Genomic DNA, 144,179 nt, shown 5'->3' on the forward strand with positions numbered 1-144,179 from the left:
GGTACTTTGCTAACTAGAGCTAATCGCTGAGACAACTTGTAGAGCTTCTGCTGTCCCAGGTTGTGAGGGCTCTTCTTTCAGGAATATGGCCACCTACACCTTCTCTGATTTACCTCTGGCTGAAGCATTATCAAGTATGTACATCTGGAACTGAATCACAGACCAGGTCAGACAGCCATTCAAGCAGTGTCCTGTGTTAGGCAATGCAAATTACTCCAAAGCTCCAAAGCAGTAACCAGATGCTTTAAAACATTAGTCCCTAACTTCCAGTAACTTCCACACAACAATAATGCTCAAGTAATATCCCATGCTTTTTAGTAAATCTAGCTTACAGCTGTGTAAGCTCACAATGACAGACCATTGCTTGAGGACTCTGGGCAATTGCTTTAAAAGAAAGGGCAAGAACTTGGTCACTGAAAAATAACAGAATTTCCTACACATTTCTTCTTCATATGTCAGACATGGTTGAAAAAAAATAAAACCAACAGCAAAACCACTTTGTACTCTTACGTATACATATGTAAATTAAGAACAAATTGGATGAGTATGCTTCCTAGGCACTCTGTAATGGTGCTCAAGTCTTTTTTGTGTGTGGGAACAGCTTTGAAAACTGGTATGTGGTCCTAGCTGTTGTGATATCCCTAATTAAGAAATGCTACATCTGCTCATTTGAGGTTCCATTGTCTCTCTTTTACCCGTTTATCTTCAGGCTGCCTTTTAGCTTCATTAGCCATCTTAAAGTGGTTGTTCAATAAAAAAGTGCATATTTCATTACAAGTGTTTTACAAAGTCAAGAGCATTTAGTTTCTGCTCTCTTAACCAAAGATTAATGCAACATGAAAAATGTTGTATTACATGTAAAAAATAATCATTAACTTCTTAACATCTTTCATCCAGAAATTTTTCCTAATATAGATTTATTGGAAATTTGCCACTAAACTAAAATGCTATACTTCCTTCCCCTACCCACCCTGCAATGATTTCAACAAATACACCTTTGAAAGGCATTCAGATTACTTGCTTTTCCAGTTCTAAGATGAAATTTCTGGGAGAAAAGGAGAGAGATAAACCATTGGTCAATGGTTTTTAGAGGTGGGATTCCATTGGCTGCTGTTAAGCTAATGGTCATGCTCACTACCAGTTTTGTGTGTAACCATGTAGCCCTGTAAAACCCTGTTGCCATTGCTAGTAACAGGCCATATGCTTTGTACTGTCTGCAAGGCTGCAGGACTGAGGCTTGTCACAAGCTTGCTCTGTCTGAGTTTTCTTGATCTGCCTGCAGCTTTGTTTTGCCTGGTTTAGCTGTGACAGCAATTCCTCTAACTGACCAGCTGTCTATGGCTAATTTGCTCTAATTATTAGTTTTCTTTGTATGCCACAGCAACATTTTTTATATTGATAGTAACAAGCAGTCATCCTATGTAACATGAGGTGCTATTCTGACACATCATGTAGAGAAGCACAGGTCTGGTACCACAGCAGAAGTTTGCAAAATGGAGACACAGGATGTGGCATAGGACAGTGGGTTGAGAGATGAGGCACAGGCTTGGCCCTGGAGACCCCACAGCAATAAACAACTCACCAGTAGTCAGTTAAAAAATGCAGACTTCTAGATGGAAATAAAATCTGATTTTAGCTAACAAAGAAATGGTGGCCAACATACACAAAGGCATCTAAAGCATGTATATAGTAAATTTGAGTGTAACAAGGAGCAGCAGATTAATGAAGAAAAAGCAAGATGTAAAGATATGTTAGTAAACATAAAAATGACCCCAACTGGATCCTAGAGTGAGAAAGAAATGACCAACCTGAATGTCACATTCCTCCTGGTAGAGTTCACTGGATACTGACAACTCTCCATAATTCACCATGAACCATGAGAATGACCACACTGACATTAGGACTGAAAGGAGCAGATGAAGGATGAGCATAGCACCAGAAAAAAACCCAGAAACGAAGTGTGTGTATTCCAATTTAAATGGTATTGTTACTAAGATTTTTTTTTCATCTGTATTCTAACTGTATTATTATTCTTTTTCTCTAATAGTTAGAGCTAGACTAATAATGATTCTTGAATCACATTGTCCAGATTTTGGTGATACTAATGATAAATTCTTGGATTTATATGAAAAGCATATTTTGTCTTTGCCCATGAACAAGATTTTGAAAGTAACTTATGCATTGACCTGAGATGTTGCTATCACATTTCTCAGCTGGATGAAAATTCAGGCAATTCAGCCAGCAGTAAAAGTGTCCCCAGGAGACTAGAAATGTAAGAACGATGAAATGGGAACTACACTGGCAAGCAAAGGCAAAAAAAAAAATTTATGGGAAGCCCCAACCATTGCCAAGACTTAATTTTTTTCATAAAATCTCCTGTTTCCATATATACAGTGTTACTCTTTTTTTATATGGTCTATCAAGAAACATTTGAGTTAATGCTAAAAGGGACCTTCTTAGAGCTGGTAAATGAAAATACATCTAGCATATGTTCTAGTTATGAGCACTGACATTGGTTTGCTTTCTCCTCACACTCATGATTTGATTGTAAGATTACTTTGAGCACTGAAATAGGCAATTTTTTTTTTTTCCATGGGAGTAAAAGACAGATAAGCAGAATGGGGAGCTGGTCAAATGGTCAGCACAATGCAATTCAGTTCTTTTTGTAGAGCATTGCCAAGTGGCCTGGCTGATAAATGGGAGATTTTTACGTGTTGGCACCTAAAGAAGGCTAATGTGAAATATGCTTTAATGATCATTGCTTGGAAATGCTGTTTCATTTTGAAGTGTGTTCAAATCTCTAGCCCACTGATTTAGTTCTTTTTTTTTCTTTCTCCTTTTTTTTTTTTTTCTTTGTCCCAATGCTTATAGCCAGCAATGCTATTGCCATCAGGCAAAAGATTTTTGTCACTAAACCTACCAGTCTCAGTATTTCATAATATCCAGGACCTGTTAAAAAAGTACCTAGAGAAGGAAGACTGATTTTCTGTCACATTTATTTCCTGTCAGACTGCTACAGACATCCAAACTGTCCTCAAGAAAAATTCATTTAACTCCTTTCCACCTCAAAGCTTTTGGCAGTGCTGTGGTAATGTAAACCAGCTTCAACATAATCTCTTGTACTTCAAGTCTGTGTATGAAACTTTGTGCCAAAGACAGTGCACTGTTTCACAGAGCATGCAAGACTAGAAGTGCTTTTGGTTACCTGTTTTCTGAATTATTTCTCTAATGAGGTCAATAATATTTCACTGTTTAAAAATTGTGTTCCAGAAAAGACCACAAGAAAGGGAGAAGCCACCCCTGTCTTATGTAAACATTTTGCTAGAACTTTACAGAAGCAAAGACAATGGCTCTTAAATTTAAAGAAATTTTTCTTTCTTAAATTTCAATTTTGCTTACACCCTCGTCCAGAATCATGGGAAAAAGTACTAAAATCACTGGTGCTGAACAAGCTAATTTTCCCCTCCCAATAAACATACATCTGTTGGCTTAATACAAGACAAAAATAATTCAGAGTAGATTGTGGAGTAATTGCTGGAGGTGACTTAGAAATTAAACTTAGATTCACAATTTTAGGAAGGGCACAGCACTGAAGAAGCTTCCAAGGTGCAGTGTGGCTGGCACGCAAGGAATCCATTTCAAGGAAGTTCCCTGGGCCTGCAACCTTAGATGTCAGCAACATGAAGGGAACTTGGTGTGTTGGCTCTGAGAGGAACTGCCCAGAGGGCAGAGTGGTGTGGAGGCACCATGGCCAGGCTCTGTGTGGCACCCCAGATGGGACTGCTGTGAAGCATTCTGCCCAGCTGGGGCAGCTCTATGCCCTTGGATTCCCCAGTACACTCTGTCAAGCCCAGAGACTTGGTCCCTCTGTGGACGTGGAAAGACGAAGTACTCGTCAAAAAGTGGAAAGGGCCTTATTGCTGCTGCTTGTGGTCCCTGTGTAGTCCTGACCATGCAAGAACATGGCAAATGATTTATTGTAGATATACTTACCAAAGCAACAGTGCAGTATAACGGAACACTGCAAGAACCTGGGCAAATGATGGATGAATGAAGAAGGACAATAGGAAAGGGTATAATATGAGACCCTGGGCCAACAGCCTGTCATGTTTTTGAAAAAATGCTGTCCTTTGGTAAATTTTGCTCATTATAATATCATTATAGTACCAAAACACACCTCAATCCCAAAACCTACCCGCCTCTAAGGTGCGACCATTCCTCACTGAGCTTGTGCTTTGATTTTTTCCTAGCTTATACCTTTAAAGCGAAGCGAGAAAGTTTTACACCAATCATAACAAAAGTATGGACGGCTAGAGTCACTCAAGCTCCATCTGAAAGGCACAAAATAGTATAAATTAGCCTAAGAGAGAGGGGATGTTAGGGAAGATACCACTGCATACCACTCTGACTTCTGAGATCAGGCGACAGGCTGAACCACTCTTCCCCCCCACTCAGATGCCTTTGGGTAACTGTCATGGTTTAACCCCAGCCAGCAACTAAGCACCACGCAGCTGCTCACTCACTCCCCCTACCCCGATGGGATGGGGGAGAGAATCAGAAGAGTAAGAATGAGAAACACTCCTGGGTTGAGATAAGAACAGTTTAATAATTGAAATAAAGGAAAATAGTAGTAGTAATAATAACAATATAATAACAGTAATAATAATATACAAAGCAAGTGATGCACAATGCAATTGCTCACCACCCGACGACCGATACCCAGACAGTTCCCAAGCAGCGATCGCTGCTCCCCGGCCAACCCCACCCAGTTATATACTGAACATGACGTCACATGGTATGGAATAGCCCTTTGGGCAGTTTGGGTCAAGTATTCTGGCCGTGCCCCCTCCTGGCTTCTTGTGCACCTGGCAGAGCATGGGAAGCTGAAAAGTCCTTGACTAGCATAAGCAGTACTTAGCAACAGCTAAAACATCAGTGTGTTATCAGCATTCTTCTCCTACTAAACCCAAACCACAGCACTATGCCTGCTACTAGGAGGAAAATTAACCCTATCCCAGCTGAAACCAGGACAGTAAGATTTGAATACTTGGTTATACCAAGTGCCTCTGCAGGAAACTCAGAAACCTCTACATAAAGAGTCGCTTTATATCTTTTGATACATCTGTGTTATTCATACATTTGGTATTTGCCTGTGCTTTGCAGACAGTGAATTTATCACCGGTAATCCAAAGAACCTGTGTGTCTGTTCTTTTAATAGATTTCCTTGATTCATTGGTCTAGCTGTGATAGTTCTCATTGAACACAAGATGCTTTAAGTGTGGCCATGGTAGTTCATGCAACGTGACTAGATGGAAGGTGCCTGCATTATTTGTGCATCCATAATCATGATAGTTCAGTACGCTGAATGCGACCAGACTTATAATGATAAATTGGGTATCTTTCAAAACCCCTTAACGCAACTTAGATAAAGGGTACAACAGGCATTTCCAGATAAGACACAGTTCCATAGTCATAAAGCAAACCTGTATTTCCTTTAGAGCCCTCTTCTTTGGTGAGGTGGCTCCTAGCTGCCCTGCCTGCACACTTTTACTCTTCTGCAGGAACAACTTCTCATCACAGGGGAACTGTCAGAAAATGCTGACTGAATGGCTGTTACTCCTGGGTGCAGTCTGCAGGTGCTCCCACATAGGTCCTGCCTGACTGGCAAGCATGGGTACAGCACTGAAGGCTTACCTGGTTCTTTTGCAAACAGGAAGCTCCCAAAGTTCATTCCAACTTCATAGCTCCTTCTGCCCCAGACTAAAGCCACGTAAGGTATCCCTTGATCAGTCCACATGGTCATACGGTGCCTCACACAGAAACTCCTTACCTCCTTAAAATAAGGAAGTTTTGGATTAATTTCTGTAAAAAGTAGAAAAAAGTAAAAACAAAGGCCTTGTTTCAGGCCTTTAGACCCTGCATTAGTTCTTCTTTTCTCTCTACTAGATTCAGGAGGGTACTCCCTCCAGAGAAGTCTTGCTCTTCCCAGCTACCACATTTATCAATTCCTAGTGTATGTCAGACTGCTTAACTACTCTCCCTGCTAAAATGGTATCACTTCTTTCCTGCTGGAATCTCTCTGGCCTCAGTTCTGGCTACCAATTCCTTTCAAAAACTTTTTTCCACAGTTAACTCCTGGCACTTTTCCCATGTATCTGTATATACAAGATGTTATCTCCTCTTGATTATTTCTGCATCTTGCTGGGTTTTCATACCGGCAAAAGAAAACACAAATACTCCTTTGCTTTTTCGCTGTTTAGCACACACAGCATCAGAAAATAATTTAGCTATCAGCTGCCTCTAACTCATAATTTCTGGCTTCCTGCAGGAAAACTTTTAAGGTAAGAGGAGAGCCTGATAGCAATCAGCAGTGACAGAGGTGCCTGCTCTGGAACTCACTCATTAGTTTTAATCCTATCTGTTGCTTAAGCCTCAAAGGTAGGTTTTGGGGGAAAAAAAAAAAGAATGACTGACAACATGTGGTAATATATGTAATATATGAATAGAATCACCGTTGTGCTTTGTCAATGCTAGCTACTGCACAGAAAAAAGTGTTTGTCTTGCTCTTTCATTTCAATAGATCTATGTAACTTTAGGAGTTGTAACTACTGTAAGTGTTCAAGGACCAGTAAACTGAAGGTAAAACCAGAAATATTTATAAAACTTCTGCACTGGTGGACCTCATTTAAACAGCTTAAGATTCACTCTGAGGATCTTAAATAATGTGAATGTCTTTATTGTGCCGCTGCTCTGAAACACACTCACCCAGATGGTATTTGTTAGAAGCACTTTAAAAATCCACTCCCCTGTCACTCCCCCACCTCCTCCCAGCAAATCCCCTCAGACCAAAACTGACCACCAGCAGCTGCAACCCTGTCCCTTGTTTCACAGCTGTGAGGAGCCTCATGCAGCAGGGCTGCCTCAGCCCCTGGAAGGGGACATTTGCACAGCTGATGGCACTCCTACTTACATGGCACCAGCAAGAGGGTCACACCATTAACATCAGCTTTCTAAACACACACTGCGTCTCCCTCTCATTCTGTTTACAATCCTCATAATTTGTCTGTTACCTCATTATTACTGATTGCTCTCCTGGCGTAAGTTTCCTTTCATGTACTTATTTCTGCTAGTGGTTTCAGTCTTTATTCCAGAATGCCTTTCCTAAGGCAACAAAATCTCTATTCTTCAATCAAAGTAATTTATGCAAATATTAGCTATTCACAGCACATGTCAAACATCACCACTTGATCACCTTGCTCTTGCTGCATCTGCTTCCCAACTAGGCTGCTGCAACAAAACAGCCACAACCGGTGAACATGCTCTAATTTCATTGCCTCTGGATGATAAATTTCTGCTGGAAAGAAATATTTCAACTTCTCCTACATACCACCAGAGAGAAGCTGTAAATATCCTGTTGGTCCAAGTCAAATTTGAAAACAAAGTATGTTTTTCAAATACCCACACTAAGTTTGGGGGGGTTTGTGTGTGAAACAATACACTGAAAACTACTTTGATTAAGTGCTGAGGAAAATCTGGTTTCACCAACAAAACACATTTTCAAAAAGCTAAAATCTAAACCATTTTTCTGCAAATATTTTGTATGTTGTACTGTTGTATAAGCTAAGACAGTGACTCAGGTGTCCCTGAGGACTTCATCTAAGCCAAGCAATGAAAGTGTAAGTGTCTTCCATATTACTTGAGCATAAGAAATTTTGGGACAGCAATCTTGCCTACAGCATTATCAGAAAGTAAGGTCACCTCATACATAGGCTGATAGTCTAAAATAATCATACTTAACTGAATGAGTTTTTTGCTCTGCTGTCTGTATAATACCTATTTCTATTTTCTGTCTGACCTCCTTTTCACTTTAGATTGTCTCCATCGTAAGAGATGGAAAAGAAAAGCATTCAAGGGAGTTCTTTGCCAGCTGCATCATCAGCCACTTCAACAGCGAGATCAGCCATAAGCAAGGGAAAAATCCATAGTTCTGATATATACCTTATTAATGAGCTCAGTCTGAAGTCACATGTATTATGGCTCTTTCTTAATTTACAATGCAGTCTGCATTCGGAAGTAACAGGTATTGCCCTTTGCAAATTAGAAGTTTGCTTAAAAGATTTATTGATTAGCCTTATTGCTTCAAATGCATTTAACTAACTTGGATGGTTAGCAATATTTCTATACTTCATAAATTAAGTAAATATATATCTGCATGTTTTATCTATCCTACTTTGTAAAATATTCACTGTTTTTCTGAGGCAACTCAAGAAGAATTTGCTTAAATTAGAACCTGTATGCTTCTCCTCAACAACTAAGCAGAACTGCTACTGCAAAACAGAGATTTTTTCAGAGCCACAGTCCTGCCATACTGTCCTCTGCCAGAGGGTACTGTCACCTCCTGTGAAGTCCAAAAACTGATATAAATAACAACTGAGTAATTTTCCATAGATGATCTACTATTTCTTTCACACTGCCTGCATGTCTAACCTTCGTTTCCATGATTTTGGCCTGCAAGTAGGAAACTGTGTCAGAAGGTTTAGATTGGATATTAGGAAAAATTCCTTCACCAAAAGGGTTGTCAAGCACTGGAACAGGCTACCCAAGGAAGTGGTTGAGTCATGATCCATGGAGGTATTTAAAAGATGTGTAGATGTGGTGCTTTGGGACATGGTTTAGTGGTGGACTTGGCAGTGTTAGGTTAGCAGTTGGACTCCATGATCTTAAAGGTCTTTTCCAACCCAAATCATTCTATGGTTCTATGATTCTAATGGTGCATTGCTCACATTTACCTAACTTCTTGCCCCCAGGTTACAGAATTTTCACATTGCTATGCTCTCCTGCTTAGCAAGGTGGAGCTGAGGACTTGGATAGGTCACCTGGTGAGGACTGAGTGATTGCCCTGTGACAAAACATTGGCTGCACACAGGTGTTTTCCCAGATTACAAGGTTTGTGCTTATTTTTTTCTCTTAATGTTGGTGGATATATATATAGGATATAGTTCTTGTATGTTCTGTTACAATTATCAAAGAAGCAACCAAACAAGAACACTCTGAGGAAGAAAACACCTTCATCCCTGCTTACTGCAGGGGGGTTGGGCTCAATGATCTCTCAAGGTCCCTTCCAACCTAAAGCATTCTATGATTCTATGATTAAAACAGTACAGTGTTTTCTTAGCAAAAAAAACCCCACAATAGTCAGAGCACCATCCTCAAACTTTCCCTTATAAATTTTAATTAACTAGGAGTATTGCTATAGCAGATTAGATCCTCTGCTTAGTGACAAAGACCCCATTTAGATGTGTACTATATAAAAACAGAAGGACGTTTGTCTTAACTATTTCTTTTCTGTCTTTCTGTTGACTTTCATTATGGCAGCAACTGAACTGAAACTGAAATTTATTAACACTTTGCAGTTAAAAAAAAAGTCAAGCAATTGCTAGGAAATATAATTTATACAAACTATTTCTATGCCCGATAATTACAAACACATATTCTAGTTCTATGTCCTATTCAAATAAGCCCACAAATAAACAGGATACAGAGAAGAAAAATCTTTCCTACTTTTAGAGAACTACTAGTTTTCAAACCACAGAGTTCTCTTTTTCTTATAACTGGTTTCAACAACAAATTAGAAAAAGTCCAAATCATCATCTTTTCTCAGCATAAGTGTTTGCCTGCAAGCCAGCTTCCAGATGTATTGGTCTATTTAGCTCTAAAGATAAATATCAAAACAAAGCCATGTTTCTAACAGATTTTCCATTAATTGACACCCTTTCCAAAATATGAAATTAATCAATACACAAGTGTGTCTAGAGTCACCTGCTTCAATATAGTCACCTAAAGATCTGCTCAAGCCAGAAGCCATATTAAGGCTACACAACTATAATCTGGTCTAGTGTGAATCACAAGAATCTAGGAACAAAATTCTCCTGGACTGTAACTGGTAACTGCCATATAGTTCTTGAAAAGTTATTTTCCTTATCAGGAATTCTGCATCATCTTTCCAAACTGTGCATGTGCTCCAGATAAGCTACTAAAAATGAAAGGGAGAGAATATGGATTAGATTTGGAAAGCTGCCTGGCCGAAAAGGATCTGGGGGTGTTGGTAGACAGCCAGCTGAACATGAGCCAGCAGTGTGCCCAGGTGGCCAAGAAGGCCAACAGCATCCTGGCTTGTATCAGGAATAGTGTGGCCAGCAGGAGCAGGGAAGTGATTGTCCCCCTGTACTCAGCGCTGGTGAAGCCGCACCTGGAATACTGTGTCCAGTTTTGGGCCCCTCAATACAAGAAAGACATTGAGGTGCTAGAGCGTGTTCAGAGAAGGGCAACGAAGCTGGTGAAGGGTCTGGAGCACAGGCCTTATGAGGAGCGGCTGTAAGGGACTGTGGTTGTTTAGAATGGAGAAGAGGAGGCTGAGGGGAGACCTTATTGCTCTCTACAACTACCTGAAAGGAGGTTGTAGTGAGGTGGGTGTTGGTCTCTTCTCTTCTCTCTGCTAACTCTTCTCTAGTTAGCAATAGGACGAGAGGAAATGGGCTCAAGCTGGTCCAGGGGAGGTTTAGATTGGATATTAGGAAAAATTTCTTTATGGAAAGGGTGGTCAAGCATTGAAACAGGCTGCCGAGAGAGGTGGTGGAGTCATCATCCCTGGAAGTGTTCAAAAAACGGGTAGATGTGGCACTTGGGGACATGGTTTAGTCTAGTCTACCCTTGATTGGTTTAATGTGGACTTGGTAGTGTAGGTTAATGGTTGGACTGGATGATCTTAAAGGTCTTTTCCAACCTAAACGATTCTATGATTCTATGATTTCTACTCACCTTCCATTGTTTCACAACTGATACCCCCAGTGAGGGGGTATCAAATGCTATCAGTAGTAGTAGAGACTGGGAACTAGGGTTTACTTTTATTGAGATAATAAATACCTGAATTCTCTTCAGATATTTTTCCATCCTATCTACAGTCACATAGCTCTGTTTTTACCTACAGTTGACTTCAGCCTGGTGTGCTAATGTAGTAAGGCTGGCTCACGAAGAAGATTAAGGGACCGAAGCATCTTTCATATGAGGAAATGCTGAAAGAGCTGGGACTGTTCAGCCTGGATAAGGCTCAGGGAGGTCTCATCAATGTGTATAAATACCTGATGGCTGGGAATGAACAGGGAGCTAGACTCTTCTTAGTAGTGCACACTGACAGGACAAGAGGCAATGAGCACAAATTAAAAACTGGGAATTCCATATGAACATAAAAAATGCTTTTTTTACTGTGAGGGTGGTCAAATACAGGACCAGGCTGCCCAGAGAGGTTGTGGAGTCTCCATCACTGAATGCTCTCAAAACCCAACTGGACATGGTCCTGGGCAAACTGCTCTAGCTGATCCAGCCTGAGCAGCAGGATTTGGACTGGATGGTCTTAAGTGGCCCATTCCAAGCTAAGCAATTCTGTGATTCTGTACTAATCCTTTGATCAAATTCAGCCACATTTGCTAGAAGAGTAGCTGTCTTAGACATTTTAAATTCCCAAAACTTTTTGGAAATCAGTAAGTTACAAGGAGAGGGAGAGTGAACACCATTTTTGCTGCTACAGGGAAGACAAGTAGCAGTCTGCACTCCCTCAGCAGCAAAAGCCAGCTCCCTAAATGGGATACAGGTTTATTAGCATGGACATATTCGACCTTGCATAGCTGTAAACTGGCATCATAGACACCTTTAATTGCCTGCCTTTTGAGCTTCTCCTGCCTTTGCAAAATAGGTCCTCTGTCCCATGTTGCAATAGCAGATACTGGAGGGATTGGAAGAGGAAGCAGCTCAGTGAGAAGACCCTGGAAGACAGTGGAAGTGGAAAGGTGGAAGGTGGAAAAGCAGTAATGCAGCTGGCATGGGAGGAGCTGAGGTTACTTCAGGACATACCTTTGTGTAAAATTGGGCTTTAGTTGTACTACTCATAGGGTGACTTGTTTGATAAACAGAGTTAGAGCTATTACAGTGCTGAATGCTGTTTGTATATCGCACAGCACTCTTCTATGCCCTGTAGAAGCAGAGCACAGAGCATTACCATGATGCACTGCCCAGGCTACTCCATCCTTCTTCTAAAAGAAGCAATTAATCCACATGGAGTACCACACTACAATAGCTATTCTTCTTCCAGGCTGGTGTATTGCTACATAACACTGCCTCGGGCTTCAAATAGTCTCTCTTCACACACAGATTTAGGAGTCAGCTTGCACTTGCCAATGATTCAGCAGGAGTAAGAACACAGAGCTTGAAGAGCAAATGGACAGTCCTGGAGAGGAAAGGATGAATGCCATTCAGTTGGGGGTTCAGGTAAGGGACATTTGAAACCATCTGCTCTGATTTAGTTATTGTGTTTTTTTCTTGCTATCTTCATACTAACATAACGTCATTAACCTTCTCGTTGACTCTTGCTTTCATGCAGTCAGAGCATTATATAGGAAAACAATGTGGGAACCGGCTGGTAAGACACTATGAGAATCATAGAATCATTTAGGTTGGAAAAGACCTTTAAGATCATCCAGTCCAACCATTAACCTAACATTGCCAAGTCCACCACTAAACCATTTCAGGGTAGAGTAACAAACCCACGCCTCCTGGCTTGGTGGCTGGATCATTTATAATGCAAGTAAAAGTCATTAAGATTGGAAAGGATCTCTAGGATCATCAGTCTAATCATCAACCCAACACCACCATGCCCACTGAACCATGTCCCAAAGTGCCACGTCTACACAGTTTTTGAACACCTCCAGGGATGGTGACTCGACCACCTCTCTGGGCAGCCTGTTCCAATCCTTGACCACCCTTTCCATGAAGAAATTTTTCCTAATATCCAATCTGGACACAGTATTCCAGGTGCAGTCTCACCAGCACAGGACCCGGCACTTGGCCTTGTTGAACCTCATACAGTTGGCCTTGGCCCATCGATCCAGCCTGTCCAGGTCCCTCTGCAGGGCCTTCCTACCCTCGAGCAGATAGACATTGCACCCAGTTTGGTGTCATCTGCAAACTTACGGAGGGCACACTCAATCCCCTCATCCAGATCGTTGATAAAGACATTGAACAAGACTGGCCCCAACACTGAGCCCTAGGGAACACCGCTCTTGAGCAGCTGCCAACTGGATTTAACTCCATTCACCACTACTCTCTGGGCTTGGCCACCCAACCAGTTTCTTACCCAGCAAAGAGTATACGTGTCCAAGCCGTGAGCTGCCAGGTTCCCAAGGAGAATGCTATGGGAGATTGTGTCAAAGGCTTTGCTGAAGTCCAGGTAGATGACATCCACAGCCTTTCCTTCATCCACTAGGTGGGTCACCAGGTCATAGAAGGAGATCAGGTTGGTCAAGCAGGACATGCCTTTCATGAACCCATGCTGGCTGGGCCCGATACCCCAGCTGATCTGCACTTGCCTGTTGAGTTCATTCAGTATGAAGCTCTCCATAATCTTTCCCGGCATTGAGGTCAGGCTGACAGGCCTGTAGTTCCCCGGGTCCTCCTTCCAGCCCTTCTTGCAGATGGGCATCATATTTGCAAGCCTCCAGTCATCAGGGACCTCCCCTGTTAACCAGGACTGCTGATAGATGATGGAAAGTGGCTTGGCCAGCTCCTCTGCCAGCTCCCTCAATACTCTCACGTGGATCCCATCTGGCCCCATAGACTTGTGAGCATCCAGGTGCTGCAGCAGGTCATTACCTACTTCTTCCAGGACTATGAGGGCTGCATTCTGCTCCCTGTCCCTGTCTCCCAGCTCAGGGGGCTGCGTACCCTGGGGATGACTGGTCTGGTTATTAAAGACAGAGGCAAAGAAGGCATTAAGTACCTCAGCCTTTTCCGCTGTCCTCAGTGACAATGTTCCCCCCCACATCCAGCAAAGGATGGAGATTCTCCTTGGCTTTCTTTCTATTGTTGATGTATTTATAAAAACATTTTTTATTATCTTTTACAACAGTGGCTAGATTGAGTTTGAGCTGGGCTTTTGCCTTTCTCATTTGCTCCCTGCATAGCCTAACAAGATCCCTGTACTATTCCTCAGTTGCCTGCCCCTTCTTCCAAAATGTGGTAGACTCTCCTTTTTTCCCTGAGTCCCACCAAAAGCTCCCTGTTCAGCCAGGCCAGTCGTGTTCCCCAACGATTGGTCTTATGGCACACAGGGACAGCTCGCTCCTGCGCCCTTAAGACTTCCTGCTTGAAGAAGGCCCAGCCTTCCTGGACCCTTTTGCCCTTCAGGACTGCCTCCCAAGGGACTTTCCCAACCAGCGTCCTGAACAGGCCAAAGTCTGCCCTCCAGAAGTCCATGGTAACAGTTTTGCTACCCCTCCTCTTTACATCGCCAAGAATCGAAAACTCCATCATATCATGGTCGCTAAGCCCAAGATGGCCTCCAACCACAACATCTCCCACGAGTCCTTCTCTGTTTGTAAATAGCAGGTCAAGCGAGGCACCTCGCCTGGTAGGCTCACTTACCAGCTGTGTCAGGAAGTTATCTTCCACACACTCTAGGAACTCCCTAGACTGTTGCCTCTCTGCTGTGTTGTATTTCCAGCAGATGTCCAGCAAGTTGAAGTCCCCCATGAGAACAAGGGCTAGCCATTGTGAGACTTCTGCCAGCCGCTTGTAAAACACTTCATCTACCTCTACATCCTGGTTGGGTGGTCTATAGCAGACTCCCAACAGGACACCTGCCTTGTTGGCCTTCCCCCTCATCCCTATCCATAAGCACTTGACCTTATCATCACCACTGTTGAGCTCTATACAGTCAAAACACTCCCTAACATACAGAGCCACCCCACCACCTCTCCTTCCCTGCCTATCCCTTGTGAAGAGCTTATAGCCATCCAGTGCAGCACTCCAGTCATGAGAGTCGTCCCACCACGTTTCTGTGATGGCGACTATGTCATAGCCATCCTGCTGCACAAGGGCTTCCAGCTCCTCCTGTTTGTTGCCCATGCTACATGCATTGGTGTAGATGCACTTGAGCCGGGCTATCGATTTCGCCCCCAACATTGCTATGCTGCCCCTGGGCTCCTCACTAGCGAGCCTAGTTATATCCCTTTCCCCATTCGAACCTAGTTTAAAGCCCTCTCAATGAGTCCTGCCAACTCATGGGCGAGAATCCTTTTCCCCTTTGGAGACAGCTGATCTCCATCAGCTGCCAGCAGGCCCGGTGCTGTGTAAACCTCCCCATGATCAAAAAAACCAAAATTCCACCGATGGCACCAGCCTCTGAGCCAGCTGCTAATCAGGTTAGTTTTCCCATTCTTTTCAGCATTCTTCCCTGCCATTGACGGGATTGAGGAAAACACTACCTGTGCAACCAATTGCCCCAGTGCCCTGAAGTCCCTTTTGATCGCTTTAGGGCTTCTCTCTGTAATCTCATCACTGCCAACCTGTACAACCAGCAACGGGTAATAATCAGAGTGCCTTATGAGATCAGGGAGTTTCATAGTAACGTCCCTAACCCAGACCCCAGCGAGGCAGCACACTTCCCTGTGGGATGGGTCTGGACGGCAGATTGGGCCCTCAGTTCCCTGGAGGAGGGAATCGCCTATGACAATTACCCTCCTTTTTTTCTTAACAGGGGCAGTCGTAATCCGTGGGGTTGACTGACTGGCCCTCAGCAACCCCCTGGCTGGACCTTCACCTCCCTCCCCACTTGCCTGGCCCTCAACTTCCAGAGCCCCATATCTGCTGTGTAAGGGCAACTGGGAAGGTGAGGGAGGCCAGGAGGGGATTCGCCTGCCTCCCCCGGCAGGGACCTGTTTCCATTCCCCCCAGTCTATTAGGTCCCTTCGTTCTGCTTGCTGGCAAGCTTGCTCTGCTCCTTGTGGGGCCTCTGCCTGCTGCCCTGGCCCCAGGGACTGTAGGGTGCGGCTCCACCAGTCTATCACCCTCTCGCACTCCCTGATACTCCTCAGCCTTTCCACTTTCTCCTTCAGCTCTGCCACCAGGCTGAGGAGATCATCTACTTGGTCACACCGAAGATACTTGCTGTCTCTGCTGCCCTCCAGTACAAGCGACAGACTCAGACACTCCCTGCAGCCAGAGACCTGGACAGCTGCATGTTTGTGCAGGAGCTCTGTCTGGGTCGCCGCATTCCTTCTGGCACTGGCTTTCAGGTGAGTGGTAACCATAGCTGCCAGGTCCTCTCCTAGGAGGGCGATGACCACTGCCTGAGTTTCCCTTCGGAGCTAGGATGTGGGGGACTTGGCCTTCCCCATACGCCCTGACCATGAGAGCTGATGTGCCATGCTCCTGGTCGCTCGCTCTCCCTGGGGACTGCTTTTATAGGTGTGGGGGGGTTTGGAAGCCGTCACTCCTGTCCCCTCCCACGCTGAGTCAGAGCTGCCGCACGTCAGCAGCTCGCCCTTTCCTGCTCTTTCCCGCTCTAGGCAGGGGGCTGGGGTGCCCTCACTCTCCCTGTGCTTTTGTCCCCTTGACTGAACTTACTGGACCTGAAGCTGTTTTTCATTAGTACAACAAAGCAATGGATGGAGGCAAGGATTTGAATGCTCCAGAACAGCTGCTGGGTCATGAAAGTGAGTCTGAGAAACCTGATAGCAAAACCAGGCAGATTAGTTGGATTTAATAGCAGCTGTGAATCTCTGAAAGGAACAGAAGCTACTGAGAATAATATTTGTGAGTTAATAAGGGAGCAAAAGAAGTCTTAGAAACTACCTGGACAGCACAGATAGATCATCAAGAAGGTTTTTTTGTTAAGGTACTATTTGAAAAAAGGTGTGCACCAGTAAACACCTCTGTGTTGTACCTGCCTACCTGCTACTATCCAAGGAAATAGCCCATTCTAGCCCTTCTGTATTACTAGCGAAACACTTTGTGAGCATGATTTCTCTTTGTTGGGATTGCAGAATTTGGCTGGTTACTTAATAAGTTGAAGCAAGAAGGCCAACTACAAAAAGCATACATCTCCTTAAAACATTTGTTAGAGATATACATTAAGGATGATGGTGACTATTTGGAAGGATTCCTTCTACATACAGAGCATATTTTCAGACAGTCAGGGCATTGGCTGACTCCCCATGCCCATTCTGATGATGGAACTAATTACTTTCCCAGCTTTAGACTGGTCTGGGGTCTTAGCTCCCGGACAGCATTGCAATATGTTAATAGGCTTTCTTTTGGCAGGGAGATTTCCAGGAATGCCTTTGAGTGTCCATAAGAAGGGGTCTATGTTAGAAGGTGGGAGTTGAACTTTATTTCAGTAGACTCATACTTGTTCCCTCTATGTTATCTGCACATTGGCATAATAGTAACACTCGGAGCTGTTCAACCACAGTAAACAGAAGAAAAAAAACATTAATAATAATAACCTACAAAATGGTCTAGTTCTGAGGAGAACTACAACAGTCCCATGTAAGCTATTCTGGAAGAACTGGAAGGATTGTTTTATAAAACACAAAAATCTGAGTTCATCCACAGATACACAATCAAAAATGCTATTGCTTAGACAAACTAAACTATTTTGATATTTATTTTTCTCTGGACCAAATAAAGAGCTGAGAGACTGAATTTTTTTTATATTGTATTTGGAAATGTCCATAAGTGTAGTTTTGGCATTTGGAGTCCTAGCACTGCAGTTTGCCATTCCTGACTGGAAATTTTTGTTTTGTAATATTTGCCTGAGCTTTACAGGAGTTGTATTTTGGGCTGGTGTCTGCATTTTCCACTCTGGGATAGAAATTCAGTCTTCACACCACCTCTCAGAATGGAGAAGAGTCACAAGATGCCCCCTGCCCCCTGGCTCTTCAACAGAGATGCTCCTTGGTGCAACACAAGAGATGCTAGTCCATATAGGAGAAGGGACAAAACTTCCTATGTAACTCTAAGATAGTAGCTTTAATAGCCAACAGAGTGAGGACTATTTCTTCTCTGAGTGTTTGATATACAGGTAATATCTGACTTGTGTCTATAGACCTGTTTTTCCTCACTACTTCAAAAGACTAAATACCATTTTGTTTTAAACACACTCGGCACTAAACAGAATCAACTCCACTATTTCTACTCAAATTATGGCAATGTAAAATGAGTGGAAAAGGTGAGAATATGTATGTATGCAACAGTCTAGAGAACATGGAATGACTGTGAGGAGACTATGATGCTGACCTGTAATCAACAGACACCTTTTAAAGAGAGATGTTTTCTGCTTGCTCTAAAAAAATCAGAGAGCACCGAGACTCAAGCAATGTCATCTCCTTTAGAGAGAACCCTTCTCATTCCATCTTTGTCATTTTATGTTTCTCATTGCACTTCCCTTGGAATACATTTTAGTCTCCAGAAAAGAAATACTCTTTTTCTCTGAGACCACAGCCTCTCTAGTGTGCTGACTACCTACCTGTGCAGTTGGCTAGTTCTGTTATCACCTGAGTGCCATAAAGGGACAACTAAACTGGAAGTGGAAATTACACTTCTTTTGGCAAGACTCCTTTGAGAAGGAGTCTTTCATATTATTAATCAGGTTTCTTAAGGCTTAGAAGCAGCACTTGAACCACATCAAATATCTTTAAAGTTTTGTAGTAAGAAAATGGTGAAACATTTCCTTGATTTATATATGTATTTATTTTGGGACATAAAAGACAAACACACTAAGAAGGCATAAACTGAATAGAGAAAGGTGGGGCTCAGAAGGCCACTGTTAAAGGCTGCAGGAGAAAGCACAGCTGAATATTGCCAGTGTAAGCAGGTCTTCATTACAGTGCAAGAATTTTTCATGGACACAGTTACTGATTATGAATTATATGCTTATATTTTTGCTGTAGTAAGGAATCAAATGACAGCACTTTCCCAATAAAGATGGATAGTTATTTAAAATAATCTAATTAATATTACAGAGATGTAAGCAGGATTCAGCAAAATACGGCCTTTTGTGCCTGTGCCATGGAAAAGAACACAGCTCAGCAAAATATTGACTGTCATAGCATTTTCAAATACACACAAGCTCCAACAGTGTGTGAAGACTGAATCTACAATTATAGAATAAAAATATCAGATTCATTATGGAAAAGGTTGGGTTTTTTTTCTAGTTTCTATAGCCAGGGTGGAGCTGTGTATTTGCTTTTGCAGCATGGCTGGTAAAGGTTTAGAAATCTGTTATTGTTTGAAACATGATACTGATTGATTTAATAGCCTTTAAAGCATAGTGTATGGCTTTTGCAGTATTGTATATAGTTTCTACAAGCTATTTTTTCATTTTCTTTTAAATTCTGAAGTGTATACAGAGATTAATTCTGGCCCTCATTGGGTAAGTTTTGCTTTCATGTGAACCACTTCAAACATTTTATAATAGATTGTATTAATGGGGCATTATAAGCAGCCACCACCTCCAACTGCATTGGGCCAGGACCCCTCCTGCCCGGCTGGTGGAGCCCAGCCTGGTGCCTGGTCCCAGGGTCTCTGCCCAGGCTGAGGGATGTGGTTGCTGCTTTCCCATTTGCAAGCTCAACCAGAAGTGGAGCTGAGCATGTGTCCCTGTGACACACGGAGACACACACAGAGGACAATGACAGGGCTAGTCACATGCACTGCCACAGAGGAGGCACAGCCTTTGACAGCACCCCCATAGAGGACTCACAAAAACACAACGGCAGACAGCCCATGACCCTCCTCCTCCTGGGCTGGCAGAGACAGAAGGTCACTAGTGCAGCAGACACGGGACACTCCCCAGGTTCACAAACACATGCATGTTGGTAGATCCCCCTAATACCAGCACAGCCCCTCTGCCTACCTGGCAGCCCCGCCCCAATCCCAGGCCCCCTTGCCTGCCCCACAGGTCCCTGACTCACCAGCTGGTCCAGGTGGGTGCTCGCTGCACACATGCCGCACTCTCACACTTGTGAGTCCCCCTGGGCACACCAGCATAGACACTGCCTGCCTGAGACTCCTGCCCCAACCCAGGGTCTCCTCGTCACTGGCTGGTCCAGTCTGAAGTTTGCTGGTGATTACACATACACACCAGGTTTGAGGAGGATAGACACTCGCCCTCCAGTAGCTGGCACCAGGTACACAGGCTGTGATCTGCAGTCCTGCTCCAGCCACTGGTGGTGAGCCCCTCACTTACTTCACTCGCACTGGTGACCCCCAGCAGCTGATTCTGGGAACACACACTGTTCCCACCGCATGGATGGAGGTTAAAGAGTCCCACTTGCTCCAGCTGCTGGCACTGAATCATAGAATCATTTAGGTTGGAAAGACCTTTAAGATCATTGAGTCCAACTGTTAGTCTAACACTGCCAAGTCCACGACTAAATTAGGTCCCCAAGTGCCACATCAACATGTCTTTTAAGTATCTCCAGGGATAGGGACTTGACCACTTCCCTGGACAGGCTGTTCCAATGCCTGATAACCCTTTCAGAGAAGAAATACTTCCTAATATCCAATCTAAACCTCCCCTGGCCCAACTTGAGGCTGTTTCTTCTCATCCTATCAACTTATTACTTGGGAAAAGAGACCGTCACCCACCTCGCTACAACCTCCATTCAGGTTGTTGTAGAGAGCGACTGAGACCCCCCACTCACTCCAGTAGCCGACATCACAGGCCAGGGGTGCCCACACCCCCCGTCTGAATCCAGCAGCTGGCACCCAGTCCTCTCACAATGGTCCCCCAGCAGCTGGCACAGAGTCCCTGCAGCACTCACACACACAGGATAGAGTGAGATTAAGCAGACAGGTAGTTAAGAAAAGATTTAATGGGGAGTTAGGACAGACTGCACCAATCAGGCTCACAGCTCAGCCAGACAAGCGTACTGACCAGCCACGGTTTACACGCGACCGGCCCCTTTTCTGTCTATTCGTCTTTTCTTCCACCCCTGCACATCACCTCATCAGTTTGCACAGTCCCACTGACTCCCCTCCAGCATCCCAGACCCTCAGATCTGCATCCTTATCAGTCGCAAAGTCCCATTTGACTGCAGTTTCTTGATAGCTGTTCAGTTAGTGTGAGTGACGAGGTTGGCTTCTTGTGTTTGTCTCCATTATGATTTGCCTGTCATGTTTGTGTCTCCATATGCTTTACTGCTTCCCCCTTTTCCTTATTATCCCACTTGACAAGGTCCTCAAGCAGATAATCTTACTGGAATAAGCATTCCTACACTCCACATATCCTTACCAGTTAGTGCGACTGATCAGTTTTAGTTCTCATCGCTGCCTCCTTTACAATTTGTTGGTCAGGTTTGTGTCTCTCTGTGTTCTTGTTTATGGCTTCCTCCTTTTCTTAATATCCCCTTTTGTGTTGAGAAAGTCCTTGATCAGACATCTTAAAGGAGCAGACACTCTCCTTCCACATATCCTTACAATTAGCACATAATTGAAAAATATTATCACAACTGTGTAACGAACAAATATGGAACAGAATATAGAAGAAAAAATGAAAAAAAGTCTTTATTTTACAGTTATACAAATAAAAAACAATCCCCATAGCTGTACTTGAAATAATATTAACAGTGTCAAACATGATAATCCTGACAGAATACACATCAATACTTTAAACCACAGAAATTGTATTATACATGCTCAGTAGCAATAGTACTGTGCAGGAATGAAGCTCTCTGTAAACGCTCTTCCTTTATTTTATCTACATTTAGAATAATTGTGCTTTTCCCTACACAAAGTAACAGTGCTCTTAAAAATAAATAATGTGCAATTTCAGAGTTATAGCCTGAAATATGCTAATCTAGATCCCCATCTAAATCCTGGACAACTCTCTCCCAGGAAAGTCACTGTAAAGAGTGCTCAGCACTTTGCTAGATCAAACACTAAAAAAAGGTAGTGAACTCACACCTGGTTTTCTTCAAATTAAAGTCAGTTAGAGAAAAGGTGCTGACCTCAAGCACATGTTGATTCTATTGTTTAACAAAAGAATGGTACAGTCTTTATTACATATCAGATTGTGTAAACCAGCCAAGGTTTGAAAGGTTCAGTAGATCTTGTATCCAGAGAGTGGCTCAGAGCTGTGGGAGTGAGAACTGTCCCAAAGCTGAAACCTTATCAATCAAATATATTTATCTATTATTTTTATGAAATATGAAAGGCTGCCACATAAACATTAACGTGTACGTTAATAACCAATATACAATAAATTTATTTGCATGAAATCAAGTTATTCAATGTAAAGCTGCCAATTGGGAAAATATACACTGTCTGCTGTCAAGATGTAGCTCCCAGTTCTCATTTTTAACATACATTTAGGAACCATAGCTGGCAATTGATAAGACTGATTTAAGGATGAATTTGAGGAACACAGGCATTCTTCAGTTGTTCCTCACCAGGGCAGATATCATTACAATACCAGGGATCCTCCTTCTTTTAATTCTATCTACTTTGTATTAGCTGTTGATAGTGTTGGATGATAAAAGTGGTAATTATAATAAAGCCTGTTTAACCGATCTGTGCTGTAGGCAGCACAGGAGGTGTGAATTTATATAAACAACAAACATCATCCAAGGCAGCTATGGAGGCTTGACCTGTTGACTTCTGCCCAGTGAAGGACCACAAGGTGGAATTTATTCCACTCTAAAGTCCCTACAGAGCAGCTAAGCCTTTGGGGCTATGCCCCAGGTCAGCCATTAGCGATGAAGAGTCATACAGTAGAAGTAATCTGTTTTTTTCATTCACAACATGGGGTGCCTCAAGAGAAATGCACAAAGAGCCCCAGGACAATACAGAGCCAGGACGTATAAAGGAAAGGTAAGAACGGGTGTCTGCAATGAGTCCAGTGCTACAGCTTCCTAGAAGTGACAGGGCTAACAACTAAGGCCATGTAATCTAAGAGGAAAAGCTCTGGGCATGTGCCACCTCAGGTCACCCTAGAGTAACCAACAGCTGGTGGTAACAAACCATCCCAAAACAGATGATTTGAAGCACAACAAACTGCACACCAGGCAGCCCCAGAAACTTCGAGCTCCACATGGACACAGATCTCATGCAACAGCAATAGAGTAAAATGACTCCTAGTGCTTGTGAAAAACTGCATGGTCAAAGACTACAACTGCTACTTTCCTCAGAGGGTGGTTTGAAACCTACCATTCACTATGTTACGCTTCAGCTCAGGATAAAGCCAAGACAGGTGAGACAGGAGATGGGTTAGTGAGGAGTCCTATGCTTTTGGTAGGGACACCTGGGTGCCAGTTTGAGGGGAGGGTGCTATGAGAAGGATGAGTGTGCATGATGTTAGAGAGCCATGAGATCATGGCTCATGCTGCCAGAAGTGTGCAGTATTGAAGGGGGAAAGCCTGCAGGAGATGAGGTTAAGACCCAGTTTTGAGAAGGTATGGGCAAACTCTGTGGTCTTGGAAGTAGGTGCTACTGTCAGGTCTTGTGCCAAACCAAGTTGGAAAAACCTTGCCCTGTATCACCCTGTTCTATCAGATTTAGTGATAGGGTAAAAATTTGGGCTCCATAGCTTGTGTACTAAAGTTAGCTTCACTCACAGAGAATCAAATGTGAAGCTTGCAAAACAGGCTCAGGCCAAATTTTTCTTCATCTGCTGACTTCTAAAGACAAACTGTTTCATCTGGCTTCCTATTCACATCTCATTGTTTTCACCTATTCAGTTACACAAGTAATTTTTTTTTACTACCATAGGAATTAGAGTGTCTCCATCTACTTTACTCTCAGAGAAATAATCAGTTGGTGTACTAAAACCTTCCCTGAGGTGAAAAAAATCACCTGCCAGTTAATATTTTAGTTTACTTGAACTCCCTTTTTGTTGATGGCCTGACTAGTACTAGAGTGAAGAAGAGAAGACATTCCCAGAAGAAAAGATAAAGCTAAACAGATGCTTCTCTGAGCTTTTGCGAGACTGGCACCTGTGAATTCTTTACCTCAATGAACATTCTGTCAATGTATATGAAATATGTTTTAAAAGATCAACAGCAGCAAAAGCCTAACAGAAAGAACACTAATATGCCCACCTTCATCAAGAAAATAACCTTGTCTTAAACTGCAAGTTTACACAGTGTACAAATAACACTCTCTGGCCTATCAACAACGAATTAAACACATTCCAGTCTGTATTGCTGTTTAGTTTCTTGTGATGCCTTGGTTTCAGTGGTGATCATGTCAGGACGACATCCTACACCTTAGCATATAGCTGAAGTAAACTGTCCTGGGTAGGAGAGATTGGTGCATAAGGAAAGATGCTACTGTGTCTTAGATACAGCAGAAAGACTTTCTATTTCCCATCAGCTTTTGGAAAAACTTCTGCAAGACAGTGATTTAGCTACTAAATTTGCATAATCACAGACCTGTAGTCATGCATGATGAACTACATGTGAACTGAAGAGGAAAAATGGGTAATAAACGGCACTTTTAGCTCTAAATGTTTGTGAGTGTTCTGCTACATATGAAATTCCTAGTTCAAAATTCAATAGATACACTGAATATCATATCTGGAGATGAGGACCTAACATAGAGCTGAAAACATAACAAGAAAATACCCATACATTGTATCTGCATGCCTCCTCTTCAGCCTAGCCTGACATGAAGATGGTGGAACCATGGTGTTCTTCACTTAGCTGCTCCATTAGCTCTCAAACGTATCATATGGAGACAGGTTTGGTGTCTTATATGCTGTACTGACAGTCTGCCTTGTCCTACCCTCCTGTAATTTCTTGTTCTCTTTTTTTGAAAGAAGAGAGTGAAAGAATTCTTGGTTTTGTTGATAAACAAGACTGAATCTTAGAAAAATCACTGTGAGATAATGCAGCTCTGTGTTATTTCAATTACACATCAGAACACCAAGCTGATACAAAAGAGGTATACTAGAGAGAGATATGATCCAACACCATTAGAAATTTAAGTTTTAAAAGAACTGTTTGATCTACAGTTCTTTTATTTTCCATTTAACTGGCTAGGCCTTTTTTTTTCTTTAGATTTGTTCCAATGTCACCTGAGTTCCTTTAGACTTTGTGTTTAAGTTTCAATCAGGAATAAAAATTCTATATACATATATATGAATACATGAAATAATTTCTTTACTCCTGCAGATTTTTCTGAAGAATGAAATTCTATATGCAAAGTCAGTAAAGAGGCTTTGAGACACTTAATTAAAAAATTTAAATAGCTTAAAGAATATGTTCCCTTCAGCATCAAAGAAACATCATACTAAATCTACAACATTTCTTCAAGGAAAGGAAAAAATGTGTACAAGAGTAATCTTTGGTACCAAAAATAAGGGCACCTTCTCATATGTCTTCAAATCTGAACACAACAGAAAAACTTCTCTTTAAAAATGGATCAAAATGACCTCTGAGTAGTTCCATGTAGTGGGTATTAACAGCAGTAGCTCAGAAAAACAATTGAGACATTAAGGGTTGTGTGACAGCAGGATACAGCACAATAACAACTGATAAAATATTTGATGTTTCCCTCCACCCTCCCACCCCTATGAATTTTTTTCCTAAGACAATTCTGTAAGATATATACTTCTAATTATTCAAAACATCCTCAAAATCCTTTAAGGGCTCCAATGCTCAAAAGCAACAAACCCCAATCAATAGCAATAAGAAAAACAGCAACAAAAGCTGAGGTTATAATACAAGATCAAAACCAGTCCTCTGACTGAAGGCATTTACTGATTTGTTTGATTTTAGGGACCTCACTTTCTCTACTCGATTCCATCACGATATTTTCTGCCAAAGCCTGGTTTATTTGCTCAAGAAAATATTCCATCCACTGGGGATTTCTTCTCTGGGCTGTCTGACCACAGTGGCAAGTCAGCAGTAAGCAGGCTATATTTTTCTTCTTTAATTCATGATGAATGTGTCACTGGATCCTGTAAACACTACTGAGTATACATTCAAGCTTTGTTCTTAGTGAAAGTGGCACTTACTTGAACCCTTTGCAGTCAAGATAGCTTAGTCATATAGCACTTTACAGGTATAACAGCTGGTTATGTACTTCTGATAAAATTCCTTTTTCTGATGGCTTAGTGGGTATTGAAACATATCCTCACTGGGATCCCATTGCCATTCCACAACATCTTTATGATGAAGTGTCTATTCTGTACTTCTTATTGTACTTTACATGTGCTTTATTGCTTTATGCATTTCCCTGTTGTTAATTTAAGTGCTCCTTTGTTATGTAATACATACAACGTTTTAAATTCTAATGGCATCCTATGAGGACTGGCATTAGAAAAGTATCGATACTTCAGATCATCATAATAATGATACTTGACTGGTTTTCCATGTAAATCCTTTGGGAATGGCCAAAATCCATACAGGTGAATTTCATCACAGAACCTGGTGGCAAGTGTATACATGAGGAGACCAGTGCTGGGTCGTTTAATATGGACCTTGTTTGTCAGCCAATAGCTGCAAAGAAAGAAGAAGTACATTAGAGAAACTCTCATACAACTTCATGTGAATAAATCCTGTAAACTTATTTTATCTATTATGCATGCATTTTACACTGTAAAAAAGCAAAAGTTTCCTCCTACTCTCTAAACTGAAATCATAAATGATGACACTGTTTTGGCACACCTTTACTCCACTTAGAAGAGAAGTGAGATCTTACTTAACACAGTGCTGAAGAAAAGCTGGCCAACTAAAGTTCTTAGTTCAGGCTTTAACCCTAACAAGAAGTCATGATGCGTGCAAATGCTAGAAAACCACAGTTAACCTTTTCAGCCAGATCAGGGAACAGTCTCTTGCTATAAACTTTGACCTCTTGTGGTATCCAATTCACCTCACTCAGCCCTACACTGAATATGTGATTGGCCTAGTGATTACTTCACTGATTGCTTGTCTGAATCGAAAGGAAATGGAAATAATAAACGTAACACCTTAAGAAAGTAACTTTCACAAGTAAGTGTAAGTGAAGCTTTAATTACTTTGCTTGTGAGTAAGTACATAAAGCTCCCTGTCTGCTAATGGCAGTCTCCAGAAAAGCAAATGATTTTTAAAAGGTTTTGTTTTGTACTCAACAGTACACAGATCTGACTGAAGCTACAGAACAGGTTTCCTGAGCCAGTAACAACATGTCTGGTTGTGGGTTTAGAAGCTGCAGAGAGTTTTCAGAGAGGCAAATGGTGGGTAGGTGCAGAAGGAACATATGAAGTGAACTGGATTCCACCATGCAGCTCACATTGGTACCTTCAAAATCTGCCACCAACATTGCTTCACATCCCCAACCTTTAAAAATAAAGCTTCATTAAAATAGTGCTAGCCTATTACTGGTAAAACACTTCTTCCAAGCCTGATTCAATGTCAAGTTTGTTATCACTTCATAGAAATAAAAAAGGGTATTTAGAAACTTAAACCTGTTCATTCTGCTGGTTCAGATAAACAGCAGCCATGCACATAGTTGTACTGGTCAACGTGTGGGAACAAGTGGCTTCGAGCAAGGGAGGTAAACAAGTTGTTACATAGCAAGACCACACAAACCTGAATCATTGCATTGTATCACTATATTCTTTGTTAGTTGTAGGCTGTGAATTGTTTCTACCATAGCCTAGACGGGGGGTCAAGGGACATAAGCCTCATCAGACCAGAGTTAGCCTTGTGCTTAACAGGGTTACAATAAGATTGGAACTCTTGAGTATACAGCCAGATTGCTTTAAAGGCATTTAGTGGTGTAGCAGGAGGAACATCCCACCCACCACTATGAGGCAGGATAGCAAAAATATGTTTTTAATCAAAGTTTAAAGCCTCTTAAAAGCATCAGATACTGTGCAACATTAAAAATAACCATCCCTTTGAAACTGGCCTTTTCAGTTTTACTCTTTGCCAAAACCATAGGTCCTAAAGGCTGATATCTTTGAATCACAGATACATATGCATGTGAAAGATAAATTTTTTTGCATTGTACTCAGTTTCTTTTTTGAAAGCCGAAGGACTCTGCAAACAGAAAGCAGCTCTAGGCTGAGCAATTGCTTCTTCAAAGCCAACAGAGGGAATGATAGAATTTTGTTCGCCTGTGAAAAACAGGATAGTAAAAAGTATATTTATGAAGCAAATGCAATGGGGAATGATTACATGTACAAATGACAAATGTATGGCATATCATTTTTTCATTGTTTTCATAAACCTGATTTTTCAGACAGAGGTTTCTGAGACAAGATGCTAAGTAGTTTGCTTCCTACTCTGAGAAACTGCAACATTTTAAAACAAGACAAACCAAAGGAGAGACTCCAATTCCAGAAAGTTTTTTTAAGATGTTTGCTTATAGAAAAGTTATTGATGAAATGAATCTGACCACTTTGGGCACTTCATATCACCAGTACAGTAAAAAAAGGTTAAAAGTGAAACCTAATTATTTAATTTTTGCAGAAACTGGTATTTGTCTCTTCAAAAGTCAGAACCCACCATAATCACATGCAGTCAGCCATCTACATAAGTATCACTAGCCAAACAGCAATCAAACCTGATGCATCTGGTACTACACAGCACAACTGCTATCACCCCAGCTGAATTTCACCCTTCCAGGAATAGGATGAGCATGGCAGAGAATGAAATTAATAATAAACAGGTGGATCTAAATATTTGAAAAGGACACTGCATGTTCTTACTTAAGAGTTTATGTACAGGAATAAGTATGTAATGAAGGAATAATATGTAATAAAAAGCCTCTCACAATTTTAGAATGTAAAAGCAAATATTTTCTTCTGCTTGTCATATTCAGATATCATACAAAAGGGAAGTTTAACTGTTTGGTTTCTCTTCAAAATGAAAAAGATATCTCAACTCTGTACTCAAAATCTGGTACTTGCTGTACTTACTATCAAAAGTTTGCAACTTGGGATGAATTCTACTTCAGATGAAAAAAACACAAGTAATGCAATGAATGAAACAGTTAGAGGCATTCAGTGCTCCAGGCTGAAGCTTCCTGCAGATCATTTGATGTCTGCAAATCTCTGGCTCCCAACCTCTGCTTGAATTGATAAACTGGTTGTGTGGTGTAAGTAGTCTTTGTGATTTTGATTCTGAAATACATGTGTCATCTTCTTAGTCACTCAAGTAGCTGCTCTAATATGAAACTTGGTTAAGGCTGATTTTTAGAGATTGATTGATGTTGTAAATGCTTTAACCAATGAGCATTTTTGCACCTGCTTTCAGTTTCTGGAGTTTTGTTACAACTTTAGTTTTAAGCCTAAAGATACCCTTCTTACCTATTTATCTGGGATGCACTCATTTTCTGTGTAACTAAGATTACAATGTGAGGGAAGCAACTTACCACAGATCCAAAAAAGAATCTCTTGTTTCTCATAACTAATCTCTAGTTATGGGAAATAACCCATGACCAATTCCTGATTTTGAGGCTGGGTAGAGAACTAAGTTTAACTGACAGAGGAATAGGTGCATCTTGCTATGCTAGAAAATGGAGTCTGCTATTTAAGCATCACTATTAAGACCGTAAGTGGAAGGCTGCAGCCACACAGTGCACCACTACAGTGCTCCAGTCACTTCTTCTCTTCATAGCTGTGATAAACCAACTCCTATAAAGGGCCATGCTGTAAAGCAGACTACTGAATTTATCAACATGTGCCAACATGTAAACACACTTCATTTCTGTAACACTGATGACTTGAAGTTGCGTAGCTTGAATTCAAACAGATCTCACTTCAAATTACTTTTAATTACATGGCTGATGGTAATTTAGTAAAGACACTGGCAATATATCATGACTTTCAGCTTAATACTCAGAAGTTAAAAATAAACCTCCAGTGGTAAGTGAAAACCACAGCACCACTAAACACAAAAAACCCCCCATGCAAGAATAGAGAGTATGTTGAACTAACTGCAATGAAAGGAAGGCTGGTTCAGTACTTATTTAGACAGGTTCATGTATTTGATTTTTATAAAATTACACTTAATAATTATCAGGATTGCAACAGTTAACTAAAAATAGCAAAACACACCATACAATTAAACCACACCCTGCTGATAGCAGGGTAACTGCAAAAACTCTCTCTTCGATGAAAAGAGAGGTATGCTCAAGCAGGTGCTGGTTCTTCTAGCTGTGCCCTTCTGCTCCTACTCCCTTCTTCTGATATCATCCTGCCTATTTTCATCTCAGCAACTCATCCCAAGGCTATGCATCTTTTCCTCCAAAACGTTTTTACTTGCCTCAGACATACTATGTAGTAAGTCATGGCCACCACACCTGCAGACCTTCTCTTTCATCCAGTCCAATACGGATCTCTTTTCTAAAATCCTGTCTTTTTACTGGGCATACACAGTTCAAAGAGATTTCATGTGATTTCAGAATTTGAACCCTGATCGCCTGCATGTTTCACTGGATGTTACATACAAAAGTGAAAATAATCAAAGATACCTTTCAGTATTTGTTAAGACTGGAGATAAGTATTGTCAATAATGGGTTTGTGCGAGCATTGTATTAATACTTTCTGATTCTTTAGGCATAAATAAAATGTTTTTTCCTTCCTTTTTAATGCTGTTATCTTACTGAACCCTAGTTCTTCCATGTAGTTCCACAAGATGAATAAAAGACTTGTATGTTTTAATATTCTGTGTGTCAAAACGTGATTTTTGGTGAAGACTATTCTTTACCTTTACTAAGTTAATAATAAAAACTAGGGTAAAGGAGAAAAACTTACTTGTTAGATAAAATAATTTGATTTTAAATTGACACATGGGTATAAAAACTAAGCATCTCAACAATGACTTTTACCAGAGTCATGGGATCATTCAGGCTGGAAGGGACATCAGCAGATATCTAGTCCAACCTCTTTCTCAAAGTAGGGTCCCTCAGCCACTGCTGGCAGTGCCTGCGCTCTAGCCCAACCACCTCTGTAGCCCCTGGCTCAACTTGCTCCAGTTGGCCAGTATCTTTCCTGTATTAGGGGGGGCGCAAAACAGGGCACACTGCTCCAGATGTGGTCTAACGAGTGCCAAGTAGAAGGGGGCAATCACTTTTCTCACTTGACCAGCTACATTCCTGTCAATACAGCCCCAGATGTTTTTGGTCCTTTGCTGCCAGGGAACACTGCTGGCTTGCACTCTTCTTGCTACCTGCCAAGATGCCCAGGTTCCTTCCAGCAGAGCTGATCCCAGCCACTCAGCCCCCAGCCTGTACTGCTGCAAGGGTTACCCCTTTGCAGGTACAGGACTCCACATTTGTCCTTGCTGAATTTCATAAGGCTCTTGTTGGCCTATGCGACCCCCCAGTCATCCAGCCAGACTTTGACCCATCTTGTTGTCCAGTCAACCAGACCACAATATCCTAATGTGGATGCAAGAATATTGTGGGAGACAGTGCCGAAAGCCTTGCTACCACTGAGGTGTATGACATCCAGTGTTCTCCCCTCAAACACAAAGTATAGGATGTTTAGAAAAAGCTTAGTTATTTTACAGCCGAACTTAGTAATAAGTGCACAACTGTCTCTTTGTGAAGCAAGTCCCTTTTAAAAGGGGCTTATTTTTGTCAGGTAAAATCATGTTGTTTTCTTTTTCACACTTACAACAAACAGTAAATTCTAATTGCAACTGTTAGGAATGAAAAGATTTTGACATTTCCTCATGGAAGCTTATTTTCATACTGCTATAAGCAAGCTAAAACCAAGACTTTGTATTAAAGTATTACAGTCTCCTACTATCTAGGAGAAAAACTGGTTTGAAAACTATAATCAGTACCCATCAGTAGTTCTTCATCAATATAAAGTTGCACGTACCATGGATGGAAAGTAGAGGATAAGACTGAAAATACAAAATAAGCCTGACAGATTTGGGAGAAAAATATGATACAATTTAACAAACAGGAAATATAAGTTACGCAGAGAATTGCCTGTGAAGGCTGGCAAAAAATCTTAAGGTGGTACTTCTTCAGAGGTCCATGTGGAGGTTAGAACTGGTCATAAACTGCATACAAGTCAACAGGGCAAATTACAGACACCTTTATTGTAACACGTTTGTAATTTCAGATATTTGCATGACAATTCTTGCCATCCCAGGAGCTGCAAGAAGGCTTTCCACCCCAAGTAAGGAAGCAGAAAAAGGAAAAATTCTCTCTGCCAGGAACCTCCAGTCCTGCACTTGCCGTATCTCCATCTGAATCAATGGGATTACATTGGAAAGTAAGAATTTAAGAATTTGTTTGTTGATGTCAACAAACTCCCAGTCTGTGTGAGCTTTGGACTTCTAAATATACATCTGAGTATACTTTGGTTTTTTTTTTTAACATTTTACTGTGTTTTTCAATCCTCAGAAACATTTAGCTTTTCTTAACCTCAGCTCACCTCAAACTATTTAATTCAACCTTGCATGAAAGAAATTTGAAATTAAATGAAACCAAATGAAAAACAGAGTGTGAGCAGAATATAATGTAAAGCATTCCTTCAGGAGTAACCTTCTGGCAAAATGAGTGCCCCCAATCACTGGTACAACACTTCAACAGTTGTAACCAATTCTTCACCACTGGGCTCTGAAACAGTTACAATGCAATACAAGTTACAAATCAGGTGTACTGTACACTGGTCTTAAGCCGTGTGTCAGCAGTAAATTGATATGATTTGTAATGATCTGGAAAAATGAATGGTACCATGAAGGAAAGGAGTGTAAGTGGAAAAACTCCTTCTACACCTGAAACTGTAAAAAAGCAATTAAAGATGTCAAAGTCTGCCCTGAAGAATATGATACACATCAATTTTTTATATCCATAATCACTGTTAGAAGATTGCTTTCACACTTAATTTTGACTTAGTGTTTACAGAATCTCAATATTTTGGCCTTTAAAAATACTAAACCTGTTTCTGCCAGATTAAAATATCACCTATGGTTTAACCTACAGTCAAAACCACCAGATTTTCACCTATATCTAACAAGATACCTTTACAATTATAAAAATGTAATGTACTACTATCAGCATGCTTGCAGAAGAAATGTTAATTGAATAGCATGTTGCTACCAGATAATGACTTCTTGCAGCTGTTGACAAAAATTAAATTCAAATAAACACATAAAACCACAGACATCTGTTTTAAAAATAGTTAATGTTAAAATGATCTTCTGACAAGACTCTATTACAATGATTGATATATGCAACAATTGATGCCAGCCATCATTACATTAAATGGATACTGGGGAATTCAAATGACAATTGTTTACTCTGCTACTGTGGAATAGATGACTTCTGACTAGATTAAAACACGAGATGTGCTTTCCCAAGGCTGTACTCAAAATGATACGTTTTGTCTCAGACAAGGAAAATCTGATATGATGGGCTGCATTCAAATATCAGACAATTTAGCATATTCAACATCTTTATTTGCTATATCTACAAATTCCATAGGATTTCTAAGTATGAATCAGATCAGAATCTGGTTGTGTACATTTCAATGGATTTTTAATGCCCTTCTCTGGGCAGGACTGAATTTGAGGAAACACGTATGTTATAACCCTGAATAGCTCCAAAAGATTATATACCAAGCTCTGTTCATTAACTGGCAAGCTGATCTCCAAGTAAGCCCATTCATACACACTTGCCTGTCACTGAAATTCTGTTCCTTCTACAGCCATTACATGGAGAGTATTTTTTAAAAGAGCTTTCTAAGGAATCTTATATAGTATTTGAAAAGTTAAAATATTAGCATTAATAAGAAGGTAGGTAAAAAAGATTGTGCAAAAGAAGACAAAACAGAGTTACTCAAGAGTGTCTGCGTCAGTGGGAGAAGCTAGAGGATGTATATTGTCTCGACTACACTCTCTCAAAAAAAACTGTAGAACAGGACAAGACAGAGAGAAAAGCAACACAGGTTATCAGACGAATAAAGTAACTTCTGTATGAGGAGAGTTTAAACAGAGTAGCTTGAAAAAGAAACAACTAAGCGGGGACATGGCAAACACTCAGCAGTGTTTCTGTGCTGTCATACTCTTACTTTTCAATGAGTGAAGTATTACTTTTGGTAAAGCACCTCAATAGGAAAAGGATCTGCTAAGGATAAAGAAGTATCAAAATATAGCATAACATTGCCCTTCTGTTGCCAATGAATTAAGAAACACTTGCTAAAGTTAAGACCACTTAAACCTATGAAGTGTTTTCTCATACATAAAAAGATTTTGGTGTAGCAACTGGAATCCTCCACAGTCAGAAGCCACATGCCCTACAAAATATTTGGAAGGATGAGGCAGTAAGGTCTATATACGAAGGAGAAAGCTTTCAGGACTAATTAACAGGATATGTTTAAGATTGGTACCATGTCTCAACTTGTGTTGCTTTTCTGCAATATTTCCAAGAATATTTCCAAGAATACTTTTATTTTAATCCATACTAGCTCCTTCAGTTTTTGTCTAAGAAAAGAAATTATTGACCTATGCTCAGAAGGAAATCAGAGGATGAATAAACCTCTTTAACCATTTGATGAAAGCATTCACCCAAAGGAAAAGACCCATGCTTCAATCCTTGATGAACCAATGACAACAGCTTCTTATGTTAAACCATCATTAGGTTCAAAATATAAAAAGCCCATGCTGCAGAGTCCTTGATTCCTCCTTCATAAACAAGGACTTTCAAAATTGACCATATTTTTTGATTTTAAAGTAGAAGCATTCCAGCAGGACAGACAAACAACATCCCCTCCCCCGGAAAAGGCCCAACAGATACAAGACAGAGCGTGACTGCAGCAAACACGGGCTTCAATCCGGTCAGATGGGGGAGAAGGCAAGTTGAAGCCTTCGTAGGTGCTATGTACCATGTGCTGCAGTACAAAAGGAGAATGAGAGCCATCATCTCCCATCTCCTTAAGTAACTTCTGGAAGAAAACAGCAGTGCATCTGTGTGAAAACTGATTTTTAACAGGCACAGGGCCTCCTCAGAACACACCTACAAGACCAAGCTCTTCTTACAAGGCTGTGAGAAGGTCACCCTGTCCACACCACTGCAAAGCTTAGTTCTGAGGTACCTGGCACCCTGCTCGCTGCTGTCATGACCAAGGCATTCCAGAACATGAACAGAAGTTAAACTGTATGACCAAAATTCGAAATTTTATAAAAATCCAAGCTGTTTCCCTAAACAGTTCTGCCTGCATGCAAAACTACTTGTACAGAATGTATTTCAACTGATGCCAGATCATTGTTTTCACTTAGCCATGAAACTTTGGTAAATGCTTTTATTTTCACACCATCATGAAGTACTATGTATCTGTGAAATTGGTTAATGCCTATGTACCCAGATGGATCTAAAGCCATTCAAAACCTACTAGAGTAAGTAGAGCAGTGACTGTCAAAAAGGAAAAACTGTCTAAAAGATGCTCCAGAATTTCAAAGAAATGTCAAGGTTTATATGAGAAACATCCTCCTTGTTTAAGAAGTTGAACCTTGCTTGGTTTGTTCCAGCAGCAGATAGCAAATCCCTGCAGAAAAGACTTCAAGCAACAGGAGTTGCAAACCTTACAGAACAAAAAAGAAATTAAAATTAAACCAAATTTAAGCAATAAACAATACACATTTATTGCTATTAAAGACAACATGATCCAATTAATTCTGCAATTAACCCACAGAAACAGCTGGAATACTTATCTATGTATATTTTTAAAAAGCAATTGAAATTAGTTTGAAAAAGACTGTATGTGGGAAAGAAAACAATGATTTAACAGCTAGTTCACTTTAGATTTCATTCATGAGACTAGTTGCCATCAGTGTAAATAGTAATAGTGTACTAACCTTTTCCAGAAGGTTGATAAAGAACCAGAATGTAAAGTAATATCTTACATTAAATTTCAATCTTCAGGCTAAGTGAAAGCAACAGGAGTGCAGAGATGCTAGCCCAGGCCTGTATACCTTTCCTTTTGCAATAGTAAATTACACATAGAACTAAGAAGAAGAAATGTCTCCAAGTGCTTCTGTAAAAAGAGAATTCATGCAGCTTCCAAAACACTAAACATGTCAAAGTAAGAAAGTGATGTCTTTTTTCAAAAGACAGGCAAGGTGTGATTGAAGATGTTTTGCTTTCATTCCATGACCAATATACTAATGATCAAACTGGCAACTTATCTGGCAATTCATAGAGATACTATCATCAACATTATTTGGACACGAGCTGAGTACAGGTACTCTGAGAGCAAAAAATAAAATTGTTTACTGCACTTCTAGCTCTATTTTACATATACATCAATAGCCCTTTTGAAAATACATACCGATTTCTTTTAAGGGACAACATCAGTGAAGGTCCACCCCTGTAAACCTTCATACAAGTAACTCTGAAGTGGCTAAATTTACTTACGTGCTGATATAACTGTGTTCAAAACTACCTTGTTTAAAGATAAGGGACATGGGCTTGCCAAGGAGATTACACATGAGGAAACTGATTCACTTTGAGTGTTATTTACATGCTATTGGGCTGTCAAATGTTTTGAACTGACTTCAGTCTATGGCAATTAGCTTGCTAGAAGAGATTTCTTGATAAAATAGTTTAAAGTCTTATGTGAGTATTCCTTGATATACAGAAAGTGTCTCTCAAGTCAGATACTAACGGATAAAAACTTCAGCATAAAACATTAAAAAAAGCTAACTGAGTTTAAACACTTGCAAAAGTAAAATTACAGAATATTGTCCTGTACCAAAAAACTTATTAACATTTTTTAGTCAATAGTTTCTGCCAAATCACATGGTCTCAGAATGCCACATACCTAAATCCATCCTTAAAATCAATCGTAACTATGGAAGTGTAGAGCTCGGCTTGCTTTCTTTTTTTCGGGGTGGGGGAACTGTTCTGTCTTTAGTGTGTATTATGTTTACTTCTACAACATAATCAATATTACAGTGCAAGGTAGAAAATTATTCTTTTAGAATTATATCTACCTTGCAATGCTCCACAGTTGTACCACCACTCAAAAGCAGAGTGGGCTGGGCAAAAGAGTAGGGTAAGACAGTGCTGAGTACAGGATGTTCACACCATACCCATTACAGGCGGTTTTTTTACCACGGACTGAGTGAGTTGGGGTGTCCTTAGTGAGCCACAGGAATGCCCCAGTTTATTTTAATCTGAAAATCATGTACTTTAAGACCCTTTCATGACATAAAGAACAGTAAAAGATAATGATCAGGACATTTACTTAAAAAATACCTTGTGCAAACTGAAAATGCTAATGTAGAGACACCCAGTGACACCCAATGACAACTACTGACTTAAAAGGTAACAGAAAGTGTCTCCAAGGTATTTCCTGAACACTGCAATTAGCATGTTTGAGCAGTTCTGTGAGCTCTCTCACTAAAACTGGCCATGGTATTTGAAAAAGCAATAGCACTTTTAATACTGAAAGTGATGCCCCTTTATTCTCATCATAGACTACATACCTGTCAAGAAGGGAGACCATGAGAAAAGGTGCCAACTGTTGCCTTTTAGCATACGATGAGTTTAGCACTCATTAGGGAAGAAGGACTGCAAATCTAATCTTAGCACAGCAGCTAGACCTGACTTCCCATTATCATGCTTTGGCTGTCATTACGGAGAACAAAGTGAGTAAATAATGGGAGAAAAAGAAGAAAAAGGAGTAATAGCACGCATGTGTGTGTTTGTATGTGAGACAGTGAAATAGCAGTTTTCATGCAGAATATTCTCCAGGAAACAGCTACTTATTTTTCAGGGCAATGAAGATCAAAATCAAAGCAATGGAACAAGGACATTTTATATTTATTGTGATAAAGATTCTCTTACTGGAGAATCAGGTTGGAAATAAAGATTACTAGAGAAGCTTGCAGAATTAAACTGTCTGTAACACAATGCTATTATTAACACACTGGGCTTGATCTGCTCCAGACTAATTACTGGTAGGAGGATCATCATGTCCATGTTTCCTCTATTCACTCCACAATACCATCTTCTCATAGCCTTACTGAGTAGGCTGGAATGCACGCACATCCTCTAATGTTGACATATTGTTTTTAAGACCTACATAACAAGTTCTTTTGTCCATCTGAGAACCTGTATTAGAATTCCCCAGGTCCTAAACTTCGGTCCATTCAGCATTCTCTTAATAGCTTCCAGAAGCCAAGGTCACTTTTGTTATTTATTTTTGGTAGAGGGGCTTTTTTTCTGCTTATCTTTGGTCTTCCAGATCATTTATTCATGGTCATATATGATTAGCCACACATTATTTTTTCCGAAGTGAGGGAAGATGCATCTTCTCTTACTTTATTTTCATGCTTTTCTCACAATGCAAGTCACATTCATGACAACTTTTAAAATAACTTTGCTAAGCAAATATTTTGCTGACATCTATGGGACACCTTAGTCTTCAGGCTGTGCTTAACTGCTCAGCATTCTCACAGAAAAACCTGCATGGGGCTTTTCACAGCTGCTTTTCACCTCCTCCTTTCTCAAAGTCAACAAGCTTCTAGGAAATCACTTCAGTGACTTCTCTTTTCACTGTGACTTTTAAGCCACAGAAATTACTGTCTCAGGCTGCACCATCAGAGCTCTGCCTGCACTTGTTAATTCTGTAACAAGTCATGATCTCTGTTCCCACTGACCATCAGTCAGTATTCCCTACTGCTCCAAGCATGCTGAGTTTGCCTAGACTGTTGTCTTTCTCCAGCTTGCAAAACACCTCGGAAAAACTCACCTACTGCTTGGGTAGTTAGAAATACTCTTTGTGATACATCACACTACAGGAGAGCAAGGGAGAGTAGATGCTACTTGTTATATAGCTACTGAAACTCACAAAGAATATCCATAAATATGTTTCTTTAAAGTAATTTACACCTTAGGAATCCATTTACACCAAAAAGAGCGCTGAACCTTTGACAGTAAACGTGTTTAGTCTGCTATTGCATAGTGACTTAAACACTTATCCTTGCTTCAGAGTCATGGAAATCATCAGCTGACACTCATTCTAGCACAGTACATGCCTCTGCTGAAAAACATTGCTCCCTCAACTCCTGCACAAAACCATTTTTAAGAGTGAAACATATCTTCCTTTTAGAAGTCAGTTATAAATAATTTATTTAGAGATCACAGGTGCACTAGCTGGGCACACAGCTACAAAGCAAAGGTACACTAAAATAGACCTACAGTACATTTTACAGACTGAGAAAGCTAATAGACTTCTGGAGAAAAGGTTTTCCTTTTTGGCAAATCAGTGCCTCCATGAAGTCTGCTGGAAAGAGATGTATCTCTCCATGAGGTGTTCCACAAGACAATAACATACTCCTGCAATACAGATAAAGGAGCAAAATACCGAATTCTATAAATTATAGAATTACAGAATCATTTAGGTTGGGAGGAATGTTTATAAAGATCTAGTCCAACTCCCCCTGCTGGGGACAGGGACATCTTTAACTAGATCAGGTTGCTCAAAGACCCATCCAACCTGACCTTGAACACTTCCAGGGATGGGGCATCCACAACTTCTCTGGGCACCCTGTTCCAGTGTCTCACCACACCCTTTGTAGAAAAGTTCCTCCTGTCTAATCTAAACCTACCTTCTTGCAGTTCAAAACCATTGCCCCTTGTCTTCTCACTAGAGGACTTAGTAAAAAGTCTCCCTCTGTCTTTCCTATAGGTCCCCTTTATATATTGAAAGGCTGCAACAAGATCTCCCCAGAGCCTTCTCTTCTCCAGGCTGAACAACCCTAACTCTCTCAGCCTTTCTTCATAGGAAAGGTGTTCTACCCCTCTGATCATTTTCGTGGCCCTCCTCTGGACCTGCTCCAACAGGTCCATGTCTTTCTTGTACTGGGGACTCCAGTGCTGGATGCAGTACTCCAGGTGGGGGTCACATGAGAGCGGAGTAGAGTGGAAGAATCACCTCCCTTGACCTGCTGTCCATGCTTCTTTTTATGTAGCCCAGGATACGACTGGCTTTCTGGGCTGGGAGTGTACACTGCCAGCTCATATACAAAGACATGAAGATATGTTAATATTTCCTTCAGGTTAATAAATTCTGACCTGCTCAAAAACACCTGTATTTTTTTTTTTCCAATTTGTGGCCATAGACTAGAACCCACCAGTGATAAATCATAAAATTGTATTAATTTCTTTTTGTTTTACTCCCCCCCTACACATTATAAATGAATGAACTACCTTCACACTTAGAAGATAAAAGTCAATGTGTTGGCCTGTAAGTTCAAATCAATCTATTTCTGATTAATATAGACAGAACTTCCATCAAGTAAGTTATTTTTTTATTATACATTGGTTAAAAGGTGCTGGCATTAATGGGCTTTTTTTTTTTTCCTTACACTTCCAACAGTTAAGACTATTTTTTCATGTATTTTACTCTTGCTCCATGGAACTGTTTAAACACATAGAAATAGTAAGGGCTCAGATAAAACCTTAAAAAATGATGAGCACTTGAACAGAGTGACCCTTAGGTGTAAAAATGGTGATCAAAAAGTATGTATATGAATTTATGAGGATGTGGTGGGTTGACTTGGCTAGATGCCAGCTGCTACCAAGCCACTTTATCACTCCCCTCCTCAGCAGGACAGAAAATGAGATAGGAAAAAAGAACCCCTCGTGAGTCGAGATGAAGGCAGTTTAATAAAAGCAAAAGCAAAGGCCGTGCCCAGAAGCAAAAGGGAAACAAAGATTTTATTCTTCCCATCAGAACATGATGTCCAGCCACTTCCTGGGAAGCAGGGTTGGAAACACTCTTCCTTTCTCTTAGCTTTTATTGCTGGTATGGTATGGAATATCCCTTTGGTCAGTTTGGGTCAGCTGTCCTGGCTAATCCCTCCCAAGATTTTGCCCACCCCCAGCCAACTGGTGAGGGGGTGGAAATGTTGGAGAGACAGCCTTGATGCTGCTTGAACACTGTTCAGCAGTAGCCAAAATACTGGTGTGTTACTATCAAAACCTTTCTAGCTATCAATACAAAGCACAGCACTATGAGGGCTGCTATGGGGAAAATTAACTCCACCTCAGCCAGACCCAATACAGAGGGTTTGAAATGCAAGATGGGAGATAGAATCATAGAATCATAGAATCATCTAGGTTGGAAAAGACCTTTAAGATCATCCAGTCCAACCATTAACCTACACTACCAAGCCCACTCTAGACTAATCAAGGGTAGACCAGACTAAACCATATCCCGAAGTGCCACATCTACCCGTTTTTTAAACGCCTCCAGGGATGGTGACTCCACCACCTCTCTGGGCAGCCTGTTCCAATGCCTGACCACCCTTTCCGTAAAGAAATTTTTCCTAATTTCCAGTCTAAACCTCCCCTTGCGCAGCTTAAGCCCATTTCCTCTTGTCCTATCGCTAGCTACTTGGGAGAAGAGACCAACACCCACCTCACTACAACCTCCTTTCAGGGATTTGTAGAGAGCGATAAGGTCTCCCCTCAGCCTCCTCTTTTCCAGGCTAAACAACCCCAGTTCCCTCAGCCGCTCCTCATAAGACTTGTTCTCCAGACCCTTCACCAGCTTCGTTGCCCGCCTCTGAACACGCTCCAGCACCTCAATGTCTTTCTTGTAGTGAGGGGCCCAAAACTGGACACAGTATTCCAGGTGCGGCCTCACCAGCGCCGAGTACAGGGGGACAATCACCTCCCTGCTCCTGCTGGCCACAGCATTCCTGATACAAGCCAGGATGCTGTTGGCCTTCTTGGCCACCTGGGCACACTGCTGGCTCATGTTCAGCCGGCTATCTACTAACACCCCCAGGTCCTTTTCGGCCAGGCAGCTTTCCAGCCACTCCTCCCCAAGCCTGTAGCGTTGCATGGGGTTGTTGTGACCGAAGTGCAGGACCCGGCACTTGGCCTTGTTGAACCTCATACAGATGTGTTTAGATGATTCACAAACAGTCAAATCTAAGCTAATACAAAACAAATGTCTGTAGCAAGGTACAGTAGCAGTGATGAGAAAACAGCACAAAAGAAAAAACATTTGATTAACTAGGAAAAAAAAATAGAACTGACAAGCTGAATACCAAACCCAAGCAACTATTTGCCATAATTTGATAGTCCTCCTTTTTCCTTTGTTTCATCCTTTCTGCATGAATTCACAGAAGAGAAACTATTTTCCTATGTGTACAAAGCACAGGTACACACTGACTGATGGATGTTCCCATTCAAAACTTTTCTGTGACTTGCCAATGCACTAATTGAGCAAGCTTTTTTTTTCTTCTCAACTTTCTTCCTGCTCCAAATGCTAACCCTATAAAGGCCCAGTTAGAGCGAAAGCTGCAGTCTTGGTTATAAGGAGGTTCATAGGTGTATTCTGATTTGTTCCAGTAGGCTTGGGTTTCATCCACATAATCTAGCAGGAATCTTTCCTCATGACACCTTTTCATTAACACTATATCCTCTGTTACACAAGTATCTCCCAATTTCCTACAACACAATTGGAAAGAAATACCTGGTTGGAACTTTATAAACAATTAGTCTGTGTATAAACTAGAAGACAGTTCAGCTCAATCCTTTCTACTCTGCAGGTTTGTGTGAAAGTCCAAGCTTTCACTACCTGGCTGTCCTTTATGACCTGGGGGGAAGGTGCAAAATACCCAGCAAAGCTTTTCTGAGTGAGACAGTTTCTTGATTGGAAGGACGCTTCTATCATACAGTCTTACAGACCTACATAATAGCTAGTGATAACAGCAACAGTCCTCTGTCACTCATGACTGGAGACAGCAATACATTCAGAGAATTTGAGTTAATGCTAATGCCCATGACCACTGAATACGCTAAGCATAATGGGAGAAAGGTGCTGTGCTGCTTTGCTTACACAGTTGTGCTAATGTGCTTCAATTAGAGCATGTCTCTGCTATTCCAGATGAACACATGTCTTCAGACTAGTGACTTTAAATAGTGCTGAGCTGTGCAGTTTTCCTTTGTGGTTAAACATACATTAGGAAATATGTAAACACTTCTAAACTCATTGTAACTGGTTCAGCAAATCAGACTTCTATACAAATCGTTACAGACTGAAGACTGGAGCACCACGTCTCCATTTCCCAGTCAACAGTTCAAACACAAGCAAATAATGCTTACAAAAGTTAAGCATACTGACAGTGCAAATGAAAAACTTTGGCAGGAAAAATAGTGTTCAACTTCTATTCTGGAAAGCACACTGGCCCCCCTAACAAAACAATTATAAAAGTAAGCAGAAGAAAGCAATTGCATTTTAAGTAAATGGGGCTAGAAATGTAAGTATGTTTTACAGGGAGTCAAGTGCTTTTTCCCTGTCATATATATTGTAAATATTACTTACTCCTTTCTTTGAAAAGACTGAAAAGAAGTGATGAAGTGATGAAGCAGAGGGAAGAATAGGAGGAAGAGAAAAATCATCATCACATTGGAGATAGCACAATAATATTTTATTGGTTTTACAGAAAGAACTACCTTTGCCTTCATAACTAATTTTCTATTTGAGTAAAATAAGACTACCCACCAAACTCTTTCACACACAGAAACATATGTAGAGGTGGGGGAAAAAGGCAAAACAGAGACTGGAAGTATGGGAAAGTGACAGACAAAAGAAAATTTGCAGTATATAGAAAAAACAGCATTTCCTACTCGCAAAATGAGAAGGCAGTCATAGAAGACAGGTATTTTACTTCACTTTCAAGTTTTTAGGACACTTATAGCCTAAGCTTATATTTTGACTCACAATCATGATGCTGTGTCTGTTTTTGAAGCAGAACTCCATCCTCCGCTGAAGGAAAAGCTCTGCCCTGAGTGGTAACCACTGCTGTAAAACTTTCGTTTCCTCTCCACTCACCTTCTGGGGCTCCCTTCCCATTCAGGGGTGGTGCAAGAGACAGCACTGCTCCTCCCTGCTGCTGGCACATTCCACGGACCTAGGGGTTGACCCAGAACAACTGTGATGGTGGGCTAGCTTCCTAGGCAGAAGTTTGGTATGTGGCATCAGCAGGGTTGATACCAGAGGTCAGCTTCCAGCTGAAGGGTGAAGACACAAGCCCACATTACGACTTCTCCAATTGCTGGAGATAAAACTGAGAAATCAGAATCCAAGAGTGCATCCATTATCACCTGGCCCACAGGGGCAATTTTAACAGGCAGAGATTCGGCAGAATGATAAATAAGCAGCCTGCTTTCTACCAGCCATATTCCATTCCTGAAAGAGCCTTTATTTATATGCCTCAGAGCAGCTATTCAAGCCTCAGAAAGGCTACTGAAGCAGTTTTTTGGCAGGAAACCTTGATAATGGCTTGGGTCAGCAAAGATACCACAGCAAAGAATGAATTTGACCCATGTCCTGCATAGTAATGATGAATCCTCTAATAAATGCAAAATGATAATTTTCCTATTGCATGACTATTAAATATCTAGATGATATTAAATATACTAGATGATGGCAATTACACAGATTCTATTTCAGCTACAAGAGAAGTTAAGTAATTTTGAATTTTAGTTTCAATTGAAATAATACACACCCATGTCCCTGAATAACCACATGTTCATGTTAATCTGGAACTTACATGCTTTGTCAAACTGTGGCCTGCAGTCCTGACTTTTTCTGGGGATTGGTGAGGCCATGACAAAATGTTCATTAAAAATTACCACATGCAAAGCTATCTCCCATGTCAAACATGGGCAAATGGAGTGGAAAGTGAATTTGGTTTGTAACAATACAAAAGTGGGACTGATTGGGTAAGACTCTTCAACCATGCAGCCAATGGTTCATTGGGAAAGCCATGTCAAATTAAGAACAGGGAAAACTCTTTTGTTTTAACAAAGATAAACAATTCAACTAAAGGCTTGTCAGGGAGAAAGAACAACGTAGTCTTACTGCAAAGTTATAATAATAGTAACATGCAGTAGACTGGTGGACATTGCTAAGTGCTTTGAAACACCCAGGTAACTTTGGTTCAAATTTATAAAATACACATTTCAAAAACCTATGGAATTTTTTAGTATTTTATGAAACCATTACTATAAATTACAATTGATTAGCATTTTTCCTATGAAAATTGCAACAGAATGTTACTGGAGTTGTGTAATTAAAGTTTTAGCAACTTGTACTAATTCTAACTTTCACCATTAGATCTAGTCTTTCTTACTGATGTGAGTATCTGTTCCTATGCTAATGCCCAGTAAACATATTTCTGTAACAGAAATAAATCCTAACTAATTTTCTGTCTTTTCAAAGCAATGCAAATGCTGTCATGTTCAGAAAATAAAAAAGCAAATCTATGAGGAATAAGAATAAAATGCAATGTGTCCGCTATGTATATTAAGGAATTAGGAACACAATAATGGAAGGACCTACTCAAATTGTTAAATTCTGTCTTTGCCACTTCAGAAAACTCCGGAACAATTTATTTGTTCCCCAGACCATCTATTCCATGAGTTTGTATTCTTGAGAGACTGTTTTCTAACACCTTACATCAACTGTTAAATCTACCCTAAAAAAGACAAAAAGACACGACTATGGGACATTCTGCTCCCTGCTGTGGAGCATTATATTCTGTGTCCCTGCAACAGGGGGAAATGTATAAAGATGATAACAGGATGAGGACTATGCCCTATACCATGGAGCATTTCATTAATGGCACTGATACTGAAACTGATGTTGAAAAGGGTAGCCTGTGAACTTTAGCGTGTTCAGGGTGCTCTTAGCTCATTGGACTGATAAACAGGTTAAAACTGCTTTCAGCTTGTGCCCAACTCCCCCTGAAGGCTGAAGTCAATAGTGTCTAATATCAGCTCTGGATAGACACAGTAAAACAACATGTTCAATGCTATGTTATTTGTTAGACTAACTTCAATTATATAGAAGAAAATCTGACCTCTTTTGATTTAATCAATACAATCCAAAGTCTCCCTTTTAGAGATTATTATATAAAATATCCATTACAGGCCCTTAAATTTGATCAATGCAATGAACCAGAGCAGATTAGTCAGATATAAGAGCTATTGATTTTATGATAATACGTCCCACAGCTGTCATTGAATTAACCAATAGGGAGAGCCAGGCTTCATACAAATAAAAGTAAACTACTTTAGTAAAATAAGGAAGGAGAAGTTACTCCTTAGGATCAAGATTCCACAAGACCTTTAAACAGTTAAAAAGCATTCATTGAAGCATGTGCAGGTGTGTGTTGAAGAATGTGAACAAACAGAAACAATCTGCTGAATCACAACTTAATGTAGAGCTCAAAAATGAGAGATTGCCTTACAAAGTCCATTAAATATGAAAAGCACAGTTAAGCGATACACAGGACTCCACATGCTGCCATGCCAAAGGACCAGGGCCTTTAAAGAACAACTGTTGCTCACTTTTCACACTCTATTAAGCTCTGGCTTCCCTGCAAACAATGCCAACCAAAATGCCAATTAGCAGCAATGAGATGTGATTGGAGTTCTGTCACGCCCACCAACTGGTTTCACAAGGACATGCAATAGACCAAGAAAAAACTGTTTTCAGTCACTGCTACACTTGGTCAGAAACAAATATATGATACCTATGTGAAAGGCTGCAGAACCCACTACTGATTTTACAAACAATAACTTCCCAACAGAAATTCCTGTGCTTTTCAAGTAAGGAGATTAATGGATGTTTTTTCCTCCAGAAAACATCTTTTCCTGTGTTTAGCTTCCCTTCCTCCAAGATTTGTTGATATCACAGCCTTCTGCATCAACCTCTCTTTTCTACTACATATTTCAGAAAGGAGCATAGAGACAGATTACAAAAGACTTTGTCATGATTGTCTAGTATTTGCCAAAAAAATTTCGAGATGTGTCCTCTCCATTGTATAACTTGTTTGATTTACTTTCTGTGGGTTTCATGCACTTTAAAATTTATCAATAGAGGCATCCAGCAGGTAAGTGTCTACTATGATTACTGCTGTTATAAATCAAATAAAGAAAAAAAGGAGTTATGACAATCCTGAAACAAATCAGGTAGCCAGTTCACTAAACTGTAAGATTACAATTTAAAAAAAAAAGGCAAAAGAAAAAAAGCAAAAAAGGCTGCGTAAATGCTTTTTAAAAAACTCTTTTGAAAGGAAGGGAAATACTTGTCACTTTCTTGGTTAAAGCCTTAAGCAAAACCTGAACTGTTTTACTGTTACTTACTATTATGCGAAAAGACAGTGGCTCTACCATCACCCATGTAATTAACAGTAATTTGAAGTGAGATCCATTTGAATTCAAGCTACTCGACCTCAAGTCATCAATATTATAGAAATGAAGTGTGTTTAGACATTGGCACATTTCCCCGATATTTCATGCCTGGAACTTGCTTTGCATATTACAAACAAGTTTATAGAAATTGAAAACAAAAACAGAAAGGCAGATTTCCTCTTCTCTTTCACCTCTGTTTCAGAGGATGATCATTGCACCAAAATAGCAACAATGGCTTAGCAATCTCATGAGTTAAAACCAGGAGATCTCAGGCAAATTTTGCGCTCTACAACAGCCTTTCTGCATTACCCTTGTCGGTGAGGAGCCCACTGTTCGCCTAAATGGATTCAGTGGGAAAAAGACAGGTGTTCGCTACTAACAATGTCAGTTGAGATGGTTGAGATTTCCAAATGCACCAGCCAAATCTTCTTCTACCCATATCCTCTAAAAGCCATCCTCCTCCCTCCCCAGAATTCATTCAGTTCACCTTCTAATTGACTCCACAGCCAGCAAGTGTCATCTCTGTGCATACGCTCCCACTGTGAAACATCTCTGGGGACTCAGAGAAACCCACAAACATCTATGAAAACTCATGACAAATCCCTTGCAGGCAGCAGAAATCCCAATTGCCATCAGGGGTCTACAGGTCAAGCCCTGTGTTTTTTTTCCAGTGCCAGCTTACAGCAATCCCCTATAGCTGGCCACACCACACCATCTCCCTCAGCACACAGTCTCCACATCACAGTTCACAGCTATGCTTGTGAGGTTTCATGCAGCCATGTAGCTTTCCATCTGGTGCAGACGTGTACCTCACTGTTTAGAGAGGAGAACACACTGCAGCACTAAGGGAGAGGTTCCCCCCTCAATCCTGTCTTTATCAGCCCTCAGGGTTTCACTTTAGTGATTTTAAAATGACTGCTAGCTCTGCAAAGGAAGATAAAAATAAACACTTAGATTATTTTCTGAAAGCTTCTTGTCATTGAGAGCTATGTTCTGTAGTCTACCTTCTCTCTCTTGCATCTTCTTCTATACTCTGTCCCTTACAGACTAAAGTTGAAAGGCTCACCTGGAAAGTTCATGCCAAACATGAACCTTTAAAACAGTCTTCAAAGACCACAAATGGATTTTACATTGTAGGAGCAGTCTGGAACAAACAGGAGGATACTGCCCTCTTAGCCCTTCTGTATGTAATGTTTCATCTGAAGCTAAAGATTTTGATATAAGCATAAGCCATGCCACCTGTTGGTTTCAGTATGACTCCGACGCACCCACTACTTCCTGACTGCCAACACTTCTGGTGAGTGTGCCCACATTTATACTGAAATGGAAAAAAATAAAAATAAAAATAAAAAAACCCTCATGAGCCTCCAAAATGCTCTGAAACCAGCAGTTCCACTTGTTCTTGGTCAGGTCTTATCTCAGATCCTTTTACAGGTCTTCTTTGCTTGCAAGTTGTAAGAGAAAATGATTACTCATTCTGGCTGGAAACTCCCCTGTATCCCACTGATAGTCAATGAAGTACAACTAAGTTTAAAATGAAAGGCAAGTTCTAGAAATAACTTTCTCCAAGTCATTCTTCTTCGACTGCTTCACTAAATATATGCTTCAAAAAATGCAAACGATGACTCTTTTTCCCACTAAATACAGAATGGAAAAGGTAAATAAGCTTTCTCCACAGTGCTTATGGGGCATATCAACTACTATTTCAATACAGAAATACTGTTACAAAAAAAAAAGGTAGAAATAAAAGTAATCATTTTTACATTTTAGAAATAGTGGTTATTTTCTTAATTTTTCCTGTGGCCCATTAATTCACTTGTTGAAGACTGAAGGACAAATCTCAAAAAAGGACTTCAATACAGCAACCTCATCCTATTAAACTCATTGTCCTGGTTTCAGCTGGGATAGAGTTAATTTTCTTCCTAGCAGCTGGCATAGTGCTGTGTTTTGGATTTAGTAGGAGAGGAACATTGGTAACACGCTTATGTTTTTAGTTGTTGCTAAGTACTGCTTATGCTAGTCAAGGACTTTTTAGCTTCCCACGCTCTGCCAGGTACACAAGAAACTGGGAGGGGGCACAGCCAGAACAGTTGATCCAAACTGCCCAAAGGGCTATTCCATACCATATGACATCATGCTCAGTATATAAACTGGGGAGAGGTGGCCGGGGGGCAGTGATCACCGCTCAGGGACTGGCTGGGCATCAGTCAGCAGGTGGTGAGTGGTGCATTGCGTGTCACTTGTTTTGTATATTCTTTTATCATTATTATTACTTTCCCTTCCTCTGCTGTCCTATTAAACTGCCTTTATCTCAACCCCCGGGTTTTTCCTCTTTTTTTTTTTTCCCAATTCTCTCCCCCATCCCACCGGGGGAGGGGAGAGGATGAGTGAGCAGCTGCGTGATGCTTAGCTGCTGACTGGCGTTAAACCACAACACTCATAATGTGAATCCACACACAACATTAATCTCCCATGCATGTATAGGCATGTCCTTATGTCTACACATGAGCATAAGGACAGTAGGACACCTAAGAAGATGATTCATAGGAATAATCTCTGCTGAAAGAGATGTATAAGACAGCATGCACAGCAGGGCAGAGACTTCTGGCATGAAAGCAGGGCAGAGACTGGGAAGGAAATGAGGACAGGTGGGAGATTTAAACCTCATTCCATCTGAAATGCAGGCACCTAGCATCTAACTCAACTATGGTGGACCTTCTAACACCAAAGAAGCAGAACTCAGACCCATCACCTCAAGGATCAGTTACTTTCTTTCAAAGATGTTCTGTGCTTAAAATGTCACCATGCATGACAGTGCTGACCTAATCACTTGGCCTCTTCATCTTCTACGTGTCTGAAATACAGCAATGCTCACCCTTTTTCTCACTAATGCAGTCTCTTAACTCTTTGATGCAAACTGGAAAAGGCTAGTAGGCTTCCCTTAGTCTCTGAAAAGGCTATGCTTGGCTGATGTAGCAAATACACAAATTCCTTCCCTCACATGGTGGGTTGACCCTGGTCAGCAGCCAAGCACCCACACAGCTGCTCTCTTGCTCCCTGCTCCCTCCTTGGTGGGACAGCAGAGAGAACAGGAAGAGCAAAAGCAAGAAAACTCATAGATCAAGATAAAGACAGCTTACTAGGTGAATGAAAGAGGGAGAAAAAAGGCAATTGCTTACCACCACCCACAAGCAGACCAAGGGCCACCTCATCTTTCTGCAACAGCAACCTGGGAAGACAACCCCCCACTTCTTTTTCTGCTACCACAGTGCTATTGCTCGCCGAGCATGATGCTGTACGGTATGGCATTTCCCTTTGATCAGTTCAGGTCAGCTGTCCTGGCTGTGTTCCTTCCCAGCTTTTGTCCCGCTCCCAGCTTACTCACTGGTGGGGGGAGAATGAGACATGGAGAAGGCTTTTAGGCTGCGCAAGCACTGTTCAGCAAGAGCCAAAACATTAGTGTGTTGCCAACACTGTTTTGCCCACAAATCCAAAACACAATCCAAAACTGTATTTTGGCACAGGGCTCCCATCACAAAAGTTAACTCCATCCCAGCCAGACCCAGTACACCTCAGAAAGAGGGATGAACTGGAGCATTTCTCCTGTGCAATGGAGAAATATTCTAAACCCTGGACTCCTTGTGTAAAACGAACAGACGGACTGCTTCCCAACAAGCTGTGTTTGGGAGGAAGGAAGTCATTAGCCTTGGCGTTTGGTAACTTCAGACACAAAATGCCTAAATGCTACTCAGTGCTTCTGACTTGAAGCACTTAAGTCTTTCTCCATACATGTGCACTAAAAAGGGATGCTACAGAAGATACTAAGTCAAACTGTTCCTTCCTATACTGACACCACTGAAGGTGGACTGTCCCAGTGTATTATTTCACTGAAGGACTGGACTGTTTATTCATTTTCACAAACAACCCAATGACTTGAATTGGAGTAAAAGGTAACTGACAGCACCTGGTGGAATCCTCTTTCATCTGTCATGTTTATCCGTGAAGAAAGAAATGCCATACTCTGTTCTTGATCTAGCTCTGCTAATGCCAATGTGGCAGCTGAAAGTGTAATACAGAAGAATTACAAAAGGAACAATCACAGGCACGTGTATCCATTTCTGTCTTCTCTCTTTTGGTTTGGTTTGGTTTGGGCCCCTACCCTGACCCCTCTGCCTCAAAAACATGTAATAAAGATCAAAAGAGAGAAAAAAACTGGGAAGGGACACTGACAGGACAGCTGACCAAAGGGAAATACCATACCCTATAGCGTACAAAGCTATAGCTTTCTTTGCTTATTTCCACATTACCTTAGTAATTAGCTAAGCATTTGAAGAAATTTGTTACTGGCTGGATGCTCAATACAACTGCTCCTCTTCACAAAAGTTCAGTAAGATCAAAGCTAAACGCACACATCTTTGAAAACTCTTGGTAGGCGTTACAATCAAAACAAAAAATAACAGAATTATTATTATTAGAACTTTTACCTCAGAAACATCACTTTAAAAAAGGAAGGAAACCTGACAGAACTTCCTCATGCACACATGTATCATACAGAATCAACAGATAGCTCACCTCACGTCAAAAAAAGAGGGAAACTACTCCCCAGCCTATTAATATCTGCTCAACATGACTTTCTATGGACTCCAGTCCTCTCTGTACTTTGCTCCTCAAAGACAGACCATAAAAGCTGTTTCTGGCTGCACAGCTACAATTTTTGTTACAGGAGTACAATATGGCCAAATGAGAGTTAATTAATTTTGCACAATTTTATAGTTTTCAGAAACACAGAAATTAACAGGTTTTATGCAAGTGAAGACAAAATAAACACATAAAATTGAAAAATAGTAATAATACAGTAGCCAAATAATTTTCAAAGTAAATATAAATCTGCAAATACACTATATGAATAAACTGTGTTATTTATTCACTGCTTAGCTGCTAACAGTCATTAGCATTAGGTATAGTGCTGTTGTTCATGGTAGATAAACTAAGCAGCAAAACTTGAAAACGGGCAATTTCATTCCTACTTTTCTTATGACCAATTCTAGTTGAAACCTGAAATTGAATCTTAGGAGAGTAAGTTTTACAAGTGTTAAGTACATATGCTGCTGATAATCAGGAACAAAGCAGCTGCCACAGCAAAAGGGATGGGGAAAAAAACCCAAATCAAAAACTCACAGAATTTTATTATCAAAAAGTAAATAAAAATAAGAATAATGGTTCTTTCCCTACAATCATGACCAGGCTTTTGATGGCCTACTTTGTGGAATGGAACAGGCAATAAAAAATATGAAAAGTAGACAGTTTAGTGCACATTCAGTTTTGCCCTTGTGTCCTCTACTTTAACTGTGTTTGCTCCCATTGAAAAAGCTCTCCTTTCTCTCAAAAAGTGATGTATCTCTTGACAGACCTTGCTAAATCTTCATAGAACACAATAAAATAGGACACCTTGTGCAAAGGAAATAAAAGCTCACTTGAGAAACTTTAAAACCAGATGAGGAGGCAGGCTCATGGGGTGCACGGGCCCTGCAGCCCTGGTAATTAGCTGCTGGGCTGAAAGATCAACCCTGGAGTGTCTCCGCTTCAGGAATGGGAACATCACCTCCTGCTCTCCTATTAGGACAGGATCCCGGGATCTGAAGAATGACTTCATGCAATAGATTAAGTTGAGAAAATCCAAACAAACTGGCGTCCCATTTGTCCATATAACTTACCAAACAAAGCCAGCTCTACTGATAAGTTACTCAAGTGCACAAGGGTACCGTAATATAGAACTCCTATTTTAACATCCACATATACAAAAAAGAGGATGGTACTCCAAGTAGGGAAATGTGTGAAATTTTTTCCTAATATTTTGAATATTTGTATGACATGATGCAAAAGACATGGTCATTTTATATTACGTATAGTATTGCATTTTTAGCTTAATGGCCATTTTTTTAAATCTTTTATTTTCTGCGGTGATTTATTCATCCACGTACTCCAGAATGTCTTTTCTTAAGAAATATATTTTAGCAGTAAAGAAAAAAAATAAAGTCTGTTAGCAGTAAGAAAAGAAACAGAAGTGTTCATAATATAGATTGCTTCCAGCAATTGTTTCTTTATTAGCACTGAGATGATGGAGAACTATTTGATTTCTGCATGTTTGAGTTTCTCAGAGTATTTTTTCTGTAATTCCCACAGCAAAGGGCTCTGGAGCCATGGTGAAGCTGTGTAAAAGGTCACTACATTCAAACGGCTGTTTGCTTTCACTAATAAAGAAAAAAGACTCTGCACTGAAAAGTGACCATGAATAGGCACAACATACACTTTACACAGGCAAAACACAAGAGATTTCAGTGGCAATTCTGCCACGTTTAATGCAGGATCAACTTTAATACTGCTCTTTTCCAGGCAGTAGCAAGAAGGAAATAAGTTGAACACAGGCAAATCCCACAGGATGTCCACGTGATTGTTCTGTACCCAAAAGACGGGAAGGAATCTTATGTGAAGCAATTTCAGCAATATTGCTGCTGAGTGACTAATAGTTCATGGGATGGCTCCAACAGGAAAAAAAGCCAAGAAAACATTCTTACACATGAAGATGAGTGTGAGAACTTTGTTTTGTGGAGCTGGGAGAGGAAACACGAGAAAAAATGTCTCAGAAAGCTACCGTATTGTAAAAGACTGCATTGCTTGGCAGGGTGGTGGTGTTCTGCCTTTTCAGCAGATGTCTTCAGATATTCGGCAGCAGAAGCAGGAGAAGAAAAGCTGCGCAAGGCTCTGGTAGTTAACTCTGGCCTCCACCTAACGTACCAACAACATGCTTAGTCTCGGGAGCCCTCTCTACTCCCTCCAGGGAATTGCAATACAGGATCCATAGCAGAAAGCATCTGCTGATCCTACTTTCAGGTTTGGTTGTCTGCCACCTTTGGAAGTAAACAACAAGATCTGGACTCTAATCTCAGCAGGCTCAGTTCCTGTTTGCCTACTGTTTAATGCATATTCCATTAGAGCTCTGCTACTGCGAGCAGACTCTATACGGACACTGTCCACACCTCAAGAGTTTCATCTCACTTGGAAAATATTATTAAAAATAATCCTAATGAAAGAGTTCAGCATTAAATCCTGGGCATATTAATAAATCAAAGTTTCTGAAATTTGTTGTTAAATTCAATGTAAAAAATAAAAAAGTTGTGCGGTTTGCTCATTATAATTACTTTATAATTAACCTTCTCGGCAGTGGCATTGGAGAGCAAATAAATCCTTTTAATCAGTTAAGCTCTTCATTTATAGGTTCTAGTTCCGTCTTGAACTCTGTTACGTATTGATTACCTCAATTAGTTTGTCAATGTAATTGTGCACAATTACATCAGAAGTTCCATAAAACAGCTTTTAGAAATGCTTCATGAAAGAATCATGCAACTGCCCCCAAATCACTTTCCAAATCCAATATTCTAACTTGAAATACAAACTTGTTGATCAAGAAGTACAAAAGCAAAATACACAAAATAACTTATTACTTGATCTAAATCTAGTGAACTAAAAAATCAGAATCCAACGTCCATTTAAGATATGCTACTGATTAAAAAAATAGTTATCATGTTGGACTTAGTATTTACATAATCTGTTCTCAAAACTTCGAATCCCTCTGAGATTTTAGAGGAGTGGCCATCACTCACAGAAGTTTAATAAGGCATGAAATCTGCAAAAAAGCAATTTCTTTTTCAAACACCACATTACCTTTTTTATGACCCAAAAAGTGCACAAACGGACAGGAAAAAATAAAGTTTTTCAAAATTATCTCAGAATGCAGTCATTATTCTACTATCTGATGAAGACCAACTCCCAAATGCTATATGTTGCTTCAGAAAGTTTATTTCATTAAAAGAGAAGGAAAAATAGGAAAGAGAATTTCAGTGCCTGATGTAATTGCAGCAAAACTGCCCTGTTACTATGTAAAACAGTACATAGCACTACATAATTTGGCCTCACTAGATCAGAACAGAAGTCTAAGAAAGTTTATGTTCTTAAATACTGACTGTGCCTTATGCTTTAAAGACTGATGAAGGAAAAACCTGATTTCCCTGAACAATTTGGTAGTGTGATACACACAAAAAGCAATACAGACAATACATTCCAAACGTTGTGGCCAGCTGCCTGTACCCTTCAGCATTAAATGTCTCTATTAGTAATTAATTTGTCATGTTGGAATTATGAACTTCACTTTATTGATGATTAGTTACTAAATTATTTAGCCCACAATACAGTGCATTTCTGTATTTTTAATAAAATTTTACATGCATTAAATCAAAGAACTCTTGATATCAGTTTAAATTTACACTGGCAATTTATTTGTTATTCCAAAAGAGGGAAGACTTTATAATTGTAACTTTTTAGGATGGACATCTCTTTTTAGGCAGTTTTCAGGCCTGTATCAGAATGGTTTATATTTTTAGATTATGAAGACCTGTAGTTGCAATATAAATAGATTAAAGTTTCAAATAAAAGCCTCATTTCAACGAGCCATATGATATGGATATGGTATAGCCCTGTGGTACAGGAAAAACAGCAGGCATGCATAAGTCTTCTGAACCAGCTTAATGGAATCTTTTAGCTTATTAAACATAAAATTGCACCTTTTATTTGTCTCCATAAGAATATACTTTCAAGCTGAGGAACAGTTCTTGAGTAGATCCTCCTGGTATTATGTCTTTGGCACAGTCTAACAAAAATCTCAGTGTTTAAGTCGTTATGAATTTGGGAGGGTTTCAAGACATAAAAAGCAACATAAGACCCACGCTAACTCTTTGATGATTCTCTTACCATTAAAGTCTAATTTAAAACAGCTCTACCTATCTTCATATAAATTATTATTTAATGCAATATATGCATACTCAAACGAAGAGTAAAGCCAGAATGCTTTGGAATTATCAAAGCAAGAAACCAGAAACAAAAGAAGTGAATACTTGTGTGGAAGTTAAGAGGAGTTTGGGGTTGTTACAAATATTAATACAGGACAACGATTGTAAATGCTACATTCCCATGTGTCTGCTCTACACTTTCGTAGCCTTCAATGAAAATCATTGAGCTACATTTGAACACAAAGATACAACTATTTGAGAATGCTCAAAGTCTACAGAACAAAGGCTGCAGATGCAAGTAGTTTCCTTTTATAAAGTGAGACAGTCTACAGAAACCACTTCTTGCAGTTCAGCTTTCCTTATCATGCTTTCATCAATAAATCAAACTCCATCTCCCTCTTACTGCTTAAGAGTCATGTGCACAAGCCTTGCATTCTCACAGTCCTGTACATATGCTCAGGCACCCTATCAAGGATGCTCTGCACGGGTCTTACTGTGTGTTTTAACATGCAAGTTTTGTGGGTAGATATACTGTTTTCATTTCTCATTCAACTAACAGCAATCTGCATATTATGCTTACTTTACCCTTTCTGTTTTGCAGCAGCACAGGCCTCCACTAGGTCATCACTGTTAACATGGTCACAAAGACCTAAACTTGCAAGCAGAGAGCTTGCAAAAGCATCAAATATACAAGCAAATACATCAAACATGTGAAAACACTTACACAAAAATAGTACAGATTCATAAAACAATAAGCAATTTATAGGAGCTCCTTTTAGCTAGTATCTCTTCAGAGGCTTATAAATCATCAGTTTACACTGAATTTGAAATAAACATGAGCACAACAGGTAGAATACAGTATTTTCCTTAAAACTAAGTATTTGTCACACACATTGTTTTAAATGGCATCAGACTTAGCTGTCTGTTAGTTTTAAACTGAAGCTAGCAGTTATAACTTGCTTAAACTTTCCCAAGTCTTGCTGCTCAAAATGGACTCATTTGATAATCAAGTTATGCAGCTTTTTTACTTTATTTTTCAAGTTACTTTACTTATTTGTAGAAAATATTATTTTTTAGCTCAGGCACATTTGAATTTAAGAACAGTTTTTGCTTATTAATTTATCGTACTACCATGGTATTCCATTTGACATATAAACCTAACAGGTCTTAAAGAGAAGTAATTCAGCCTGTAAAGAGACTATACTCTTTCCCTAGATTTAACTCTGCAGTAATACAAACCTTGTTATTATGGCCTGGTGTTTTAACACTGCCTTCTAAGAAGTTTAAAGAATATTTGTTCCGAATGTATTATTGATAACTCTATCACTTCCGAACTTGACTCACAAAGACATAGTGCTAGGTTAATGGTTGGACTTGACGACCTTAAAGGTCTTTTCCAACCTAAATGATTCCACGATTCTATGATAATTCACCTCATGCACCTCACTTCGTAAAGTCAAGAATTAGACCAAAGACCAATTCTGATGGCAAAGCTTTTGTTGCCTTTCTTTCAGCGAGACAATGCAGGTGGCTAATTCTTTTTAAGACAAAGCCCCCTAAAGACCCCTCAAGTTGGCCAACTGAAAGACTGCACATTCTGAATTACCATTCCCATTTGATCATTTTGCTCAGATTTAGCAGATGGAAATGAGAACAGCTGTTTGTAAACTGGAAGTAATCTTATTTATTCAGATTTACACACACATGCAAAAACCACTACACCTATCCATGTGTTATAGGCATTTTGAATACTTGAAAATTCAACACATCAAGGACCATAAATAGCTAAAGTGTAACTGTATAATAAAACAACTATCCAAACAACTAGGAAACTGAGCAAATCAGTAAAAAATTAAAGGATTTCCAAAGGATTTCCAAATTCCAAAGGGAACAGATTATTTTTTTCCAGTGCCAGACGTGTACCACATGAAGAGCACAGAAGTTACTCTATTTGAGACAAGGCAGAAGGAGAAAAGCATATTCAAAAGTCCTAATATACTGAAAAGCAACATATTTCTCAGCTTTATTCTCATACTCTCATACTAGATTGGGGTAACAGGCCAAACATCCCCTGTGATCTTATGTCTGCTGCTATAACAGAAACAACTTATTAGGCAGATACGTAATCAGTAACTGGTGTACAAGCCCATACTAATACTCTAAGGCATTTCCCAAACCCCCCCAGACAGCACAGTTCAAGGAACTCAGGCTCAGTATTATCATACTGTCATAATTCACTGCAAAACCAGATATGACACTACCGTCATGTTCTGAATGTTTTTCATGCATAGCCCTATATACTCTTACTTGTAGTGACAAAGACATTGGAGCCTTCATCTGACAGTCTTGTTTAATTATGGGGTTGAAAAGAAAGTATTGTTTTCAGTGATTCTGATCAATGTTTTTGAATTGCCCAACCATATGTCCAAATTCAAAAGAAGAAAGATTGCTATAAAATCCTAGATATTTTAGGAAGGAGCTCATTATTTTCAGATCTGCCAGACTCCATTATTTACATGGTTGTTACCCTACCCTCTATGCTATTTAAATTATATTTTTTATCTCCATAGTCTTGCCCAAAAGAAGACATGTAGCACTTTCATTGTCCTCTGATTTGATGACTTGCAGATATCTTTTGAATTCAGACTATTTTTTTCAATAATTTATCACTATAATCATAAAAAAAAAATTGTACATAAAAGTGCAAGTGAAAAGTTATTGTGCTAATGCATTTCAGTTGTTTCCAGGCTACATGCGTGGATGACATTTATTACCAAAAAACCTTATTTTATCATAAATGCAATCCATTACAAAAATAATGGAAATATCACACTCCTTTTACTTAAGCTTTCTTCTGCCTGCTAGGAATTCTAGTTATGAGTTTCATTGTGCCAAGGACAGACCAGTCTTTTCCAGACACTTACCCTCTGACAGCATGAATAAGTCTCAGTGATGGATAGGCTGTTCGCACTTTCAATTTATTCTTAAGGATTAATGCATTAACCCACTCCACATGCTTCTCTCCGCCTTTGACCATGAAAGCAGGGATCCAAAGGACACTGTCATTCAGCATGGATAGTCTATGCACAAATTTTTCTCTGTCACTCTCATTCCGAAAGCCTCCAAATGCTCTTTGTACAACTGATGGGTTCATGGTAATAAAATCAGATTTAGTTCCCACATCGGCAGCAAACTCCACCACAGGAGCTAGATTGCACCTGAAGAGGAAGAAATTAGTGGAAAAATGAAAATAAATATGGAACATTAACTCAGACAAATGTGTGCATGAATGGAAAGCTGAAAATGAACATGCAAGCCCATTTCAATTTAACATGAAAAAAAATACCAGTGATAACAGGTGTGATAACACGTAGCATTTTACCCAGCTTGGACACTCATTAGGCAAATTTCTTAAAATCATTAAATGTACATAATGTTGCGAGAAAAAAAAATTTGTACTTTTGAAAACCATGTGATCATGCTTTAGAATGCACTGACAGCTAGAGTAGCACTTATTCATAAGAGAATGCTTTCTAACACCTATTACCTTTCATTAGCGTTCATTTGTCATCATGTTACCAACAGCTCACACTCTTAAAGGAATCCATGCAGCCAATTAGGGTATAATTTATACAGGTTAGTCATTGCATTTTTTTTACAATACAGTATTTAAGTATGATTTACAAATGAACTTCACCCCATGTTAAATGAGTTTTTGGTATTTTGGGTTTTGATATTATCACTGCAGCTGATTGGCTGTTTTGAAATTTAGTATTTTCATTTCATTTAGAAATGAAATTTTTGGAAAAAAGTTTTAATCTTTCCATTTTTCCTTGATGTCTCACTTTCAAACCTTTTTTAATTTTGCAGTAGTTTTGTGCTTTTTTTCTAGGCTTGAAACAAAGGTCTCATCAGGCCTTTATTCAGCAGTTTTTCATCTCAGTTATAAAAATACATATATATGTAGTCACACAGAGGCAGCATTCTCTATGGGCAGCAACTGGATGCAGGTGACAAAATGCAATTCCGAAAGTAATTGTGATTTCAGTGGCCAGTATGATCTGACTGAAACAAACCACCTCCACAACATCCTCAGTGAATTAGCCTGTTGCTGGTATGCCCTAAGTAAGTTTCTTGACACAACAATATTTTCACAATTTAACAAACTGCTCTGTTGAGTTGAAGGAACCTAAGAAGCAATGTTGGAGCTAGGTTCTTCAAAACATTTGCACGTTATTATATTCCTAATATAAATAGTATTCTATTAGTTCTGCAATTCTTTTCTGGTACAGTAAACTTTTTACTTAAGCTTATCCCCTTGCATTTTCTAATGGCCAATGTCATATAAAAATAACTGAAGTCAGCAGGGCAATATTGATTAACACGGACTGATGACCTAGTCCTGACAACATAACTTCCTCACAACATAATTTTCATTCTGTAATTAGCAACTAAATAAGTGGTCCTATCTTCTTCAGAAAGACATGTTCTGAAGACCATAAAGCCTATATATTCTTAGGAGATAAAGCTGTCCACGTTTCTGATGGTATGTAGGCAGATGTAAGCTTTCTTAGGAAACAGATTTACATTCTTCAGTATCTTCATACATCTATTCCACAAACCATTTGCATGTATTACAGGCTGCTAAGAGTAATAGATTTTAGAAAATGGTAGTTAGGGCACAAGAAAAACTCCCACTTATTATTGAAAATTGTTTCTAAAAACTGTAATGCATGAACCTATAACCTGGGATTGTCAAAAGTTTGGTGTTACATAAAATCTTTTTAGATTTAGATTTTTAAAAAATCAAACCAAAGACTTAAAATCAATCAATCAAATTCACTGAATTAGTACTGCTTTTGAAAATTTTTTGCCCTCTTTTAAGGGCAGACTGCACAACATAATGAAGGATTCTTACACAGCAGGATTTTCTTCAGTAGTCACACATATATGCACATGATGACATCTATTACTTACAAACATGACAGAGCCTGACATTGCAAATCCTGCTCGCTCTCTGTCCAACTTTGAGAAGCACCTGTGTACCAACACTACCTTGTAAAAAGCTGTACACTATCTGCAGTATGCACATATAACATAGTATGGTTCTAGTATTCTGTGTCTTTTGACAGCTCCTTTCTGATCTGCAACGGCATCAGTGCCTAAATCTTGAAAGTGTATGCAGTTTGAAACAAGTATATAAATGTAATTTCACCTAGATCATGAAAAAAATCATCATAGGTATACCAAATACAAGGTCTACCTACCTTGCATGTCATTACTGCTTCATCAGTAGTACACTTAATATGAAATATTGTATTTTAGAAGGGTATATATACAGTGTAAGCAGTATAAATTCTTACCATATTGCATATTCAGATTTTTGAAGTATAACTTCAGAAAGCAAAGAGCAATCCAAATACACTCAGTATCAATGGGGTTGTCTGTGAAAGGTTGTTTAGAATTAGTCATATTTTTCAAGCTTTAGTGTCTCAGATTAGACACCTGATTATAATATTAGAGGCAGGTAAGGCATTTTGCTTCCCAAATGCTGAGCACCTCTTAACTTTTGATCTTTTAAAAATTCAGTTATATAAATATGGATTAGTAGCGGTGCTGAAGTTTGAAATAATGTGATGAGTACATCTGCACTTTGAAAGGCTCTGTTCTCAAAGAAGTAACTAGATGCTGTTAGCAGTACACAGCTAAGACTGTTATTTTAGTAGAATATGAATGTAAGAAAAACTCTACACAGATTTCTAGCTCTGTTAAGGAAATAAACATTACTAAATTAGTTGTAGTTGACCAAGTGATAAGAATATTACCTTCATTAAGCCACTTCTCATTTTCTTAGAGGTTACTTCCTTCAAAGAATGATTTTAGTGCTCGTTAGAAGTGTCAATATTGAATAATTATTCTGTATTTGAAAAACATAAAACACCTTCTAAAACCTACCAATTAAAATCAGCACATTCTTCAGTAGGGAGTAAATGGAGCAGTTATGTCAAAAGTATTTCCATACAAGTTCAAGAGTGTATGTGCTAGTGATGAACTGTAGCACTTACCCCAAACTGCTAGTACCAGATAATTTCCACATGAGTTCAAGAAAATTTTATAGAACGGTGTGTTTCAGGGCTAATAAAACTAGCTATTGTGTATTTGAATATAGACCTGAGTATATGTAAATAGCTTCTGTTACCTGCTTCAGGCTTTTATCTTAACCTCTAACACATCTTTATGGTATGCCACAGTTTCACACAGTTTTTGGAATTTTTAAGTTTATTTTGTTAGCAGACATCAATGATCTCCCATCAATTCTCAGAACTCTTTCAAGAAAACTTCATATCCAGAGACACACATAAACATATACTTACTTGAAGTCAAATTAAGAAGCCTATTAACCGAACAACTTTGAAACAGGCAATGCAATACCCTTCCCTTGTTATATTCTTTAATTCTAGCTCTTTGTCATAAGGCACAGAATGATGAATATAACCACAGGAGTGATGAGGAGGTGAGGGGGACTCTGCACCACAAACTTTACCATTATGTGCCTAGGAATTTGTACAGAACAAACAAAACCTTACTTTTTTTTTAAGTTGTCATTGCTATATCCAGCAGGAAGAATAAATAGAAGACTGTAATTTACTGAGTTTCCTCTTTCTCACATGCCACATTATTGACACTTTGCAACCATATGATTGCTTAAAATTTCACTCCAAAACACAATTTTCTGCAACATACCATCATCTTCTATTCATTCTAAAAAAATTTCAATATTGCCTTCACGTTAGTCAGCCTGAAAGTAAGTGGGCTGCAGGTCAAAGCTGAGCAGGACAAACTTGCTACGAGGTTACTAACACTCAGAATGTGAAAACAGGTTGGAATTAACATTCACATCGCACTGAAGATTGACGTGACCAATTAAGCAAACAGCTGTAAATACGAGCATTGAGAATATACATCACATTGTATAAAGGTTTGTAAACCTCCTTCTCCCAAGCCCAAGCTATAGACAGTTTCTAGAGAAAATGATGAAATATGGCTTGCCCAAGCAAAAATAATTTGTTTTAATGAGTTCCTTTGGTTGCTCTTTTTTCCCCCAGAGAATTCACTGCAAATGTATTCTTTAAAACTAACAAGCTTATGGATTTTTTTTCTATATAATTTTGTTCATTCAGAAGCTCTAGCTCCTTCTTTTTTCCCTTGTACTAAACTGGCAAATAATTAGAGTCGTTATTTGCTCTCTTACTTCTTTTAAGCACTCTCTACAGTAGAAGTGTTCAGAAACTGGTCTAATGAGACAAAGACTGGTACATTTGGGAGACCAGGTTAGGAAAAAACTTAAGCAAGTGGGAAACGTTCATAATGTGTGTGACTGGTAGTATCATAGGCAGTAATATGCAAGGTACCTCAAATTAATGCTGCAGTTCCTGTTCTTCCCATGATGTCAGCCCAGATCATATCCAAGACCTCAGCACAGCCATTTCAACAGAGTAGTTAGTCTGAACTTACTATCTGGCATCAGTTACATGATTTAGGTAATCAGTAAGTTTACAGGGCCACCTAATTTACATAGTATTCATATATAATCATGATACTGAAAGGTAAATGTATATATAAAAAAATATTCATAGTAAAAATGCAGAGGTTCCCACACACAACTTTTCAGTGTGAGAGCAGAAGATTTTCAACAGCAACATGCACTGCAATGCTATCACTAAAAAGAGATCTAGGGTAAAAGGAAAAATTAGTTCATGTCTGAAATATCACATGGTATTTGGGTGTCTGTAGAATAACTGAGATCCTCAGATACACAAAGTCTCAGTGATGGAAAACCTGCTTCTTCCACAACTGTCTGTTGCATATATTAGTTACAGTGGGATATATTAAGAAAAAGTGTGGGGAAGAAAGAACCAAACTGTCAATGGCTGGAGTTGCATGCCATGAAAAAGGTGTGAAGAATGGAGTACCTGCTGCTATCCACACATACATCGAAGTAATCAACCCTGGGTTTGCTGTGATGCCTTTATGGCCCAAACACATCCATAACATACTTAGCCTTTTGGAGAGCAGAGCTTAGCAAAGAAAATAATTAAATCATATTAAAAAAAATACACTCAAATGAGAAGTTAGTTCTTCCACAGTGATTCAGCTGAGCTTCCTTGGTCACTAATAAACACACAGCTCATATATATGCATGCAAATCTCCAATACGTAATATTCACAGCCCATATATCAGTATTCTTTTTCAGGGTAATTTTAATTAAAAGCCATAAAAATTTGCTTGAGTAAAAGTGATTACTATTTCCATTTTATTTGACATTGAGAACTAGAAGAATATTCTTCACACAGTAATAATGCAAGAATTGGCCATGAATCTGTACACTTGTTAATCCTTTAACAATCTGTGCACTTGAGGTTTACAGGTTGAAATAAACAAATAGAAACTACTCTAAAGCCCAAGCTGCACAAAAGTGCTGTAAAAACATGCTTTGTTTCATTAGTACCTTCTCCTTGTAGAGCAAAGCAAAAAATATGCATCACAATATTAACCACATACACTCTGAGAAGCCAAAAAATAAAAATCAGATTGTTGCTGGAAGACATAACATTAAACCTCTGAAACATAAGGCATTACCTAAACTAGTATCAATAACATATACTCTTTCCTGAATAGCCTGCAAGCTTTTATATTCAGGTTCACAACCAGATTCCTGTAAGAATCAAAATTGCAGTCTTGAATTCAAAGATTCTTGACATTTTAAGAAACACTTGGATGTGCAAGTAAAATTCAAGGCTCAAGCACACAGGAGGAAAAAAATAAAAATGTTAAGTCCAAGGCAGCAGACAATGTAATAGTTGGAATACTCTCTACCCAGTCTACTTGCAGGAAGCACATTACCCTAATACCTATGTACATGTAGCACATTTCACCTGGTTCTTCAAATAAAGGTGTGCAGCAGCACTGTGATAACTTTCACATACACATACACCCAAAAAAGGGAGATTTACCAAAAAAAAAAATGCACAAACCTCCTATCTCCCCCTGCCTAATCTAATGATTAGTAAAATGTATGGATTCTCACATGTTCTGTATACTTGTTTGGCTCCTGATAGAACTAAAATTGCTTCAAATTAACTACAGAGATCTGGATTAGCAGGGAAGCCCCTAACATATCCCACTACATCCCAGTCCTTATCCTCTGCACGACACAACAGAGAATGTCTCATGAGAGCTGCAAGCTGTGTAGAGGCTCAGGTACAGCATAATTACCGATTCTATTCACACATAGGAATCACAGCTGTCTTTTAAAATGTGCCATGTAAAATATACCATTATTGATCTGATATCCCCTTTTATAGCACGTCTGCAAGAATCCTGCATTTATGACTGATTTCACTTAGTTAGAAGATGCATTTTTGTAACATCACCTGCTAATAAACTTTACTTCTTGTTGCCCAGACTAGAACCTATACTGATAATTATTAAATTCTTTCTTCCTAGCATCTTCCTTAATGTCTCGGGAACTGCTCACTGGAAACTGGAGCTGCAATTTTCCTGGGAGAACCGCCTTTTCTAATAGTTTTTCCTTGCAATTCACGCACCCGTGCCTCTAAGGTTGAGGTGGGTTTTCCATCCCACTTTCTCATGTCCTCTCCATAATCACGCAGGTAAAACCACAGGGTGCCCCGTGGTGTGTATCCTCTATATCCTCTCTCTTGAGCATAGGGACGTTGACTCCTAATGGCTGAGACACTGGTCCGTGCAGGTGGGGAGTAGGACAGATCCTCTCTGAGTTGTTGGAACTCTTGGCATATTTTTTCAGACAGTTTTTCCACAGCCGAGACACAGGCCCGTAGGGAGGAAGAGAGCTTTTCTTCGTAGTCCCGGAGTTGTCTAGCCACTTCATCCACCGTTGGTGCCTCGTCGTCTTTCCAGGCTAGTATTGCCAACGAGTTGGAATACGATGCTGGTGCGCTCCGTACCACCTTCCGCCACATGGATTGTGTGCACCTGACTTCATCTGGGTCTTTGGTTAACCGCTCATCATTCAGGTCACTGTAAATCACCTCCAGCACGCCTAATTCCCTCAGGTACTGGATACCTTTCTCTACGGTGGTCCATTTGCTTGGGCGGTATAAAACATCCTCCTTGAAGGGATACCTTTCCTTCACGCTTGACAGAAGTCGCCTCCAGAGGCTGAGCGGTTTTGCCCCTTTTCCAATTGCTTTGTCAATGCCCCCTTCCCTGGAAAGGGATCCCAGCTGCTTGGCTTCCCTACCCTCTAAATCCAGGCTACTGGCCCCGTTATCCCAGCATCGGAGCAGCCAGGTGATGATGTGCTCGCCTGGATGACGACCAAAATCTTTTCGCATATCTCGCAGCTCACTCAGGGATAGGGATCGGGTGGTCACCATCTCATTTATGGGTTCTTCCTCCTCTGGTTCTCGTGATGGCCCTGGTTCATCTTCATCCCTTACTAAACGAACTGATTTCCTCGTGTATTTTTTCTTCTGTATAGGGGCAACTGATACCGGCGCAGGTTGGTTCTCTGGTTTAGCCACAGTGTCTGTCACTGGGGTTTGAGTAGCCGCAGTGCTCATGGCTGTGGCTGGAGTAGCCACAGTGCCTGGGGCAGGGGTTTGAGTAGCTGCAAGGCCTGTAGTGGGGGTTGGAGTAGCCGCAGGGCCTGTAGTGGGGGTTTGAGTAGCCACAGTGCTTGTTGTTTTGTCATCAGATCCAGAGACCTTCTCTTTCTTTTGAGGGTACTGATTAGCGTTGACCACGGCTCAATAGGCATGGGCCAGTCCCCAGCATGTTGCAATGATTTGTGTCTCTCTGGAGCTACCAGGGTGACAACATACTTCTTCCAAATACTTTACTAATTCTTCAGGATTCTGCACTTGTTCAGGGGTGAAGTTCCAAAACACTGGAGGTCCCCACTGCCCTAGGTACTTGCGCATACGATCCCACACACCCTGCCACTCATAACTATCCAGCCTTGGGGTAGATCTCTGGATGGTATTTTTAAACTGCTTACTGACCTTTATCAAAATGGAAACAACATTCCCAAGAATTATCAATAGAAGTATCTTAACTGCCCAGGGGTGTTCAAGATACAGGAAAGTTGTTGTAATGAAGGAGGAAACATCATAGAAGAAAGCAGCAAAGGTGCCATTCTGTATTTCCTCCACAACAAGCCTCTCAGAGTAAGAAGTATAATTGCTAACTCTCTCTATGAGGTAGTACCCGAAGTACAGTAGTGACTTCTGTATGAAACCCAAATACCAAAGAATGCTCAAGGTCAGGGCTTTGATAAGGAGCCTCCCAAGCAAAAGATCATGAATCACTGCAGAGCATAGCACACTACACAAACTGACAGCAAGCTTTAACGCGTGCTGCAAAAAAAAGAACATGGTGCAGATCAGAAGAACTAATATCGTGACCGGCAACTGTTAACAGACTCCTTAATACACTCTGATTAATCTGTTGTTATCTCAAGCCCCACGTTGGGCACCAAAAAGGACTGTCGTGGTTTAGCCCCAGCCAGCAACTAAGCACCACGCAGCCGCTCGCTCACTCCCCCTACCCCGATGGGATGGGGGAGAGAATTGGAGGAGTAAGAGTGAGAAACACTCCTGGGCTGAGATAAGAACAGTTTAATAATTGAAATAAAGTAAAATAGTAATGCTAATAGTAACAGTATAATAATGATAATAATAATAATGATACACGAAGCAAGTGATGCACAATGCAATTGCTCACCACCCGCCGACCGATACCCAGACAGTTCCCGAGCAGCGATCCCTGCTCCCCGGCCAACCCCCCCCAGTTTATATACTGAGCATGACGTCATATGGTATGGAATAGCCCTTTGGTCAGTTTGGATCAACTATTCTGGCTGTGCCCCCTCCCAGTTTCTTGTGCGCCTGGCAGAGCATGGGAAGCTGAAAAAGTCCTTGACTAGTATAAGCAGTACTCAGCAACAACTAAAAACATCAGCCTGTTATCAACATTCTTCTCCTACTAAATCCAAAACACAGCACTATGCCTGCTGTTAGTAAGAAAATTAACTCTATCCCAGCCGAAACCAGGACACTTAACAACAGCGACTGACATGCAAGTTATCCTCAGTAGACACAGCACAGTGAAGTGACAGAAAAGGTCTAAGTGGTATTTTAGAAACAGTGGCAAAACCCACTATTTACCTCTTTATTGTGAGTCCTTGCTGCAAAATTACCCATGAATTAGAGTCTTACTGTTTTTTCCAGTACCATTACTTTGACACCAAAATAAAGGAATTTGAATCACTGAATGTTTGGTGCAAAGAAAAAAAAAAAAAACCAAACCCCTCCAGCAGTGAAATATTGAGAATGATATTTTAACGTTAAGAAAACCTGAGAAATGAAACTTAGTGGTTTCCTGAATACCTGTATCTTTGCCTTTTTATGTGAAAATACCTTTACACGTTACTGTCTATAGAGGGCATATGCTATAGGGCAATTATCAACATGCTATAGAAGTGTGACTATTCTGATACAGAAAACTTTAGAACAGTTCTGCAACACTGTGAGACGGAAAGCGTTAACAAATTATTATCCTTGCAACAAATTCAGGCAAAATGATCGTTTTCATTGTTTTGGAGAAGCACTTTGGGGTCATGAGTTTGCAATGTAGAAAAAAGCAGTAGTTTGAACATTCAAAAATGGAGAACAGCAAAAAAGGCAACGTTTAGACTAAGACTGTTCTGAACATTGTCACACCTCTTAATGAAAGCACTTGGTCAATGAACAAATGGATTAGTGAAGCACTCCTGCATTTGAAACTGTTCAGAAAACTGTGGTTATCAATAATAGGCATAAGCAAGTTTAAAATAATTTTATCCTTTTATCTCAGGATAATTATAGAAAGAGTCAGGGTAACACTCTGTGCTCTATATTTGGATGCTTACAGGACACCTATTTAAGAAACCACTATGGAATCTTTGATCATTTTTATATGGGTTTACAGAAGTCACTTCTTAGAATAGAATAGAACAGAATAGAATCATTTAGGTTGGAAAAGATCATCTAGTCCGACCATCAACCCAACACCTCCATGCCTACCAAACCATGTCGCGAAGTGCCACATCTACCCATTTTTTGAACACCTCCAGGGATGGTGAATCCACCACCTCTCTGGACAGCCTGTTCCAATGTTTGACCACTTTCAGTAAAGAAGTTTTTCCTAATATCTAATCTAAATCTCCCCTGGTGCAACCTGAGGCCATCTCCTCTCATCCTATCACTTGTTACTTGGGAAAAGAGACTGACATGCACCTCACTACAACTTCCTTTTAGGCAGTTTTAGAGAGTGATAAGGTTTCCCCTCAGCCTCCTCTCCTCCAGACTAAACAATCCCAGTTCCCTCAGTCCCTCCTCATAAGACTTGGCTCTAAACCCTTCATCAGCTTAGTTGCTTTTCTTTGGACATGCTCCAGCACCTCAATGCCACACTATTCCTGATATAAGCCAGGATGCTGTTGGCCTTCTTGGCCACCTGGGCACACTGCTGGCTCATGTTCAGCTGGCTGTCAACCAGTACCCCCAGGTCCTTTTCAGCCAGGCAGCTTTCCAGCCACTCTTCCCCAAGCCTGTAGTGCTGCATGGGGTTATTGTGACCGAAGCGCAGGACCTGGCACTTGGCCTTGTTAAACCTCATACAATTGGCCTCAGCCCATCAGTCCAGCCTGTCCAGATCCCTCTGCAGAGCCATCCTACCCTTGAGCATATCGACACTCCTGCCCAATTTAGTGTCATCTGCAAACTTACTGAGGATGCACTCAATCCCCTCATCCAGAGCATTGATAAAGATATTAAACAAGACTAGCCCCAAAACTGAGCCCTGGGGAACACTGCTCGTGACTGGTCGCCAAATGGATTTAACTCTGTTCACCGCAACTCTCTGGGCTCAGCCACCCAACCAGTTTTTTACCCAGCAAAGAGAACACCTGCCTAGGCCATGAACCACCAGCTTCCTTAGGAGGATGCTGTGGGAGACAGTGTCAAAGGCTTTACTAAAGTCCAGGTAGATGACAACCACAGCCTTTCCTTCATCCATTAGGTGGGTCACCTGGTCACAGAAGGAGATCAGGTCGGTCAAGCAGGACCCGCCTTCCATGAATGCATGCTGGCTGGGCCTGATCCACTGGCTGACCTGCACATGCCTGTTGAGAGTATTCAAGATGAACTGCTCCATAATCTTCCCTAGTACTGAGGTCAGGCTGACAGGCCTGTAGTTCCCCAGATCCTCCTTCCGGCCCTTCTGGTAGATGGGCATCACATTGGCAAGCCTCCAGTTGTCTGAGACCTCCCCTGTTAACCAGGACTGCTGACAAATGGAGAAGTGGCTTGGCAAGCTCCTCTGCCAGCTCCCTCAGTACTCTCGGGTGGATCCCATCCAGCCGCACAGACTTATGAGTGTCCAGGTCTTACTGCTGTCTCCTTAGCCTTCTAAACTTATATCCTTATATGTCCTCCCATAGCACCTACTTAAGAACTAACTTCATTTTTTACAAAAAAAAAATAGGAAGCTGCACCAAAGTTGGAATTACAATTGCTTGTGGAAGGTACACAGTGCTCTGGCCCACCAGGGCTGGTAGCACCAGGTGCTACATACTGACTGAGCAAGAGATTCAGCTTTACAAGAAGACATGTCTGTATCAGCTCTTGCCCCATGATGGGCTGCCTGGAGTAGCTGTCATGCAAGGACCCTTCCAACAGCTGAAGAAGTCGTGAGGTGAAGCCAAAAAGGTAAAATGTGGCCACAAGAAGTCAGGCTGTCTTCGAGGTTCTCCTGAGGTGGAGGCCACCCATGTCTAACTTGACTGGAAACATCAAACAGCTACACTGGCACTCCCCTTTTCTCAGACACCCAAATCACTGAGCAAGAACATCTGAAGATGATAGCTTTCTGGCTTTCTTCTTCTTTCATTTCACATTTCAATGCAGTGTAACAATTTGTAGGATGAGACAGAGGGCAAAAGCAGAGCTGCCACACATGAGAGCTGAAAAAGGTCTAATGAGCTAGTCATGATGTATTCAAATGTTATTTTTAAGGGAAGAATCATGCTTTAAAAGAAGTCTGTAAAATTGGCAACTTTGCTTTCAGCAGATCTGCTGGCTCTGAGCATCCAGCTCTACTAGTACAATGGTTATGCTGCAAGCAAGGTGTATTAAATAAGTATTTGGAAATAAAAGCTGATACAAGTTACAGAATAAAAAATCCAGAATATAGGTACATTAATATGCTAAATCTTTGTATTCTGACAAATGTATACTTGTTTTTTCCTGTCAGCTGAAAGAACAACACAGAAGAAAGAATCTACTACCACCCTCTGCTTACATATTAAGATTAGCAGAGAAATTTAAATTGTTCTCCTGAAATGAACAACCATGGTATAGTTAGAAGGTCTGTCCTTTTCTTCTTCCTGAACAGATACGCTGTCTTCTGCTAGTATCACAATTGCTTGCCCACAAAACCAAGACATCAGGAAGGAAGTGAAACAGATTATCCTCCTCTTTGCATAGGATAAACCCACAAATTTATTAAAGGACTACACATTTTTTCCATGCCAACTTCACTAACCACAAGAATTGACAAGTTAAAAAATGAAAGTCAAAGGACACTGGAAAAATAAGAGCTGCATTTGTTCAGCAAAATTTTATCACCAATGATGGCAAAAATATTCAGCTTGATTCCTATATGCTGACAGTTAGCAGGAAAACACTCCAATGGGAGAAAGAAGAGCCATAATGTATAAACTAGGCACTTTAATCCAAAGAAAGAGGCAATTAATACCCTCTCATGGCTGTTCCTTGTCAGAGCAGTCCTAAGCTACTCAAACAGCTTCACGCAACAGGCCTGTTCTCCATATTGTTGAAATGAAAGGGACTTTTCCAGAAGTAGTGTCACCATGAGAAAAACCACAAGATTATTTATTAGGTTTGGGGGTTTTTGCTTGTTTGTTTTTTAACCAAATAACTCCAAAACTCAACTTGGCCTCTGCTTTTGAAAAGTTTCCATCATGAATGCTGAATTCCATTAATAATTAAAAAAAAAAAAAAAAAAAAAAAAAAAGGAAGATTTCATCTGATCTTTGGCACTGTTCAAATTCTGAACCCAAAGCTGAACTGAATTCTTTTTGGTACTTAGTGGCTGCCAGAAGTAATTCCAGGAATCTGAAAATTATTACTTGGCAATGTTTAGTATTGTTATTTTACATTTACCCAAAATACAGTTGTACTTTTCAGGAAGTCCTATGTAACTTCTGCGTTTCAAAATGTACAACTTACTATAACAAGTTCATCTGTTCTATAAGATGTAACAGCTAACACAGCCCTGGCACGAAAATTTCAGCATGAGAAAATGTAGACAATGGGGGAATAAGATGTATTGTATTTAAAACTCACAGGGAGTGAGCACCATATATCTGACCCAACAGCTAGAGAAACAGCTGAAAACAGTACCATGCAAAAACCAGCTCCTGCAACAGCACTGTGCCATTTATACATTTAAAATGTAATATGGTTGATTATCCCATATTTTCATTCTAATTTATTTTACGGAATCAGAGATTTTGGAATGCTTCAGACCCTTTCTGGGTATAGTATCACAATGCAGCATGCTTTAGCTCACAACTACAAAAGTAGTAGGGGCACAAGGATCAACAGTCACTTAGTGTAAAAACATAAGACATAAAAAGGAAAGGAATATGGGAAACAGAAAATAGTTTATAGTCAGTACAGGGTGTTTTTTTAATAGCAAAGAGTCTCCTTGCTTCCCATTTTAACTGGATGGGTCACATTTTCTACTGTCAAAATACGCATGACTTCACTAAACTTGTGGAACTAAGCCAGTTTATCCTAGCAGAAGATGTGTTCCTAGACTTTTGATTTCTGATGCCATAAGAACAAAATAAGGCCTTATGTGGTCAAGTAATTAAAACCAAGCCACTTTAAAATGTTCAGTAAATACAGTAAATCTGCTTATACTGACAAGATATTACCTTGCTAGCAAAAACGACCCTTATTTATGCACTTTCAGAGATGTCTAAAGAAGAAAAATTGTATCATTTACTTGTAAAATTTGTTGACAGAATTATATGTTGACTTGCAGGCATGCTTACTATTTGACTGTAGTGTAGGCGCCTATTTTTAAACATTTTTCATAATAGAAGTATTCTAATTATCCTGTGTCTCTGTTAGATCAATGTTCTTTGAAAGACATTATATAGAAGGCACTGAATATGCTGGAATATCTCAAAGGAAGATGGACAGTTATTAGTAACTTTGGATGACTTTCAAAGACAGACAGATACTATCAACCTTAAATTAAAGTGTTAGGTACTGACATTCTTCTTTACCCTTAATAAAGCGTATGTTCTTTGTCTTTATCAGTTATTACTAACATCTTCATACCACCTTTATAGAAGCATCAAAATTCAGGATATTGAGTTTATAGTACTGTAATGCAAATACTGCTGGATGTCTGTTGTGTCCTTTTCACTTTCACAGATCTTCACTGTGGGTTTTATCATTAAATGAATGATATTGTTGGTGTTAGATCTAATGTTAGATCTGTTGCTCTAAGAAACAACCCTCTCAAAAACACACAAATTTGTTTTGGATCTCAAAAAGAACATACAATACTATCAAAATCAACTGGATAATATAGATAACCAAAACAGCATGACATACTTGTCACAGCACGTGACATAAAGCATAATGCACTCAGCATCAGGACATTCTACAGAAATTTTGTTCACCAGCCTATACACCTAGCTGCATACAGTAACTGCTTTTCAGAATATCAGGTGGCAAGTAGAATGAATGAATTTTACTTTGAGAAATCAGCTGAAAGCAAAGAGAGTAACAGAGTGTCATAGACCATTTTAATACAAGAATCCTAATAGCAATAGAGCTGAGTGGTTACCACGTATGCCAGTACCATTAGATCATGTGATTACATATCATTTTGCATACAACTTTTTTTCTTTAACTCAAAATACAAATGAATTCATTGCTATTTAAACAGATGTTATGTACCTATGCACCCATCCATACATAAATAATCATATCATAAATATCATCCATCCATACATACATAAATCTCATATCTATATGAAATAATCTGTGAACTTCTGAAATGTCTTAACTTTGATTTGTAAATCCAAAAATTTCACTGTATTAAAACTCTCTGTAGGCTGTAGGGTCAAGTATTCTATTCCCAGAACCTTATAAAGATTATTACCCACAATATCATCAGAGTAACTACTTCTTGTTATACTGAACACTATACTAGTCAGACACCATATAAGAGATTTTTCTCCAGTCTAAATAACTAGCAACAGTAACTTCCTGATGTTCCCATTAAGCTTCACCATTCTTCCTTTATTCATACACAAATCTAAGAATACCGTCTTTAGTCCACAGGGCTTGAATTAGTTAAAATCTCCATTCAAATATCATCACCTAGTTTCATGGCTAGTTAAAACATGGGGAAGAGCATGGAGAAGACTTCAAAGAAATTCAGCACATGATTTAAGTGAAAGTATGTACCTTGCCTTCTGAAAGAAAATTTTCATCTAGAAAATCTAGTACTGTAGTCCTGTTAAATGAATCACATTTAATCTCTGAGACAGTATAAAAGCATGCCATAGGCTAAGTGTGGTTTAAAAATGTGGTATTTATTTTTTGATTCCTTCTGCAATAAAGATGCTAAATTGAAAGACTATTGTGATACAAGCAAAACACATAAGGAAAATGAGAGAGTGGTATGTTAATGTATGTTAATGTTTCAGTTGCTACTTGCTAGTACACCTTTAAAACAAAATACAACTTTCACGTGTATACCCTGTTTTGATTTACGTACTGAAAAACTATAACTTTTCTTTTTTCTTACCCTTTTGGTATTTTTTTGCCACCATCTTTCTTCAAGGTGAGAAAAGAAAAAGCAAATAACTCACAATGACAACTATTTCTGTCACTGCCCTTCCATCTTCTGCCCTTTCACCCTTCTCAGACCAAACCAATAGAAACTTCTGCTTCAAAAGCAAAAGGACCTGTCTCTTGCCCAACCTTCTCTATATCCATGTAATGCCAGACTCATTCAAATGAGGCCAGCTATTTGTCTGTATTTCCTGTTGATATGTGAAGTCCAAAGGCCCATTGTGTGTGTTGGAAGAATGAATAAAAAGTGAAGCATATCAACATTTTTGCCCAAACTGCAGGGACACATTTTTAGAGCAATGTGAAGGGATTTAGATGTGTGACTTCCAGTTAGCTTGATGGCAGCCATCTGGTTTAACATCAATACATCACACTGAAATTTTACCCCATGCTGCATGTAAGTAATGTAGTAATTTACAATGGGCCATGTTTAGTGGCCAAGAGCTAAAAAAGAATATTTTTGTAAGAGAAAACATTTTGCATTTACTCTACCAAGGCCTCCATAAGAATATTTATTTTGTCTGGAATAAAAACAACAAACAGCAAAAATAAGTAGCAAAAACCTCTCTCCTCCGGCCCTTGTTTTATTTTCGTGGTAAAAATAATCTTCTTGTCAACAATATGGGCATGTGTTTAAATCTGGGGCATCACACAGTGAAGGATATTGTTTCAGATTCATTTCAGATAATGCCTGAAATCTCTATCTCAGAATAAAACGTTTCCCTCAGCTTTTGTCCACAAAACATCGCCGGCTGTATCTTCAACAGCAGATGAAAACTCACCTTATTACAAAGTCATGGCTATCAATCTCTTTTCCACATCCACTGTCCAGAAGGATGCCAGAATTCCCAACAACTGCACAGGTTTTAAATCGGCGATTCTTCATTGGGGAAACTTCAGGGAGAAGGCTATGCAAATCCTGAGAAATGTTCAGGGTGCGACGTCTGTCCAGTACATAATGGATTACATCTCCTGGCTTGAAGCTGCTTTTGACCACTGAGACATCTCTTTCAGCATCCAAGAATCGAAGAATGTTCTTTCTGGGTTGACAGAAAAATGCACAGATAAAACCCAACACTCATGCCTCACATGGAGTTTATCTAATAGTAATACAGCCTGTACAGAGCATACAACATAAAGCAGAGGGTAGATAGACAGACTAAGGTCATTTCCCATGCTCTAGGATGGAGGTAGAACAAAGTTTTTAGGACAGGGTTCAAATCTTAGTTACAATATAACACGTAAATGCTACAGTGATAGAGCTTAATGACTTCCTATAGACAAAGGTGCTGAGAGACCAAGGGAAGACGACCTTGGAAATTAGAAAGCATACTAATTTTGCATATTTTACAAAACCTTGGAATAAACACATATTTGAAAAAGGACCAGAGCAGTTTGTTTTCACAGATACATCATAGAAACATAGTTAAATATATGAGGTATTTATGATTTAGGAAATAAATGCTTCACTATAATCTCATCTCTCACAAATCAGCTTGGTTCAGGAATAGCCATATTTTCTTATAGATTCTTACTTCACCCTAAGAACAACATATTCAGTTTAGCATAAACTTGCTCCTAATTAACTGAAATTCAGCCAAAGTTATCCTAATTAACTTGAAATAAGAACACACACAGTCTCTTGTACCACTTTAAACAAAATCAGCTTAAAAACACACTGCAAATTAAACTAGCAGCTCAGGGTCTAGTCAAGCTGTTAGCTGAACTCACAGAAACACTTAGGAACTCTATCATCGCTTTATATGAGGTTAGTCCAATCCTTTACCTTGCTTCTCTGCAATTAATTGTTTAAACTATTAGTAGGGTTCAGACACACAGGATCAAGATATGAGGGTTTAACAAGCTACCACAGTCAAGTGAACTATGGTAATTAAACAGTTATATATTCCCAGTCCACAGCAAGTAACAGGTAAAGAATTGTCTGCTTAAATCTGAGCTGAAGAAGTTAAATTATGGTAATTCTACCTGCTTATGGAGTGTGGGCAGGGGTCTAAAACCTGACACACTTTCAATACATAAGTTCAAAAGAGACACTTTTAATGACTGCAGCTATATAATGACTGATATCTGAACTGGCAGTGTTCAGCAGTTTTCAGTATGCATTTATCCTTGGTATAAAAACCTGGGAAGGACTCCAGGCCAGAGCTGCAGGAGCCATGGGTAGTTTAGGACTGCAAATGAGCAAAGCCTTACAAGCTTGTGTCCAACCCTGCTCCGCAAAGCATGTACATTTGTGAAGAGGCATAAAGATCACTTTTGAACTTAAGCACATACTTAAGTACAATACACTTACGGAACAGATGGGGAGTACTGAGCTGGGGCAGGGTACTCACTATGTGTTAATTTGAATAGAAACTTTTGCTTCTGCAACTCTAACAAGACAAGAAGAAAAACAATATATTTTCCACTGCTGTCAGCAGGTAAGGTGGAATTTAAAACAGAATAGACATTTTGTTGGGTAAGAGAATGCTATTTTTATGTAATAAGTTTTTAGAGCAGAACTTCCTTAGAGCAGATCAAAACAGGAAAATATAACTACAGATGCCACTCTAGCAGTTGCAACACCCACTGAGAGACATAAAGGGGAAACAGTCCCCTACAAATGAAAAGGGATGAGCTATAGGAACACTATGCTCACCAGCAGCCAGCTCTTGTACCACTGCCTCAAGACGGAAGAATATGTCTGAAACTTGCAACCAGTGACACAAAATACTCACCCTGGAACAGACCTTAAACACCACAGGGGAAGTGAAACATGATAAAAATACTTTTTCAAGTGTTTCCTCCCATTTCTCAAACTAGGACCAAAAAAAAAAAAACCAGGAAAGAATGCCTTGGGCTGTCTGTTACAGCTGTCCTGTATGAATGAAGCAGCATCGGATCAAAGACAGCTTGTGCTCTGGCATATGAGGGACCAAGAAAAACGGAGGGGGACAGACAATGTTAAAATCCTGAGTGTCTAAACTTTTTGGTAATGCCAGGCAAGGTATTTCCGTAAAAGGAAGATGAAACCTCCACTTCAGCCTGTAAGTTGAATGGACTTAAAATCTCCATGGGTTTGACAAGCTTCATGTTGTGGGTACTCAGCAACAGATACAGACATTGCTACAAAATGAAAAAGAGCAAGAAAGAAGGAATTACCCAGTCTAGCGGTATTCAAAATGACTAAAATTCTTCACTACCCAAGAACAGAGCTACCAGAGCTGTGGCTGTAAAGGACAAGATGAACGCATCCGGAGTTATCAATAGCATCAGCCAAGCTATATCCACAGACTCACTTCACACACACTGACATGAGAAGGGATGACCACAAATGAGTCCCAAAAAGCAAAAGAAATCACGTGACATGTACAGAAACCTAGGGCTCTGACTAAAAAAGTCACGTGTGATCACCAGAAGATTCGCTTTAGTAATTTAAAGCACCCACCCCTGATAGCTAGAATGAGTGGGCCTAATACTGTTTCTGTTAGCAAACAAATAGCAACATTTGTGCATGAATAGAGTATCTTGTGTATTATTTTAAAACATAAGTGGAAGGCAGTGAAGTTATGCAAACAGTGCCAAAAAAATAAAAGCACCTTGGCTTCCATTATTAATTTGGTTACTTACAGTCAAAGCTTATTTATCTACCTATGAGCTTACATATGCTCATAGAAGTCCTCCAAAGGGTTTCAGGTGGACCTGAATTAGACTCAGATAATCAACCACTTCTTTAACAGAGTTAAATTTCCAAAATATTTAAAAATGTTTTCTTATTTGAAGTTGTCAGTAGCATATTTAATTAAATATATATACAGGTATTACAGTACTCGTAAGAATGCTTGTAAGAGAGATGTGTAATAATGCTAACGTTGAAGTATTTTAATTGATTCATCTGACTGTATCCAGGTATCTTTTAATACGGAAAGAAATATGATTAAGAATGCAGATGTTCATACTATTGTTTTAAGTTCCTCTGTGCTACTGACTCATCTGTACCATGTACTTCCCATTTTCATATAAGTGCTAAGAGAAAAAAAATTTACTAAGGGATATGACAAAACCTGAAAGTACATACATGAGTGTCTCAGTCAGTTGTGATGTTGGTTAATAATAAGAACTTGTTTAAACCTCTGTTCTGTCCCACAAAGAGCACTGAAAATAGCACAACGAAGTTATTCTGATTAAACAGACATGACAAAATTATTTAAACTGAGTGCTAATCCACATCCAGCTGCATAAAAAATTCAAAAGTAAGCTCAATTAGAGGAAGGAAAAAACCAGCATGATTTTTAGTAAACCTTGAACCAAAGGTGTTCTGCAACCTTAAGCTAAAATGTGTAAAGAAACATTTTTTTTTTGAGGTTTTATTTGAGGTGGTCTTCAAGTTTTGTTTTGATGAATAAAAGTGTATCTGGGGTGTGGCCCAAGCCCTTTGTGGGCAGGTGAGGCAGATGTGGCTCACTCTTATCTGAAGCTAAGCAGCTGTTTGCAACATGTTTACATGACTTGCAGAAACATGGTGTCACAATCTGTGGTTGACCTAGGATTTTTCTTTGATAATCAGAAACAGATGTTCATAATATTTAAATACCAACTACAACTCCTGGTTATCTGATAAAGTACATGTAACAGACAGCGTTGTCTCTGAACAGCTTTCCGAATGATATAAATATGTATTGCTCTGGGGCAACATGGTGACATTTTTCTACTTATGTGCATTTTTCTGGTTTTACTCTGTACTATAGTCTTTGTACTACACAAGTATTATATAATGGCAAACTCTCCCTCATCTGCCTCAGAATTGTGTGGATTAAGGGAAGAAAATACATCACTTAAACATTTGACTTTCAAAATTACAAATACATACAGATTTTTAGACATGGTCAAGAACACTGAAATATGACCTCCAAAACTTTTGCTGGGAAAAGAATTCCTTTCGAGCAAGGCAGTACCAGAAATCCTCACTGCTGGGGCATCTGGACTTGTCTGGACCCTAGCTGTGAGGGGAAGCCCCTGACGTGCATCCTCAGTACTCAGGAAGCTGGGCTAGCTCACCAGCAACCACATTATGGAAACGGAGACAGACTAAGTAATTACCTAGTCCACACTCTGACCCCACTGAAGATGCGCCTTTATCTACATCACCCCCAGCTCTTGTTTATGTAACATATTCCTAACAACCTCCCATGGTGGGGATTCAGCAAACTCCCCACACAGTCTTCATCAGTGCTTTCCTAGCCTTACTGGTAGCATGATATTCCTCATGCTAGCTTGGATCTTTCCCACAGCAACTGAAGCCTGTTCTTGTTCCTTATTCCTTGCCTGTGGAGGACTGACTACTTCTAACTCTTGGCAATAGCCTTCATTTACGTGAGGCTAAGAAGCCATCCAACTTTTTTTAAAACTTCTATTTTTTAACTGGACAGGTCATGTGTTGTAGATCTCTGACCCCTCTTGCTCTCCTGCAGACTTTCTCTGACTGATTCACAGAGGCCTTTAAACAACTTGATTTTCCAGTGATTCTACTCTAACCCTAGCAAGCCCTCATGCTGCTTCACTCTCCCCAGTTGGAAGGCAGAAGGCGGTTCTCAGCATTTGAAATCACCAAGGACTACAACCTAGGTAAAGCACACTTTTTACCAGCTACTGCTGCTTTCCTTGAAGAGGTTTTCTTAAAACTCCCTTTCAGTCAGACTAAAGCCAAACCCAAGACAGCTGCAAACACTCACAGTCCCCACTGCGTCTTCAGGAGGCCAACAGGAGCTGTAGCCATCTACAAGGGCAGGCTGTGACCTTGTGTTAGCACACAGTTCATTATTGTTTTGTTTTTTAATTAAACAACACAAAAAATACACCTGTCCCAAAGGAGCACTGCTCTCCAACTCTCTGCATGCCTCTAGTGCTGCAAGAGAAACAGGTACTTAAGACCACACTGTGTTTGCATGTTTGAGTAAGGGGAAAATGAATAGTTTAGTTTGATTAATTATTTTTCCTTTCCCGTATTTCCTTTTTATGCTCTCTCTATGCAAACTGATCACAAGCAGACTTCTAAAAAATTCAGATCAGTTTATGACTTTTAATCACAGTTCCAGCAGTTGAGCTCTATGTTTCTGAATATGTACTTCATGCAACTATAGGGAGGATTTTTCACATGCTACCAAAAAAAAGATTATTTTTTTGTCTTTCTAAAGTGCTGTTATTGAAAGGCCAATGGTTATTGATATCCATTGTTTTTATTTGCTTTGTAAGGCATCTGACCATAAATAAGTATTTCAGTTTCTAAATATTGTCTTGATCACTTTGACAGTAACTAAACAGTTGTTTAAGTGCTGACTTTAGATCTCTCTTAAATTGAACACAGTCTTCAAGTTTTAGATTTTTTTTGGACTCCGTTGGTGCTTCCCCCCCACCCCTCTTTTTTTATGAGACAAACAAAACATACAAAATCCTTTTGATATATAATTAGTAAATGTCCAGTGACATCTCACCCCCAATAGACTCTGATCCCACTGAAGTTACTGCAGGTTCTCATTCACTTTCTTCTATTTAATTTTGAAAATTCTCTAAGATTTGGATTTGTTAAAAACACACCTACCTGCAACTAACCATGCAAAGGTTCCTGGCATTCCCCAGCCCATGGAGGACCACACAAACAGAAGTGCTGTATTATGGGGAAGTTGCTGTCTGGCTCTGTCTCCATTCTGGCCCTCCTCATGCCCTTCAGGGCACCCCACTCTCCCTTGACCAGAAAGATCACTTCAGTAGCTGAAGCACATACTAATTGGGCACAGATCTTCAGTGGGCATGCAAAAGGAAAAGAGGGCTTTTAAATAGAGTGTGACTCAACTACTGCTTACCATATGGAGGCCAGCCATATATCAGCTTTTCACGAACTTAAGCAAGTTACGAGTCAAAAGAAAGGAGTCAAAGGAGTTAATCACCCCGACAGTGAACACTGACTTTTCAGTTGAGGCAAGGGTCTAAAGAAGCAAAAAAACCTTAAGGTTTATTATGACTAAACCAGCTTAGAGAGCCCCAGTTTGCACGTCTTACAGACACAGAAGATCTGAAGGAAACAGTGCAACTGGCCCCAGAATGCTGCTCCAAAAGCTTCAGAGCAATTGTACTGCTCTCCCTTGCCAGTTCAGTATTTGCTGCTTGCACTTCAGGGACTTACCATAGCTGTTTCATATTAACTTGAAAGATAAACAAAGATAATAATCTGAATCTTTCTAAGGAGGAAGTTGCACTTTTTTTTTTTTTTTTTTTTTAATGATGCTGTTAACATCTTACAAGTTCTCACACTTTTCTGACAGGAAATTCCCACTCAAGTTCTCTGTTACAGTGCAAAGAGATAAATACATCCTCGACATGTTTTTTTTTTTTTTTTTCGTTTTGCCTTCCTGCAATTCAAAACCTTCATTTGCTCCTTCCAACATAAATGTCGACATTTAATAAAAAATAAGTGGAAGAAAAAAAAAATCACACACTGAGATATCAGACTGTAGTTCATTTCACACAGGTCACAGATGGGCTGGCATCAGTCCTGTGTGGAAGGCTTCCCCAGACAGGTTTGTACCATCTCAGCCACATCTCTCCTTTCTGAAAGTATGGCCTTCAATACAACTGAAAATTCCTGATTTCCGTAACTGGAAAATGTTCACATTGCTACAGAGAGTCAAAAGGACTTAGGACACACAACCTTGCAGAACATGGATTCTCTCTCTTCTTCATGACTGAAATAATTCAGACAGAAAGGCAAGTAGCCTTCTTCCCTTCTCCCCTTCCCTTATTCTTCAAAGAAGTTGTCAGTAATCAGAAGGCAACATCAGTTGGAAAAATCACTCTCCCACTAAGAGCCATCACGACTGGCAAGGCAGCAAATTTGCTACAATCTCAAGTAATTAATAATACCCATCATTTCCACCTCAATCACAGAAAGTCTAGCTCTTTCTTCTAATGCCTGCTTAACATCTCCAGAGAGCTGTTACACTCCCTAGATTGCCTCTTCTGGCTGCAAAATCCCAGAGATTATCTTGTGACACCCAAAACCCAGTCGAATCTTTTCATCCTTCCATGGGGTCCTGATAAAGGAGCTTTTTCACTCATTGACCCCTATCTGAGCCTGACCTTGCCAAGAATTCATAGGACCTTTGAGGCTGATAGACTGGTCACTAACCTGAGCAAAAATGATGGCCAGAGATGATGCCCATGGACAACAAAGCAAATAGCAAAGCATAATATTCCAGCTACCAGGCAACTAGGTCCAGACATACCATTGATCAACAGTCCTCACACAAAGCAAAACTCAGTATCAAGTATTTTCTACGTTTTAAAATTGCTAATGTGGGTGTCAAGCTGACTTAAGACACAAAAGGAGCTGCCATTTATGGGTGATTATAAGTTTTATGAAATGTCTCTATGCTGTACACTAATGGTTTCACAAATTATTTCTCCACTGCTAAGAACTGATAACTTTTAATACATTATTCAACAGACGCTAGCTTTTTTTTTTTGTTTCTCTCTTACCATTATTTGCTATGGTCAACCCCACACCATGAGACCACCACTGTTCACTTTAACAGTTGCAATAACAGAGTATGAATCATCTTCACAGTCTACACAGTGCATGTAATGTACTTTGGAGGGCTGAACAGTTTAACCATGAGACCACTCTAGGATGTTGCTAGACACATTTGAAGTTAGTCCTGATAGGTCCATAAGTGTAAAAATATTTACAGCTAAGGTGCTTCTTACTGCTGTGACAGGAAAGGCAGATGTATAGCAAACCGCCTGTAGAAGTGAAAGAAGAATGCACATTGTTTAGTCAGCATGAGAGAGGAACACATATCACAAGGGGATACACGTGGCTTCCTCAAGGAAAAGTACGCCAAACTTCCCTCCAAGTACCATAACTGAATATACCATGCACGTTAGCAAAGAGGATTTCTGGAAAGAATATGACTGCCTGGTAGCACTGATTCCTTACATATAGTTTATGTCAAATTTTGGCGGTAAGTCACGTTAATCTAAAACCTTTTACTGATTCAGTGAAAACACCTGCTCTCTGCCCTGGTGTTCATGATGGTAGATATTTCATCTCAAAACAAGACTAGCAATGTGGACATCTAAATAACCTCAGCTTTATGCTCTCTACTGTACAGAAAATCTTTAAACTGATAAAGTGGAAGCTCTACTGCTTAAATCAGTGTACATGTTTTTCTTCACTGTACTACTGAGACAAAGAAATACCCTTCACTGTACAATTTTTAAAAAATACCACATGATCACATCATGATGCTTCTTAAGAGCACATTAGTAATTTATAAAATTGTCCCAGCCAACAGTAAGGAAAAAACTTATTTTGAAATGCCTGATTTTAGTAGACTGAGATGATACACATGTAGTAACAGGCTTCAAAAAGATCTAAAGCATTCTCTACTGTTTTACTTCTTTGTCTGAATGATGTATTTTGCTTTTTAAACAGGTGAAAAATGAGCATAACCCAAGCCTCATTTCCACTCTTAGTTTTAATCAAAAAGTTACTGTAATTTTTTTACTTCTTTGTTGTTTGGCTTAAGCAGCAAGGTGTATTGGTTTTAAATGGTTCTGAAATATGACACTTTTTTTTTCAACAGAATGACTGAAAAGAGTTATCCGTCTCTACTTATAGTCACTCAATGGCTTCCAAAAGAGTTTACTTAACAAGTAAAACAGTGTGCTATTTTCTCCTAATTGTCAGAACCATATGATTTGAAATTTCAACAGTATTCTTCTGAAGTTACTCAATATTTCTCCAACTTAAGTTGTCGGTTATATGCATAAAAATTTTAAATAATGTTACTGATACAGAAAATCTGCTTATCTTTCCTAGACTACCTTGGAGCAGAACTTAGCCTTTAGGGAACAACCATACACTGGTCAAACAGGCTGCATCTGAACTCCGTTCCTGAGCTGCACCTCAGCTGCATTTTAGGGTGACCACCAGGTCTTCCCCACTAGGAAACCCAGGTGACTGGGGAGCACCCGAGTGCCCAAAGGTCTAGGCAGTCAGAGAGTGGGGACTCCACAGAGCGCTTGCCAGGCAGCTGAGACACAGCTACAGGCTCCAGAGTATTAACTTGCTGCCTACCTAAATCCTGCCACTCTTTCCATCCCTGATGCTGTTCCTTGGCTTTCACAGCAGGGCTGCGCTATGCCCATCATAGCACAAGACTTCCAGAACATCAGTCCTTTACTACAGCTTCATACGTTTCTGAGTTACCCATATCTTCTGCATTTTTTAGAACTAGGGACGTAGAACAGCAGTCTTAAAAAAAACCCCTAAGTTCCTCATCCAGAAAAGCCACGCTTTCATACATGGAAACACTGCCTGTTTAAGGGCTTTGTAAGTTGTCCTTTAATTAAGAAAAAAAAAAAAGATAGAAAGGGAAATGACATAGAAACCACATTTTAATTAGATCAAATTCCTGTTCAACATCTTAGTATTCAGAAAATCAAGTCTACTCTGCTATGTGATTGCGGCTAAAAATAGTTATTTTCCATCATTTTTCACAGACTGCAACACTCCTAGCCCTCCACACTGCCAACCCATGCTCCATACACTTCTCTCACTGGTCACCTTCCTGATCAAGACAGGGAAGATACATTGACAATACAACACACTACAAGGCTTCTGCTTTCTCTTCTGTCCGGCCCCACGGTGAGTAGACCCACTGTAATGACTAAGACACAACAGAACTATCACTGACTTTAACTCTGCTTCTGTGCTTCCCCTCTTAATATGAGCCTAAGGCTATTTTTGGCGTTTCTGACTTCAGGAAAGAAAACTGCTAAGGTATGTGTATTGTCAACGCCTGACCTTGTGACCTGCACCAGCCACAGCCAGGGTTGGATGGATTCACAGCACCTGATGTCCTAGCTCTTGACTCCTACATCTAAGTTGTCTACCTAAGCTCCCTTTGTACTTAAGGGAGAAAAATTGGTGTGTTCAGGGTACGTCCATCTGTCCTATTTCAGACCTTTAGGATGAGAGGAAATCATGTCCTAAAAGCACCAATTTCTCCCCACTGACTGCAAGAGAATTCTTGACACCCAGCTCAAATGTGGACATGCATAATGTAGAGACTGACTGCATGGGCCTGATTGACACAGCCAGATGAAAACACTTCATTTATTCCTATGAAGGATGACTTGACTTTGCAGTCTAATGTAATTTAGTTGCATTTAACATTGCACCCTAAATATGTACAGTTATAAAACATTCACCTGCAACCGTAAATCAAATGACTGTTTTCCAGACCAGAAGAATTATAGGCAATGCAAAATGAAAAGAATTACACATAATACGAAATTAACTGCTTTTTACACTCACCTTATTTCCAGTACCAAAGAAGAATTGATTTTCCAACCTTCTACAGCATGCTGGAAGATTGAGGAGCCACCCTTTCGAATGATCTTATCAGAGCTATTGATCATTGATCTACTCAAACTCAGTTCACCATCTCTGCAACGAAATACAGAAAAGAGCCAATTACATCAAGGCTAACTCTAGTGTTAAGTAATTTACGTTACAAGCACCAGTGATATTTCCTTTTATTCACAACAAAACGATGCAATTATCTCCCCTTCAGACTTACTCTGCTTGCCAAAGCAAATAAACTGTATCTGTGAGAAATCTATGGGACACCTATATCTAATACTTGAGTACGCAATTTAAGAGCTTAAATATGTTTATAATAAAATAGACATAACAAAAATTGCAATAAACCCAAACTGTGAACCTGGACCAAACTTCAGTATGTTTGTGAAACAGATTCTGCACTTCTATGTTCCAAATTTCCAGTACTAAACTAAGAATTAAGTGTTAACTTTCAAGCCAGCAATTGCTCATGTTCTACAACAATGGCTGAACAGACTACCTTTGCCTCCTATTGATACTAAAAGACTTTCATGCATGGAATCTGGAGTTTAACGGCATACAAAACACAAAATTTTCCAAGACTTCCTGAAACTTTTGTATGCACATGTTCAAACAACCACAGTTGTCTTATCTGCTTCATCAATCTTATCATATTCATGAATTTTGGTAAGGTAACTGTAAAAAAATAAAAAAATGCAGTAAGCTGCAGGTGATGACCACTGAATATCTGATGAGGTATCACAATGTTACCAGTTGCAATGCTATTAGCCAACAGGGTCACACAAATGTCACAGAGAATCTAAAACACTGCAAGCACCACTTAATGTGCAAGGTCTAAAATCTGGTTTTATCTCCATATGTTTCCATTATTCTCCATACTGTTTCCATTTAGGTGCCAGAGCAACGTTCAGCTGAGTTCAAACATAGCTTCTTTATGATTAACATGTTAATCATAAATATATCAAAGTTCTTGGATTTAAGATTCTACCATGTACAATGCCTTGTATCTCAGGAGTGTATATAACAGTAATATACAGAAATCTCTTCATGCTCTGAAATACTGCCAATAACAATAACTTCACTTAGCTTCCAAACAGAACTTTTGACCACCAGCCATTCAACCAACAAAATGGAAAAGATGCAAGACCACAAGCTTTCTAGGGAATCACTGACTCTTGTTTTCCTGTGGCTGCAAGTTCTTAAAACAATTGGATTCTAGCCCTTAGTAAGAGCTACAGCAACATTACTTAGTATATATATAAAGTATTAATATTTGGTAAATTATATAGCAGACTGAATTCAAACTAACCTGCAATGGGACATTAATTAAGCTAAATTAACAAAACTGGTAATATGTAGTCATTTGCAAAAAGTGCTATGATTGCAAAAGCCCCTGTAACTAATAAACCAGTATCACACACTTCATCAAAAACATTGATTACTATCAACAGTCTCCCTCCCTCATCCCCTCTATGTCAACATGCTGCAGCACTGACATTGCACTGACTCATAGGTAAGAGTGCCACCTACCGAAAAACCTACAACTTTAAGCAATTGTGTAGGTGCAAGATCTGTATGCAAATTATCCAAATCACGCTAACTTGAGGGCATGGGAGGATGCTGCAGAAGTCTCAAAATTCAGTAACCAGAATGTAATTAATATTTTTTGCTATTTTAAAACGTTTTATTCCCTAAAAAACTTCCATAATTGTTGTAAATACATTTATCACATATATTTTCCTGCATGTATTTTCTAGATGCATAGAGTGCATGCATCTAAAAGAAAATTACCAAAATGCATCCAGGTAAAATACTCAGTCTAAAAGTACTTGAGAGATGTCTCCAGTTCATGCTGGGTTAAACATTATCCAGTAGACACTTTAAGTGACACAGGTGACAAAACTTCGCAACAAAACGTTGCCAACACTTAAAGCACCGTAGCATTTGAAATGTGGTTGTCTTCCATACTCAGAATTTACATCTGCAGTAAGCTATATAGATTGTACAGTAAAACAATGTTAAATTATATTCTCATGAGCTAAAAGAAGGTCCTAGGCACTTTGTGTTAAACTTCTACTATGAACACAAAGGTGTTCACTTACATGCTCCTCTCCCTTTTATTGGTATTCTTTAATTTTCACTTAAAGTAATATTAAACTAACACATAAAAAACTAAACTTACTCCAGAAAATTCTTCATTGTGTAAACAACTGTGAAATAGATCTGGGCTACTTTGTTTCTTCTTGAATCACTGCAAATTCTCTCTTATGTAAATGGCACAGCTGCCATAGTGTGACAGCAACTTGTGGTTGACAGTATCAACCTTTACTCTGAATCACTTTGCCTTGGTGACCAATCAGACCAATATAATAAAACTATCTCTTCTTCTGAAGACAGTTCATTAAATATAAATGTCTTCAAGCATATTCCGTATCAGTAGAAGATAACATTGTTTTAAGAAACACTGCATTCCACATAATTAATATGTATATTTCATTACTTGCTTAACCTTTAAAGGGACATTACTGTCTAGTTAAAGAAGGGTATGCTTCACAATTATTGTCCTATCAAACTTTGGTATGAGAACATAGCTGATTTAAGGTTTATCACATACTTTGGAGTTGCATGTAGTCCATTTTGGAACATCTGGGATTTACCTGCAGTGTCACTAATAACCATAAAATGGGCCACCTTGCACATTCACAGTTCTGTGTTAGTGGCACTTCTGGAAGTAAAACATCCCATGGAAAACTAACTTGGCTCTCCCATGTGACCAGTCAAAAATAACCAAATGGCATGAGCCTTTCCTTCAGGAGAAGGGCAAGTGTAACAACAATAATGGCATCAGATACTAGTAGCACACTCACGGGTTTTTTTCCCTGCTGCATACAGTAATGGATGGGATGACAGGCTGGGAAAAGAAACTATATTCCAATATCCTTAGCCAAAGTGAGTAGCACCATACTGCACAAGAAGTCTCACTGATACCAAAGAAGTAGAGATTTCATTAAAGGACCTAGCAGAAGTACATTACAGCTGTATTTTAAAGTGTTGTTAAGGACATACATATTTATGACTAAATACACTTATTTTCTTTCATTTAACATTAAATCATCAGTTCAATTTAGTACCTTTTAAATTGTGTCAAACAATGTATCATAATTTGGAGGGGGCTTTTTTTGCAAATATATATGGATTCTACCTAGTGACTAATTTCTGAATCATTTTAGCAGCTACCTCTAATCTGACAGGAAGGAGTACACATAAAGAAACATGGGTATCTTTAATGCTGATTGTCCCTCACACATTCGTTTTCAAATGTATTTTTGCACACCTACAACCCCAAAATTTTTAACTTTAAGACATCTCGTAAGTATGCAGATACCACCGCATCATGGCAGAAACTGGGCTTACACCCAGGCTGAAGAGGGAAAGTTACCAGCAAGTTGTGAAAATCTTTAACACCAAGGGAAGCAAACATCACATCATCAACCATACACACACAAGTGAGGCCACCCCCTGCTCAAGGGAGGAGCCAGGGCCACTGCCGCCCAGTTGTGCCCAGCTGCCTGCACCCTGCTCCAGCACCGGCTACCTGAGCAAGGGCCGGGGGAAAAGGATGCACTTTTCTGCCTTTAACTCTGGGGACCCCAGGCCTAAGTGGGAACTAAGTAGGTTGTAATTGCCCCAGCTTCCTCCAGGCCCATATGGGCACTTAGAACCTCCTTCTCAAATTAAGGCAAGGGCTTACACCAAAGGAGGAAAATCTCCTGTGAATGCATCTCCCCCGCGAGTCGATTTGCACAAGCAAACAGGAAGTGCGAGGCCCTTCCCTGCCTCTGCTGATTTCACTATGCCACCACGGAATTTCTGCATCCCTCCTGTGAAAACAAAAAATTATACCCCTCCAAGGAGAAACAGGCTGCGCTGAAAACCCAACGTCTTCACAGGATAGCTGCAAGTTGGGAGAAAAATGAGGAATAGAGGCATGCACGTACACGAACACAATGCGCCACAAAGATAAAGCTGCGGTGCAAACAAATATGTAACAGAGGGTCTCAACGAGGGACCAGAGTTCGCAGCGAGGAGCCTCGGGAGCTAAAGGGGTTGTTCCTCACACTCTCAGAGCAAACATCCCCAAAGCACAGCTCCCAGGCAAACTTCAAGGGCGGAGGCGGGGACCACCCGGAGCTGCCAGTGGCCGCGCACCCCGCACGCTCGCCTCTGAAGGGCTCCCAAAGCAGAAAACGAGGCACAACGCGCTCCGGCAGCCGCCACCACCACCTCCAGCCACCCCGGCCCTCGGGGCCAGGTGAACTTCCCCGACGCGCCGTTATTATTGGGGCTGGAGGGAGCAGCACCAGCCGCAACCCTGCCACAGGGCAACCTCCTCCCTGTCCCTGTCCCTGTCCCCGTCGCCCCCGAACCGCAGCCGCTGAGCTCCGACTGCCAAACCCGCTCGTAACCCGTCCCGCAGCGGTACCCCCGACCCGCACACGCAACCCCCTTCCCTTCGCCGACCAGCTAGAGCGCAAAGTTGCGGTGGCACCGCAAGGGAGCAGGTCACGGCCCGGTGGTCGCCAGGTGACCTAAGACCCGGGTGGGACCGCGGGGAGGACCCCAGGCATGGACGTCTTCCCGCCGTCCCCTCGGGGAGACCTCCCGGCGCGGCGCTCCGCAATTACCCGGCGAGCGGTGCCTCCTGGCGCTCCTCGGTCCGCGCTATTTCTTTCGTCTTATAAAAGATGAGGAGGAGACTTATGGTGCACACAGTCCACCTCTTCCTGACTGAACGCATGTCTTCTGCGAAGCGCAGTCCCCCTCCCCCTTTTCCTTTGTTTGTCAGGGGTGTGCGGAAAACAACTCCACACGCAGCACAAATTGCCAAAAACAACCTAATTTTTTCTTTCGAAATAATTAAAGAAGAAAAAGATCAGGCTGGCGCAGATGCTGGGGGTTGTTTGGCGTTTAGTTTGTCTTTCTTTCACCCGGTGCTCCCCTGCCCAGGAGCAGGGCTCGCAGGCGGCCGCTTGCTCTCCTTGGCGCGACGGACAAGTCCGCTGGAGCCGCCGCTGCGCTCTCCCCGAGCCGAGCCGAGCCGAACCGAGCCCTGCTCCTCCCGGTGCTGCTCCGCTCTACCTCCGGCTCCGGCTCCACTGCGGCCCCGTTGCGATCGCGGCTGCGACGGCCCGGGGGCGACGCTGGCGCCTCCCTCCCCGCGGCGGGGCGGTGGCGGGCGGACCGCGGCCAATGGGCGCCGCGCGGGGGCGGGAGCCCGGCGCTGGGCCGCGGGCAGCGGCAGCGAGCAGCGAGCAGCCCCGGCCCCGGGCCGCCGGCGCCCGCGGGAGCGCAGGGGGCATCCGGTTGGGCGAGGCTAGGGCCCCCCCCCCACCCCCGCATTGTAGCTCCGCTGTGATTGGGGAGGGGGTGTCTTTCTCCCCTGAAGCACGTTGTACCTGTCGCCTGTTGGGTTTCAGAAAGTTTGAGTAAAGGACCGCCAGCGCAGTGCCACTAAAAAGAAACGACACCCTTCCTTTCCTGAGGCGAATAAGGGGTTTTGTAATTCTTTTTTTTTTTTTTTTTTTCCCTCTCTCCCTTCATGGGCGCTTGGAGCTTGAAAAGGGCGTGGGATGTTTTTCCCAGCCTCGGAGCACCGCCTCGGCAGCTCCTCCTGGCTCCTGCACCAGCGGGAGAATGCTGCGCGGGGGATGGGGAGGAGGAGGAAGGGAAACCGCAGGGCCCCTGCACACCCCCGCCCGAAGGTTACCCCGGAGCCTGGCCAAATCCACCGCCCAACCCTTGCTCCCCGGCGTCCTGTTTGATCTACGCGGTCTCAATATGGCCGTTACTTTTCTACTTCTGCTAGGACGATATCGCTGAAATGCACAAAAAAAACCCCAAACAAAATTAAAAACCGCTTTAAAGTGTATAACACAACATGAAAAAGAAATCATGAGCTATACCCACTTTTCTCAGTATTATTTTGCCCTCTTCAAAGTGACTGGGCTGTTCTGGACTATCCTTATCCTGTGTAACAGGGATCTGCCCAGAGCCCTTAAGTTTGCATTCATGGAGCAGGCTTCAACACCAATATCACTGTTCTCCCACGGGGATCCAGGAAGGGTTTGTGACAAATATAGTGTGACTCCTCTCCTCTTAACTTAGGTTAAGAGTGGGAGCTCATGGGATGACAGAACCTTCCCTGAGTCTGTTTGGTCTGATATGCTGCCTCCAGAACCGTTTGGTAACAGACATTTCATGAGATGCAAGCAGATTTTGAGGTAAGCACAGATTTTTGTTTCCTGGGGGAGTATTCCCTCACAGACATTGCAAGTGAAGAAAGGTTAGAGAAATCCTTGAGAAAGTCAGGGCTGCTAATAGTTGTTATGTTCTAAAAATCAATTTTGTTTAATAGGAAAGGTTTAATTCAGCCTCAGTGGAATGGAATGGAAACTGCCACTTCCTTACACAGAAGCCAGATCGAGCTGTGTTTTCTGTGCTCTTCTCTGCTGTGGCTCTGATAACCTAGTCTCAGAAAGTGACCTCTAAATAGCATCAGCAGCAAAAGGAGAAAAACCTGTGAGAGTGAACTTTAAATTTCACTTGGTATAATTCATGTCAGACAGTTGACTCTAGAAAAAAACCCACCTATTTAATACCATTGTAAAAACTGCATCACTTGTTCAGCTTAGAAGTTAGGATTACATCAATCTTGTCAGCCGTGTTGAACATGTGTAATACTCTTTTTTATACATTATATTATTTTTGTATAGTAGATTATTTTTATAGTTAGATGAGCTCATCAGCAACAGATATTAAAAATGTATACAGAGGAGCCAAAATTCACCCACCTTCAGTGGTGGTTTCACTCGGTTCCACCCGCAACTACCAACGGCAGCTTACAGTATCAGTTAGCCACAGCAGCCCTTGGTTTCATGCCAGGCCATGTGCACGTTCAGAAAGTAGTGTGCCTTCATCTTCTTCTTCCCCACCTTCTGCTGCATTTCCTTCCCCCTGAAGCTTAAAACCCAGCTCCCTTGCTGCTTCATATGGACTAATGCCCACCCCACACAAGGTATCCCTGCTTGCATGCAAGAGACTTGAGGCCTGACAGTGATGGGTGTCATTAGGTGCCTTGCCCAGTGGTGCACTTTTCTCCCTGTGCTCAATCTGCTTGCAACCAATCTGACTGAAACTGATCTCCGCCACCAGGAAAAAACCAAAAAAGTTGACGCCAGACTGACTCTGTGTACAGGTAGCCACGGAAGCCTCACCTGGGCAAGTGGAAACTTTTGGGGTTTTTTTTATGTCTGTGTGCTTTTAAATACCATCAGCAGTACCAGCATGAGCTCTGTGATGCTCCCAGCACCCTTGAGGAACCTATCTAATATTGTAACTACAAACTCTAAACCAAAAATATGAAGAAAAAACTTCTCCAAAAACACACATTAATAAGATTATTAATCTTATGGCCATTATTAATCTTGTGCCCATCTTCTTGAAAATTCAGGCTGTTCCCATGCCTGTCATTCTACTACCATGAAAACACACTGCTGGGTCAGAAGAGGACTATGGGATCCTGAGAGCTAACCCAGTGCATCCCCTGTCACAAGGCAGGATTTGCGTTATCACTCATGCACCTGACCCATATCATCTAACCTGTTCTTGAAGAATTCTGCTGTTGGCAGCTCCACTACCTTCACCTCCATTGATCTGATCCTGCAGTGATTCACTGTCTTCACCTTCTGTGCATGCTATTCTAAGCTCTGAGGTTACCTGTGTAGCAGACTCCCAGAGTCACAGGAGTTGCTTAAAAGTTGATCCAGAGCAAGTTCCCAACTTGTCCAGTGCTCTCCCAAGTCAGTCCTGATCTCTATTTCAGAAATAGTCTTACAGCTGTGACTACAGTGAGGAAGACCCCTCTCATAGCTCTTCTGACCAGGTTTCCCTCCTAATCTACTTGTATTCTCTAGCTGTCTGATGTATTCAAGTAGCAGGCAGATGCATACAGTATAGAGGTATGTAGCATATATATAACATAACTGAGCCAGGTGGTACATTTAATTTGCAATAACAAAGTTTATTATAACAAAAAATGAGTTTACTGTATAAAGAATTTAAACATTCATATCTAGTGCTTCACCAATTCCTTTAACTACCTTTCTTTAATGTATCATCAACAACCGTTCATAACTCTAACAAGCTATCTAAATTATGCCTTGAAATTATTTCCTCTTTCTCATACAATCTAATGATATTTAAATAATTAATAGAGTTTATATCAGACAGTATGGTTTATTTTACATGAATTAAAGGAATGGTTTAGCTCTGTGAACCCAGAAACATGTTCAGTAAATCCTATTTCATGGCAGCTGGTGATGACAGTAAAATTTCTTTCATGAAGACTACTGCAGGAGCAAAAATGTGAATAACACAAATAATCATGCATTTAAGCATTTCAAATTTTGGAGTGCTAATTAGTTCCTACGGCAAAGAGTTCTTGAAAGTCTGCATTTCATGCTGAAGAAAGTAGCTACGAACTTGAAACATTTACATTTGTTAAAACATATTACCATATAAAGACCTTTTTGCATTAAGAGTATTTCATGTTGTGTGTGGCTGCCCAGAAATATCTTCTGACTGAATTCCATCCTTGTTATCACTGAGGATAGAGAAACACTAGAAGAGATTGCCTGGGAAAACTGTAGCATTTCCATCACTGGGTGTCTTTAGGACCAAGTTACACAAACCTCTGGATTCTTAAGTTGGAACGATGGATGAGGTAACTCATTCAGGTCCATTCTAACTAATTTTTTAATATATAATTTTAATGTAAATCTGCTCAGTTTACACTAAGTAGGGCTTTCTGATTCCTATATAATAACTTTTAAGAGAATACTCAATGTTATGGAAAGGTCATGTGTTTGTACATGCTTCTGTTTCAGGAGTAGGCGTGGCTGATGCTTCCTTCTTGCATTTGCTTAACACTTTTAACTCTGAGTCCTATGCAACATGTTTAATAGTACTAACTATTCAAATTTTTTTGTAAAAAAGAAACATCAGTTGAAACAATGAATGATTCTTCAAGAAATTTTTAAGTACTGGTGATACTTACATCTGTTTTCATGTAGAGATCAATATCCTTCAGTATTTTCACTGATGTCTCAGGCAAAGACACCAGACATCCCCATTGTTTGCTTAATGTTAATGTATAGCAACACTAATACTTTGCAGAATTACTCGTACAGCCAAAATTTGAATATCTTCTATGCTTCTATTTGTCATCATCCATACATACTTTTGTTAAAATGTCTTCCTCTTTGAAATATAATCTACTTGCTGTTGTAGTAGAAGTATAGTCCCCTATTACATTTTTAGCATTTCTGGCATTGCAACTAGCAGCATTTCAAATATGTCAGCTTTATAATGCAACAGCTTTTCTGCAATCAAAATTAAAGATGATGCAGTGAACTGCATTTTTGTATAGTTATTCCACTGTACAGGACTCAAGGTTTGGGTTGGTGGTGCTTAAATTTCTATTGATGTTCAGAGACACAAAAAACAGGTCAGAATCTGTATTCAGATTCACCCCCCCTTTCGTTTTTGTGACTAATGTGCAATGATGACTTAGTGTTTGCAGTCACCCTGCAGAACAACCACAGGCTCAATAACGTGGGTACAGGTGCAATAAGCTTACATGAATCTCTCAGCAGTTTCTTTGTGTGTGTGATAGGAAGAGAAAATCTTTTTCCCTAGAAGAAATGCTACAGCAATTCCTTAGAAAGCTTTGGAACTAAATCCCAATGAAACCATATTCTCCTTTTTATGTTCTTTTGTGTGGTAATGTATTTATCCAGTACAGAGGTCCCCAGATGAAGCTGCAGTGTAACAGCAAGGAAGGATGTTTAATTTAGGGGCAGACACTGTTATGGTTATTGCATTGCAGAATTCTCTGATCCAGGCACATTTTTATATAGCAGTAAATATAAACTATATTAACATTTCAAGGAGAGTGATCATGCAGATAGAGGCCAACCTAAAAGAAGACATTGTCAGTTGTCATGATCTCCTCCTTCCTTTTGTGACATGGGATATTGCAAATGTCCCATAGACATTTGTTATAAAGATGCAATTTTTCTGCTAATTCAAAATGGCTATCAGCTAGTATGCCTTTCAGGAAGGCTAAAACCTCACTGCTTTAAATCAAAATGGCTATCTCATTCCTAGAGGCTGTATGTGTGAGTTTTGATAATGATGAGCTGCACTACACATATTTTTTCAGTGAGGCTCAAGACAGTCTGCCCTTAGGGAAAAAAATCATCCTGTATTTTTTATAATTGGGATGAACAGAAAAAATGAGGAAACAGAAATAAGGATTAGAGAACACTGGGGAACTAACAGAAGAGGAGAGAAGAGGAAGTAGATATAGAATAAGGATGGGGATGAAGGGATTAAAGGTTTGGGAACTGGCAGAGAGGGAAACAGCTGTATCTGGTCCAATAAAAGAAATGGGAGAAAAAGTTGAGAGTCCAGAGAATGTACAAGAAACTACTTGAATGGAGGAGCATGACTACCTCAGGCCTACTGAAGAAGCTGATGTAAGAAATGCATACAGTTGTGTTTGCCTTTTGTCTTGATTTGTCCTTCCTGTGAGAAAGAAACAGTTGTCTCCCTTGTTTAAACATGCCTGACCCTGCGTTCAAGCCCTAAGCTCAGATACAATTCTGTTTTGGAGTCTGAATGAAGAATTTATCTTTCTAGAACATAAAGCATGGTTCAACTAGGAGACTGCTGTTTACGTAGAAGTTTATTTTTAGTCAAATGAAGGAAATTCAAGAAAATTTCTGGTGATATTTCCATCCTTGCAGTTTAATGATCCATAAATTACAAACACAATTAAAACATAAATAGATAGATGATTATAACTCAGAAAGCACTCCTCTTTCTAATTGCACCAAACCTCCAACTCCTCTTTTCATAAGGGCAACAAGGCATATTTTCCTTCAGACTCTGAACCTAGGCCTAATTGTTTAAGTATTCCCAGGTAAGACTGCTGGGAGTTAATCAAGAAAACCTTCACTACCATCCAGCCCCATTGAGACTTTCCTTATGAGTCATGGGAAATTACTAAAGAGTTTAAAAGGACTGTGAATACCTTATTATGATGTTAATTGAGCTGTCTGCATTGTAGAGGGGAGGTGATAAAAGATCATAGCTATATGTTAGCATTGGGTTAGTCCTGATTTTTGTGCTTGCTCATGCCTGCGGTGAAACCTTGGTCCAAAGTGGCTCCTCTTAGGGGTTAGGTTTGCTGTATAACAACCAACAGATGCTCTAAGTTCACAGTATACCGTCTCCTGTGGTAATTTGTTCGTGAAGCTGTACTCTCAGCCTGCATTGCTATTATCAAGTTCATTTTTAATGACAGCTTTCAATGACAGTTTTACAGTATGAGTGAGAGAAAGAGACTTATACCATTGCCTAGTGCTTAAAACAGGACAAAAGCCCCTTGTTACATTCCAAGTAAGATCTTTAAGCAGTAGCCTCTTCAGGGGAAGTCATTCTCTAAAATGACCTTTTTTTTATTTTCCTGTTTTATTTCTTTGCAAACTAGGATTTTATATTCCAGTCACAAATAATCAGGGTTCTAGGTATTTAAATTCCCATGGGAAAGCCCACCTCAGAAATTGCAAATGGTGTAGTCAAAAGCAGCACCTTTCTCAGAATCTTTGTCTGGCCAACTTAATGCTGGATGTGTCTCACATCTGGGACTCCTTTTAGCGTTTCTGTCAGCATCTCAGATTATTAAGATTTGAAGTTGCAAAGCAATGTTCTTAGGGCAGTGATTTTAGAATTCAGGCTGATGATTTTCAAGAACAACATGCTTATTTGCAGGGAGCTTTGTACTTTTACAGTCTGGGGAAACAAGCAAGTTTGTGATGAATGAACTCAGGCCTGCTGCAAAAAGTCGTTGTTCTTTGCTAGGTTAATATTTATCCCAGCTGTGCTATTCTGTTGTATTTCCCTGTGAAATTATTTCTATAGGGCAGCCCAAAAAGCAATGTGAGGAAATAGACTTTCTCCAGATGAAATATTGTGTATTCACAGACCTCTTTCTCCACTGACAGATCCTACATCATGCAGATGCTCCTTTTTTTGTCCTCAATATATACATCTTTTCCAGTAGGCTACCAATCCTTTGGGGTTTTGGACAGAATGTTTTTTTCCTTTGTCCTGACTCCCCAAATCTAGTCAATTACCCAGGCATTGCTTATTTGTTTTGGTTTGTCTGCTGTACAGCATAGGAAGTTTTTCTATCGAATCAAATTGTGTCTTATTTGCTCAGTTTCAGCTTTAGATTTTGCCTTACTGATGGCTTCCTAAATTCTGGGAAATGTCTTCAAACTCCTGGAAAATGAATTTTATCCTTTACCATTCAAGTGAAAGTAGCATTTTCATAAGGTGAAGCTTTTATAACCATGCTGAATAATACTGCTTAAGGGTAGAGTCCTGTATTACTCTCATATTCCACCAGGGAGATGAAAGTAGAAGTGAAAATACTACATTTCAGCTTGCTCTGCAGCTGTCCTTCTCTTTACCCACATTGTGCATGCTCTATAGGTGCTGACCAGCCCATGTGAACTCTGCTGCATTTCTTGCGCCTTTTTTCCATGTGCCAAGTAATGCTCCGGCTTGCTGGCTGTCACAGTCTGTGTATCTTCATCTCCTTGATTCTGATATTTACATTTCCAGAGCCACCACTTCAGTCAGTCACTTACAATTACCACGGTTTTAGCTCTGCTGGAACACTTACCTGCACTCTCCTTCCAGCCATTGCATTTCTACGTGTCCTATGGGAATGCTTTTCTGTGGGCAGTCAGTCTGAGGCTGCTCTGCTCTTTTTCATGCAGTGAAGAAAGTCTGCCAGTCTCTCTGTAACATCTTTTGTGTTCATGATGTCCTGCCTTAGAGTTTCTGTACCTGAGGAGTGAAACTATTTAAAACCAGAGTTCCTGATTGAAGCTGTACCTACCTTTCTGCAATTGGTCTCTCAGCTGTTTAAATTAGGTTGAAATGGGAGGGGAGGTCTCACAGTAGCAGCCAAAGTGAGTATCTGGGCTTTTTCTGCCGCCTTCTAAAAAATTGAGGGTGGAAAAGAAAATCCAGCTCCCTTGATCTTTTTAACTTGCTTCAATTCCCAGTGATGTCCTTCAGTACCCAAACAAAACAAACTTTTGGATGCCTTTCTGACCAAGTTTCTGGACCATGCGTCTGAGGAGGTCTGTAGGAGCAGATGTTTAATTCAGCAGTTTTCAGTAACAGGTAACACCTTATGCTGCAAGGCATTTGACAAAGCCCAGCAAATTAGAATTTTTCCTCTTGCCATCACTTCTGTATGTCACATTTCCATTGCATGGTTTGAGAAAGAAAACAAACACTTAGCAAAAGTGAAGTAAAGCCTCCACAGTCCCTCCCACCTCTGTCAGTCTGAGCTTCTGTAAGGCTTTTGTTTTCTTCTTGAAGCAAATCACAGTGTAAAGAAATTGGATATGTGAAATCCTACACATGTAAAGATTCAGGAACCTATGACATAACATCAGGAACAGGTGCTAGACTAAGTTATTCAAAATTTAAAGAACTCTTTGATCCATGCATAAGGGGTTGGTTTTGGGAGAAATTACAAGATGCCCAGTGAAACTGCAGACCCATCTTTCTACAAGCCTGCAACACAGCCAAGTCATATGTATTTGAATATCCCAGTGAGAAGTTAGTCAGTCATTCCACATGACATAAAAGGCAACATACAAAGTTAGCGTGAGGAAAGAGGCAAGCTCTGCAAATCCCAACAAATATCTGCAGGGCCCATGAAAGCTGTGCTTCACAAAGGCTCTTGTTAGCAAGCAGAGGAAGAATGAAACTTGACCTAATTAAGCATAGATATCACATAAAAAAACCCACAGAAGGGTAAATCACTGACTGAAACAAGCTCTCTGTGCAATAAATGGGACAGTTCTCAAAGCAAAATGCTGAGGTGTGCAGGACAAGAGGCAATAGATCACACAATCAGTAATAGCAACATTAACAACATGTGCTATTTAAAAAGAACTGTTGATGAAAAAAATCAAAGAATTTGATGTTGGTGGTGATGCAGAATCAGCTGTGTGTCAGGACCCATGGTAGATATACAAGGATACATCCTACAATTAACTCATTTATTATGACAGACTAAATAAAGAGATAAGTTTGAAATAAAGACAGTGATAAGTTATTTGAAGAAAGGCTATGCACCAGGGACTGCCCAGTCAGAAGGTGATCTCAATGTTGCAAAACATTAAGAAAAAATTGTTCCATTCTCCTTAATTTAAAGCATGTATGTTGTCCTAAGATGGTACTATGTATGCAGATGAGCCCATTTTAAGAAGTTTTGGACTCGGTTTGGGGTTCTCAGGTGTTTACAGAGCCAAGACTTAAGTTCTCTTTTTTCTGGATGCATTTTGCTTTTTGGTAGTAGGTTGAACTATTTTATCACAAAAATGTTTTAACATTTTAGGCAAAATAATAGTTTGCTAGAGCAGAGTCCATTCCAATAACTTTTATCCCTGGTACACCTAAATCAGTTTGCCACAAAAAAGATTGTGGACAATGCATCATATGAAAAGAATTTCTCTTTTAGGAAATACCCTACACTACATTATATTTAAAGTGCCTAAGTTACCTTTGGCCCATCTAAAAATTAAATCCATTCTCCTGCTAAGTAAGGTTTTGTCCTGGTTTCAGCTGGGATAGAGTTAATTTTCTTCATAGTAGTGGGCATAGTGCTGTGTTTTGGATTTAGTAGGAGAAGAATGTTGGTAACACGCTGATGTTTTTAGGTGTTGCTGAGTACTGCTTATGCTAGTCAAGGACTTTTCAGCTTCCCATGCTCTGCCAGGTGCACAAGAAACTGGGAGGGGGCACAGCCAGAACAGCGGGTCCAAACTGCCCAAAGGGCTATTCCATACCATATGACATCATGCTCAGTATATAAACTGTGGGGGGTTGGCTGGGGAGCAGCGATCGCTGCTCAGGAACTGTCTGGGTGTTGGTCGGCATGTGGTGAGCAATTGCATTGTGCATCACTTGCTTTGTATATTGTTATTATCATTATCATTATGATATTATTATTATTATTATTATTATTGCTATTTTCCTTTATTTCAATTATTAAACTGTTCTTATCTCAACACAGGAGTGTTTCTCACTCTTACTCCTCCAATTCTCTCCCCTATCGCATCGGGGTAGGGGGAGTGAGTGAGTGGCTGTGTGGTGCTTAGTTGCTGGCTGGGGCTAAACCACGACAGGTTTATATATACTAAAGCATAGATTTACTTTTGTTGTAACACTTTTTTATCTGAGCAGTAACTGAACCTCTAAAAGCTGACATGGTTGGAATATTACCCTGGTGATCTCCATTTTCTCACCTCATGTGTTAGGATTCTCAGGAAAGCATTTCAAGGCTTTTCAGTCTAAAGGTAATTGGATTCATTTAAATAAAACAATAAGGGGGAAAAATATACCACTGCTCCCCTGCATACATGCGATGGCTATTAAAGAAATTTTTTAGAAATCATCTCCTGATGACTGGCTTTTTGGGCGCATTTACTTATCTTGGGCATTAGATTAACAGCATATTAATGGACCTGTAAACATTCATCAGACACTATAGTTAGATTTTATACACTGACCAGTGCTTGCAAGCATGTTATATGGAGTGATTCATATGTCAATATCAAGGATGTTCTTTACTGCTCTTTATAGTTGGCCTATGAACCGTACAACAGCTGCTGTCTTCTCTTACAACTCAAAGTGGTGCATGAGGTAGTTCCTCGGAGAGGAATCAAGTTCTGTGTGTTAAAAAAAATATATCTAATACATACACTGGAATAAACAGGAGACTGCAGTCATCACATTATTTTCAAAGGCTGCACTTTGGAAGGATTTAAAGGACAAGATTCACTCTCATGGTGCAGATATGTAAACATTCTATATTATTTACAAGGAAAGTTTTAACAAGCTGTTGAATTAATCCATCAAGCAGTCAAAGTGCCAAAGCAGAGCAGCACACAGCCAGCATTACAGAAGCTGGCTCAGTCTGTGCCCATGCCTACCACATGGCCTGCAAAGGGCAGAACCAGTTCATATCCCCCTTGGATTTTATCTTAATGCCATCCTAAGCACCTATTCATCAGCCCTGGTCAACTTGCTGTGCCATGCTTTGGACTGTCGGGCCTGGATTAAAGGCTGAAGGGTGAATAACGCTCCAAAGCTATGTTATTGCATCTTCATTTCAGCAAAATTTCTGCTAATGAGGAAATGCAATCGAAATATGTTTATGTTAATCCCATCATCTAACTATAGATTCAAAATGCAAAAAATACAAAAGTAGACCAGGTATGTTGATAGTACTGCAATAGGATGCTTTTCAAATGCAACACTGCATTTTATTTGAACAATTTCTAGGAAAGCATACTCTGAGAATATCTGTTGTGTCAGACCCTAAAAAAAAAAAAAAAAAAAAGCTCACCTTCTAGTATGCAAAATAACTACAACCCTGGCTGCTAAATATACCTCAGCTCTGAGTAATAACTCAGAAAACATACAACTGGATGAATTTTAAAATGTACAAATGCATAATATGCCTAATAACTTAGGTAGAGTCTAAACATAATGTTTGAACTTTTGTTTGAACTCTTCTGCCAAAAATGACTTCTAAGTCCTCTTGTATATCTACCACATACGTCTTTTTTTTTCAATCTATTTCTAAAGCATTTTGGCTTCTAGTTAAATTCTATATTATGTTTTATTTTTAATGTGATTTATTTTTTATGTTTTATTTTTAATTTAGACTTGATTACTTGCCCAAGTTTTTGCTTTTTTCCTATGTAGACCTAATTCAGAGAATCATTCACATCACAACAACTTTCTGAACAGGAATGCTTTTTTCAGTCAAGACCAGAAAAAAACAGGAAGTAAAAATGTACTTATTGAACTGCTGAAATCTTTAATACCATCCCTCCCTGTATTCAATATGTCTTCTACACATGTTATTAATTTTTAGACTGACAATGAGGAATTGCTGTGTCAATAAATTGCAATCTTATGTACACAAAAAGATTATGTATACCTGCAGATAGTGTTCTTACTCTTCGAAGTAGTAAAACAGGCAAGGGAGAAAGCTGTCTCCATTTGTCAGCTTGAGCTGTCTAATAACTGCAAAAGAGAAATTCCATTCTATTTTTCAATCACAGACTCACTGGACTGACGAGCCTTCTGCTAGGTCATATCATCCAGACAGTATTTAATCTTTGATGTTCTTATAGAAAACAGAAAAAAGAAATAAAAAAAAAAAGTGCAGTATATATCCAAAATTAAAAAAAAAAAGTGCAGTATATATCCTTAAGTTCACTAATAAATTTCAACTTATATGTAAATCCCAAATTATGTGCAATTTGTGGGTTTTCGCAATAAAAGTTGTCTCTAATGTCATATGACCTGTAAGGGACTCCTTTTCTGTGCTAAAAATTCAGGAAATTGTTTCTTCTCTTCATGTAAATCTGGAAACATGTCAATGTGTGTACACATTGACAAATGGAACAAAAGGGTTGTTTTAAATCTTAACTGGTTTAAATCAGAAATGAAGTTAGCACTTCACAAAGTCTATTTTCAATAAAAGAAAAAAGAAAGTAAGTTTCTTCTTGCAGTAAAGTTAAAACACTTCCACTTCATCTGGAACATGAGTAAAACAGGCTGATCATTTTAGAATTTGTCAGGACCTCAATTATTCCTAGATGTTATAAGAACAAGCTCTCAAAGGACAGACCTGCTAAAGATGAAATAAGATTGCTGGGACCTATTTTGCCTTTCATTTATGTGAAAATAATTCCAAATTTTCTAAATTTATTTCTGGAATTAAGACATTATTGAAGTATTAGGAGAACAATCTTAAATGCACCATCTTGGGACCAGAAGAAAGCATATAACATAAATGGGACAAACTTACAGTTAGATTGATTTAGCCTCTGGAGCCTTTCTTTTCTGGTAAATTACCATTTTTACCATAACAAAGTTTTTCTCTAAATGGCCTACACTGAATATGAGATGGAGTCAGATCTTTAAATACCAAGCCCAGCCAATCTGAATACATCTGATTTATCCAAAATAGGCTCTTGTATCTCCTTTTGCTATTCCAGACAGGGATCTCGCTCCTCTGCCTACCGTGCTATTTGGCCTATCCAACGGCACAGAGGTAGAAAATGGAAAAACATAGTTACCGCACAAAAATCTTTAGCACTGGATTGTATAAAAAAACAATTAAAACCAAAAAGAATACCTTTGCTATTCTGCTGCATGTAGCTCCCTTTGAAATAAAGCACATACTTACCAGACTTTGGGTTTTTTTCCAGTTACAGGGAGATATGAGTTTGGGTGAGTGTTGCCACTAACAAACACACTAGAAAAAACTGAGATTCATCATTATTACTTACCAAGCGAACTGTCTATAAAGTGGTATTTTAAACTTCATGATAATCCTTTTTTATACATGTTATACAATTCTCATTTTAAAAACTACATTTGCTTCTATGACAATTAAGTATAAAGAGATTGAGTGCAGTAAAGCATCTGTTTAAGAGTTGCAATTTGAGAGAATGCAGTTATGACACAATTTAGTTGCTTTACTTTCATGTAACAACATGTCATAAAGTTAATGTGTTCCAGTTAATGCTCTCCTTATACTTTCATTGAAAGTTACTACTACAGGAGCATGACACGTACATTGAACATTGAAGATATTCATGTTTGGAGCTCAGGGCCAGATAAGTGATAACTGCTGGAGCTAATAATGTTTTGGGGGGAAGTTATATTCTATGCAATTTCCACAGATTTCTTTCTTTTTTTCTTCTGTAGAGAAAAAAAAAAAACACTTTCATTCAAATTTAGAAAATTTCAGTTTGGGAATGTTACTGTAGTGTCTGATGAAAATCTGTATTTGTCACCGGTCACTGTATTATTGTTGCACATAGTCAAAATCTGCTGACTTGGACAGTGCCTTCTACATAATACCACACTCTTATCTTCCTTAGTCCATGTAGTCCAGTTTAAAAAGTATACATATATACATACATATATATATATTTAAAAAAACATAATTCACAGGTACTTTCAATGACACAGTAATTTTCAAATTGAATTCTCTTCAGTGTTAGGCCAAAAATGAGGGTTCTAATTTCTTTACCAGAAAACTAATATTTTTCCATTAGGAAATAGTTTTCATAAGGGAATCCAAATAGCTGAAAATCCTGTTAGGGGTCAAAAAATTGTTTTGATTAAAAACATTCAAATGTCTCAAGCTAGAATATTGTAGTCTGTTATTTAGAAAGAAAACCTGTTTAGAAATCATACAAATTAAATTTCCAAATAATCAAAATGCAATTTCATAAAATAAGGGTAGGGAAATGCATCTAAATGACAAGCTGGCAGGGGCAGGAGAGAGAAAAAGATACGATTTCACTGATTCCACAGGTAGGAAAATGAGTGAAAGGTCAAAAGCCTGTCTTAAGAAAAATTAAACTGCAGATAAATTAAAAAAAAAAGATTGGCATTGAATTTGCTGGACTGATGAGCCTTAATAACAAAAGGCCTTTGAGGAATCAGTTACTAAAGGAGAAGCAAACTCTACACATAGATTTCTGGAACACAGAATCAATGTCTGCAGAAACAGAAAGCATGCAGGCAGAGAGAAAACGTGAAGGACTATAACGTCAGACTTCTTGGAGTAAATGAATGTAGAGAGACAGGATATGAAAAATGAAATGAAAAAGAATACATTCATAATGGAGTTGCAAAGGTAAGATGGTTTTCTCTCAAAGAAAACAGCATTAATTAAAATTTCCAAAGCAGAAAAATTACTCATGGCCTAGGAGCTTAATGGTTTTAAGCTGGGTCTAAGCCATAAAATCGACGATGGTATGAACTGAATGGCTATAATTATGAGATCAATTATCAACTTAAAGAAGCCTTTCAAGCTCAAACCAACAATTTTATCTATAAAAAATGGCAGGCATCAACGCCAAGACTGGGGAGCACAACCATGGCAAATATGATGGGAAAATGCGCTGTAAATTGCCACAGCCAGGATGCCAGAGGTGTAACAGCAGTGCATCCGATGTCAGGACTTCCCTCAGAAGAGCACTGCCCCCACAAGGGTGGATGTACATTCCCAGTTTGTTCCAGGGCAAAACAGGATAAGTAATTTTAGGAGAAAGCATATACTGGCTTTGCATGCTCCATTAACATAGAAAACTATCATCCAAAGACCAGTGTCAAGAAACAATTTCCAGTTTCCTGTAGAGCCAGCTGGAATGGTATTGTAATCCAAAGAGAAAAATCTGTGTGCACGTGGCTGTGTATTTATGTATCTTAGCTATACAGCTTGCATAGTTAAAGTAAGTGCAGAGGTAAGCAAACAGTTTAACAAGAATACAGGTGATAACCACAGCATGACACTTTCATTCTTACTATTTATGTCTGCCATTAACTGACGGAAAATCTGACAGTTACAAGACAAACATCAAATGACTGGAAAGAATGTACGTGCTTTAAGTACTTTAGAAGAACTACAGCTTTTGTTCTATTACATGCATATTATGCCTGCCTACACTTTCTCTCATGATGAAGTTAATATCTCTGCCAACCATAAGAGGTGAGAGAGTGCAACCTTGAATTCTAAATCAAAATTTGCATTTCACTGTTTTCATAACTCTATGTGTTACTGCTACCAAAATTCAAACAGAATGGTCATAACCCTGAAATGGCATATTTAATAATGGTAACATTAGCATATTTCAATGGAAACAATGTATTAGCAGCCAAATGAATACAACAGCTGAGTCAGTTCACGTGTTCAGCAATAACTACACATTAGTTGGCTATGCAAAAGTAAATAAAGTAACAAGATTGCAGGTGTTTTCAACTTAGGTGGTTTCATAAACTTGTTTGGTCAACAAAAAGCTAAAAATTAAAGGCTAAACTAAAGGTATGCATTCTCAATTTAATTACTGGTTCCAGATTAACTTGTGGAAATGAAAGCTGGGAATCCAGAGGACACCAACAGACATCTAAATGCCAGAGGAAAATACTACATGTTAAAAAGAATGTGTTTTCAACACATGCTAAGATTCTTAGAGAGCTCAACAGTTCATCAGCTCTGAAATTACTCATAAAAGAAGGGTGGGTATATTTGGGATTTATTAAGAATAAGGTATGAGTATCTGGAGTGCTATCTGGAGTGCAGCTATGTGAATGGAGAGGATTGAAAAACTCACTATGCAGAGTAATATTTAGAGAGCTAAAACCTGTGAAATCAACAAGGAAGAGAAGTCCAAAGTAGATATGGTAAGCTGAGCTTTATTTGTGCTGTAAATGATAAAATGAATCTGCAGAAAAGATTGAAATTCCTTTTTGCAATCTTGTTTATACAATATATATTCATCAACCATCAGACTGTATACTGAAAAATAAACCGAAATCTACTATTGCAGTCAATACTGTATTTATAAACACATCCAAAGTGGAACTAAAACGTGCCATGACGGATCATTTGCAGAGAAGCAAACAGAAGCTTTGAAATATTCTGCAGGTATGGTTGGCTTCTCAGAATAGTTTCATTAATTTTGTGATTTCAAAGGAAGCATGCTGATTTACAGTAGTGTCAGGGTCCAATACTCTTTGGCCAGATTCTTTTAGATATTCTAGATGTGGAGGGATGTCTTTGATATCAAATTTACTTATTTGGAGATTGTTGATGTTACATGGTATTTTGATTTAGCAGAGTAATACAAAATATACTGAAAACACAATACAAATGTAAGTTACACTTAGCAAATTATAGCATTGCAGTACACAGTTCAGTCACAGTACCAATGTGATTCCCATTACTGGTCCTATAACATACTCACCATCACACCACTAGACCTCCCCAGTCACCAGGAAGGCATACATGGGTTGAAGCCAGCTCAAGCCCATTGCTCTTTCTGAAATTCTTTTGCTAGTTGCCTGGTTTTTATACTGTATATTGGGCTGAGCCACATACTCACTCCCCCATGCTGGTCTGGCTGAAACAGTGAGACTTTCACACTGTTTTAATGAACTTAGGGAGAAGCATTTATGCCACCAGCTGATCCACTCAACTCCTGATAGCTGTTTACATGAAAACAAAGGCCACCCTCCACTGTCCTTTGTGTTGAGATAAGGTCAGCTTCTTTGCAACTGCTGTGGTCAGTCACAGACTGCATTATTCTCTGAGCTTCATGGGCACATCACCCTTGCCCATCTCCTCTGAGCCTTCTTCCATAACAGGGGTAAATTGGTCAGTAACAAGTAGGTGCAGAGCTGGTACTGAAACTTTATTTTCATACTTCCCTTTCTTGCATTTTCTGGGGGTGAAAAATGTAATGAAAATAAAATGCACAGATAAGGCCTACAACTTGTCAACAGGAGAAAAATAGAGAAAAGGAGGTAAAATTGAAAGACCATTTTTAGTACATATATTCTTCAATGGAATTAGGCCAGGTCAGGTTACTCCCAACCTTTTGAGTTTAAGGACTGTAGTATTGGTTCAGATCACTGGCCAATAACTTGTCTTCAGCAGTGTCCTGCAATGCCTGCTCCCTAAGGCAAATTCAGAGATACATCTGCTGGCATGCCTTCCCAGGAATCAGTGGTTTCATGACATCCTGAGTCAGGTGATTGCATTCAATAGTCCCCATGGACTTATCTTCCATGAATTTGCCTAATCTTTTTTTCAGATTCATTTATACTTTTGGCCTCTACAACATTCTGTGGAAGTTAATTCCACAGTTTAACATTAAGCTCACTGTGAAAAAACATTTCCCCTTCAAGAAGCCCAGAAAAAACTGCTGCCTGCTCATTTCAGCGGATGCCTGCCAGTTTTTGTGCTAAAAGAAGTAATGAACAGTCTGCACTCACCTTCTCCTTACCATACCTGATGTTGCAGGGATCTGTCATCTCTTGCTTTTGTCTTTGCTTTTCCAGGTTGAAGAATCCTAGCCTAATTAGTTTCTTTTCCTGTAAAAATCATGCCATAACTTCAGTCATCCTTGTTACCCTTCCCTGTATTTTTGTACTTCAGTATTTTGAAATAGGATTACAAGGCCTGCCTGCATATGCTGTTAAAGAAGTGACAGTACAATAGTGATATTTTCTGTTTTATTCTTTGTTTTTCCCAACCATTTCCTAGGTTTTTGGACTTAGCATTGAGCTACCCACTACCATTCCTGGCTGGCAAAAATAGCCTTTAATGTGGAGTTCTTCACTATCAAACAAGCATCCAGGGTGCTTTTCCTTATGTCCATTGTTGTTCATTTATCAAGTCTGCATTTCATGTGCCAAGTCATTTCGTAGTCAGCTGGTACCTGCAACCATTTGTAGAGATTTTTGGTTTGTCTTTTCTGAATAATTTTGAAGCAGCAGCCAGCTTAGTCCCTGTACTGGATGCAGGTGCCCAGGTGCTGGCAGTGGGGGACTGCAGGAATGGCCCCTGTGAGAAGAGGCCAGGGCTGCTCTGTGCTGGCACAGCTGGTTCCAGCTGGCTCCAATAGACTCACTGCAAGGCACAGCTGAGCCCCTCAGCCAAGGTGGTGGCGCCTCTGTGGAAAGTTATTTAAGGAAGGGCAAAAAACACTGGAGAAAGAGAAGAGGAGGAAGTGAAGCAGGAGTGAGGACCAATGGCAGGAGCACTGCAGTCAGGAGGAAGAGGTGCTCCCTGTCAGGGCAGGTGTTCCCCCAAAGGGGATGCAGATTCTGGAGGACCCACAACAGCACAGAGGAAAACTGCAAGAAACAAGGAGCAATAGAGAGAAACTGCCACATCCTGTCCCCAAGCACCATGTGCTGCTGATGGCCTTACTGAAGGGACTGAATGTATAGCCTGTGGCACTAACAGGGTGAGGAGAGGAGCCTGGTGAAACTGAGCCTGGGAATATGGGAGGTATGTTTCTCTCTATCTGTTTTTATGCTTTTGTTTCCCCGTATCCCAATCAGTAACTAAATACATGAATTGGCAATAAGTTTAAAGTCAAGCCCATTCTGCCTTCTACAGTAACTGGTAAATGATCTCCCTGCCTTTATTTTGACTTGTGAGTTTTCTCAATCCTGTTTTGTTATTGTCTCCCCTGCTCACAGAGCAGGGGCCTGGGGAGTTAGCAAGCATGCGTGCAGGTGTTTTGCTGCCAGATGGGCCAGCCCACCATACTTGGTTCACTTTCAACTTTAAAGAGTGGATTGAAATGTCGGAGACAGGTGGGACAACCCTCAGCGAACATCCTTTTGTGAAAACTGACTGTACATTTCCAGGTTTATAATGATTCCTAATCCGTTGTTAGTAAGAAGATTGTCTTTTTATCCTGTGAAAGTATTTTTTTTTTAAGTGTCTTTAGTGATGTATATATTAAAATTTCCTTTAATGTAGGAGCAGTACATTATCTGGATTCTCCTTAATTGCAATGAATTCTCCTCTTTCTTTGTTATCATTTGAAACCATTTGCCTAGTATGGAAACCAGACTCAACAATGTATTGCTCCACGATCCTCCTAAAGCCCTTTTTAAGGTTAGTGAATACAGTTTTGTTTCTGTTCTGGGACTGAGGCTTTGTGAAAAAACACAATTACACACTGTGTCTAATAATTTTGCAGTTTCATATTTGAGTTTCTTTCCTACTTCTGAGTGACTCTTCTGCTTTGGATACTGTGAATTTGGTGCTATATATTTCATTAATGAGATTAAGTTAATTAATTTCATTCATAAGATGGTGGCATTGATGAGGTGTCATTGGCTGTTCAGTTTGGGACAACACCTGAGACTCTTTCCTCATAAAAAATGGTTCTGGGGTGAGTACTTATAAGGCAGATCTCTAGATTGTTCAAATATAGAAGAGATTTTAAACGTCACATTCCTTCACTCTGATGCCTGCATGTCTCCTCCGTTTAGTAATATCCTCTCTAATGCGGCATAATCTGAGTGGAGAAACACTAGGTTAGACCATGCAGCCTGGAATATCCAAGAATGAAGGTGCCTGTCAGCACACTTTTGCAGGACAAAGCCCACCCTGGGTTATGTGGTTGGCCAGTTCTTCTTCACTGTAAAGCTGAGGGAACATGTCCTGCATTCCCGATTCCTGCATTTTGTAGGCTTCAAATATCCTGTAAGGAAAGAAATATAGCCCTGCATTCTGTGGAGGAGAGAAATTAAAATTCTTGTCCTTCTTCCACAGAAGAACAATGAAATACTAGCGATAGCTTAAGTCTTCAAAAGCTGATAAGCTCAGAGCTTAGTGGAATCAACAGACAATACACTACCCACACAGATAACAGGCAAGCCTAAATAAAAGGGTTCTTCAGCCTGAGCTCCTATTATCAACAAAGCCAGAGTGTTGGGGTATACTGGTTATTTTAAAAGGGATCTGACCTTGCTCCCTCATTTATCAAACCTGGCTGAATTGAGTCAGACAGGCCTAAAAAGAGCATTAGGGACCATTCCCAAAAGGACTCTATATCTGTCAAAAAGATTTGGAACAGTGTCACAGTCAGCCTAGGCCTCTCTAAGCACATAGAGTCAGTAAGACAGCTAAAACCAAGAAATGTAAATGGAAAAGGGGCAAGTCAAATAATCTGACATGAATAAACCTGCTCTAGAGCTTTATATTCAATTCACAGGGCAGCCTTATGGAATAATATCAATACTAAATTCTCATTTACTACCTTCAGATCAGGATTCCTCTCTATGGACTTTCCCTCCAAATAAAGGCCAGAGAGCATCTGCTCTTACTCTGCACAATATACATTTGTATATACTTTGTACAGGTCTTAGTATTCTCTTATAGAATCATAGAATCATCTAGGTTGGAAAAGACCTTTAAGATCATCCAGTCCAACCATTAACCTACACTACCAAGCCCACTCTAGACTAATCAAGGGTAGACCAGACTAAACCATATCCCAAAGTGCCACATCTACCCGTTTTTTAAACGCCTCCAGGGATGGTGACTCCACCACCTCTCTGGGCAGCCTGTTCCAATGCCTGACCACCCTTTCCGTAAAGAAATTTTTCCTAATTTCCAGTCTAAACCTCCCCTTGCGCAGCTTAAGCCCATTTCCTCTTGTCCTATCGCTAGCTACTTGGGAGAAGAGACCAACACCCACCTCACTACAACCTCCTTTCAGGTAGTTGTAGAGAGCGATAAGGTCTCCCCTCAGCCTCCTCTTTTCCAGGCTAAACAACCCCAGTTCCCTCAGCCGCTCCTCATAAGACTTGTTCTCCAGACCCTTCACCAGCTTCGTTGCCCGCCTCTGAACACGCTCCAGCACCTCAATGTCTTTCTTGTAGTGAGGGGCCCAAAACTGGACACAGTATTCCAGGTGCGGCCTCACCAGCGCCGAGTACAGGGGGACAATCACCTCCCTGCTCCTGCTGGCCACAGCATTCCTGATACAAGCCAGGATGCTGTTGGCCTTCTTGGCCACCTGGGCACACTGCTGGCTCATGTTCAGCCGGCTATCTACTAACACCCCCAGGTCCTTTTCTGCCAGGCAGCTTTCCAGCCACTCCTCCCCAAGCCTGTAGCGTTGCATGGGGTTGTTGTGACCGAAGTGCAGGACCCGGCACTTGGCCTTGTTGAACTTCATACAGTTGGCCACGGCCCATTGATCCAGTCTGTCCAGGTCCCTCTGCAGGGCCATCCTACCCTCGAGCAGATCGACACTCCCACCCAATTTGGTGTCGTCTGCAAACTTACTGAGGGTGCACTCGATCCCCTCATCCAGATCATTGATAAAGATATTGAACAAGACTTCCAGCAATAACCACAGTAACTTCATCTTACTACCTGCACAACAGATTATTTATATTAGGATAACTTCCTAAGCCAGGTAATAGACATCCTTATCCGAGGGGATGCAATACTGGACCTGAAGGTCACCAATGCAAGTGAGCTCATTGGTGATGTCAAGATTGGAGGCAGCCTGGGCTGCAGTGATCACATGTTGGTGGAGTTCACACTCCTGAGGGACATGGGAAAAGTGAGGAGTACAGTCAGGACCCTAAATTTTAGAAAAGCAAACTTCCAACTTTTCAAGGAGTTAGTCAGAAGGACCCCATGGGAAATGGTCCGCAGGGGCAGGGGAATGGAACAGAGCTGGCAGATCTTTAAGGACACCTTCCATAGAGCGCAAGAGCTCTCAGTCCCCAAGTGTAAGAAATCAGGCAAGGAAGGGAAGAGACCAGCATGGCTGAGTTGAGACATGCTGGTCAAACTAAAGAGTAAGAAGGAACTGCACAGGCAGTGGAAGCAGGGACAGGTGTCCTGGGAAGAGTACAGGGAAGCTGCCTGGTTGTGTAGGGAGAGGGTCAGGAAGGCCAAGGCGCAGCTGGAGCTGAATTTGGCAAGGGATGTAAGGAATAACAAGAAGGGCTTCTACAGGTATGTCAACCAGAAAAGGAAGGTTAAAGAAAGCGTACCCCCACCAATGAACAAGAATGGTGACCTAGTATCAACAGACGAGGAGAAGGCGGAGGTACTCAACAACTTCTTTGCCTCAGTCTTCACTGGCAACCTCTCTCCTCACCCCTCCCAAGTCAGTGGACCACAAGATAGGGACCAGGGGGGTAAAACCCCTCCCACTGTAAGGGAAGATCAGGTTCGAGACCACCTGAGGAACCTGGATGTACACAAGTCTATGGGACCTGATGAGATGCATCCCAGAGGCCTGAGGTAATTGGCTGACGTAGTTGCCAGGACACCCTCCATGATATTTGAAAAGTCGTGGCAGTCAGGTGAAGTCCCTCATAACTGGAAGAAGAAAAACATTGTGCCCATTTTTAAAAAGGGAAGAAAGGAGGACCCTGGGAACTACCTACCTGTCAGCCTCACCTCTCTGCCTGGGAAGATCATAGAACAGATCCTCCTAGAAGTGATGCTAAAGCACATAGAAGACAGGGAGGTGATTTGAGACAGCTAGCATGACTTCACCAAGGGCAAGTCCTGCCTGACCAACCTAGTGGCTTTCCATGAAGGAGTGACTGCATCAGTGGACAAGGGAAAAGCAATGGATGTCATCTGTTTGGACTTCTGTAAAGCGTTCGACACAGTCCCCCACAACATTCTGCTCTCTAAGCTGGGGAGATATGGATTTGATGGGTGGACTGTTTGGTGGATAAGGAATTGGTTGCATGGTTGCATCCAGGGGGTAGTGGTCAATGGCTCGATGTGCACGTGGAGAGCGGTGACAAGTGGACTCCCTCAGGGGCCTGTGCTGGGACCAGTGGTGTTTAATAGCTTCATCAATGCCATAGACAGTGGGATTGGGTGCATCCTCAGCAAGTTTGCAGACGACACTAAGCTGAGTGGTGTGGTTGACATGCCAGAAGGACGAGATGACATGCAAAGGGACCTGGACAATCTGGAGAGGTGGGCCTGTGCGAACCTCATGAGGTTCAACAAGGCCAAGTGCAAGGTCCTGCACCTGGGACAGGGCAACCCCCAATATCAATACAGGTTGGGGGTGAAGGGTTTGAGAGCAGCCCTGTGGAGAAGGACTGGGGGGTACTGGTGGATGAAAAGCTGGACATGAGCCAACAATGTGCACTTGCAACCCAGAAAGCCAACCGAATCCTGGGCTGCATCAAAAGAAGCGTGGCCAGCAGGTCGAGGGAGGTGATTCTGCCCCTCTACTCTGCTCTGGTGAGACCTCCCCTGGAGTACTGTGTCCAGCTCTGGAGTCCTCAGCACAAGAAGGACATGGACGTGTTGGAGTGGGTCCAGAGGAGGGCCACAAAAATGATCCAAGGGCTGGAGAACCTCTCCTACAAGGACAGGCTGAGGGAGTTGGGGTTGTTCAGCCTGGAGAAGAGAAGGCTGTGGGGAGACCTTATTGTGGCCTTCCAGTACTTAAAGGGGGCCTATAGGAAGGATGGGGACAATCTTATTAGCAAGGCCTGTTGTGACAGGACAAGGAGTACTGGTTTTAAACTAAAGGACGATAGATTTAGACTGGATATAAGGAAGAAGTGTTTTACAATGAGGGTGGTGAAGCACAGGAACATGTTGCCCGGAGAGGTAGTGGAGGCCCCATCCCTAGAAACATTCAAGGTCAGGCTGGATGGGGCTCTGAGCAACCTGATCTAGTGAAAGCTGTCCCTGGTCACTGCAGGGGGGTTGGGCTAGATGATCTCTACAGGTCCCTTCCAACCCAAAGCATTCTATGATTCCATGATTTGACTATTGAGAGAATATTATAGTTTTTGCCAAGGTAAACACTCTAGAGCTAGAAAATATCACCATCAAGTTGCTTGCATCTTAATTTAGTTCCCATAGTGTTAGGACAGGCAAAACATACTACTTATTCACTAACTTTTTCTCATACGTCATTCAGTGCGTCCTGGTCTCATAGAGCAATAAGATGAATGAAGTAGAGTATTTTGTGTGAGAATTGGGCAAGAGAAAGGCTAAGCTCTAGTTAATATAACTGAACACTGTCCTGGAAATCTAGATCCTACTCTTGCCTTGGCCCTAGGATTCCTTCCTATAAGCACCACCTTATTTCCTGGGAAATGTAGTCAAGATTCTGAGGCAATGCCAGTACAAAATATATCCAAATTCCCAGGGTTGTGGCATGAGCTAAAACACTGTCATGTGTTAAAAGACTGCTAGCATCTTGTAGGGTTTGGCATGGGCTGACTAAGACTCTCTCAGGAGTGCCAAGGAGACAGCATAAGCCAGAGACCATTCACAGTAGGTGGCAGGGATGGGCGGCACCTTTGGTATTTTTGACAGGGGAGAAGAAGAGGAAGGAGATTGGAGGGCTCTTGAAATATGGTTGCAAACCCAATATACGCAGACTCTGATTTGCAGTGTCAAGCACTTATGGTAGTCACCACTGAAGACATCTGGAGTTGTATCTCTGCAAAATGGGATTAGTGTCACTCCCTCACCTCACAGTTACGCTGTAAAAATAATTAACATTGAAATCATAAGGATAAATAACACAGCAATTTCAAGAGTAGGTTATTAACATTGTTTACAGAGCATAGTTTGAACAGGAGATCATTACGTGAACAGCACTTACTACTAACACTGAATGAAGTAAGAGGTCCTGCGGAAAATAAAATATATGCACTCAGTCAGGTGAACTAAGTCAATGCCCATTCTGCTATTTGCTAACTTTCAGGTAATTAATTCTGAAATCCCATTAATTTTCTAACAATTTTGTATTTGTTTATATAAGCAAGCATACTACAACTAATACATTAATTTCACTAAGGACATGCCAGCTTGAGAAAAGGCATATGACCAACCACATCTGCACTCCACAATTGTGATTCAGATTACCTGATTTACTGAGTACTTAGTTCCAGTAAAAATGCTTCTTTCCTTTAATTCTTTCAAGGTATGTGAATGCATAGGCAATACAACTCGTGCATTATATGTAAATCTATACCTATTCAGCCAAAGAAACCTGAAGAAGTTAAGCCTTCTTATCCACAACTGTAAAATCAAATCAATTTTTATTTAAACAAAAGGATTTACTGACCAATATAGTTCAAGATATTCAACAGTGACAGAAAGAAAAGGAAGGTAACAATTTCTTTTAAATTAAAATATTTTTATTTAGGAAAAACATAGATTTCTTGCAAAGCAGCTGTATTTAATGCAGAACTAAAAATACTTTTAATATACCTTTCATAAAACAATTTCAAGGTAGAAAATAATAAATGCTCCCTTACTAAGTCAGCTACCTTCAATAACTGAAAGCCTAGGCAAGTAAAAAATTGGACCATGTTGTCCCACTAAATATCAAGCAATACACTGCAGTGACATTTTCTTTAAAATGGGATGGCATAGCCACTATCTATTCTAAAAGTAGTTTTAGACCTGATTCAATAATACTCAACTGCTGAATCACAGGCAAAGAGACTTCAAGAGGGAAAGATTATTATGTCACAGAAAGGACCAAATGTAAAATTAAAAATCATAGTTCTGCAGGCGGGGGGGGGGGGGGAGGGGAAGGGGGGCAAAAAGGGCAAAAAAGAAGTGAGCAAAAAAGAAGAGGGCAAAAGAAACACAAAAAGAGGAAGGACAAACAAAAAGAGGAAAGACAAATGAAAGAATGGAATAAGTGTCCTAATCTTTAGAGCTTCTTTAAGATATTTTTTATGTATTTTCACAGCACATTTCATGCTGGCTAAAGTTTTTACTCCTTAATTGAGAAAAAATATTGTTAAAAAGTGAAGTTTTTCTTGATTAGAAAGTCAATCAAAAATCAGAATTTCTGCTGGCTAGACTTGAGGTTTCAGTTTTTTCATTCCAGAACATATAAATATTTAGGAATGTCTCATGAAATAGAATTTCAAAAGCCACAGTTTTCACATTGCACTTTCTGGTTTTTTTTCAGAATATTTGTATGGTTATGTTTTATGAGATCAGCATGTAACAAAATTTTAAATTTTACTCAATAATTTTCAAGTATTGAATCATGACATATAAAATATATGCACTATTATAATGATATATTAGTTTAAACATTGCATTATGTCTATGTTAGTTTAAATATAAGTGTGACCCACTGAAACAACTTTTTTAAGAACTAAGTGACACCTATTTGTGATATAATCAATGAATAGTGTTAATAACAAAATACCTTAAAATAAATTAAAACCAAAACCCAAACAAAATTCCAAAATATTCCAGTGTCAACTGTAAAGTTTACAATAGGAACTTTGAAATCTGCCCCCTTGGAAAATTTTTTATTAAAATTGAGACAATTTCACAAAGTGATCATAGAACAGATTCTCTGAGGAAAAAAAAAATAGTTTTGGTTAACATTTTCTAGCTAGCTTTGAGAAGCATAAGGTAAAACCTATGGCGTAGTCTATTGAACGGCATCTCTCATGCATAATTTCTCATGCATAATTTGATGTTTGAGAAATAGTCGGCTTTACTTTTGTTTTTTGTCCTCTAACCTGCTAACTGGTTATTAGCTGAGATCTTTAAGTCTAGCAGGCAGAAACATTTTTCCACTGGGCATTCCTTCCTGGTGTTATCCTTTCTGAGAAGCATCTAAAGGAGCTGGTTTTGTAAACAACTGTCAAATAATGAGAATTTCAGGCTTGGCCTCATAGTCATTCCTGGGCAGACTTTGACTTTTTTATAGAGGTTCTGATAGCCTCTATGCTGGGTGCTCTAATGAGCTTTCCTTGAAGACAACCTCTTCCTTCAGCTCAACAAATGCTGAATTTATTTATAGTAGATCAGTTTAAGCAAAAGAAATCAAACAAGAGCCACCCCAGAAAGGCCATTAAGCTGCTAATTGGAAGCTGTACGTGATCCATACACTATAAATGTATCACCAGCCATTCTTTCAAAGAACAGAGGGAGAAAAATAATTTTCTACAGTGCTGTTGTAGTCTGCTTTTTGTAGTAAAGTACCCCCTTACATACAACAGTTCTTGTTTATAGCTGTTGCCCAGACAGTGGGATCTGGACTGAATTCCCTCCTCACCTTGAGGAGTTCGAACAGACACTCCTGGCTTTTGGGACAATGCACTGACAGTATTACTCTGATTGACAAAATCTCTTGCTGAAACTATCATCACACAGAAATTATTATACCAGAATCAGGGGAGAATGTGCTCAAAAGCACCACAGAAGCTAATAAGTGGGTCCAAGACAATAATTTTATACTTTGATACCTTCGCTCTGCCTGTAAGTTCCACTTTAAGCAGCTTTTCTTGGATCTGATGCTAGCTTTGGTAACTTGGATTGAATATTTTGTATAGCTGAGATGTAGCTTTCATATATATGAAACACTCTGAGTACATTTTTAACCCCATTTCTGACCCCAAAACTCTTTTTCCTACATTTATTAGAACAGCAGTTTTATTCCACTGAAGTCTATGGAGTGCACAAGACTCAAAACCGGTAAGTATAAGGGAGATTTCAGTGCCCAGTTGTATATAAGAGCATGCCTGCTGCTCACTCTGGTCATAAAGACCACAGAAATGAATGACCTTAGAATGGTACTTCCAAAGTTCTTCTGATGGAAAACTGTAATACATTTAAAATAAACAAATAAAACTAGAGTTCTGTATTAACTTACTTGGTTGTCAAGCTCAGTAATACTGCAGTTCCACAAAGCAGAGAAAGTGGTCTTGGTACGGTTTTTCAAGGTCCAAAGTTCATTAACAAAAATCAGACAGACAGACTTTACATTAGTTTGTATTGAAGATTCACATTGTATTCTACCCAGTTCATGCCTTCCACCAATTTAAGCATCTCTTGAGTTAAACACACACTGAATTGCAATAAAGGTAAGTATCACATTCCTTTATCAATAACTCTTGTTTGGATTTTTTTCCTTTTATAAAAAGGTTCAACTCAAGTTTGTATCTTCAGGCTGCTTTTAAAGCAACATCCAAGAATTTCTTCCCTGTTAAATTTCTTCCAGTATTAATTAAATGGAATTAAGTTAATTTGTATTCCTTGTAGAGGTACTCAGACTTAATTTATTTTGGCTCCAATAGACCTTTTTATGCTCAGGTGTTCTTTATTTTTTTCAGCCAAAGCAGGATTTCTTGGTTTTCTTTTAATGATGTACATTTCCCTGTTTGTTTGTTTTCCAGAAATTACTATTTGTATAGGGGCTGGCAGATAATGATAGATTTTAAAAAGTTAATTCAGTGGTTCTCCAAGGCTTTAAATCTGGGGCTTTTCCTAGTAACTCTGCTACTTGATAGATGCAGAGACAGAAATCCAGTATTCAAAGATTCTTCAGCATTGCCATGTGGCTATAAGGTTCCTTCCTTATGGGTCAGCCAAAGAGATGGTTACAAACTTTTAATACATATTTCCTTAGTCTACTAGAAAATACTGGATTTGTTATCTAGTAGTGAACATATTTAAACCTTTTCATCAAAATCTTACTGATTAATGTAGAACTTGCCAAGCATGTGAAAAACAGATACCAGAATCAGAACTTTCCTTTTTTTGTTGTTGTTGTTTTAAAAATGAGATCTTACCCTAAATCTTCATATCTTAGATGAGTACCTTAATCATCAAATTGCTGGTGGTATTACTGAAGAACAGTGGAGCATGTCAATATTTTGTGTTTAAAACTCAGTTCATTCACCAGCTAGTCTAGGTTTTCAAATCTGAATAACACTTAGGAAGTAGAAAAGCTATTAACACCTGTAGTTTCCCAAGGTAACATTCTGTTCCTAAATATTTTGTTTGCCATACTTTTCAATAACATTTAGATTATAAAAATTTCTTGCCAAATTCCAAAGCTAGAAAGGCATTTATATGTTCAGAACAGAACTCAGATTTCACTCTGAGATTTTATTTTTTTTCTTTCCATTTTTCATGATGATGATTAGAAGCAACTTTTCATTTCACAAGGACAGGATTTTCTGCATGCATTTAAAAAATATATGCATAAATCATTTTTAAGGACAGTGAGGTCTGTTCAGCCACTTATGTTTTTTCATTATTTCTTTTCTAGTTTTAAGCCCATTAACCAATCAGCAATTGTATATTAACTTGGTAAAACACTGTTACTAACAGAAGAGAACACCACCTAACAGCTGAAGGCCAAGCTTAATTCTGAGTACATACAGAAATTAGAAGGATTTAAGCAACTAAATGCACTGCTTATCCTAGGATTATATCACTGAAGACCCAAAATATATATAAAAATCAATCAGCTTTCCTCCCACCACTACCTCTTAATTAATACAAAAAATTATCTAATTATTTAACACTGTTGTTTTAACCAGGCTAAATGCAAGCATATATGATGGGGTCTTGGGCAGACTTTTGGAATGCTCATTTCCGTGCTGTGTCACAGACTTCTGCAAAAATCAATCATGCCTGCATGCTCCAAAGACTATTTATTTGCCTGTCACTGATCACAATATCAAACATTCTTGAGACTATCAGCTTTAGAAAAACAGCAGCAAATGGAAAAAACACCACAATGATGCATAGTGATGTTAAATATACTACAGATTGGATGGTGTATGAGTGGGGGGCGTTGTAATATGTATGAAGCATGTACAAATGAGTTAGAAAAAGAAGAGTTTTTGGCTTTACACCACAGATTAACCAGTACACATAAAGAATAATATAGCTCCACATTCCTGAATTCAATTTCAAGATCAGAAAGGAAGAGCAAATAATTGTATTCAACAGCACAGCAGGGCATGCTGTTCCATTATTGGGAAGATGCAGCTGGGGAACATATTCAGAAAAACATATGGAAAAATGCATCTATAAATCCAGTGAACAAACTTCAGTGATCTAAAGAAAACCTAAATTCAAGTCTAAAAAGGCCAGGCACAAGTTTTAGCATACATTTTCAAGCAGGCACTGTCAGGAATAATAAATACAGCACTGGTTATTGATGTTCAAGTAGCAGGGAAGTTACAAAACCTACCTGCAGTTCAGACAGCTGCTCTGTAGCTATTGCAGCATCTCTGGGAACTCTCACTCATCCACCCTGCCCCAGTTTCCCCACGTGATAGCCCAAACCTGCTATAAAGATTGCCAGGTTCTCAAACCAAATTGCTAAAAGGCACTGAGTTTCTTATGAGGAAAAGAGAATAAGCTTTTGTTATGGTAACAAAGTCCTTTATCAAATTATAATATTTTTAATTAAAAGTAAATATTTATTCTATCTAAGCTCTACTTGCAACAGCTTCCTTACTGGTCTGCCCTCAGCTGAAAGAACATCCCTCAAAATGTCCAGCTTTCTCTTCTCAATAAATTAAGGTAATCTTTAATCAAATCTGGCTAGGCCTGTTGCCTCATACCAAAGTGTTTAAATTTCCAGCACCAGCCAGTAACAATCTCCTACTCTGCTTGGGAAAATTACAGTGAAATATTTTGGTTCTTCTTGTGTTGCCTCCATTGTCTCAGGACCTTTCACTGCTGATGACGTCTCTCTTAAAGGCACAGGCATATTTAAACCGTCAATGCACCCAAACCAAGCATCTCTCAGTTTGTCCTGTCTACAGCCTGGTTTCCAGAGCTCCTAGGCAACCCCAGTGTCGAAAGGTGAATCTAATTTAGCTTTGCATTTATCACACAATATCACCATGCCAATTTTCAAGAACTAAATGTTTAGTTCAATTCATTGGAATAAAGCAGTGTAGTTTCTGTTTTGTGATTATAGATGTTTCCATAATTCCAGGGACAATTGTCTCCTAGGGAGAAAATTTTGCACCATTATGCTCTTTTGAGAAGGTGTGACAAATTGCAGTAAGATTCCCATTTGTGCTGTGCTGCTAGATATTCCAGAATATGCTGGAAACTCACTAGCTATGTTAGTAAACTAACACAGGATCATCACCTAGCACTGAGGCCAACTAGCATGGAACAACCTGTGTCTGCGCTATTAAACTATCTTTAAAAAGGTGTCACAGCTGCCTACTAGAAATGGCCTCCTACCCCACACTAACTTCTAATGCATACACAGAACAACAAGGGAAATCCCTAGCTGACACATGTCTACAATAAATAAATAAATGAATAATGGCAGGGATTTTTCTAACCATTTAATACTAGACAGGATTGAATTCCATTGCCTGGGAGCTTTCCCTATCACTATTCAACACACTAGTATAGGCATAGCTGTAATGTCTTGGATATCTTCATCCCTGCTACATCTCCCCAAGCACGTCTGCCTGCTTTGGAGAGGATACAGTGACTAATTCTGTGCTTTAAAAAGTGTAATGCATTACTATTTCTTCATATCAGTCAGACCCTTAAATGCCCACCTGGCAGCATCTAAGCCAGATTTATTCTCTGAACAGAAGTAACGCCTTAAATTCCTTTACAATTTCCTTCGAAGTCTGAAAGACTGATTAATTCTTTTATGCTTTGCAGGGGTATAGGAGATTACAGACCCTCTAAGAAATGTTTTTCCAGCAATCTTCTATGATAAAGAAGGGTAGCTGTCACTAATGTTTTTTGTCTCAGTAAGTAGTTCAAAATCATTTTCTGAACAAATTATGAAATAGAGGTTGTTTTTGCCCTCCAGAACTTCTCTCTCCAGAGATGGAATGTTAAAAGAAGCAGCTGGAGCTATAGGACTACATGAAGTGAAAACACTGCCAGTATCGGCATAAAACCTGCTGGCACTCTAAAAGATTTCTAGAAGTACCTCTCAGAAGAAAAGACTCCAGAGGCTGCAAAAGGATGGTAGAAGGGAAAGAGAAGAAGAGAGTTTATTGCTGCTATCATTAGCCTTAGGAGTGAAAGCAGCGCTTGAGTATACTTAAAAATAGGATATCTACATTACGTGTTGGCTGGTTGTATAGGATATCTGAGCTGGCTTCAAACGCACTCCTTAGGTACCAGAAGCAATGGTAAACTGTAACAGCTGGAGATAAGCAGAACAAAGTAGGCAATACCAGGGCAGCTGGAAGGCTGCTAGAAAATGTGCTGGCATGTTTACATCTACTTTGGGCATCTCTACACCAGACTGCAGCACAGACTTCAAGTCTGCACTGCATACATGCAGCATTCAGGTTTTTATCCCAACTAATTGCCTGCCATAAGAAGACAGGTAGAGTCCTTAGTTATGACAACTGTTCTATAGCACCCAGAAGTCCTTCTCTGCCTATGGCACATCAGAGTGATCTTGGTCCACCTGTAATTTGAAAGGGAATGCTGTCACTGGGTGTTTGCTACTTGACATGGATAGCAGATGTGTTAACACTTCCTGGGAAATAACAGGGAACAGCTTTAAGGAATAGGTGAAATGATTGATTTTTTTGTTAGTGGCAAGTTAAAGTGAACATATTGTACCTGTAGTAATCTCCTCTGTAGACTAGTTTTAACTACAACCTATATATCATGCAATGGTGGAAAATGAGTTGGGGAAGGGAAGGTTAAGCCTTTTCTTAACAAACATTTTGGGGATTATTTTTGAGTTTTACATAATCTTGTTGTAAAATGGAGTTGATATTTATATATTACACAAAAATATGTTAAAACTACTTTTTGGCAGCTCTGTCCTATGAGAAAGCTTCATTTGAATCCCAGAAGGGAAACAAATTGATCTGTGGGAACAGACATAGTAATTCATGAACTATGTCAGGGTTTATGTGAAGTAAAGCCAATTGCTAATGGATGAAAAGACAATCCCTATCTTAAAATGAAAACAGGTAATCCTAACCCCTATCTAGTAAGACTTTATTCATAGCCAGACGTCAAGATCTTCCAACAACCAGAAAAGAAGTTGAATAGTCCTAAACCTTGTTCATTGGCTTCCAGGCAGTTGTCACACAGTAATCTATCCAAGAAAAACATCAATAAGCCCTAAATAAGCCAGTCAATAAATACTTAACTAGAATGGCAAGAGTAAACTTATTTTTACCTCACCATCCTTCCTCTGTACTTCATTCAACAATAGTTCTGTAAACTTTAGCTTTAAAAAGAGTTCTTACAATCCTGCTGAAAGAATTGAAATGGGCTTCCTTTTGTGTTGGACACAGTTATGGAGCCATATCCAACATCTGCCACAAATGCAGTATTGAGCAGGCCAACACTATCCTAAGATCACAAGAACTGATTTTCAATATGTGTATAACAAAAGAGACAGAACAGAAAAATAATCATAACCTGTCACTGAATACAAAACAACCCATCCATATTAAAATCCAGGGTTGAGTGGGATATGGGAAAGGTATCAATGATGTGATGATTATAATATCAATAATAACTGCAACTTAAACTGGGTATCACTTGACAAAGAAAAATCTAAAAATGCTGAAGAAATTAAATGGGAGAAAGAAAGCCAGCAAATCTACATTACACTGTGGGATAAATTTACTTATATAACTTGTAGCGCTAAGGCTAAACAGAACATATGCTTGATGCCTATGCATTCCCTTAATATAAATAGTAAAATGAATCCTTTGCACATTTTCTATACCATTTCTATATATTTTAGAGCAAATATCAGACTATAACTCTTTTTTATCTAATAAAAGCAGACACAGAATATATGCTTGATTTTTATGAGGTTTTAGGAACTCAAGGATGCACGAAAATACTCCTAAATGCTTGTATCTCTCAGAGAGTGCTTGACTTCAGAATACCCTTCTTTCTTTTTTTTCTCCCCAGTTAGAAAATTTTGAAATGTATATATTCCTTCTGTTGTCTCCTCACTTTCACAGCATAAGTTTTCACTTTATCTTTGACATTGCTCAGCTATAAAATGACAAATCTTGGTCTTTCTTCATAAAGGAATTAGGAATTTATGCACTGCAAGCTCAGCCTTAATTAGGTTTTTTTTTAGGTTGTGGTTATACTATGAAGCAAGTTAAGCTCCTCTTACTGGTTGCTAGCACCACTATGCAGATATCCAAATGCTAAATTTCACATGACCAAAGCCTGCTTGAGTTTAGTTGCATCACTGGTACTCTAGATGGAAACTCTAGTCCTTGTGACAGTAGGAAAACCACAAAGTAAATACCCAGGCCATCACAACATTTCTCCACAGCTACCCAGGATTTGCAAGCTTCCAGGAATCTGATTTAAAGTTTACATTTTAAAGCATATAAAACAATGAAAGAAGAAGAAAAAAAAAAAAACCCAGATTAAATCTGATAGCAAAAAGGTTTCTAAACCAAATATTCTTAAGAGATAAAGCATAAAAAAATATAGATTTTTTTTTGAGAAAAAGTATCTCAATGTATTGGTATATTTACAGCTCTGTCTTCTCCTAACATGCCATAGAGAAGGAATGCAGTAGGGCTGTGCAGGGTAAAACTCACCTGCTCACCAGCCCTCTGAGACTTACTCAGTAATTCTCATTTCATGCTGTCACTTCAGAATTCTGCAGGAGCTGTCCCATTTGAGCTGCCAAAAATAGCCAACTGAAAGAGTGGAGCAGTTTCCAACCACCTCTAGCTCTGCAGTCCTCAATCTGGCAACAAAAGCCCCTGGTCCAGGTAGCCTTATTGGGTGTTTACATTCCTTGTGGTAGACGATTTTTCTTGGCTACATAGCTGTCTTTATTGGGGATGACTGTTTAATCAGCAGAGGGCTGAAAAGCTCAGCAAAATCATAGTATGAGATAGTGAAGTTGATGCCAGTTTAATTTAGATATTATTTGTGATAGAAAAATAATTTTGCATAATAATATAAATCAATTACTAACAAGGCATTTTTTGCTGCATAGTAATGGATGGACATACTCTGTGACTTAAAGCATTAGAAACCATATATTGCTCTAGAAAGCTCATCGGTTTCTAACAGCAGGACACTCAGTTTCCAGCTTTAAAGTGTAGCATTTTAATCACCACAGATACATTGGGCAGCAGTTTGATTTATGACTGCCATAGCTTCAACTGCTGAAAGTTCTCAATTACACCAAAATACCATGATTTGGTTGGAATTTTGCTTTTGAATAAGATTCCAGGGTAACTTATTCCAGAAAAAGCACAAGGTGCTGCTGGAAACTACATTGAACTTGGGAACACTGGCAAAGGCCAGCTGTGCTGGCAAAGAAGATCTGGAATGCTCACCTAGTCCTGAGCTTTCCACCATCTCTCTGGAAAAATGTGGTGGTCTGAAAAGTACTTTTGTCCCATACACTTTGACTTAGAACACTTACGCATTGTTAAACTCGGGGACCAGATTAATTGCAAATGGTGTTAAATTAACCCATCGGTGTTACAGTTTTATTATATAACAATTAATTTGCCACATCATTCCAGACATCTTGAAAATGCAGGAGAATTTTGTTTGGTTTGCACTGTGGTGTTCCTTTTTGGGGGAAGAAGGGGGTAGAAGAGAAGAAGAAATTACGTTGAAAAGCTATGTTAGGTAATGGAAGCTAAGGTGATTGTTTCCTACATGCATGAGTATTTCCTAGTTAGTGATACAGTTAGTGACAGAGTTCTGAAATACTGACATTCTTACAGTTCTGTAGAAAAGATCTCTTTTTAGAGAAAAAAATTCTTCAATGGTGCTAAATCCATGTTTTTTCAATTTCTGTATCTCCTGGCTCTGAACAAAATTGAAGTGTCATGTTTCATCAAGAGAAAAATGCCAGACAATCTGAAAATCACTCAACCTTTTTTATTGCCTTTCTATTCTTTTTTTATTAAAAAAAAATGAATACCTGGCAAAGATGTCAGTCAGCCTCAGAGAAATAAGTCTACTTTCTCACAGAGAAAGGAAAATTGCAACGCTGTGTTTCAGTGTTTCAACTAATAAACTGCACGTTCCCCACGGCTAACTTTTACTTCTGTACCAAAAAGTGCTTCTACGAATATAATACTAATCTGGTGGGTGGGCAGTGCAGGGGGTTGTAGCAAGCGGAATCACTGCAAAAGTCAGCAGTTTGGTTATGACAAGATGAACCTGCTAAAAAAGCAAACAAAACCACCAACACAGCAGTCACAGAAAATGAGATGAGTCCAGTGGTCTGTTTGGCTCAGTTTCTGGCAGTGGCCAGTCTTGTAGAGCAAACTACAAGATGCCTGTGGAGCAATCTTTGAAATTACAGTGTAACCTGTATTTTTATGGCAGTTGTCTGCAGTCACCTAATGGTTTCTTTACCTTCTGTATCAAAATATCTGTTATCTTTCCTACCCAACATGATTTTTGATGTTCTAATTCCCTTATAAATATCTACTTCTTGTTTGACTTTTTCTGATGCTTCATCTCCAAAGTACAGCATTTTTAGTGCCATCATACTTAAGTACAATAAGTATGTCTAAGAAGTAAACTTTAAAAATAAAAAGTTAAATCCCTTTTTAAAAGCCAAAACTACCATGCAAATTGATCACTAAAATGTTTTTTAAAAGTCCATTAGACACTTGGACTTATTCTGATTTTGCTACAAAACCATTTGAAGCATGGTATGGCCTTACAGAGACACTGCTCCTTCACAGTGACAGCAATAAGTGTGGTGTGTGCTACCCCACCAGTAGTGAGCTACTTCCACAATGCTACTGCCACAATGCCAGCATTTATACCTGGAGGACCTAATGTGTTCTAGTCTCCGTGCTGTTTATATCACAGCAACTTAATCATGTAGTCAGCTCATCAAGCATCTAAAGACTTTTGAAAAATTGTCTGTAAGAGGCTTTGAAGCCTCAATCTGATTTTCAAAATTGATTTAGTTATATGAAATCTAAGTTCTTTTGGCATGCAACGAGACAAGGCACAAAGACTGACATAAAATATTGAAAGGAAAATAAGAACAAATGTCTGGAAGTCTGGTATCATATCTCATCATGCTATTTTAAAAATAAGCAGGTCATAAAAGGAGGATTTGGGAGTTTAAGGCGGGAATGAATCCTCAAAATCCATGATACTGTTTGTTTCTAGTAACATTGGTCTCCTGTGTTGCCTTCAAATACTTTATGGGTTTTTCTTTCTTAAACAGGGAATTTGCATGTATTATACCCTTTTTAAAACTACAATTAGATTAACCTCTGGTCCTCTGAATTTGAAATGTTTGTATGTGTATTTCTCAGGTTTGGCATCTGTTCACCTTATTTGTTTTCATGCATATTGATTTGTGCACACTCATACAAGACTGAAAAGATTAAAACTGGAATAAATATGTCTACCTATAATCAGTACCCAACCACACTTCTCTACCTAGTGCCTCTATTCCTTCCACTCACTCACGGTTGCAGAATGTGAGTAAATACTAGGCAGATGGTCTGTCACAGCAGAAAATTATGATTATAGAAGAAATACTCTGAGACAGACATGATGGATTAAACCAACCATGAGGAGCAATTAGTTGGTGGCAAGTGATTTTTGGTGTGGCAAGAAACAGTCATTCTCTCAGCTAACATCGAAGTCCAACACAATGCTGGCAGCTGCCATACAAAAGCAGAAAATTTGAATAGTTTTCTCTGCATAATAAATATGAGATATTAGGTATATGTTTTTCAGTGTATTTCTATGCCTAAGGAAATTTTGAAATTCACCATAGGCACTTATCAATATGTCTATTTTTTTCAAATTCCCTTACCTTCAGGAGATGTTTGATTCCATCCTAAAGTAAGAATCTATGATAAACAGTAGAACTGCCTTCTGGAGGTGCCTGTCTGCTGGCTAAAGAAGAAATCCTGGTAACTAGAGCAAGCTAGACACCTGACTTCTACACAATTGTTAAGTGAAGTGATTATAGTTCTAAAGGGTTTATATAATTTTTTTCTCCTTTTACACTTGGAAACTATCATAATCAATAGAAGACACTGGGAAAAAGTGAGCTAAATTTTATCCCTTTCTGTCCAACAACAGTATTAGTTGCACGCCTGAAGTGCTGACCAATGACATCTCTGCAGAATCACTGAAATAATTTAAAGTAATTGGCTTCACAAGTGCAAGGGAAGGCATGACTCATGACCCTATATTTTTGGTCATATTATCCAGAAGAAAGTAAGCATGGACTTCTCTTCACAACCTAAGATGTGACTGCATAGTATTAGATATTGAAATAATACTTTGAAAAATGAGGAATAACTAATTTCAGCTATATCAGCGGGACTGCTCATTTGAGCAGTTGTTTGCAGGTTAGTAACCATGTTATAATTCTTATCAACTTCTATGCTATTCCACACCTTAAATCCTGCTCAGACTGTCTATATATATACACACACATAAATATTGTACAAAATGAGGTAGAAGCAATGTATACTGGTTGGCACAGATTAATTTTAAAATCTGCCATTTTTCATTTGTCAGTCATTCTAATCATATTTTTTAGGCTGGGAAACTAAGTAAAGAACTAGAAATAAACCAGACCAAATTTGATGTTGCTCATTGTGGCGGGTTGACCTTAGCTGCTGCCAGACTCCCACCCAGCTGTTCTCTCATTCCCCCTTCTCAACAGGATGGAGGGAGAAAATAAGGTGGAAAAAAGCTCATGGGTCAATATAAAGATCACTTACCAATTACCATCAAGGGCAAAACAGACTCAATTTAGGGAATATTTATTTAATTTATTGCTAATTAAAATAAATTTGGATGGTGACAAACAAAGACAAAAACTAAAATACCTCCCCCTCACTCTCCCACTTTTTCCCAAACTCAGCTCCTTCATTCTGGTCTCCCCTACCGAGCAGCACAGAGGGATGGGGAATGGGGGTTGTGTTCAGTCCATAACAGTTCTTTTCTGCTGCTTGTTCTTCCTCACACTTCTCCCCTGTTCCAGAGCAGTTCCTCCCCATGAGCTGTGGCTTCTTTCAGGGCATATCCACCTGCTGCTCCAATGTGGTCCTCCATGGGCTGCAGGTGGACAACCTTCTTCACCATGATCTTCTCCACAGGCTGCAGGGAAATCTGGCACCTGGAGCACCTCCTCCCCCTCCTTTTTCACTGACCTTGGTGACTACAGGGCTGTTTCTCATGCTGTTTTTCCTCACTCCTTTCTCTGCTGTGCAGTGTTTTGCCCTTTCCTTAATGTTTTCCCAGAGGTGCCATCACCTTGGCTGAAGTGCTGAGCTGTGATCTGTAGTGGGTCTGTTGGAGGAAGCTAGAACCAGCTGTGTCTGGCACTGGACAGCCCCAGTCTCTCCTCACAGAGGCCCACCCCTGCAGCCCCCTGCTGCCAGTACCTGGGCACCTACACCCAATACATGCAACTAATTCTACTAGGCATTAGGAATGCAAAGTGATGAAAATCTGTAGCAGGAGAGATAATTCTGATGGGTCCTCTTGGTGTTGCTGCCAACAACTTGTATGAGACAGACTAAATGCACAAACTTTCTGCCTCTACAAAAGGTTTTAGTTATAGTCCCTCTTTTACTCTCTATGTCTAGGTCAAAAATGGTGACTCCTAACCACAGAAATGTGAAGAGCTACTGTGTCTCTCCCCTTGTGGGATCATACATAATGTTTTTCTCTAAATTCCTTAACAGTCTTTATGGTAATATATCAGTGGAAATATATCAGTCATATATATCAGTCACTCCTTCTTTTGCCACACTGGAGCTTCACAAACTTCATGTGGCTTTGAAAGATTATTATTAGATATGCTAGAAACAAATAGATCAGATATTTAAAGAAGTCCCTAGCTCAGCTTCCAAAAATGAGGGTATACTTCTAAACTGCCCCTAATGTCATATTATACTGCTGAAGACCTGAGAGGTTTCTCTTAAAAGTTCTGCAGAAAAGAAGAAAAATTAAGAAAGTAACGGGAAAATGTGACGGAAATAAGTTGCCCCTAGGATTTGTAGTCATATATCATTCTGTATCTAACACACTTTAGTTTCGTTGTCCCGAAAGTGAAAATTCTATGTTTTGCTATTGAGAATTACTATTTACTGATTGACATACAAGTGTCTAAGTCATTACTGCACATATGAGTGTGAACACATGCCCTACTGATGAGACACAAAAAAATGGTACCTAAAAAGATGTAATTTGCAAAGTATGAAGACCAAAACATCTTGCACACTGTCAAAGTTCCTTCTTCTTGTAGCACCTCAGGGTTTATTATTTGCAATATTACAATGTGAAGTGCGCCAAATTTCATTGAAAAGGATGCTACATTACCATCTAACAAAAAAAATCACCTACAGGTTTTCCAGTCTACATACACTCAAATTAATTTCTGTGCACAACTAAGTATCAGTATAAATGATACAAGAAAAAGAATACTTCTACCACTTATAGACAAGGCATAACTGATTTGAAACCATTTGAATGATTATTTATCATTTGTTTAGAGGGTATGCCACCATCTCAAGAGTACCCTACCAACTGATATCAATGTGTTTTGGCCAGTTTGTGTGTCCAAAGTGCAGATTTCTTTGATTTTAAATTTCGTCTTAAAACAGTGTTGACATTGTCTTTCACATTTCACTGAATGAAAGTGTTTAATCCATTGACAAAAGTATAATCCACTCTGTTGCCACTGTTGCTACAAAGCAGGCAAATTATTACACATCTTTGGTTTGACTTTGTCAAATGAAAGATATTCATTAGAGTCGCTTGTCACTGTAATGCACTAGAGGCTGAATGAGAGGAGGGAGAAAAACATAAAGAGGCAGAGATAATAGTAAAGCACCATGACGAACATATTGCAGCAGTCAATAAAGGAAGACAAGCATGCAACAAAGAGTCTGGCAACACTGCAGTGACTTGTCCAACTCTACCTCTCTTTTGGGCATATGAAAAATTATATATAATGTAAGTCATCTTGCAAAGTTCCATTTGAATAGTGCACAACTCTTACCACTGCAAGACAGAAGCCTTGCATGGAAAAGAAAGATTAGGAAAGGAAAAACTCAGACTACAGAATTCATTTGGCATCAATTACTTTTATGATTTACTAGCTTAGAATCATAAAGAAGCTCCCTTTGAATTATATCCTATCAACATCGAATTCATGAGAATGCTGAAAATTATGATTTATTCAGATAAGAAGTTACTTTATATCTTCAGGCAGTAAGGTTGCTCTGTTATAAATAACTACAACCACTTAAAGCACCCAGAATAGTCTGAATGTTAACTTGCTACTAAGCAATTCAAATAACTGAGCTATCTGAAAAAGTTTTGTCCAAATCCTTAGCTTTTCTTTCCAGCAAGGCATGGGATGGTTATTCAGGTATTCATTTGGTTTAAACAGAAAGATGCATTTAAGTGACAAAATATATACATTCAGCTGATCAGTTATTTACTGAGGTCATGCAAAAGAAACCAAGAAATGCAAGCAAATATTAAAAGAGAGTATTAGTTCAGTGTATCTCCTTATAATGATAACACTCAAAGCTCAGAGTGTATTCGTCATTACAAAATAGAGGCAAGAAAATATTTGAGATGAAGGATATTGCCAGAGATTAGATTTTTTTATTCCCACAGCATAAGAGTGTGATTGCATATTTGCCAATGATTACATATTTAGGGTCAGTACCTTTTTTTGGTTAGAGTACCCCATGAGCCCACTAGCAGGGCTTTTTTTTTTGTTTCCAGTAGGGTACCCATTGTCTCAGTATCTTTACATCTGTATGGCAACATCCACTGAGAAAAGCCAGGGAATCAGTGGTAGCTCTTGAAAGCCACTGAGCTGTATCTGGAGCTCACACTGGGAAGCGACAATGTCACTGGTCCAGATGACATGTCTATAACTGAGTGAGCCTCTTATGCATTCAGTTCCATTGGAGTGGTATGCAGAGCTCAAAGGACTGCAAAGTGATCATACTGAGACTGTGTGATGCATCTTCAAGTAAGACAACATAGATTGTCTCTAGCTATGTGAGGGATGTCTAAGCTTCAGGAAGCTCACAGACCTTGCAAAAAGAAAACTAAAATGAAGACAAATGATGCATTATAGGTATAATTTGCTAAGCAGAATAACTGCATGATTACTTGCCTTGTGACATAGTATCAGTCCCCCTCCTTGGCTTTCCTCAGTTACTGCAGAGAAAAGTGGTTGAAGTTTGGGGAGTGGAGCAGCTAATATGTCCATATTCCAAACTGTTGCACATTGCTAATTTTAGAGATATCCCCGTGTAAATATTAAAATAATTAAGACTGCTCCTAACAACATACTACAAAGCTGGTGAGAGTTTCCAGCAACACCAAGCTGTCTATAGCAGCAGCTGTACTCTCAGGACAAAATGCAAAGTACTTGCACCTCAGTATTTTGTAACACCCAAAGATGCATTTTTGACATCGTGATCAGAAGAACAGGCAGGCAATTAACTCTTCAACAATTTACACAAATCAGCTGAAAATGCACTATTCTTTCACTCCTTTTCCTCAAGATTCAAAATCTCCAAGAATAAAATTGACAACAGAGTGTCAACTCCTTGTTTGCTAAAAATTACTTCTGAGACTTTGCAACAACAGAATGCAGGAATGTTCTTTACTGAACTATTTGTATATTCTTTTTTTTCAGGCTAATTCAGGAGCTATCATCATCCATGAGCAAAATCCTGCTATTTCACCCTAAAAGACTGTGTACTCTAAACAGTGGTTGTATATCTTTGTCTGTTCCATCAGGCAATGTGATAGGCTAAATTCAATCTAAAGAGAATGCATTGCTTTTGCTGTTGGTATTTACTCACAGAGTTTTTAAATGTATCTATCAAGTGTAGCTTAGAGGCCATGCATAATATAAAACCAGGAATATATGATAAGCCTGCCAGGAGAACTGGTTGAGGCAAGAGTGACTAATATAAGCTATTATTTTTACTGCTTTCTTGGATGCTTTAAGCAAAAGATCTGTGAAACTAGTTCAGTCGTCCATTGAGAAATCGCAATGGAATCTGTGAACAATGGACAAAGCAAAATATACAGAGACATTTCCTGCTGTGAACATTTTTAACACTTTGTTTGAACTTGCAACACAGTATAAACCAGGCTTATAAAAATAAATATATGATGATGCACCTAAAAGGGCACTACAGAAAGCCCCTGTAATCCCAATTCTAAAAAGAGAATTGAGTGTAAACTTAATAATGCAGAAGATTCATGGATGCAATCCAGCTGGTTTTGCCACTCTGGTTACGCAAAATATCCATAAATGCATATGAACAGAAGGTGATGGTTACTTGGAATTATGACAGGAAGGCAAAGAAGCTAGAACACACCGTTAAGATCAAACTTGTGATTGTAAGTGGATTCAATTTAATGAAGTATAATTAGTATAACTTTCATGAAAGAAAGGTGCTAATACGGGAGACTTCTTAATACTAGATCAAAGTTAGCATTGCCTTTGTTAAGAAAGATTAATCTTATCATTTCTGATTCAGAGCTGGAGAAAGTGGAATACAAGAAATGGAGTGACTTGCCAGAACAAACACTTTGGGTCAGTTACAGGCATTTAGACTCTTGTTTCAGATGCCAACAACAGGAATGCACAGACTTTTGCACAGATCTTTCTAATTCTATATCCAACATCTAAAGTCTTGTCAGGGCTTACTCAACATAGCTACAGTTTAGAGAATTGTATCTAGTGCAAAAGAAAAAGATTAGAACATAAGCATTGCCCAAAATCAAGGTCTCCAAAACAGTTACCTTACTAAACTCGGGAGCAGCAAAAGACAAAATTTTATAATCAGGATTTACTACTAACCATGTAGTTTCATAGCTTTCCATGATAGCTTATAATAAAAAATAATAATAAAAAAGTTGTCTGTAACTGGGAAAGATAGATAAAGACTGTACACAAATATAGGAAAAATATGTAGCCAGGTTAAGGAAGCTGCCAATGGGACTCATTTCACTCTGCATAAATGCAGTACAGTACTGACTGCTCAACAATAACTTCTCCTGTGTTTTTTTCAATATTCCCAGAAATTCCAGGGGTCACCAATCTGGAGGCCTCACTGATGCTGATGGGATGTTCACCTTTGGCCTTGACGACCAATAAAACAACTGAGAATCCCTCTGATTTTATCACAGGAGGTAACAGTTGAAATAAGTGAAGAAGATACTGCTTAAAGATGTGTGAAAGGAAGTCCATGATGAAATTTCCCCATTGATTTATCAGTCCTTAGCATTATACGAGCATTTTACTGTCAAAAAGACTCATCTGAAATGTATGTACAGTGTGGATATGTGTGTATATACATATGGATACCTTTAGTGAAGTATGACATAACACATTGTTTTCCAAGTTCTAATATGATCCAGAAGCTATTTCAACATTCACTTACCTACTTCTGGCATAACATGATTTGGATCAATGTGGTGGTATTTGATGGTACCCTCAGCCATCACTGGAATAAAGTGCACATTAGAAGTTTAAGTATCGCAAAATAAAAGAACTCAGATCAGTACAACCAAGCATAAATTCTAGTGGGAGCATCAGCTGCATTAGAAGCACGGGCTTCCAGGTCATTGGTTGCTTAGAGGATCACAATAATACAGAGGAGAAGCTTTCAAGTCACTTCTAAAAGACCTGAATATATTTCCAGTGTTGTCTGTTTTGCACTTAAAGCAATTGTAGTTCTCAAGCAGAGTTACTTTAAACAGAGTAATTATCGTATGGAATTTGACCTCTGTCCTTCTACAAACTGGGCAAGGCAAATCAAGCTTAATGTTCAGTGAATGTTGTCCTGTTCCTATGTCAACTATCAATAGCTCCTTTAACTGACATTGTAAAATAACTCAGGTTCATTTTCCATTTAAAGGATATGACATTGGTGATTAGCCTATTGTTTTTAATTTCAGTATTCATCAGTCTGTGACATGCACCAATTTCAGAGTATAGAGGAATAAATGAAGAGGTTTGTGTATCTCTTCAGTAATACAAAGAATAAATAGAAAACAATTGGAGAGGGATAGATTTAGTGCACAATGAAACCATATGATCTATTTTATAGTCAGCTGGAGCCCAGATAAGTACTGAAATGAAACATTCTGTCCTCTGCTTATTTTAGTGACTACTTGACTTTTTAAAATATGTTTTCAGACCTTTTCCTCTGTTCTGGGAAAATATTCTTGTGATAGTATTTGATAGCTAAGGCTATATGCTCAGGAAATCCTACTTCCTCTGTGAAAGAAAAAGGAAGGAGGTCTACTACAATCATTCCTACTGCACAGTAATTTAGAAGCTACAGGTCTTGGAGATTTTGAAGACAATTTTTTCCTAATGCCATGTGTCACAACATTAAGAAACCAGTACTCCAAAGAGTTCAGAGACTGTATATATGAAAGGAAAAAAAAATCTCTTCTTGGAGGAAAAAAGACAATTTCAGAAGCCCATGAACTGGTCTTTTAATTACTTGCTGCTCTCAGAACAGGAAGCAATGTAAGCTCTTCAGCAATGCTGTGTGAATGTTCTTCTTTAACAAGAAGAAATCCTAGAAAAGAGAATGTGTTTCAGCATGCAGTCTGAATTTGACACCTCCAGACATCTGCCCCATGCTGCATGCATTGGTGTAGATGCACTTCAGTTAGGCTATTCATCCTGCCACCTTTTGTGGGGGAGAAGCCCTAATTCCTATGTGACTGTTCTCAGGTGCTTCTGTGGTTTTTAACACATCAGTAACCCATGGGGGGTGGGGAGCGTGTTTCAGGATCTTTCTTTATAATCTTTGTAATAAAGGTTTATTTATTTAAAATTAAATACTACAAGGTGCTATTCTGTATTATGGACAATAAAATCTATCTTCTTTTTGCATTCCACTTACTGGCAGTCATGGCAGGGTAAATATGGAGCACTTCCATTAAGATATAGAATCACAGAATCAAAGAATCGTTTAGGTTGGAAAAGACCTTTAAGACCATCCAGTCTAACCATTTGATGGAACGAAGATGGAATATTAAGAAATATAAAAACTTGTCAATAGGCACACAGGTGTATGAAACAAGCATTTAAGAAGGACTTGTCACTGTCATAAACTGTAGAAACAAGAAGAAACAAAAGCAAGCAGAACAAGGAGTGCCTAGCTGGTATTAACCCGGCTGCCAGTGATGTTTAGCAGGAGCATTCTGGACAGCAAAAAGGCAGTGACAGAGAACAGAATTAGTCCAGAAGATTGAACTACAGTTGCTCCTAAGGAACCTTTTGTGATCACCTAGTCTGACTTCTAGTTCAACAGAAGCTCTAGGTTTTCATGAATTAATCATTGCTGAACAATGGCAATATGCAAGGAGAAACCAGGAGAAACCAGGTTTACAGACACAGAGAGGTGATGTGAAGTATCTGATGTGTAGTACCTGGGTTTGTGAGCTTTTTAAAAGGAGTTCATAATTTTAATTTGGCTTGCTTTACATTTGAATGATAGTACCTTACTGCAGCCTTGCCTGCTGGACTGAAAAGTCTCTGTTTACTACATTTATGATAGTTATTAAAGGATTTACAAGTTTGTTAAAATAAATAGTTGGAACTTATTTAGTTCCACTCTGTGCTAATCATTAGTATGATTCTTGCTGAATACTCTACAGGTGAATGAGACCTTGTAGAATTTGTGGGCACCTGAACTAGACATATTACTTCAAAATAAGTTGTACTTGTTCCAGCTTTCAAGCTCTAACTCAAGATTCATGTTACTCCATATAAAGAACACATTAGTGACTTTTGATCACAATGTTGTACCAAGGTCTACATTTATTTGATTACCCTTGTGTCCTCCAAACTTTGTTCAGGAACACTTCAGACCAACTTAGAATTCTACACTTCAGGTCATCAGAAACTACTTTCTTTACTTCCTGATGTATCACTTCAAAAATTGATGTAAAAATGGATATTGTTTGCTTGTTTTCAGATTACCAGGTAATCCAGATCTACCAGTGTATTCATTATTTACATTTTCTTTCAGTAGCTCTGTCTATTGGGATAACCTTTATTATAATAATTTTATGTTTTCTTCTAAGCCACTGGTAAAAATGTTAAATAGTGTTGGAGCAAGAACAAATCCATATGAAACATACCAACTTTGCAGTCATTGCTAGGTTATACCTGCATTTTGAAATCTACCAGATTTAGTCTATTTATGACATTGTACCAATTTGGTGTCTTTTTAAAAATGCTACCTTAGGCCTGCCTTTTAGAAGTCTATGATTATTATTTCATTTATTTCTTTGTTAAGTAATCCTTCAAGATAATCAAGATGACCAAGATAGTAAGATATCAAGCAAACATAAAGACCTCTGTTTTCATAGAAAAAAAAAAAAAAAAGCATTAATAAGTGCTAACTGGGTTGCCTTTCTGGTTATTCTCACTGAGTTGAGTTTCCTATTAGTTCAGTATTTTGCAAGGGCTGTTGTCACACCTAGAAGCCCATGCTTGAATATTTTGGTTAGTATTTTTCCCTCCCTCTGAGACTGCTCCAGTGTTCCATGATTTATTAATGATCCAGCTAAGCAGCTCTTGAAAGCTTCCTTAAAATCTGCTGCTTAACATCCATCCCAGTTCTTATTACAGTTGAAAGAATTGCAATAGCTACTCTTCACTTCATACACAACAAAACCATAAAGTGTTCTTAATAATTGTTAGATCTACCTTTTTCTCAGAAATTTCTCAATAGTATCATTAAAAGGTCTTTTGTTTCTTGTATACTTTCCATAAAGAAAAATAAATCCTTTCATTCCCAGATGCCAATATCACCTTTGAAATTTTACTTCCTATGTCAATTTACAGAAGTTTTACCTTCTAATTTATATTAATGACCAACAATCCCCTTTTAGTTTCAGGTGTAATATGTCTCTTTTATGTTTTAGGAATTCTTTCACTTCTCTCTGACAGTTTATGTTCTTAAACCTGTGGAACATTCTACAGAATTGTGGGGTTTATGAATTTTATGAAAGATCCATCAGCAGTTGCCAGTCATATGTATCTTGTTAATATTTTTCTGTAAGGTGATTTGGCTCATCATTGCTTTCAGACTTGTGACACTAGGCCTTTTAAATTAAAAATATACGAATACTTATGCCTTAATTCTTCATCTCTATATTACATTATTATTATTATTATTATTATACTAATACTATATTATTATAATTATAATCAAGTCATGCTAACTTTAAAATAAGCTACTGCTAATGTTTATCCTTTCCACCAATTTCTTTTGCCATGACAACAAGTTTAATATTCAGTTTTCCCATACTGGATACAGCATTTCTTTAATGACAAATGATATGTCTTTTCCAGTACATATGTATGTTTGTCTATTTTTAAAATATTTGATACTTTAACATTATTAGCAAGAAACTTCTATCTTACATCAGTCAGACTGAGTTCACAGTCTGAACTCACAATTTTTCTCCTCAGAACATTTTAAAAAGATACTGAACCAACTAGTCATTCTGTCTTTAGTGTGATATGGTGGTGGCTGGCAGAGAAGAAATTAATAGCTTATGCTTCACATTATGTATTGAAGTATTAACTCATTCAAGAACTTTTCTATCCAAGCCACCAGTCCTGCTGAAATTAAAAAAAAAAAACCAAGCCTTTCTGTTATGTTCAATGTCATTCCCTCTCTTCTCTTGAGGAGAGCACTGTTTTCTTTAAAAGAAAAAAAAAAAAAAAAAAAGAAAAGTAAATAAAAAAGTGAAAAATAATGTGAAATGAGCTCTAACAGTAGTTGTACATACTGGACACTCTGTGAAGAAATAGATTAAGTTACAAAGTGGAATTTTGTTCTACTGTTCCTCCCTAAACTCAAAATATTTGTAATCGTATATAAATTTCAACAGCATCTGTGTCCATATTATTCTCAATAATGAAAGTAGGAGAAAAATTATTAGCTACACTTAGTTTTTCCATAGAAAGATATCTTTCCCAATATATGTAAAAAAATATCTATAACTTGTATGCTACTCATACATTTAAAATACAGCATTTTAATAGTTAATTCAATAAATAGGGTTGAAACCACACAAAATACTCAGATATGGATAAAGAATTTCAGGAAAGGCAATCATTGACAGTCATAATTGTTTACGCTAGTCCATTAGTGTTGGCTAAAGTGAGACTGACCACTTTGTGTTCAAGAAATGAGTATTTCTTTTCTACAAAAGATATCTTGAAATGCAGGCCTATTACTTCCATCAGCAACTAATTGCTGCCTGAGATGGTAAAGCTGGGACTATAGCCCTCACTGGAACACACATAGGGAAATATCATTTATAAATGTGCATCTGATTGTGGACTACAGCTAGGCAAAGTGTGAAGAAACATACATTAGTAATCATGCACAAGTAAGAATCAAATTGTATTAATCCATAGTCATACAAGGTAAATAATAAAGTTATTTTTAAAATATAAATTACTGAATAGATTATGGCCATTTTTCCTAGTAGTTACTCTCATGCTTAAGCATTCATAGAGACAATTAAATTTGCTTTAAATAAACCAAAATTTGACCTGAAGATATCCAAACATTTTTTTCACAGAGAGAAGAAAATCCTTAATGAATAGAATACACCTGAAAAGCCAAGGAAAATGTTCGTTCTTCTGCCTTGAATGACATGTCCTTCAGAAGTGGGGAATATCTATCAGTGTTGCCATACTGACACTGTTTCCTTTATCCCACTGGGCCTAGAACTGTCACATTTATTACATGTCATATTACATCTACTGAAGATAATATACAAGCATCTTACACAAGCTGTTCATCTTACCTGCCAGACACAAGGATCCTTGTTCTTTTTGTTGTTTTCTGTTTGGTTTGTTGCTTGGTTGGTTGGTTTTTAAAAATACCATAAAATGCCAGTATCTTCTGTTTATTTTGCCCACAGGTTTTTACAGTCTTTGTTTTTATTCTTTTTTCTTACTTTATACACAACATATATTTTAGACTTCATAACTGATGACCTTTTCACTTGGAAAGGGATACTGGTTCTACCATTGCTTATGTCTTTTATAACAGAAATTGGAAGTAAAACAGATAAAACAGGTCCCAGCTAATACGAATGAATATTGCAAGGTTTACTTTTCCCACTCATTTGGCTTTCATTATCATGAAAGCTTATACTTGCACCACAGAGAATTCCACTAAGGAGATGTGGCTCTATATTATTAAAGTGATGTTAGAAAGCCAGAAATAAAAAATAGTATAATTTGGATGAACAAATTGCCTTACATGACAAACACATCCTACTGACAACTTTACTGGCCTGTGGCATGAAAGACATTAATTAATTCATCACCACAACAGACTGGAAGAAAACTTGTCATGTTAATTAGCTTCTTGGTGAGAATCAATGACTCTTTAGTCTTAACCATATCAGTCTGCTAACACTATTTTATGTCTGATGAAATAACAGCAAGTAACATTACAGGGAATACAACATGCCACATACAATGCTTTCACCCCCTATTAACTCCACTTAATACACACCGCTACTTGCACTGTTGCATGTAGGGAGTAAGACTAACATTGTGAATGAGAAGGAAATGCATACCATATGGTGCATTTATTGCTTCATCTTCTGTCTGTAACTGACCTTTACTCACATGACCCTAAATATAATCAGAAATTTCTCTAAGCACCAGCTACGATGGGAATTATACTATGCTGATGTTACTGAACCAGGGATTTCATAGACATTTACAAGGTAAGATTTAAGGAAGAGCAAATAAAAATGTTGGAAAAAATTATTCCCTTCTTATTCTCGTCAGATGTTTGTAATGGGCTCTGCAGGGGCTTGAGACTACCTTAACTGCATACTGAGTTCACTTTCACTTCTGAAAAATACTGGAGATTATTTTATACTAATTCTTTGCAATGGTGTCCAGTTCATCAAATGTGAACATAAAAACATTCAGGAAAAAAATATTTTGAATGAGTCAAGCAAACAATTTAACATATATTTTGAAAATATGTCAGTGCAAATTTTTACTTTTTCAACTTTTTTGTTGCAACAGAAAACAATCTTTGGTGAAATGGTAAAATTATTTAATTCCTCCCTCAGTCAGACTGTGTTTTTGGACTATAATTTTGTACGCTTGTTTATTTTTCCATCCCCTCCTACCTTAAGCAATAAAATAATTGCTGGAAAGTGTCATAATTATCAATGTAGAAAAACCTTGTCCACTATCTCTGAATTTCCAACATATTATAAATAGTAAGGATTTTGTCATTTAATGTAAAATCATCAGTGCCTCCCAGTTACTGGCAGCTGATTATTATTCACCTGCTTTATGTTCTTTTCCACTGTGTTGCTGGAATTTCTTTGCTCAATGCAACAGTATCTCAAATACAAAAATCTGTCTGAAGCTATTACTGTTGTAATTAAGCTGCACTACTGCCACCACTGGGAGAGAATACTGAATACCTCTTTAATGAAAAACAGACTAAAGATATTTTTCCTGCAAAAGACAGAACTAAAAGGTATGAGTGCCTCAGAGAATACTTGGAGAGTTGTGTGTGTGGGGGAGCACTCATTCAAACTCTTGACTTATCCTGTAAGCATTATTCCTTGGTACTGATACAACAATCAACACCTTGCTTTTCCACCAGGGAGCCTTCAAAGATCATCAGAACAGATGAAGCAGCTTGCCCAGCACAAAAGAGTCCATTAACCTGCTTTTCTGCCAAGTCAAGATAAAGTATAAAACCTGGGTGAAATTTTAATCAGAGCTTGCTTTTATTGCCTGACCTTTACACAGAAACTTGAAATTGCTGAAAGCTCTTTAGTGTTTTAGTGTTCTGTTCATCTTCCCTCCCATGCAACTCCTTTGCCATGGTAAGAATCAGGACCATCGTCAATCTAGCCATTCCTTTAACATTGAGGACTGTGTTATTGCCAGATACGTGGTACACTGTATGCAATGGATTGTACATTGCATGCCAAATGGTCTGTGAAATACTAATATCTTGACCATACAAATAATCTAGTATGACATACTAGTATGTTTGACATAACAAATAATCTAGACATGACTAGTAATGGCCTACAGAGGGTAGGTTGGAGTTGGGATTTTATACCAGCCTCTCTGCAGCTGTGTTTTTTCACCCAGAACATAAAAGCCCTGTAAGAAACCTCCATCATCTTGTCCCATGCTATTGCAAGCAAATATGTGACTTAGTCCCAGCTGTTTCAGCTCTGGTTTACAATGAACTCTGTTTTCCTCCTCTGGAACTCCACTTGGAGTGAAGCACGGTATTGGTGGAGTCAAGGCACTTTGCTGTGGCTCCTGCATTGCCAGTTTGGGCTGCATTCACAATCTGGGCTGAAGATTCTCCCTGGGTGTATATTGTATAAACAGACACCCATTACCCAAAGTTAAGGATTCAACAATGGCACAGATCAAGAGCTAGCTGTATGACTTTGCTGCACTCCATCAGTTATAGTGACTGAGGTACTTAACCATGGTGGCAACAGTAAGCCTACATGGCCTGAGGCAGACCCTTGGCATTGAACTTCCAGT

At 39.4% G+C, this 144,179-nt stretch overlaps 1 protein-coding gene across 1 annotated transcript; it reads right to left on the minus strand.

The window, feature by feature from the left end:
- Positions 1-25,604: 25,604 nt before the first annotated feature.
- ST8SIA4 (ST8 alpha-N-acetyl-neuraminide alpha-2,8-sialyltransferase 4) lies at positions 25,605-91,203 on the minus strand. Its single transcript, XM_075726405.1, has 5 exons — positions 90,951-91,203; positions 86,218-86,349; positions 75,623-75,880; positions 58,772-59,065; positions 25,605-26,333 (listed from the first exon to the last, which is right to left on the minus strand). The coding sequence occupies exons 1-5, from the start codon at positions 91,061-91,063 to the stop codon at positions 26,051-26,053; spliced, it is 1,080 nt and encodes a 359-aa protein (XP_075582520.1). The 5' UTR covers positions 91,064-91,203; the 3' UTR covers positions 25,605-26,050.
- Between the last annotated feature and the right edge of the window lie 52,976 nt (positions 91,204-144,179).

Source organism: Pelecanus crispus, chromosome Z (genome assembly GCF_030463565.1).
Source record: "Pelecanus crispus isolate bPelCri1 chromosome Z, bPelCri1.pri, whole genome shotgun sequence".
Taxonomy (NCBI): Eukaryota; Metazoa; Chordata; class Aves; order Pelecaniformes; family Pelecanidae; genus Pelecanus; species Pelecanus crispus.

What these genes read in the sequence shown, in the direction of transcription:
- ST8SIA4 (XM_075726405.1), bottom strand. Translation starts at nt 91,063, where the DNA reads ATGCGTTCAGTCAGGAAGAGGTGGACTGTGTGCACCATAAGTCTCCTC. An exon ending in TCTTTGGTACTGGAAATAAG is followed by an intron (nt 75,881 to 86,217) that starts GTGAGTGTAAAA and finishes CTGTCAACCCAG; the next exon opens with AAAGAACATTCTTCGATTCT. An exon ending in AGCCATGACTTTGTAATAAG is followed by an intron (nt 59,066 to 75,622) that starts GTGAGTTTTCAT and finishes CTTCCTCTTCAG; the next exon opens with GTGCAATCTAGCTCCTGTGG.